The sequence below is a fragment of the Argopecten irradians genome, chromosome 9 (assembly GCF_041381155.1).
Source record: "Argopecten irradians isolate NY chromosome 9, Ai_NY, whole genome shotgun sequence".
NCBI lineage: Eukaryota > Metazoa > Mollusca > Bivalvia > Pectinida > Pectinidae > Argopecten > Argopecten irradians.
Window position 1 is genome coordinate 21163186 of NC_091142.1, and position 144179 is coordinate 21307364.

General features: G+C 35.1%; 3 protein-coding genes and 2 long non-coding RNA genes across 5 annotated transcripts; all 5 read right to left on the bottom strand.

Annotated features, from left to right (window-relative positions):
• Nucleotides 1–497: 497 nt before the first annotated feature.
• On the bottom strand, nucleotides 498–3843 carry LOC138330880 (uncharacterized). The gene is made up of 5 exons (XR_011209613.1): nucleotides 3758–3843; nucleotides 2688–2720; nucleotides 1937–1984; nucleotides 1539–1586; nucleotides 498–580 (listed from the first exon to the last, which is right to left on the bottom strand). It is a non-coding gene; the product is annotated as an uncharacterized lncRNA (long non-coding RNA).
• Nucleotides 3844–42492: 38649 nt separating this feature from the next.
• Nucleotides 42493–50517, bottom strand: LOC138330881 (sodium- and chloride-dependent glycine transporter 2-like). The gene is made up of 9 exons (XM_069278373.1): nucleotides 50390–50517; nucleotides 49314–49417; nucleotides 48717–48841; nucleotides 48090–48205; nucleotides 47743–47874; nucleotides 47446–47545; nucleotides 45480–45580; nucleotides 44467–44634; nucleotides 42493–43885 (listed from the first exon to the last, which is right to left on the bottom strand). The coding sequence occupies exons 1-6, from the start codon at nucleotides 50435–50437 to the stop codon at nucleotides 47498–47500; spliced, it is 573 nt and encodes a 190-aa protein (XP_069134474.1). The 5' UTR covers nucleotides 50438–50517; the 3' UTR covers nucleotides 42493–43885; nucleotides 44467–44634; nucleotides 45480–45580; nucleotides 47446–47497.
• Nucleotides 50518–50752: 235 nt separating this feature from the next.
• LOC138330882 (uncharacterized) lies at nucleotides 50753–54105 on the bottom strand. The gene is made up of 3 exons (XR_011209615.1): nucleotides 53905–54105; nucleotides 53563–53612; nucleotides 50753–50887 (listed from the first exon to the last, which is right to left on the bottom strand). It is a non-coding gene; the product is annotated as an uncharacterized lncRNA (long non-coding RNA).
• A 757-nt stretch (nucleotides 54106–54862) lies between these two features.
• Nucleotides 54863–65511, bottom strand: LOC138330626 (sodium- and chloride-dependent glycine transporter 1-like). Its single transcript, XM_069278178.1, is given in 14 exon segments — nucleotides 54863–54997; nucleotides 55000–55041; nucleotides 56099–56199; nucleotides 57059–57158; nucleotides 57350–57481; nucleotides 57697–57812; nucleotides 58326–58450; nucleotides 58923–59026; nucleotides 59999–60133; nucleotides 60373–60505; nucleotides 62967–63016; nucleotides 63309–63538; nucleotides 63927–64058; nucleotides 64666–65511. Coding segments are annotated over 14 exon segments (2223 nt in total). The 5' UTR covers nucleotides 65354–65511.
• Nucleotides 65512–80060: 14549 nt separating this feature from the next.
• On the bottom strand, nucleotides 80061–94128 carry LOC138330627 (fibrinogen-like protein A). The gene is made up of 5 exons (XM_069278179.1): nucleotides 93828–94128; nucleotides 88751–88872; nucleotides 88111–88207; nucleotides 85964–86125; nucleotides 80061–84668 (listed from the first exon to the last, which is right to left on the bottom strand). Exons 1-5 carry the CDS (start codon nucleotides 94126–94128, stop codon nucleotides 84421–84423), a joined length of 930 nt encoding a protein of 309 aa, XP_069134280.1. The 3' UTR covers nucleotides 80061–84420.
• Between the last annotated feature and the right edge of the window lie 50051 nt (nucleotides 94129–144179).

The window sequence follows — 144179 nt, forward strand, 5'->3', positions numbered from 1 at the left end:
CGGAATGAACTGCAGTAATATTCTACAAAATATTTTTTTCAGCAGGTTCAAAGTATTGCATAGAACAAGTTGCAGCAAAATAAGTAAAATTTGGAACCGTGACAGAGAAATAGGTGTGCCATCGAGGCCAGGGGCTACATCTGCATGTATCAACTAAATTCACCCTTTGTCAACTTGACCGACATTTATTAATGGTTTTATTATCAACCCAGTCTTTCCATTTTAATTCACCTCTTTAGTAAGTCTTTCACCATAAAACGCTTTACCGAGGACCACAAATATGGCAAATGAGAATATTCCACATAGGGGATTTTATCGACTTTGGTTTAATTTATTCCTCATACCCTGTTCTTTATGTTCAAGGAAATTTCATTTATGCTGCATTTTTCCCGGGTAAAGTAGAAAGAGATACAATCCCTAGCCTGGATTGCCTTGTAGGAAATATTTCGCCACTTTTTTATGTAAACAAAGACATACATGAAAACATACTTACTAATATAATTGGGTGGAGGGGTACTATCTCCGGCCTTAAATGATACATCTTCCTCGGGTTTTGTTTCTTTGTCGCTTTCAGATCCATCTGTAGTTATGGGGCAATTTGATAGGTATTCATCATGAAACACAATGAAAATGTTTATCAAAACGCGACCAAGGGAAAATTAACAATGATCTTAATAGAAACATGAAGTTTATCAATGAGGTATTTTTTGTGTTGGAATTGATCATTTGGAGCAGCTGAAGTAGGTTTTACAGTCCAAATGTGGTTTACGTCTAGTACACACATGAATCGTCTTCGTTTTGTGATTTTGTTATTTAAGAAAAAATATGACCATATGTCGAATTTTATCAATGATAGGTTAGTTATTAATTAATCGCCAACATTATTTTTACTAGGCTTTCTCTCGCCGACTTAAGTCGGCGTTATGTCTTATAGTGAGATGTTTGAAAGACGGCCCCGGGTACGAAAAATTTTAAAACTGAAAATATCTTTAGTAAGGTATTTTTTTTACTTAAAGTTCTTTCACTTAACGCCGTATTTCACACCGTTGTAGATATAGAGGTTAGACAACGAGCAGTTGTTGATTAATGAATCTATCTGAAACGAATGAGTTTTTTCTTTAAATTTACAAAAGACACTTGCATCTCTTTCCCATAACTCTCATAAAAGTACTTTAAATTTTATAAAATTCTGTTTGCTCATATAATATAGCAGACATTCCTTCTTTATAATTATCGCCATTTGTTTCAATTCTGCGCCGTAACTTTTCTTTTGTCTTAAGTTAGCTTTTTCCGAATTAAAAAAAACTTAATCGCGCTAGTTAGTAAATCGATTTGATTATTCTGATATTCTCCTACTTTAATCATTTCTTCAAGCTCCTGTTCAGTAGAACAAATCGTTCGTTATATCCTATGTGTGTACATAAATTCAGGGATAAGTGATACACAATGTTAAAAATCAGCTAAGAAAGGATAGAGTTCATTATGATATATGCATTTGATATCTATCGACAGTTTACAATTAATTAAATGTTGCCTACCTGGATAGCCTCTTCGATCTTGAGCATTCTGATGTCGATGTTGTTTTCCTTCAATTAAAAAGAAAAGAAAAAGACAATTTTTTTAGGTGTCATAGCTTTTAAAGTGCGTGTATCTCTTTGCTATATTATGTTTTGTTTATTTTGCCCTATGCTTTGGTATTAATTTTTATTTGGAATGAAACAGAATATTTATGTCTTTAATATATATTTCGAGTTAGATCGATGGAGCTTTAACAAATCCTCATAACACTGACTTATTACAATTTTCATTGTTTTTAAATCAGCATTCCTTTCAGTCCTGAAATATTATCTTAACGGATTTGTATCAGGGTATTTTATTTTCTAATAACCTCAAGCACTAATACATGTATGCGTTTTATAATTCATAAATTCTCTACCTGGATAGCCTCCGTGCTGTGTATTATTCACATTTCGTTGTTGTCTACCTTTAAACAAACAAAATACAACAAATAAGCCAGACAACAAAGCTAGATTTTATATCGAAAACCATATTGGTTCTTAACATAAATTTAAAGTATCTATTTCGATTCCACCTTTTAGTTCCGTCGTCCTTGCCTATATGGAGTCGGAAGGAACCTAATATTATGTGAAAACTATATATTTCCTGTTGCCTTGAAACGCACGTTTCTAAATGTTAAGGATATTGTCAGTTGTGTGATGTTCAATGTCCTTAGACTATTTAAAAATTGTAAATGATATTATATCCCAGTGACCTTAAAGCAGACATACAAATGTAGTATAAATTCGGGCAAGTCGTATAATTCTATAACAGGCAACACTGATACAAATGCATTTCAAAGTTTTGAAATAATTCGAATTTAAGATATGCATACGCTTTAACTTTTCTAAACAAATAAACCCAACAAATGAAGATATTGCTGTCATAACCAGAAAGGAAAAAATGCTATGAATTTCAACATTATGATAAGATCCTTTTGATTGCATCAACAAAGATTGACTGCTATGCTTAATTGAAGTTGAAATGTGGATTTCCTGAGGTTATTTCCATATATGTGGTTGAATTTAAATATTGAATGTTTTAATTTTAACTAGACAGATTGCATAACATAAACCATCTCGACTGTTTAAATCATTTTAACTAATATATATTGAGTATATACTACTTACGTTTTTTACCTTTTTTATACCTTGGCTTTTTTCCTGCATCAAAATCAAAATTCAAATATTTACTTATTTTTGTTTCCAAACACGAAGCAAATGGAAATTCAATTCGTTTGCGATAACGAAAATCACCGTAATATATGACGCCACGTGATTACTACGAATGAACGATAACTTTGTTTTACATTTGCACACTGTTAAAAACATGCAGGAAATTTCAAAAATAAATATTTAAGATGTATTGGTATGTTATGAAAAGACTTTTGACATGTTACGTTTCCATCTTCAATCAATTGAAAATTCATAAGTTTTGATTAATTAAGTTGTAGAAAACATTCAAATGAACAGACAAGCGTGTATGGTGCATTATAAACATGATATTTTACGAACTGTTAAAGGTTTTTTTCCATGCCTAATGCATGTTTAATAACGTTTTTGAGCTCCTATTTGAATATAAAACACATTAAAACAAGTGCATTGTAAATATTGCAATTCTCACAACGCTGGTAACTTTTGTTTAATGGTAACATCTTAAAAGCCCATCTTCGTTTGTGAGAATGACGATTATTGCACATATATCCATATTTCTGAATTTCATCTATGTGATACAACTTTAATAGAATATGTTTCTTATCAGATGCTCTTAACCTCATAGCTGGTATTCTGTTATAAAGAGTTTGCTAAGCTATCATTTAGATCTAATCTATCGTTGTGACATTTAACTCTGATGCAATATCAAGGCTTTATAGTTACTGATATTGGTATAAAAAATCGAAGCATTCAGCAAAATTATCAAAGTTTTTAATACTAAAATAGAACAGATGCTTAACTATGTCACTGACCTTATTGTTTAATATTTGATCAATTTTCGGAACTGAAATTCACAAACCCACAAGATGTTTCTGAATAGCTACAATTTTACAATATGCAGTTAATATGGTGTTAAAGCGAACGACATAACTCTTCTGTATAAATTACAGTCAGTATAGTATCATAATTGACCAAATCAAAGTATTAATATATGACATAGTTATTTATTTATAATATAATAATGCATGTGAATTATTAAAACCTACTGAAAACTTTCGTCGTGTGTTCAGACGAAGTAATAATATCGTCTTTTGTTGGTGTTTCTTCGTAGTTTCTTTCTGTGTTGATATCGACCCATCTGATAAAATAAATCATTTAACTGTTGATTAATAAACATAGATTATGTATCCAGTAGGATAATGATTCCCGTTTTTCTCCGATTTTTTTTGTCTTTTCTGCAAACAAATTTGTAACGAGAAGTATGAAGTATACAAAACCGTAATTGTCAACAACTAAATGCGTTTTTTTTTTTTTTCCGTTTTCTATCACAATATTCTAACTTAATTAAACTGTTTAGAGCATATTGTTTACAATATAAAATAGGAGGTGGTTGAATGAGATAATCATTATGGAGTTCTGCCAAAATAACATAATTTCACATTTACAACATGAACATTACTACAGAAGGTATTAAATTTTGGTTTTATTTTCAGTTAATTACATCAGCATGCTAAATATAATTTTGATACAAAACTGCGTAGATGCTTAGGAACCAAAAACGGTAGGGATTAGTTGGCATGCTAGTGTACATCAACCCGGATAAATACAAAGTATTCCAAAATGATAGCTCCATCTGGTTAAAAACCTATTTCACAGTTAACGCTACTGCCATCAGTTTACAGGGAAATCATTGGAAATTTCAACATTTTATTTCTTAATATAATTGTTAATTCTAATAATGCAATAAAAATATCACATAATATTACAATAATGACAATACTTGTATCTTAAGTTTCCTTTTTTAGAGGAAATTCTCATGATACAAATTATTGGATATCAAGATAATATGTACAAATGTATATTATTTTATTTCATTATAAGAGTTACTCCCCATGTTATTTATTTATTGGTTATTGTACTAGCGTTGCATTTTTCTATACAATGCAAATCGATTTTATAGTTTATATTGATATAAACTTCCTCTCGGGAAATATTATATTAATTACAGAAAAAGAGGATAAATTAAAGTTTCTCATACCTGGGTCACACCTGGTGTATTTTCTTCTGTGGATTCTTCATTTTCTTGTACCCTCCTCCCCTTATTAACAAAAGAGATCATACACCTTATGTTTCATCGTGCATGAGTGAATATGTAAAGTAACTTACCTATCTAAGACGAACATGTGTGATACGAATTTCAGCTTATAACAAAGTTAATTCAAAACATACAACGAATTTTACCTTATTGCGAATCATCTTTAATTTTTAATGTTTCTTTCTGTCGTATTCTAAAGGAATAACAATAGATTTCTGTCATTCCACAATTAAGATTAATATCTACCATTGAAGGTAGGTATTAGCGTTCACAGTTTACTTAGTAAGTGTAATGTCATGAAGTTTCAGAACAACTACTTCAATGTTAGTTAACACAAATGATGTCACAGTCGATAAAATCCCATCGCAAGGGAGATAGCTCCATAATGTATAAACTAACGATGGGATAGTTAACTGAATGTCTATCAGTAGAACAAATCGTTCGTTATTAGCTGTGTACATAAATTCAGGGGTCAGTGATATGTTGTAATGTTAAACCTCATTTAAGAAAGGTTCATTATATAAAAATATACATCTTATATTCATGGACAGTTAATAATTGTTTCCTACCTGGATCGCCTCTTCGCTGTTTAACATTCGGCTGTCGATGTTGTCTTCCTTAAAACGAAACGAAAAGAAAAAGCCAAAAGGCGTTTATGGTTATTAAAGTACGTGTATCTTTTTGCTAAATTCTGCTCTTTCTCTTTTATCATATGCTCGACATGCATGCGTTCATAATTCTATATTCCCCACCTGAATAGACTCATTGCTGCATAAGGCAGATAACAGCAAATTTATATTGAATACCATTATGGTTCTTAGCATAAAAAAATTAAGTTTCCATCTTGTTGTTTCGTCGCCCTTGCCTATATGGAGTCGGAAAGAACCCATGTGAAAATTATTGTTTGCGTTTCCTAGGATATTTCTGTTCGGATTTCAATAAAATCGATTAAGAAATTTATTAGTTGTAGTTATATGAAATAAAGACCAGACAAATGCTGTATGTTGGCTTTGTTCTACCGTCGGAAACGGTGAACGGAAGACATGCGTAAACAGCCGATCGGTCGAAACCAAAGTTCATATAGGGATTGGATTTCGCTTTTATGTTAACCATGCTTGTATGGAGCAATTCCTCTAAGAATATACTCAATATGGGACGCTAGCGAAATCCAATCCCTATATTTACACTCATACGACTTTTTATTTATATTTTATGCAATAAAATAGTCATTTGAAAGTGACGTAATTATTCAATAAAAGTCGGTCAAAAGTTGGAGGAGCTTACTCAATCGAACAGCGAATGATGACTCTTCACGTAAGATAGAATTATTCATCCGCGACGACAAAAACGTTCAATATTTTAGTGTAAAATAAACATGGCAAACAAAGTAAATTTCAGAGATATTTTATTTTATCAGATCAGAGCTATTAAGATATATTCAATTTTGCTAAAAGTTAATATATAGCGTAATAACAAAGTATTTGTACTCGGCCACATGTGCGAACTCGGTGACCGTTATTGTGCAGCGAGTAGCTCAATGTGTTTGAGATTGTCGTCTGACTTGACGATATTACATCCTTGGGAGCCATGTGATTATATAATGCTTAGATTCATCGCCATCGATAAATGGAACAACTTCACTTGTGTTTGATGGATACATTGTATTTGTGGTGACGCGTTACTGTTAACACGTGGATTACTAGCGGTGCATGTTTTATAATACACACGATCAAATTCTCAAAGAAGAAAGACATGAGGATATGTTTATAACTGACCTCTGTCAGAGGGTCTCACGCCCGTCCACCCCAATGACTCAATCGTAGGACGAACACAGACACAGCCACCATACAGTTATGGTAAACAAAATCGGCTAGCATTAGTCACCTTGAGGATACAACTGTCGACCGAGGCAAAGCCGAGGGTGACAGTGATATTCCGAGGGGTGACACTATACAATTAATGCCCCGTGATAAAGCGTTATGACGATTTGACCACCCGAGTGTCGTTATGTCACCCCGATGATGTAGCCCAAGAGTAGAAAAAAGAAACGAGTACGCATCTTTTTCGGGCGGTTAATATTTTGTAATGTCAAAAATACACTATCACTCGTTGCTAGGGGGTTGCTACGAACGTGGCTTTTGTCTTCTTTTGTTCTAATGCTAACTGCCGTGTGAAAGTGTATAATGCCAAATCACTCTCGACCAATCAGAATACATGATTTAAGCTGGAGGTAAAATAAATACTACCTGCTTTAGAGGATGACAGTGCCTAGTGTCACCCTTCAGATTATCAATGCTATCCTCGGCTTTGCCTCAGTGTTATCCTCGGGTTGATACTAGGCACATCACCCTCTAACGAATGTAATATTTAATATACAAATATGGCCCTTGTGGGAGGGATACATCTAGAATTGTCTCCCTGGAAAGAGTTATTTTCTCGAGGGCGAAGATGTATCCCGACACATAGGGACATAAATATTTTATTATACCGAACAAAATTAAAAGAAAAAAAATCTCTGTTAAAAGAACCCATGAAGATATTTCCCAACAACAACGTTGTTAAATTCCTTGGGCTATAAAAAATAAACAACAGCGTTGCCATTGTTGGTTGACGTTGCAGATGACGTCAACTTCCAATCACGTGCGGAGCTTCCAAGGGGTTATTTCCCTGGGGTTATTTCCCTCGGGAGTTATTTCCCTGGGGTTATTCCCTCGGGGGTTATTTCCCTGGGTTTATTTCCCTCGCCTTCCAATTCCGGGGAAACATCTAACTTATTCAATGTCATGTGATCAAGTTTAATCCAATCAGAACATTCTAAATGAAAGTGAGGTATAATAAATAATAATATGATATGCATGTCAAATATTTAGCGATATCTTAAAACTTACCCCTGTGATCAGACAAAGAGATAGGAGCATCCTTTGTTGATGTTTCTTCATTATTTGTTTCTTGATTAATATCAGATCCATCTGGTAAAATAAATCAGTTAACTGTTAATATATCATTGTTAATTACATATCCGGTAGGATATTGATACGCGCTGTAGAAAATTCTATCTATACAATTATTTTCCTTCTTTCTGCAAACAACTTTTTAACGAGAAACTACGTATGATGTATATAAAACCGTAATTGTCTACGACTAAATGCGGTAATTTCCGTTTCCTTTCACAATTTTCTTTATTAAACTTGTAAATATATTTAAAATTTCTGGATTGGAAATTAAGATCATAAGTGTTCTGAGTAAACATTGCAACTTTCGTTTAGGTATATTGTTTAGGCTAAAATCGGAGGCGGGTTATGGAGACAAACTTATGAATTCTGAAGAAATAGCAGCAATTCACATGTACAACATGAACTTTTCTACATAAGATAAATAAGGTTTTATTTTATTTTCAGTCAATTACATCATCATGCTAAATTTCACTCTGATACAAAATTGCGTAAATGCTAAGAAACCGAAAACAGTAGGGATCAGATGACATTCTAGTATAACATCAACCGGATAAATACTAAGTATTCCCAAAGTTATATATCCATCTTGTTTAAAACCTATTACAGACTAAATGCCAACACCATTAATTAGAGGGAAATCAGTGGGCATTTAAACTGTTTTATTTCTTAATATTATTGGATATATCCAAAGTACGCCATATAAATATCACAATATATTACAATAATGTCAATATTAAGCTTATGTTTCCTTGTTTTATAGGAAATTCTCAAGATATGCTATATTTTGATATCATGATAAGTCTTGTGTCACTTTCCATTTTGTTATTTTATGGTTCTAAGTAGCTTGAATTTTTCCATATAACATTACAGTAATATACCGAGTAGAAATTAATACAAACGTCATTTCATAAAATAGTATTTTCATTGCGGAATAAAGAGGATAAATTATGAGTATTCTTACCTGGATCACTCCTGGTGTCTTCTTTTATTGATTCTTTCTTGGCTTTATCAACTTCCCTTATAAACAAAATAAATCATGCACCTTTGATCCTTGCGGAGCAAAACTTAAATATTGAAACGTGTTTAATACAATTAATTATGAAATTAATACAAATTCACTATATAACTACGAAAGCCAACATTCTTAATAAGACTAACGCCAAAATGTGTTGCAAACATCCTGTTGTGGAGGCCATTTTGTCCGACCGTTCTCGTATCCTGGCGTCATGCAGTTTTCTTGACATCATCTCATTGTTTCTGTCATAACTTCACAGTGGATTTTCTGACCGGCACAGCCAAATTGCTCCGACTAGTTAAAAATGTTTACACTAGTGGCATATGTAAACAAATTGCAAACGGGCAACGTCAGTGTGGATATTGGATAGATTATGTGATAAAGTATTGGATAGATTATGTGATAAGTATATGCTTATAGGGGTATAGAAAACCCTACCATACATATATATCAAAATGTCAATTTCACTTTGTGTTAAGATTAACCATTAATATGCAGCGTTAAAGTAGTAAAGAATGATTTTGCGGTGCTCACATAAAAAAAGTTGAAAGAGCACTCGGTATTTAGTAGGTTTCACAGAATCTGAGTTTGCTACGATAGAGAGAAAATAAGTTTTACCTGCCACTTTAACACACTTTCCCCAACGTAATTTATAATCATTTGATCTCATGATATATCTGTTGGCCAATAACCATATAAATCACAGATTTTAAAGAACGAATAACATTTGAACAATAGAAAGTAATGAAAGTAGTTTGCACGAATGACACCTTAAAGCAACGTTGGTCTCAAATATCTCATGCTATGGTTAACATATGGATACTGACGAAAAGAAGGACAGACACGTACACTTTCATTAATTTACTCCTTTTGGTGAAAAATGTTCATAATAATTTAAAGATTTCAAGTTAGAAGAATGGTAATAAAAATATATATATTTCGACAATAACACTTGTATTAATGCACCTCTATCTTAAAGCTTAGCTTACAGCTTTTGTACGTTGTCTTCTAATGTTGTTCTTAGAACATCTAAAACCCAAAAACACAAAAAAAAATGCTTTCTGTACGATTGTAATACCACGCTAGTATCAGAATTAGTTTTCCTGAACATTGAATTCACATGAATGTTTAAAAATATTTATCTGAGTGAGTTATTTTTCTTTAATTATTTGCACATTTCCTCTTATTGGTCATTACCGTAGCTAAAGATTTTTTTTTAAATACTAAGCGTGTATTACTTTTCCTGTCAACAAAACATGTCGATGAAAAATAATAACGGGCCATTAGGTATAATTTGTAAATGATGAAGATATTAAAAAGGTTATCACAGAAATCCGGCTGGTGCTTGGACAGTCCGTATGTATAGGATAGCATTGTCTCCTTTCTCCCAAAAAACAAAACGATCAGTACCGAGACGACATATTGTAAAAGGAAATTTGAAGTCTCAAAAACTAAAAGCTTACCGTTTGTGTAGTTAATAGTAAATTTAATGTTTATTCTCATAATGTCTGTCGTATTCTATTTCTATGGGCTGTCCATTTCATCGGGCAGAGAAATGACACTATACACGTATACCGGAAGTTTGAATATTGTTTTATGACTTAAACTTTATTAAAATCTAGTCACCCACTTATCATCAGCAATAAGCTGTTTAAAGGAAAAGTTTACAGAGGACAGACTTTTCATTGGTGGTAACTGTGAGGAAAGTAAGAACGTTTTGTAACTAAAGAAGATTACTAATTCGTCTGCTCCTGTTTTTGATAGTGAAAACAATACAATATGTCAGCGGTGGAACATCGAAACTGAACATATTCACAGGGTTTTAATTTTGCAGTATAAACTTAATATACATTTTTGAGCATTGAATAACAGTTAAGAAATTCAAAATGTTGAACAAGTTGATGCTTTGAATTCGTTGATATAGCAAACATTTTCCCTATCTACTGTACAGTATAATGCAAGAAGGATTGCAAATATGCTTTTATTTCGATATGTTTATAAATCGTTATATATAAAGTACGACAAAAGGTTTTCTGTAAGCGTAAGCGTTTCATTGATTACATAAAGAAATTATTCTTGAAGGTGCTGAAGTATTGCCACTGTATCGATATTGAAACAATTGCATCGCTGGTATATGTAAAAAAAGTATTCTTGCAATAGAGATTTGCGTTGAACAAAAAAGAGACAAAAAAGATGGAAAAGTACCTCGTTCCGTTTGTAGATTTTGAAAAAGTTCCTGCAGTCCATCTACAATGCAAATTATATCAAATTATTAAGTTATAAGAAACCATGTAAGATGCCAAAAAGCATACTATATTATATACCAACAAAATTGTATTAGCAATTATGATGACATTCCATCACATACATAGGACTGATGTTTAAACTCCCTTACTGGTTTAAAATATTGTCACTATTTCAATACTTCCACAGGTTTACGTACTGGCGTTTTTACAATATCAATTAATGAACAATCTTAAAAGAGTAAGCACGTTTCTTGATCAATTTGTATATTAAGACAACGTTTATATAGATCATCGAAAATGTATAACATAACACAAGTGCAATGCCTAAAATGCTTCATAGATCCTACTACAGAACTAAAGAAAATGAAAAAAAGGCGGAAGACTAATCGTATTCCGTTTGAAATACATGGATTTCTCTTAATGAAATATCACCAGTTTGCATAACAGTTGAGATATTCAAGAAAATCAGTTGGTGTTTTGAATTCGATGATATAGCGAAAGTTGCCCACGACGAACTTAACCCATATATATAGGATAAGCAAGAACATTTGCTATTATAACTCTATTTCGATATGTATACAAATCGTTTTTATGCAAAATACGAAATAATCTGTAACCGTTTTGTTCAATATGTCAAGAATGTTTTATTGAAAGAGTTGAAATATTGTCACTAAATCGATATCACAACAGTTGTATCACAAAATATGCAAAATATGTGCCATTGAACCAACAAGAGACACAGAAACGGGAAAAAACGGTACCTCGTTCCGTTTGTAGATTTTGACAACGGTCCTGAAGCTCATCTACAATGGATATCATATTGAATTATAATTAACAAAATATGATAACAAAATAAACCTCGAAAGATGAAATGCTAATTATAAATTATGAAACAAGAGAACGAAAAATTTGAAGACTCATCATATTAAGTTTGCTACATTCTGATTAAATTCCGTCACAAACTAAGATCTGATGCTAAAACGCTTTTATTGATTTAAAATATTGTCACTATTTCAATACTTCCACAGGTTTACGTACTGGCGTTTTACAATATAAATTGAATTAACAGCTTAAAAGAGGAAGCACGTTTCTTGATCCATTTGTATATTAAGACAACGTTTATATAGATCATCGAAAATGTATAACACATAACACAATTACGATGCCAAAAATGCTTGATAGATCCTGTTACAGAAGTAAAGAAAATGTAAAAAAAGGCGGAAGACTGATCGTATTTCGTTTGAAATACATTGATTTCTCTTTATGGAATGGCACCATGTTTGCATAACAGTTGAGATATTCAAAATAATCACTTGGTGTTTTGAAGTCGATGATATAGCGAAAGTTGCCCACGACGAACTTAACCCATATATATAGGATAATGCAAGAACTGTTGCTATTATAACTCCATTTCGATATGTATACGAATCGTTTTTATGCAAAATACGAAATAATCTGTAACCGTTTTGTTCAATATGTCAAGAATGTTTTATTGAAAGAGTTGAAATATTGTCACTAAATCGATATCACAACAGTTGAATCACAAAATATGCAAAATATGTGCCATTGAACCAACAAGAGACACAGAAACGGGAAAAAAAGGTACCTCGTTCCGTTTGTAGATTTTGACAACGGTCCTGAAGCTCATCTACAATGGATATCATATTGAATTATAATTAACAAAATATGATAACAAAATAAACCTCGAAAGATGAACTGCTAATTATAAATTATGAAACTAGAGAACGAAAAATTTGAAGACTCATCATATTAAGTTTGCAACTTCTGATTAAATTCCGTCACAAACTAAGATCTGATGCTAAAACGCTTTTATTGGTTTAATATATTGTCACTATTTCAATACTTCCATAGGTTTACGTACTGGCGTTTTACAATATCAATTAATTAACAGCTTAAAAGAGGAAGCACGTTTCTTGATCCATTTGTACATTAAGACAACGTTTATATAGATCATCGAAAAATGTATAATACAACACAAGTACGATGCCAAAAATGCTTGATAGATCCTGTTACAGAAGTAAAGAAAATGCAAAAAGGCGGAAGACTGATCGTATTTCGTTAGAAATACATAGATTTCTCTTTATGGAAATGGCACCATGTTTGCATAACAGTTGAGATATTCAAAATAATCATCTTGGTGTTTTGAAGTCGATGATATAGCGAAAGTTGCCCACGACGAACTTAACCCATATATATAGGATAATGCAAGAACTGTTGCTATTATAACTCCATTTCGATATGTATACAAATCGTTTTATGCAAAATACGAAATAATCTGTAACCGTTTTGTTGAACATGTCAAGAATGTTTTATTGAAAGAGTTGAAATATTGTCACTAAATCGATATCACAACAGTTGAATCACAAAATATGCAAAAATGTCATTGAACCAACAAGAGACACAGAAGAGGAAAAAACGGTACCTCGTTCCGTTTGTAGATTTTGACAACGGTTCTGAAGCTCATCTACAATGGATATCATATTGAATTATAATTAACAAAATATGATAACAAAATAAACCTCGAAAGATGAACTGCTAATTATAAATTATGAAACTAGAGAACGAAAAATTTGAAGACTCATCATATTAAGTTTGCAACTTCTGATTAAATTCCGTCACAAACTAAGATCTGATGCTAAAACGCTTTTATTGGTTTAAGATATTGTCAATATTTCAATACTTCCACAGGTTTACGTACTGGCGTTTTACAATATCAATTAATTAACAGCTTAAAAGAGGAAGCACGTTTCTTGATCCATTTGTATATTAAGACAACGTTTATATAGATCATCGAAAATGTATAACATAACACAAGTACGATGCCACAAATGCTTGATAGATCCTGTTACAGAAGTAAAGAAAATGCAAAAAGGCGGAAGACTGATCGTATTCCGTTTGAAATACATAGATTTCTCTTTATGGAATGGCACCATGTTTGCATAACAGTTGAGATATTCAAAATAATCACTTGGTGTTTGAAGTCGATGATATAGCGAAAGTTGCCCACGACAAACTTAACCCATATATATAGGATAATGCAAGAACTGTTGCTATTATAACTCCATTTCGATATGTATACAAATCGTTATTATGCAAAGATACGAAATAATCTGTAACTGTTTTGTTGAATATGTCAAGAATGTTTTATTGAAAGAGTTGAAATATTGTCACTAAATCGATATCACAACAATTGTATTTCACAAAATATGCAATATGTGCCATTGAACCAACAAGAGACGCAGAAAAGAGGAAAAAAACGGTACCTCGTTCCGTTTGTAGATTTTGACAACGGTTCCTGAAGCTTATCTACAATGAATATTATATTGAATTTTAATTAACAAAATATGATACCAAAATAAATCTCGAAAGATGAACTGCTTATTATAAATTATGAAACAAGAGAACGAAAAAATTGAAGACTCATCATATTAACGTTTGCTACTTCTGATTAAATTCCGTCACAAACTAAGGTCTGATGCTAAAACGCTTTTATTGGATTAAAATATTGTCACTATTTCAATACTTCCACAGGTTTACGTACTGGTGTTTTACAATATCAATTAATTAACAGCTTAAAAGAGGAAGCACGTTTCTTGATCCATTTGTGTAATAAGACAACGTTTATATAGATCATCGAAAATGTATAATATAACACAAGTACGATGCCAAAAACGCTTGATAGATCCTGCTACAGAACTAAAGAAAATGCAGAAAGGCGGAAGACTGATCGTTATTACGTTAGAAATACATAGATTTCTCTTCATGAAATGGCACCATGATTGGATAACAGTTGAGATATTCAAAATAATCAGTTGGCGTCTTGAATTCGATGAAATAGCGAAAGTTGCCCACGGCGAACTTAAGACATATATATAGGATAATGCAAGAACTGTTGCTATTATAACTCCATTTCGATATGTATACAAACCGTTTTTATGCAAAATACGAAATAATATGTAACCGTTTTGTTGAATATGTCAAGAATGTTTTATTGAAAGAGTTGAAATATTGTCACTAAATCGATTATCACAACAATTGTATTACAAAATATGCAATATGTGCCATTGAAACCAACAAGAGACACAGAAAAGGGAAAAAAAAGGTACCTCGTTCCGTTTGTAGATTTTGACAACGGTTCTGAAGCTTATCTACAATGAATATTATATTGTATTATAATTAACAAAATATGATACCAAAATAAACCTCGAAAGATGAACTGCTAATTATAAAATTATGAAACAACAGAACGAAAAAATCGAAGACTCATATATATTACGTTTGCAAACGTCTGATTAAATTCCGTCACAAACTAATGTCTGATGCTAAAACGCATTTTATTGATTAAAAATAAAGTCAACTAATTCAAGACTTCCACAAGTATACATACTGGCGAATTATAATATAAAATTAATGAACAGCTTTAAACAGAGGGAATCACGTTCGTATGATCGAGTTTGGTAAAGTTAAGACAACGATTATATTAGATCATCGAAAACTGTAAAACATAAACACAAGTACGTTGCACAAACTAGCTTTGATAGATCCTGACTTACATAAGTAAAAATAAAATGTTAATAAAGGCGGGAAGACTTGTGATCGGCATTTCCGTTTGAAATACATTGATTTTCTCATTATTGATTTGCACCCAATGTTTGCATAAACAGTTGAGATAGTACAAAATATATCCACTTGGTGTTTTGAAGTCGTAAGAATATAGCAGAAAAGTTTCCCACCGGGACGAACGTAACCCATATATTATTAGGGTGTTAAATGTCAAGAACTTTTTGCTCATTATAACTTTCCATTTCGATATGTATACAAATCGTTATTATGCAAGATACGAAATAATCTGTAACCGTTTTGTTGAATATGTCAAGAATGTTTTATTGAAATAGTTGAAATATTGTCACTAAATCGATATCACAACAGTTGAATCACAAAATATGCAAAATATGTCATTGAACCAACAAGAGACACGGAAGAGGAAAAAAAAGGTACCTCGTTCCGTTTGTAGATTTTGACAACGGTCCTGAAGCTCATCTACAATGAATATCATATTGAATTATAATTAACAAAATATGATAACAAAATAAACCTCGAAAGATGAAATGCTAAGTATAAATTATGAAAACAAGAGAACGAAAAATTTGAAGATTTATCATATTAAGTTTGCTACTTCTGATTAAATTCCGTCTATACAAAAACTAAGATCCTGATGCTAAAACGGCTTGGTTAATTGATTTATAAATATTGTCACTATTTCATATACTTCCAACAGGTTTTGACGGTGTACTGGAGTTTTACAATATAAATGAAATAAACAACTTAAAATAGGAAGCGAACGTTTTCTTGATCCCATTTGAATATTTAATGACAACGTTTATATACAATCATCGCAAATGTATAATTATAAACGACAAATACGATTGCCAAAAATGCTATGATAGATCCTGCAACAGGAAGTAAAAGAAAAATGTAAAAAGGCGTTAAGACTGATCTGCATATACGTTTGAAAACATACATTGATTTCCTCTTTTATGGAATGGCACCCATGTTTGCAAAACAGTTGAGATATTTCAAAATAATCACTATGGTGTTTTGAATTCGATGATAATAGCGGAAATTGCCCACCGACGAAGACTTAACCCATATATATAGGGTAAGTGCAAGAATTTTTGCTATTATAACTCTATTTCGATATGTATACAAAACGTTTTTATGCGAAATACGAAATAATCTGTAACCGTTTTGTTGAATATGTCAAGAATGTTTTATTGAAAGAGTTGAAATATTGTCACTAAATCGATATCACAACAGTTGTATCACAAAATATGCAAAATGTGCCATTGAACTAACAAGATACACAGAAGAGAAAAAAAACGGTATCTCGTTCCGTTTGCAGATTTTGCCAACGGTTCTGAAGCTCATCTACAATGAATATCATATTGAATTATAATTAACAAAATATGATACCAAAGTAACCCTCGAAAGATGAAATGCTAATTATAAATTATAAAACAAGAGAACGAAAAATTTGAAGACTCATCATATTAAGTTTGCAACTTCTGATTAAATTCCGTCACAAACTAAGATCTGATGCTAAAACGCTTGTATTGATTTAAAATATTGTCACTATTTCAATACTTCCACAGGTTTACGTACTGCAGTTTTACAATATAAATTAATTAACAGCTTAAAAAAGGAAGCACGTTTCTTGATCCATTTGTATATTAAGACAACGTTTATATACATCATCGAAAATATATAACATAACACAATTACGATACCAAAAATGCTTGATAGATCCTGCTACAGAATTTAAGAAAATGCAGAAAGGCGTAAGACTGATCGTATTCCGTTTGAAATGCATGGATTTCTCTTTATGAAATGGCACCATGTTTGCATTAAAGTTGAGATATTCAAAATAATCATTTGGCGTTTTGAATTTGATGATATAGCGAAAGTTGCCCACGACGAACTTAACCCATATATATAGGATAATGCAAGAATTTTTGCTATTATAACTCTATTTCGATATGTATACAAAACGTTTTTATGCGAAATACGAAATAATCTGTAACCGTTTTGTTGAATATATCAAGAATGTTTAATTGAAAGAATTGAAATATTGTCACTAAATCGATATCACAACAGTTGTATCACAAAATATGCAAAATGTGCCATTGAACTAACAAGATACACAGAAGAGAAAAAAGGGTACCTCGTTCCGTTTGCGGATTTTGCCAACGGATCTGAAGCTCATCTACAATGAATATTATATTGTATTATAATTAACAAAATATGATACCAAAATAAACCTCGAAAGATGAACTGCTAATTATAAATTATGAAAAAACAGAACGTAAAATTTGAAGACTCGTCATATTACGTTTGCAACTTTTGATTAAATTCCGTCACAAACTAAGGTCTGATGCTAAAACGCTTGTATTGGTTTAAATTTTTGTCACTATTTCAATACTTCCACAGGTTAACGTACTGGCGTTTTACAATATCAATTAATGAACAGCTAAAAAGAGTAAGGACGTTTCTTGATCCATTTGTATATTAAGACAACCTGTATATAGATAATCAAAATGTATGCATTAACACAAATAAGATGCCAAAAACTCTTGAAAAATGTAAAATACAGAACTAAAGAAAGCTTTGAAATACATGGATTTCTCTAAATGAAATAGTAGCACGTTTGCATAACAAGTACCTCAATTTTAATGTATATCAAATGAAATAAGCTTAAACAAAATACGATAGGATTATTGAAACATATACTGTAATTATTTCGAAATTATCACAAATATTTCGATAGAAACGGTTAAAGAAAATGTAAAATGTAGAGGACATTTCATTTGGAGGTTTTGATGACGTACCAGTACTTCAATTAAAGTATTTAGCATATTCATATGTGTCATCAAATTATGTATGACGTCAAAACTGTTTGAATATTTTTATACATATATGATATATCAAAGAAACAATTTAACAAAGCATGGGGTGCCGTAGATCGTGAGTTCGAGGCCCGGGTAGGGCTTTGTCATGCTTTGTTAAATTGTGTTTCTTTGATATTTATTATACATACTGTATATGATATATATACGTGTAAATTACAACAAATGAAAAGGCAAAATGAGGAAATATTACCATATGGTTTTTTTGTAGTACAAACGCATTACATTCATTTATTTCTTCTACTGTAACATTATTTTCATAATGATAAAGATAAGCCGCAAATCCCAAATAAGTAATCTCATTCTCTAACATGGCGGATACGCATTTACAATCTCTGCATAGTACATTAACATATTAATGTGTGTAAACGATATTAACATCCACAAGTACAATATATTTATCAATTATTCATAAGACAACATTTTTATGATAAATTACATAAAGGATATTCATTGTTTCACAACGAATACCGAATATTTTCCATCGAGATAGGTGGAAACGGTGAGTGAAAACATCAAGTCTCAAAATCACGAGATGAAATATTACTGGTATTCATTAAGAAATAATGATTATTCTATATATTACACTTTAACTTCCGCAAATGGTCATTCCTCCTTTTTATTGAATGATTTGATTATTTCGTCGTATTTATGTAAGCGTAACGCCATATACCTACACAAAATTATGACGTCATTTTTGCGCAAAAACTAATGAAACAATTAATATTTTATTTCCACTGTCAATATTACATTATGATTGGTCAAAAGCGAGTGAAAATATTGAGCCAAGTATATCAATTTATGTTCACCGTAAAACCTTATATATCACTGCGAAAAAAGGAATATATCATGTTATTCCACTCATAGGCCATTGTATAAATGTACTGGGTGTTGAATACATTTACTGCTATTCCATACTATTGGAATAACACCTTCTTGTCTTTTGATTGGTCGATAATTTAAACTTTGGTCTGAACTACTTTGTTATCATTGCCACGTCACAAATTGTTAAAGTATCACGTATTTTCATTGTCACTGCACAGTACCTATATGTTACTACTAAGCACAATGTATGATATTTTCCAGTTTTTACATTGGAAATTAGGCTCTGACGCACCAATACCACAATCAGAGTTTACAAGCTCAAGAAAAGACTGGGTTTTACGTCAGTATAAAATTTACTGCAGTATATAAAATATTCTGAAATTGATCAATATGAAAATATTTGTTTACAAAAACTAATTGAAATGGATTGAAATGTTGAACTTCTTGTTGTATATTCCGTTTTATCTATGGGGCTATTTCATCTACTATTATTGGTTGTCGATGGCACCACGCCGGAAGTAGCTAAAACTCAACTCTTTCCAACTAAATCAATGGCTCTTCCATCAAATGATATTTTTACTATACAAACGTATAAGTTTTATTCGACACCCAATGTATGTTACACACCAATACTTAATTGGTTGTTTTATTCCTATCGCTGCTTGCAGAACAATCCGCTGTTGAAACCAGAAATGTGCCGGCGTCTGAATCCTGCATGGGTTTTTTTTTCATTCGTAGCATAAACTTTATCGCTATGGACTCAAAATTCAAAAATATTTTTGTTTAGTGTTATATATTACCGTACAAGGACCCTGTGGTGATTTCCATAGAATCAATGCACATGGACGGACTTTAACTTGATTACACTGTAAATATGTCCGAATGTAGTCCGACAACGATAAGTCTATTGTTAAAGTACCTACAGAAATCTGGACTAAAACAGACGCTCGGTAACAGTAGGAATGCATGGAACAGTTGTTCATAATTTGAATTTGTTAATATTATGTAATTGAAAAAATATCATTAAACAAATAAATTAGTGTCTATTGCTAATATGATGATATCACTAAACCGTATTTGCGTATGTCAAAAATGTTATTTCATTTCAGCCTTCTTGTTGTTGCTTTAATTGTGGTAGAACAGGTCACACAGCTTGGGGTTATTGGATATGGAATATATTTTACTCTCATTAAGTTATTATTAAGTTACAGAAGCTTGTATCTTACAATAATTACAATACGTACAGTGCATATGTCTTAATTTTAACTACAAATAAGTACAAATAAGAGTTCAAAATAAATTATGACAGTACTACCAGAAATCATATTATTTAGTCTACAGTGCATTATAAAGTCAACCCAAAAAGCCAATAATTTTTTATTGTAACTAATGTTTATAATACATCATACATGTTTGTCCATACCTTTTAATGATTTTCACATATACATTCACCGAAACTGACGGTTCTCAATTTTCTCCCAGTTACGGTACATATAACTTTAAATACAAACTGTAGAAAGGTAGGAAATAGATTGGATAAATGTTTGGAATTTTTTTGGAATTACCGACTATGCGATTACAAATAAAATGAAAGAATTTCAATGGAAAAGTATACGTACATAGGGTAATATATACCGAAAACAATTTAAGTCTAATGAATAGATCCGATGGACTATGATATATGTGTAGAACTGAAAATGAGACTTTAACCCATTTGTTTTTAACTGTTTATACATGCTAATCTTTATAATAATGAAAGTTTTGACACTGTAAATGACATGGAATATTGATGAGGAGAAACTGATTCTCGGTGACTGCACTTATAATTTATTAAAAAAATGCAATATCTAACACAGTCATAATTACAACTAAATGGGTTATATGGAAGATCAAGAATATAAAAAATACCAAAACAAATCAACTTCTACATCAGCATTTCAAATTTTAAAAGAATTACTTAAAGAAGATCTGTCATTATATATAATAATCAAACAAAATGGAAAAAAGGTATTGATAGTTTCAAAATACCGAAGTTTATTACAAGAACTGTGACTTTAGAACTACATGTATTTATAATTACTCTTTTATAACTCAAGTATATGGGAGAGTTAGCTCCCCTTGTTGCTACGCCGCTTGAGGCGTAGCAGTTAGAATCGGATGCAAATCACACCATCTTGCAGGATAGCCATGTAGCAAGAACGCTTGAATCAGATGGATGTTCGGTGTGTTACAGGCACTGCCTGTTGAAGTAATATTAAAACGAATTACGGAAACAGACTTTAATATGTCCGGCTTCGGACGCCATCTTCCTGATAAAGCATGGTCACATGTGCGCTTGCATCCGTTAATTAGATTTCGTTGTAGAACAAGCATTAGTGGTAAAAGTATTGTGAATAAGGATTATCTAGAAATTAATCGGGCATTTTAATTAAATCTGGTTCCATTTACAGATGGAACAAATATATCTGTAGTAGTATACCATGTTCGAGACATTACTTTTATATTTCTTATCTAATTTAGATCACCATCGTGTAACATTATTAATTATGCATATTATTAACGGGACACGGAACATACTAAAATGAGGGATGACAGTACATACTAAAAGCGGAATGAAAACGGACCATAGAAACACATAGATACATATTAGATTAAGTTCAATATTTTCTTTGCCTTTCCTCTGAGCTAAGCAATCTCTGCATCAAACCCTTTTTAATTTGTTGGAAGCAAAAGTATTATTAACTGTTCGTCTGTACTAGACCTGGCTACCTTGTACTAACACAAGCTCAAAAATTATAAAATGGCTTTCAACAGAACAATTAAAAATGCCTAAACAATATTATCATATCGTTGTTTAATTTCCATAATCTGTCCAATCAAAGGGTTAAGCTTCGCGTAGCCACCTAGCTTTTTGGGAAGCTAATACTTGTAATACTATTGTGTTATTCATACCCCTTTAAACTAATTATGGATTGATTAGAAGTTAAATTTTAAAAAAAAAGTAAAAAAAAAAAAAAAAAAAAAAAAGAAGAAGAATGTACATATTAACAAATAACATTACATAATATGTGTACCACTGAAATTATTAAAAGTAAGAAAACATTTATACCAATTTGTAATAGAATGTCACAATAATTTGATGGCAATATTAACCACCTGTATATATACACAATGTAAATAATTATTTGAAATTACAAATATCAATTTATTGTGAATGGATATGAATGATTGAGATGTAATGATGAATAAATGATGAATATATCTGTAAATAATGTGAAAGCGGTGACAGTTTGTGTTCAAGATTAGAATAATCTATTTAAATATGGAAATTTGTGTGCAAGTCCTTCTGTGAAAGGAACATCATGTTATTTATTTATGTCTATTGAATAAAACAAATTTTGTAAAAAAAACTGTTATTTGCCTCCATATGCTATAAAGGTGTAGTACTATCTTCTTATGTAAAAAGGCACTCATTAATAATGGTTAAAAACAAATCACTTTATCTATGAACACTACTATTCTATGTATGCCTACTTACAGACCGTCGTTTTGATTCATATAAATACATTAAACAACTCGATGTCGAACTTTATGTACACGCGGGCATATTTACGGCAAGCTGATATATCCATTTCTCACCAAATGATCGGCAAACCATTATAAGCCAAATATTTTATGTATTAATACTACTAACATCACAAAAATGGTCATCGTATAGCTATAATATCACTGACCAAAAACACGTACCAGTTTTCAGGCGATACTTTATGCAACGAAAATGAAAGTGTGCATTCCTTTGCCGTCACAGATTAGATTTGAAAAGCGGTTTCAACACCCAGCACATTTATACAATGGCCTGAGAGTGGAATAATACGAGGTATTTTGGTATAAAAAGGAATATCTGAAGTGTCCCTGTAAAAATCAATATAAAAGTAAAACTGCTTATAATAATAACTTACACTTTTCCCACAATATCTGTATTAAGAATTGTTGATATGCTGATGATGTGTTTTCTGAAATAAAAAAACACTTATTTAGGAATGTTGAAAGGTTATTATGACGTCATCCATGCAATAAAACATTGCATACTTATGACACAATAGTTTTCGTCTATTATATGATTCCAATATACACAGTGACACGAATCAGAATCTTCATTACATGAGATAGAAGATAATAATATGTTACTCGTTTGCAACATCAATTTTTATAACTATTTTGTAAAATTCGTTACTTAATTGATGTAATAATGATGGAACAGTGTTCATGGAATAATCAATATACATACAAAAACACTGATAATCAACTTAAGTGTTGCCGACGACTTCTTTAATGGTTTTCGAGATTCTATTGATGCTTTTTCTACAATTAAAAAAAGAATATAATAAATGTTCCATCCCGTAAGTCAGATGGCGTACTTCCTTACACCCTCGCGCCTTCACACAGTGACTAAAGTATTACGCTGTGTGGTACAGATCTATGCGGTATCGAAAACAACAGATGCATTAGTTTTTTCTTTATGTATGACAAGTCGGCAATTATATCCGTTGAATATCTGGATCGCATTGCATCTAATGCACACATGTAACCCTCTCTTTATGAAATATATCAGCATCCGTTCACAATACATCTTCTCTCATAAAAACTATGTAAACAAAACCATAAATGCACATGCTTAATGCAATAATATTAGAACGGGAGTATAATTTTTGTTTCAAATATGTAAATTTAATCAGTCAATTGTGTTTGAGTATAAATTGTGGAATATCTAAATGATATGAAAATCCAAAACGCAACTGAACAAATGATTTGCTATTAAGCGATTCGCGTATTCCAGTTTTATCAAGACTGTAAAATGAAATACTGGGAATTTATTCTATCGTTAAATGCTTCTAAACTACATTAAAAACACTAAGACACACGTATGCGACTACAAAGGAAATAATGACACAATTGTTTATTTCAATGTATAAGTTAATCACACATCTTAAGTATTTTTGTTTTGTTTCTTTCAGCTTTTGAAAGTTATAGGATAACATATTAAGATTTAGCTGCAATATTGCAGCTCAGAAGACTTTTGGCAGATAATCGTCTTTAGAGCTACAAGTGATACATATTACTGCTAACGGAGCAAAGCATTCATCGAGCCATATTACTAAGCGAAATTTCCTGCGTATTGCCCCTTGGGCTATACGAATTTCTACACCAGATGGTGCGTAATGCATGCTATCTACTGATGCGGTCTATCTTTGGAACTATTACCAATTTTGAAAAATATGCGGGCTATACGTTGTAAACTGTTTCAAATACACATGGAATAGCTAGTAACCCTCTTACGTTGCTGAAGTATTTTCACCTGAGCCACATTTGTTTTATTTAAAACAGATTTGCAAAAAGATATGCTATTGATAACTTTACATGTCTTGAAGTAAACTTATACCGCCTTTGAAATGAAATCACTTTATCATGTAGATTGACGTAATATTATTATTACATACAATCTATATACTGTGCTTTCAAGGATTACATTAACGTATATTCAGCGGGCAATCTGCAGGTGCGGGTTATCTGGAGTATAATTCATAAAATCATAGAAAATGCACGATAAAGCTTTCCGCGGGATATACCCCGGTGCGAGTTATACGCAGGAAATTACGATACTTGCACACCCGCCCTCATAAATACTAGTAACAACATTTTTTTAACAAATGCATAAATGTATACATGTATAAAAGTTATATATTATAACCTATGTATATTACACGTTGGCATCTTTTATTTTTCTAAATTAGAAGTCAAACAATTATTTAAAGTACACTTAATGTCACTGGTGCTGTGATGATCACACCTATAACTGAAATTACATTAGACAGAAGGAATTGGAAGGGTACGTTTTATATTTTAAAACTAATAAGGTGTTACATGTGTGGTTGGAGTACGAGGGAACCCTGAAATATATACAGGAGAACACAGTCAGCACGCTATAACTTTTAATGGCGTCCGGATACAAAGTCACGTAATACAACATTATGTTACAAAGACTCAACTTGTTTGTCTAGGGCATACAAATAATGCTAATGCATCCAAAATCAAAATGCAATTGACACATATTCATGACTAGAATTGCAGTACTCATTTTAAAGCGACTAATGACCAATGTCGGACAATTTACTCATCTCATTACCCTTATACAGAGTAATTAACAGAAATATGACTTTAAAATTGATCCGACCTGTCATGACTAGGACTTTACATGAAATAACATCTAACTCCTGACATACCACATGTAAAAATGGCACTAATACAATTTCACTAGGCATGACTAGTAGTAATGAATTCAAAATACAAAAATACCAATATGAAATACTATAGATTACACCAAAGGTGTATCACGGTGTATCACTAAGACTAAGTTCAAAATTCAATTGAGTTGTTGTTATTGAATTTTCAGAAATAATATTTATATAAATCTTTTACAAAGTAATTTTGGACCATTCAGTTAAATAACCATGCAAAGCTATTATAAAATGTCTATCCTGTAAATTCTCTATTATTAATGTAACTCATTCCACTAATCTTATTCCTATTACACATAAACTCTTAGCTACCAGTGTAATAATCGTATGTTTACATGAACGATAGTCAATTCCGGTTAAATCATGGTCGCAGACATGTTTACCGGAAGGCCAAATGGATTCTGGGTAAATTTCCAGATAAAATTTATAAAGTTTTCAAATTTATCAATTTAAAAAATATTCCAAAAACGTGCTTACAAAAACTTGAAGCAAATACCAAAATATAATGTTCAGTGACTTTTTACATGCATTTACAGATCAAAGACTTCTGATTAAGTAAGTTGAAAAACTTGACATCTCAAAGCACATGTTTTTACATAGCGAAGCTTATCTACGCTTCAAAACATAAAAATATAACCTTTCTACAGTTTGTCAACAACAATTAAACATTTCTAAGGATCAACAATGTATTCATGCATCTTTGTGCCAAGGCTCAGTTTCAGGCATTAGTTTAAACACATCATTTACCTGAAATATATACAGGAGAACACAGTCAGCACGCTATAACTTTTAATGGCGTCCGGATACAAAGTCACGTGACAACCAAAACCGATCGATAACATTTTGCTGCTGCAACCTTGCGAGTTATTCCCCTTTCCCCACTGATGCTCAGATTACATGGTACCATTCAACATTAGCTATTCTTCATCATAGGTAATTAAAAAAAATATATGGGGTACAACCAATGACTGAAATAATTACCATTTCTGATTATAACAAAGGTAATGCACCGTTAAATTCAATAGATTATTTCTCATAATACTTTTCTTTTAAATAATGCAAAATATGTTATGAATACACATGTAAGACAAGGATATGTTTCAATCGACACCATTTAAGCTAATCATCTACCCGATATCTATCACAATGGTGACTTTGGTAAGGGAAATACCCCGATACACTATTATACGTATGGTATCTTGATTGTGAAGTGGACGACTATTCTTTTTTAAACGAAGGACAATAAAATGACTTGATTTATTACACTTTTGTCTTTTAAAATGAATATTTTATCCTTGTGGTATTAGTGATGAACGTGCCGTCATATCAGATATAAACAATGTATCATGTTATAACGTCATAATTTGATATCAACACTCCGGATTCTAGTGCTGCATTCTCGGTGTCCGTTGCAAACGATAATTTCTTATAAAAATGTGAACAGCGGACACACTTTTAAATTTCAAAGTAGATCTAGTTCGGATAAACCAACTTCATCAACGTTCTTAGAAAGATTACAGAAATCAGAAATCATCTGTTGATAATGATTTGACGGGAGACATTTGACTTAAGGTGAATCAGGCTGAAATCAGTTATGTCCATATCGCCCAAAGCGCTCTGATACCAAGTTTTCGGACTGCGATATCAAAACCATATCTTATGATCAGTTATAAAACCTTTAATTAATATGCGTAAGACAACAGTGTAAAAACGGGAGTGGTTTACAAATTTGCTACGTTGATCAGTCAATTGTGTTTATTATTAATTGTCAAATATCTATCATATGACAATCCCAATTATTTATCTGTTATTTTGCGGTTCACATGTTCCAGCATTATCACATAGAACAAGAGAATGGAAATATATATTCTCTCGTTAATTGTTTCTAAAATGTGTTAAAATACTAAGACCTAAGAGAAATAACACTATTACGTCGTCATAGTAATAACGACACGTTTGTTGATCAAAAAATATGCATACGTTAACCACCGAGAGTAATTTTAGTAATTTTGTGTTTATTTCATCTTTACAATGTTGTAGGCTAGCGAGATAGAAGACAGTGATAATTACTCTTGTTCAGCATCTTTTTTTTTTCATTACTATTTTGTACGTTACTTAATAAATCAATAAGTAATCAATATACTTGTAAAATAAATGTAAACATGAATAATCAACTTACTAATTGCCGACAATTTCTCTTCTTGATCTTGAGATATCAATGATGATATTACTGAAATTAAAAGACAAATATGATAAATGTTCTACCCCGAGAGTCATATGGTTTACTTATATGCACCCTCACAGTAGCCAAAGTATTACGATCTATGAGGTATCGAAAACAACAGATACATAATTCTTTTCTTTATCTGTGACAATCCCCCATCAGTTATACATGTATCCTTTGAATATCTGGATCGCAGTGCATATAATTCACACATGCAACCCTCTCTTTATGAAATATAGGTTTACAGTATTTGTCGACAATACGGTTAGCAAGCTGATCAAATCGATCTCTTTTAAAGATACATGTATATCAAAATATTGTAAATAATAATGCATATAAAGAATACAGAGACGGATCCCAATCTTCATTATATGTAATAGATATCAAAAGAGTGTTATATAATCACTGGTTGGTAACATTTTCTCATAACGAATTTGTAAAAATAAACGTAAATTTATATGGTTAATGAGAGAACGAACTACGAATTGTGGTTGTAACATTGCTATTCAATCAGTCATATGTGAATTTCTACTATCGGCACAAGGAAAGTTAATATAATCATCATTTTTGTCTGAATTTTGTTTTTACTATTAACACAACAACTGTTTCTTTTTTTATCTTATTATGTTCCTTGGATATCAGCTGGATTACACTGTTTGTCAGTCTGTCAAGTTCGGAGGACTTTTTCTAAACGACTAGAATTATAATTCCTTCTTGGGACATACGATAACGTTGCTTTATTCCTTGTGTATGCGATATGTTGCAGCCAATACCAGACGTAGGTTTGAAATAATATGATTTATTTCATTATAATAGTATATCATAGAGTATATCATACATTATATTAAATCGATATTCCAATTGAAAATCCCAAAATAACTGATAATAAGTTGTCCCATTTAATTCAATTGTCAAGTTATACTGAAAATTCACATATGACTGATTGAATAGCAATGTTTCAACGACAATGTTATATCGTCAAATCAGACAAAAATGTCAAATAAATTTAGCTACTTGAACACTGGTGTTTTGGCAACTTCGAAAACTCCAGTGTGTAAGCGTGCGTCAGCCTCACCTCGCTGCACAATAACAGTCACAAAGAGAACAAATACTTCTATTACCTGACTCTCTATTTAAGTGTATATTACGCATTTTGGCCTGTTTTATTGTTAAATCCGTTTACACGACCAAAACTTCGTAAACATCAGCCAGGGTGTAAAAGTCGACTGTTGCACCGTACTGTTACATGCGTGAAAAGTATGCGCAGACATTTCCCCCGTGCGGGACTCAAGCGTTATTCGGATCCAGATTGTTTATTGTCGTCTGCGGAAAGTGGCTGAACCCAACAGTGACAGCTGCAGATTTCAGGATTTTCCGAACAGGATTTTGATTTATTGATGGAAAATAGGGACTCTTTAAGTACCAAGAATGTAATCAAGGGAGCTGTCAACAGATCAACGAAATATTGCGAAAAGAAAGACTTTCCCGTGATAGATGAAACATGCAGCAACGCAGAATTGAACGGGTTTCTGTGCAAATTCCCGTGGAAATTACGTCGCACTGAGAACGAAAGATGACAATCTCTATACCAAAAAGTCATTTCTTTCCATAAGATCTGGGCTACAAAAACACTTTGAGAAGAAGGCACATGTTGACATTGTAAACCATCCTGACTTCAGTAGGTCATGTAAAATAGTTTGGATCAAAATGTTTGTTACTTTCGATGTAATAAATATGAAATCATCCATAATTTGTTGCTTCGCCTATCCTTCTTACTATAATTTGTTCAGTTTCTTAAATAGTGAGTCAGGTAATAAATCATTTATTTCATTGGTACTGGGGGAACAGTCAAATCATTGCCCCGAGGTAGCAGGGAAGACCTAGGAAACTGTTGCCTGAGGCTTGGTTTGACAGAATCCAACTGGGACGCTTTCAGTGTACAACAAAATTCATCATTCTCACTAACCGGCTACACATGTCATGTACATTGAATTTATTATTTTCATGTATCAGATTGACATACATTTTACCGGATAAACATATATACATCTGTTAAATGTAGGAGCGTTTTTCACATTTACGGCGAAATAATTTATTTTTAATTGTATTTATACTATATCCAACTCTCTGATAGGCAGATTGTTTTTCTTCATATACTATGACGAAAAACTACTCAATCCGAGAAATAGAGACATCGACCTTGCATATTGATTTAGAAAACAAATCCCATTGGAAAATCATTGGAATGATACGTTTAAACGTATTTTATGTTATCAAGTAGTCTGAAAAATTAATTATAAGCATTGATGTAACTATTTTTTAATTTCATTGGGTTATGAAATAAATTTTGTTTGCAAATTGTGCGAGTCCGCGTAGCGGATTCTTACAAGAGTCTCTCAAATAGTTACATCAATGCTTAAATATATGTATGTGATTAAAGTATGTTTTGCTATATTCTTCTCAAATAACTACTGTATAGTTGTTTATGTTGCCACTGACTTACATTTCGCTTAACTCACAGATCATGGTATTACATATAACGTCATGTTACGTAAATGACGCTTGTAAAGGCTGTAAAGGTGTATCTCGAAAAAATAATTAAACCACCGTCAATAAGTTACACCATTTACACCGGCGAAAATAGGCAACTATACAGCAATAAAATGAAATATAATTTGTTTTATTTGATTATACTCGACAGTTAACATCTTTAAAGGCACAATATACGTTTTTTTTCAGTTTATTTTGTTATCACAAAAATTTTCAAGAACATAACTACGTTTTCTCTGCATAAAATGTTGATTAAAGCCAGGTAAGATGTAACTGAGACCAACTGTGAAGTTTCGAAAAAAAAAATTAAAAAATTGATGTGTCCCAAAATAACTACAAAACGAAACTTTACGCAGAATTTCACGGAAGCACTCGATTTCCGGAAAATATCACATGACCCGGTCGATATAGGCTATGGGCCTATGTACGAAACGCTTCGGTAATTGTCGGTTTTACAATTGCGACTGTTTCAAGATGGCAAGTATGTTTACAAAACGATTTTTGAATGTTCGATATCATAAGTTCATCTGCAAAAATCAATATCATAATACACGTCTTTTATCTTTATTCTAGGTCATTGGAACAATATTTGATCATTGTTTATGTTTATTTACAAAACAAAAACTAAAATGTTACGTATATTTGGCCTTTAAAGATGCTCTAACGCCGACAGAGCATAAATGATTCTCAGAATTTGAACATTAATTGTGTTTAACCGTGTATATATAAGTCTAGTTAACACAAACAAATAATGTGAAATTATTTATTTGCTTCTGATGCATGTTCAATCAAAGCTTCATTCAATATAGCATATAGTGCCACTTATTTTTTTTTTGGGATGCTATTTATTATTTTTAATGTTTTGATCTTGAAGTAAAATAAAAACCTCAGACTTTTCAAAGGTGGTAATGGTGTAAAATGAGTAACTTTTTATATATATATATTTTTTTTTATTTTTGAAGAGATTTTACATGGGTACAAAAAGCATTTACATATGATATTCAATATTCATAATTTAAATCGTAATTTTCATTTATAAACTTTGAATTTCTCTTATACAGTAAACCACGTTATTTACACTGGCTGTTAGATATAATGCACTCTCAAGGTGTTCATTTAAAAAATAAAGTTTACTCTCTCTGTAGATATATATATATATGCATTATATATATTGATTAGTTATTACGTGTTTTTACATCTATATAATCACTCGACTGAATTATATCAAATCTGAAAAGGAGAAAAAATAGTTGCCGTGTAGACAAAGTGGTTTACAGTACCAGGTATTCCCTATACAATATGATAGTAATTTTCTTGAGTTTTAATTGAACGATTAAAGACAAACAATTGCAAGTTGCACCCTTTTAGAAAAGCAAAAGAAGAGATTAAGTAAAAAAGAAGAATAGTAGAAAGAACTGAGAGAAAGAAGAAGAGGCAATGGACTGAAAAGGCTCATCATTCTCAATGAGATTTATAAAATCATATGTAAAAAGATTAGATACCACACTAAAAAACTTTCCCATTTCCTCCACTCGTTGACAAATTTCATTATATGTGTTTCACCCTTGGTGGTTGCAATGTATTTTTCAGTCCTGTACATATCCTTCAAAAGATTTTTAAACGCATTCATTGATAAACCAATTTGGAGACATCTAGCACTATAAATGTATTACTTTAGTACTAAACTGACAACATTATCTGTATGATTTTTTTACAGTTAGAGAGTCCAAAAATAAAGGATTCCTTATTAAACCTAAATGGAATTAAATGTATCTCTAACATGGATTCAAAATTTGATAGGAATAACTGAACATTTCCACAGTCCCATTAAGTATGAAAAATTAGTCTCAATTTCGGGTTTACACTGATGACAGTAAGGAGTGTCCAAAAGGCCTATTTTAAACAGATAGGAATTTGTGGTTAAAATATACTGATTAATTCTAAACTGAAGCCGCCATTGCAATTTTGTGCTTCTGGACTGATAAAAGGAATTATGTATTTTTGTCCTCAAACCAAAAATATCATCCCATTTTTTTTCTTCCTGTAGCAACAGTAGTATTCTGGCAAAGTACCTTATAAAAATCACTTGCTCCTTTTTATGCTTAACAAATATTTCTAAGGTTTTTTGGGATGAATGGGTAATTTAAATCCTATTGGAAATTTCATCTGATGAGAAAGTGTTTTTAATGGCATTGATTTCACCTTGCTATGTAAGAAAATCTGTATGCATATTAAATTTGTTTAAACTCATATAAAGTGTAAAACACACCATTTTCACTATTTTTTATCATATCATTCAGGATTAGAACACCTTTCTGAAACCATTCTTTATAAAAAAAACTTCTATTGTTAATTTTTATTGATTCATTATGCCAAATAGGAAATTTAAGAACATTATCATTTTTCTTTTTAATGTTTTCAGACTTTAAAGTAAGTTTACACCAACTTTTGAAAACATTTTTACAAACCAGGTTTTTTACAGTTTTGTTGAAATTTTGAAATATAATCACTACCACAATGCGCTAATATGTTTTCATTACCAAACCTTTTAAAAATACAAGCTCCATTTTCCCTCTGATGTGTACAACCTACCTATCCATGTTAGTTTCAGGGAGTCAATAAAGGATTCTAAATGAATCATTTTAAGTCCACCCTCATGGAAACTTTTAATAGTTATTTCTCTTTTTTATATTCTGAGATTTACCATTCAATAAAAAAAGTTATAGAGTTCTATATTCATTTTTTTAAATAGGCTATCCAGATTCGGCAATGTTATGAATAGATGATTAAGTTGAGATATCAGAAGAGACTTGATAATATGTATTTTGCTAACAGGTGTGAAATTTCTTCTCTTTCGGGTATTTATCAAAGATTTAAGTGTAACAATTTTTTTATCATAGTTCAGTCTGAGTATTCTATGTAAATCAACACTAAAGTCTATACTTAAAACTGTAAATTTTGTTATACCCCATTGCAAATTCCATTTTAGGATATATATATATATTCACTATATGTTTTACTACCAATCCACACAACTTGCGTTTTTCTTTTGTTTATTTTCAGACCAGAGATTTTTGCATAGTTATTAAGCTCGTTCACGGATTCCTTCAAAGATATTTTCCTACCGTCTAAAATAAGAGAAGTATCATCCACATATTGGGAAAAAACTATTGGAATACTCTCTCTATTTATACCTTTGATATTCTTATTTTTTCTAATTATAATCGCAAGTATTTCGACACATAAAATAAATATATAGGGAGCAATAGGGTCACCCTGACGACAGCCTCTTTTGACTTCAAAGAAGTTTGAAAGATTTCCACCTTGATTTATATAAGAAAGTGCATTTGAGTGCAAAACTTTTATCCATTTACAAATATCGGGACCAAAATTAAAAAAGAGAGAACACAGTTAATAAATTTCAAACTAACAGAATCAAAAGTCTTTTCAAAATCTATAATTAAAAGCATACAGGGTATATATATATCATCCGCATATTCCATAATGTCATAGATCAATCTAGTATTTTCACCTATATACCTACCTACAATAAAACCTGTCTGATCTCTACTTATCAATTTGTTAAGAAAAAAATTCAACCTACACGCAATTGAGCCAGATTCAATTTAATACACAATATTAAGCAATGAGATTGGTCTCCAGTTTTTTTTAAAAAGTGTCTAGGTTTATCTCCTTTTGGTATACATGTTACAATTCCCTGCCTTTGAGTTATAGATGATTCTTCTTTTATAAAACCATACTTAATAGACCTAACAATGAAGTGTCCTATTTTTCCCAAAAAACATTTTAAAAATTCTACAGTGAAGCCATGGGAACAAGGACTATTGGCATTCTTTATTTATTAGTATTAGCAGCTTCCTCAAAAGAAAAAAATTCCCTCTAACAACATTGATTCTGTCTGATTTAGTTTTGGAACATCATTATCATTATTTAAAAAAGTATCAAGATCAATATCTTTCTCTATAATTGGAATTATTTTTGAAGTATAGTTCCGATTTTCTAGGTTAAAAAACATACTTGGTAGGTTTTTCACCTTCAATCCATTTGGCTTTGGAACGTATGGTATTACCCTTCAGTTTATGTTGCCTTATTTTTTCTAACTCTTTCTTTTTTTCATCTAATTCTTCAAAATCATGATTGTCCTCTTTTGCCTCTTAATATCTAATAGACTCTATAAGAGTATCTTCCTCAATATTTTGTTGTTTTTTCTTGAAGGATGAAAAAGATATTGTTTTCCCTCTAATTTCAAGTAGGAGTGTTTTTAAAAAAATGATCATTAATTCGAAACTGAATATCACTATCAGAAATGTTCTCAAGAGAATCAATGTTATATGCTGGAATAGCATATTGTATTTTTACTTCTGATATAAGCTTATTTATTGTGTCTAAGTATTCTCTATCATGCAAAAGCGAATTATTAAACTTCCATAAACCTTTACCTTTTTAAAATCATTAAATTTAATTGATATATTTGGTGATGAATGGTCTGTACGGTATCCGGTATCTATATTAGAGCTCTGTATATTGCCTATCATGTTTCCTGATACTAAAAAAAAGTCAAGACGTGCTTGTTTTAAGGGGTTAGATCTTCTCCATGTGTATGTTCTAGTGTCTGGATGATGTTGTCGGTATATATCAAATAATCCTAGTTCTTCAATCATCTCAATAATTGTATCTCTAGCTTTTCGGTTGTTTGTCTCTTTATAACTTTGATCATAGTCTAGGTCTGGGTCTAAGACTAGATTATAGTCTCCACAAATAATATGAAACTCATTATAAAAATTGAAAACAGCATCTAAAACTTTGTTGTAAAAATCAGGCGTGTCTGTATTCGGCCCATACACTGTTATTAAAGTTATTCTTTTCCCACTAATTGATGAGTCTAGAGCTATGAAATTCCCTTCAGTATCCTTCCTTTCCTTGACAATTTTAAATTCAAAATTATTATTGAATAAGATTGCTACCCCTCTCGAGTTTGACTTAAAATTTTTGTAATTGAAGAAGATTACTTATTCGTCTGCTTTTGTTTTTTATTGAGAAAGAAATACTATTTGTCAGGGGTGGAGCACATTTAAAAGGTTGTTATGAATGTAATTTAGTGTACAATTTGTTGTATAACCAACGCCTAAAGTAGGAAAAATCACATAATAGAAACGTGTTAGAAAACCATTTAGAAAACCTTTTACGTACGTTACATTATGGAAACGCGTAAGAAAACATCTAGAAAACCTTTTACGTACGTCACACTATGGAAATGTGTTATAAAAACACATGGAAAACCTTTTACGTACGTTATCCCTTATACACACCGGGCTATGATTTGATTCGTTCATACCTTTGAGATTTCTGTCTGCTGCTAAAGAGATTCCCTGGAAACGGCCATTTTTCATGGTATTTATAACTGAAAAAAATGTTACTTAAATCAACCGTTTGAATATGGTAGTGAATATGAATCTATTGACATTGTTTTATTTCATTTGAATTAAATATGATGAACCACGCATAAATCTCCGTAACAAATTATCTAATTTTATTTACAACCATTACTTATTAATTTCTGTTATTGCTTATCTGTTGTTGTTTTTTTACTTAAATAAGAGTTAACAATATTGCGCTAAATTTGATTAGCCGCATACCGTTTCATAATAAAACATTTTGTATCTCTTACATAATTGGCTGTAAATGTATTTTGAATCTAAATTAATATTTTCGTCATAATCAGTTTGACCAAAAATGTTAGCGGATAAAAGGCAGCTAAGCCTTTAGCTTGATTTATGCATCTTAGACACAAATCAATAGAACTAGTATTGCGTATTTTGGTATATGTGGTTTTATGAGTGATGTCCCTCAATCGGCCAATATTGAATTATTCCTCATTAACAATCGGCGTCTATTTTTGGATTACTCACTGGATGTTTGGTCGATTATCATGTGGAATGTTGAAGGCCCCTCTCATAAGTCAGCCATATTGAATTTTGAAGATAAGAACTAAATGTTTAACACGCTTTATTATACAGAAAATAACACACTCTCTTCCTCCCATACCTTAAGCCTGATTTTGGATAATTGGTCCCCTGTTTCTCAATATTTTTTTTAAGTTTGGACCATGTAGTTTTTTTATTACATTGCAATTTGCTTTTGTGTGGAATATGCATATTAATAAATTGATAGATAGCTTGCCTTGCGATGGATATTTTATAGATATTCATTAACATATATTAATAAGTTAACTTGAAATAAAGCTCATATAATGATTAACGAATTTCATAGGTAGTAGTTTCATGCAATTTATGGAAAACAATACAATACACCGAATGTGCAATGTATGAAACACAATAAAATACACCATAAAGTGTCTTGATATTGCGAAAAATAGAACTCATTAATCCATTATATATGCAGACATTCATATAATTGGTAACAAAACTAAGGAAATATGATTATAAACCCCTGCGAGATGGTATTCATGATATTATGAATATTCATGAATGATTCATGAACTTTCAAGAATATTAGCAGATTGTGGTTCATGAAAAAAAGTTCATGAATATTCATCAAATGACTCTCATGAACTATTCATGAAGTTTTATGAATCCATGAAACATTCATGATTGTTCATGATCAATGTGTCAAGAATTATCCATGAAGTTTTATGCATGACTTATATTCATTAAAATTCTTCAAAATGAATGAAGATGTTTCCCCTGCGAGATGGTATTCATGACATCTTGAATATTCATGAATGATTCATGACCTTTCAAGAATATTCGCAGTTAGTGATTCATGAACAAAAGTTCATGAATATTCATCAAATGACTCTCATGAACATCAATGTGTCAATAATTATCCAGGAAGTTTTATGCATTACTGATATTCATTAAAATATTCATGAATAATTGAAGAATATTCATGAATTTTATTCATGAATAATTCATGAAAGCTCAGTAATATCATTCTGTTATAATAATGGGAATATCCGTTTGACATGTGTACAATTGACTCACGAATTAAATGATGTTACTATAACCTCATATTTAAGCAACAGTGTCTGTTTTAAGCTGTAACGTCTCGAACTTTACGGACGACAGACAGATAAACAGAAAACAGAAAGACAATTTAAGAATTTTGAAGGTCCAACTTCTTTGCACAAAATGAGATGAAGACAAGCGATGTAAAATTATTAATATTCCAAAGATTAAGCCTTAAATTTTGAAAAACATTATATGAAGACGTTAGACGGACGTTGTAAAAACACAACCCCATACTTTCATTTGCAATTTTACAGCAATCTAAATACAACGTTGGATCGGACCTAATAAAAACGTCCTCCGGATGTTGTGTGTCCGCTGGGACCTGTATAATTTATTTTGTTTATACCTGGAAGAAGACTGGTATCTGTAGAGTCAGAACGCCTTGCCTGGTAACCTCCATTTTCCTCGGCATCTGTAATCGGAAAATTATTTTCAATCCCATTGAGTAAAAGTTGATTGATATGAAACTATTGAAAAATGTTTTATTTGATTTCTAGTAAGCAATATAAATATCGTGAATTAGTTACAAACATATAATAGCGAAATTTTACGCCAACGAAATTAAACAATTGAACAAATATACAACGATTTATTGTTTTCATAAGATTATATCCGACAATTAACAATGTATTTTAAAATGGTTGTATGTGCATTGTGTTGTATACAAACGCCTCAAACTAACATCAACTTATTCCGTGTGTACTCCTATAATCTCTGACCGTGACAAATGTGCCTAATGTTCAATTAAAGTTCAAAGGTGACTTTAGTATGGAGTCGTGTAACCACCATAATTGTTGTACTGGCGTTTTCCATTATATTCATGTATGATTTGTTTCTTTTATACCTGTGAGATATTTGGTTTCTGTTTTGTCGATAGACAAGCCTTGTTGAAATCCATTTTCCTTGGCATCTGTAATACGGAAATTATTGCATATACATTGTGTGAATGTATTAATAGATATATAACTATTGAATGTGTTTTATTTCATCTGTAGTTAGTATGATGATTCACGCATAAAATAAATTACCTAATTATCATTATAACTACTTCGATAACTCGTATAATCATTGTATTTATCTCACTGCATTTTTTCTAGATATTTTAATTACACCCAGTTATTTTAAACCAAAAGATGAAAAACATAGAGGATAAGCTCTTTAGAAAGTAATATATGTTTTGACATAATATCCTGCAATTGTTTAATGTCTTTTAGAATCAATTTTACTCCTTATGTAATTGATAGCAAACACATTTGTGATAATTAATATTATAAGAAACGACTGACGATTTTAGGAGAGAAACAATGCTTTCCATACTTACCTTGAGTCCTGTTTGATGCATCGTTATTGGGGTCAGTATCGTTGTCTGAGGCTTCATGTATATTTTCCTTTTCCCTGAAAATATATAGGCCGATATTGATTGCAGGGAATATGTCAATTCAATGTTATTACTGAGAAATCATCGAAAATTAAGAATAAGCTACCTATCTTGTATGGAATTTCAAGACAGGACTCACAAAAATACCATATGCTATGAAGACATATATATATTTTTGATTACGTTGCTGCAACAGTTTACAACAGAAAAATAAAACATCGTATTTCCCTGGGGCGCATGCCCCTATGATGACCTCTCGTCCCCCTTCCGATTGTACAACAATGACGAGCGAAGGGTAAAACTTCATTTTTTACTTATCGCAAATTTAAGTATTATTTAACCCATAATAGTGAATCGTGAATTTACGGTATAATAAAAAATAGTAAATAGTTAAGATATTTCCCTTGGACAATTCCTCGGGAAATAAAACACCTTCGGGTAAATAACCTTTGAGACCACACTCCCACCGGGTCCATAAATGCATAGTATGTACTACCTGTGGTCTTATTTACAAAGTGGATTCCACAATAATCTGGATTCAAATGTTGTCAAACGAAAACATAAATGCTCATTTAAACATGAATGGAATGTTTCATTACAATTGATCCAGTAGTTTTGGAAGCGTAGTTCGGAGAGAATGTAGAGTGAAGTGACTTCTTATATATATATATACACATATATGGTCCCCATTATTACTACCGTTGGTGGAGCACTGTAGGGAGAATTGTAGGAACATTTCTTTATTGTCTATAGTGACCTGGTGACCATGGCAAACATTTTTTGACACATGTTAAAATTGACCTTGCAGTTTAGAAGGATTTGTTCAAACAAATTTGTTCTTTGGACAGACACATAGACAAGTTGATTCCACTATGCCTCTCTAACTTTGTTAACTACTCTCCACTAGACTTCGCTCCGAAGATAAAACGACATATCAGGACTATTGATCTTGTCAATTTGATTAGATACTACTTATAACGTTCAAGGGATCTTCTTTTCCAGAATATTTTTGCCATTAGTTGTTAACTGGATGTTGAAACGCGAAATAGACTTTTAAAGCAGACGCTGTGGATTTTGCCGGTACATCCATCATGACGTCAGTCTATCGATGGAACTTCAAATTTCATATGTGAGTTATTATCTAGACGTTACAGTTGAATTGAAACGTGATCAAACTATTTCTTTCGTGTGCCTTTTCAATGCTGAATGCTTCCTTAACAATAACAAAACTTCCTTTCCACCTTGTTTCCATTGTAAACCGAAGGGAATCCCGTGTCTTAATGAGCCAAGCATTTTGTCGATTGAATAAATTAATCAGAGCTTACTTTGTCAGGATTTCGATGAAGATGCTGACCTTAGCTCTCTTACAATTTATGAGCGCAGCCTTGCGGAAAGAAATGCTACTAATCATGCGATTCACGCTACACAAGACAGTATCCTAAGTCGCATTCACGGGCATCACAAAATATTTACAATTGTATCAGTTCGTAATGGCAACAGTCGTAAAAGATAAACACGCAAAATAGATTGATACAATAGATTTACATTTTGTCTTAAAGCATAACTTCATAGTTGTTAATATGACACTGTCGCTTCGAAATTTCCCGCTTGGCAATGAAGAACGACTTTGCGATATACATGGTATATAGCCGCAGTAGGCTTTGGGTGGAAATAGATGATATTAGTAGGTAAACTGTATTATCGGGCTTGCCTCGTGCGTAAATTATATGCTTTCTGAAGTCAACTTTCTTCTAGCAAACTGAAATTTTATCTGAAATGTCAGCAAAGCTAATGTGTAACTTATACACCACTTACTATGTTATCTTTAATTCAATCGAGGTAATGTTATAAAATTTCATTCATGTAAGACATGTAATCTCAATATCGGAAATAAAGAATCTATCTGACTATCTGTTTGCCTGTCTTTCTGCCTATAAGGCTAATATTTCAATATAAAAGTGACTTCTAACAGTGAATCAGTGCATACAATTTAGCAATACAGACAGAAACACATATAAAAGTAGTCAATCGTCTGACGAGTTAGGGTAGAAAACTCTTTCACCTCTTTTTGATATATATGTCATCTAAAATGCATTCATAACAACTACTGTATATGCATGTACTACTATTTTGTAGGAGTTAATAAAAACCAAACATCGGATCAATAATAGTATTCTATAATTAATAACATACACTTACACTTTTTCATTTAATATATTCAATATGCCCATTCACATATATATCAAATAAGTTAAATTATAGGATGGTTAATTTGTAACAAGGGCCGCCAAGTATTGGTCCAAATGATCCCACAGTGACTGCGTCCAGTAGAAAACAACCATAAAATTACATGGCTGTGTTTGCATTAGTTACACATTCATGTAGCCTCAATGTCTTTCAACGAAATGTTCTGGGCGCAGCCATTATGGAATCATTTCCACTAATAAATCCGTTCTTACAAAACCTTTCCCATGATTCTAATTAATATGTAATATAAATGTGAAATTATATATTAAATATAACTTTTTTTTCCATATCACTACGAAATTAAAACAAACAATAATATTAATGACATGTATATAGTGATCATTTATCGTATCAGTTACGCTGTATAAAATGAAAGATAGGTTTGATAATTTTATCTGTAATAATGGAGTCGACTAACCTATATCCAAGTTATCCTATCTTATCTGAACCTGAATGTGTGTGTGTGTGTTTGTTTATTTATTCACTGGCTTGTCTATGTGAATGTTATACAGGCACAAATGGTTGTACGAGTGTTGACAGATAAAAGATATGGCCTATATTTTAATGCTGCATTACCTGGATAACCGTGTTCTTTATATTTGCATTTATACTCACTCAATAATATAAATTAGTATTGCATATAATTTGTGTTATATATTCAGCACTTTTGAATTTGTATTCAAAATTTTGTTTTTCATATTTTCCATTTGTGTCTTTTGTGCTGTAACTATATTGTAAAAGTTATTTAACATTGTATCCCGAAACGATTTTTCATAATCCGATAAAACTAAAATAAAATATTTCTTCTTTCTTGGATTCGAACTTGCATGTCTTGCTTGCGAAAAGCAAGTTTATTGTTAATATGCAATCCTACACAAATTAAGACATACATTTGATGGTTTATGTGGATAATATACAAAAATCATTTTTAGAATTGATCAACCCCTCCAAAAATCATATCCTCAATCAAATCTACATAAAAAGATTAATACATGTATATTAGTTCCCGCATATTAACTCCAGTTACTAAAGTTTAGCTCCTTGCCCCTTGACATTTGGCATTTACACCTACTTGACCTCCAAAATTCGATTTTGATATTTACAAATAAAATAATAATAAATTCTAGAATATATAGTTATTGACGCGAAATGAACAAGATTGACACCCTGTGTAAAAAAAACCAGCAACGATAACAACCAAATTATCCCAACAACAGACACTTCACAATATATTTGAAATTGATTTGGTTGGTTATAATATTGTAGAAAAGTCATGTTTTCTTAAATCATAAACAAAAATGACAGTTTAGTAACTACAATAAAGAAGTGTAAATCTAAATATGTAACAGTTTGATCAAGCCCACCGTACCTGTTGTTGTCATCCATGTTACACAACTATTAACTTCCTGGTCAAATTAGATATGTGATTATACATTTATGATAAACAGTCGACATATGTACTGTTATAGTTGACCTTTCATAATTCTGAACATAAGAACATGTAAATGTTTTATATCAAGCGCAAACGAATTAACAAATTCATGTACTAATTAAAATCAAAAATATGCACAAGGAACATATTATATATAAACCATAATGTATGTAGAGTACATAAGCCTTTATATGCTCACATAGAAACATATAAGTCAGAAGTGCGAAAATAGTTTTGAAATATGACGGTCGCCATTTAATTATTTATCAAATTATGAATCTCTTTATTTTCGAAATAGTAATTAATATATTCCAAATTCATTCTGGTTTGTCCACTAAACAAAAGTATTCCAAATATGTAATTGATTTCAGTTTTTTCAGTTCTCTCTCTCTCTTGAGATTAATGATGTGCTTTCACTTATGATTTTAGTCAGTATGTATGAAGTTTTTAAATATGTTGAATGTTGTCTTTTAAATGAAAAATAATGTAAAGTTTATCACATAATTTGTATTATGTGAGAACGCTGATAAAACTAAAACAACATGAAAAGAAAATCTCGCAACTTTTTTTAAAACTGTTTTTTCTCGACAAACAAATTCTGCCAAAATGTGTCTCAGTTATTTATGGCCACATACACAAATCTGCATTTGATGTTATACATTGTAATATAACAATTTAAAATAAAACCATTATGAAATAAGGAAGGGAAAGGGAGGTAAATCGTACAGAAATTTTGAAACAGACGTAAAACAAACCTTTTCAACTTTAGCATTAAACTTTATTTTAATAATATACGAAATTCAAATTACAATATGGAAATGTAGTAAATGTCAAAAATATGAAAGTTATAGGTGCCATAATTTGGCGAACATTCTGACATGTAGATTTATTGAAAACCACTAAGTGAATTAAGATGTGAAAATCATTCAAATGGACAAACCTATAAATATTAAAAACTCTGCTTAATTCATTACTATGAAAATCACGGTACCGATAACTTTAATAATCATAATCACATCAACAAATTGATATATAAATTTGGTCATGCATATCTCCTTCAAAAACAAACTAAATGAAATACAGCAGAAACATAAAACAAAACAAAGAAAAACTTCAAACATAAGAAGAACATGATTGCATTTCTTTGCATCCGGCACTTCCTTCCTTAGAACACAAGACACAATTCACATTGCATCATTTGGCTTAGAATCATTTTCAGTTGCTATATGTAAAGAAGTACTGTCCCGATTTCCGTAGAAGTTGAACAAGATTAACTCTCGGAAAGACAAACTGCGGTCAGTTTTGAGCAGTGGTATGGTGACGTCACGGCAGGCGGGTCCCCATTCTGTTGTTGGAGTGGTGGAGATCCTTAGGCGCTATTTATAACATTCAAATTCAAATGCATACGTTAATGATTGAGTAACTATTTTATTCAAGCCAAATAAAAATGTGAACTCGCTAGATTTATTACCTCGAGCACTCGACAAAACATATATTGTAATCATGTTGAGCCCTGGAGATACTGTATAACATGAAACAATCGTGGGCACTTTCTTTCGTTGGTTGGAACTTTCGAGGGTAAAATATTTGTGTTTAGCAGATGGAGCAAATTTTTCTATTCATGGCTACATAGCAACAATGAAAACAACATCGAAGATTTCATGTGAAAAATAATAGGTCCAGCGCTTGGGATGTCACAGAACAAGAGAAAAACATTGGCTACCTTCCTTGGATACGCACTGTCATATCTGGGGCATGTCTCAGACACGATTTATAGAAAATGTTACTTCATTATAGTTTTTATACTCTCGAATGCATGCTTTTTACTTTGCATTGTCAACTTTAACTATAATCATATTGCGAATAATCTAAATATAAATATATAAGTAATCAAGGTATTCTCATTGTCCATAGTAATTTAATACCTTAGCCATCACCATAATTGTTATTACTGTACCTTTCTCAGAGATCCTTCCTGTGTAATGATAATCATGACCGCGTACAGGATGATGGGTACAACTGAGGTCAGAGAGAAGCACCATCCAATAGCCGTGGCGTAGGTAGGGTAAGTATAACTCCCCAGGGTTGGGGGTCGATAGGTGTACACGCTTACCACAAGTAGGAACTGAGCAAAGAATTGACAAAACAAGTACAGTCTCATCTCTAAAGACCATCCAAATGACCCTTTATATAATAGTGGTCTTTATACACAGGTAAAATGTGTTTAAATTGACCATTGGGGTACTAAAGAAAGTGGTCTTATAAAATAATTTCTATAGACAGATTTGGCGCCTCTGTGTTTTATCAGAAAGATTGGTTTTATTAGTTCAATGTCCTATTAACAGCCAGAGTCATGTAATATAAGGACGTGCCATGTTTGTTGGTGGAGGAAAGCCGGAGTACCCGGAGAAAAACCACCGCCAGTACCTGGAAACTACCCCACGTGAGAACGCGCGACCCAGAGGTAGAGGGCTTGTAGTAATATGTCGAGACATCTTAACCGGCCAATGTAACCCCGTTTTATCAGAATAGGGAAGTCTTTCGTCAGAGATCATAATTGTTATATATGTTTGCCAAAGATTCCAATTCTATTGTATGGGCAAATGTCTTCTTAAATCTTAACAAAATTGTATTATATTGATTCATTCCATATACTAGAATGTAATATCACTTGAAAACCGTGTTGTGTTGCTAGTTGGACGCTGATGTGGCATTCTAAATAAAAGTATATACGTATGAGCAGGACTGCTTCACAAATATTGTCAGATAACTGTGCATTAAACTTCGGATTCCGATTTCTCAAATAGAACTGCAGATTTAAATCAAAACGATTTTCAAAAGTTTTTTTCCTTTTGTAATTTATATGACAACATGACTTAAATAAATGTTTGCGTAAAATTTGGAGGAATATCAATTTCAAATCGTATAAAACTGTATATATGAGGATATTTAAGACTACTGGGAACTCACCAGTAGAAACATTGGCATAATGAAAGCACAGCTAAATCTGATGAGTGCTGGTAGAGGCCTTCCGAGCATCAGCTGTATATCTCTATCAATCTTGTCCCCACCTACAAAGCATTGACTGAATTGAATATCATCACAATATCATATGAATTTATATATTTAATGATTATCATAGTACGTGTATCACTTGCTATATTATGCTAAATGAATACTAGTTCGTTGGTTGTGTGAGTGAGAGAATCTCTGCAGAGTTTGTTTTACAGACAGCATTTCCTTTTAACAAACCATGTCAAGCTCAAAACACACACTGCTCAACGGACAACGTAGTATACCAAAACATGTTAGTACTCTTATCAGTCGTATGACAGAAGACACCATACTGAATTATCACCATACTGAATCATCACCATACTGAATCATCACCATGCTGAATCTTCACTGAATCATCACCATACCGAATCATCACCATACTGAATCATCACCATGCTGAATCTTCATCATACTGAATCGCCACCATACTGAAATAATGGCTAAATCATCTATGAATCATCACTATGTTGAATCGTCACCATACTGAAACATTACCATATTAAATCATCTCTGAATCATCACCATGCTGAATTATCACTGATTCATCGCCATGCCGAATCATCACCATGTTGAATCATCACATTGCTGAATCATCACGATGCTGAATCATCACCATGTTGAATCATCACATCACTGAATCATGACCATGCTGACCACGCCATACCGAATCATCACCATGCTGAATTATCACTGAATCATCACTAAATCATCACCATGCTGAATCATCACTAAATCATCACCATGCTGAATCATCACTAAATCATCACATGCTGAATCATCACTGAATCATCACCATGCTGAATCATCACTAAATCATCACCATGCTGAATCATCACTGAATCATCACCATGCTGAATCATCACCATGTTGAATCATCACTGAATCATCACTAAATCATCACCATGCTGAATCATCACTGAATCATCACCATGCTGAATCATCACTAAATCATCACCATACTGAATCATCACTGAATCATCACCATACTGAATCATCACTGAATCATCACCATGCTGAATCATCACTGAATCATCACCATGCTGAATCATCACTGAATCATCACCATGCTGAATCATTACTGAATCATCATCATGCTGAATCATCAATGAATCATCATTGAATCATCACGATGCTGAATCGTCACTGAATCATCACCATGCTGAATCGTCACTGAATCATTACGATGCTGAATCGTCACTGAATCATCATGATGCTGAATCATCACTAAATCATCACTGAATCATCACCATGCTGAATCATCACTAAATCATCACCATGCTGAATCATCACTAAATCATCACTGAATCATCACGATGCTGAATCGTCACTGAATCATCACCATGCTGAATCGTCACAGAATCATTACGATGCTGAATCGTCACTGAATCATCATGATGCTGAATCATCACTAAATCATCACCATGCTGAATCATCACTAAATCATCACCATGCTGAATCATCACTAAATCATCACCATGCTGAATCATCACTAAATCATCACCATGCTGAATCATCACTGAATCATCACGATGCTGAATCGTCACTAAATCATCACCATGCTGAATCATCACTAAATCATCACCATGCTGAATCATCACTGAATCATCACGATGCTGAATCGTCACTGAATCATCACCATGCTGAATCGTCACTGAATCATTACGATGCTGAATCGTCACTGAATCATCATGATGCTGAATTATTACTCTGCACCATGCTGAATCATCACTGATGAATTACCATACTGAATTTTCACTGTATCATCACCATACTTAGCCATCACCATGTGCAAGATTATTTTGACAAAATAGATAAGATATCACACTGCAAAATATTTCTGTATTTTTTGCTACTTTTAGACTAGTATCTTTTAACATACCATATATCCAAAAGAAAACGATAGATTCTCCTATACAGATCAGCATGATACATCAAGTACCGAGATACCAGTCTACCAGTTGGAACATGTAGACCCCAGCCTGTAAAACGAAACGCAACAATGTAAATCACGGGAAAAGTTTGCATTAAAGTTCAAAGTTGTATGTAAACCACTCCACCACCTTTCCTAACGTTATAAAAATGGCAAATGGTGATTCATCGCGTTTGAAAAATTTGGACCGCACAATTTCGATATATGTATAATGACGTAGTTAGTTCAGCTATAAAAATAGCATACCTTTGTAGCAAAAGGAATGCTCAGTAAGAGTGCAAGAACGCTAAACCCGCCTAGTAACCATGGACGTTTATTGTGTAGAAAGCTTGGAAAATTTTCCTCCAAGATTAGCATTACCGGTTCAGTTTCAATGGTCTGCAACAGAAATACAAAGTGAATGATGAAATGAAGAAACCGACGAGTTATTGGCAACGCCGCGTCATATTAGACAAATGAGAAAGCTTCCCTTCAGCAGATTTATAAGACAACAGCAAGGCTTTTCTTAAGTTCTAAAAAGATTTTTAAAAACAACGTTGATACCATGTTCTATGTCAAGCACTATAGAAGCCCAAAGTCTGGTAAAATCTTACCATAGCATCAATGCCCGGTAAAAGAAGCGTGACAAAAAACAAAACGCACCAAACTTGTGGCAAGGGGAAATAACTCAACGCCTTTGGATACGCAATGAACCCAATCGAAAATCCACCTATAATAATAAAATACAACAGTATTTATCTTACAGATTCATCAGTCTACGAAACATATAAGTATGTAAACGTTTAAAACAAATACAATATACAAGTGCGAAACTGCATGATAAAATAGTGGATTGAACTTACAAATGTTAACAATATTTAGTTCATGTCGATTCCGCTATACGTGATGCTGACATTGACACGCATTCATTCACATGCACGGAATAGCATCCAACATTCCCTTCCCAGCCCAGTCATATAATACAGACAAGCATTACCTTATGTCTTTTTATACGGGCGCTAAGCATGAACTTCAGATACACCCAAATGGTGATTTTTTTCTGTAGGACAGAATTTTTAACTATGATAAAAGGGTTTAGAAGATCCTTTTAATATTGACACAAACGAAGCGCATCGCATTTGTTATTTTTCAATCAACGATTTGGCGGTTTATTTTGGGAATACCAAGCTGTCCCAGCTGCAATCTCAAATTATTGTACAAAACACACAGTCAATACTTACCTGATGTAACAGCGTCGGTGATTGGTACGTTGGCTTCTGACGCCATGACCCCTAACACGGAGAAGACAACCAGTCCATTCAGAAGGCCGTACAGTAAGGTCGCCACTGTCGTGGATACTGCCGCCCTGTTGGGACACAGTTAAAACGTTCATTGAAATTTAGATAAAGTTATGGTCGTCGACATTGTTATCTTAATGGGCCTTGCGAATACATCACGCAATATTTACATTATTCTCCTCCTTGTTGATTTTGGTTTATGAACGCCCTATTAACGGCTAGGTTTATTGAAGGTCGGTATCGTGTACATGCATTGTGTTGCAGGATACTGTCGTATGTTTTGTTGTGACTCTTTGTAACAGTGCAAGTCCTTTAAGTATCATCTGACTGAAGCATACATAAAGAACAAACACATCCAACCCGATCACATAATACCGACAACAGGACAACCAGACGACCCATTTCCCTTAAATCTGGGTCAGAATCTACCACTTTTATAACCTAGGTGTGTTGCATAGGGAACATCACCATCAGTCTCCCTCACAGGGGCGAATGATCAACCTGTTTTGTGATGTAAGTACATAAAATAACATTGACTACCTCAGACAATTGGTCCGGAAGTGATTATGACATCCCATCATCATGAGTCCTCCCCAACCAGGTCCAAGGGTGTAAAATGTCATAAAGGCGGCTTCAATCCACACCTTTTATAACCCAAAGAGAAAAAATATTATTGTTGATAAATAGTACCTATTTAACCATTCATAAAGTTGGCGTCCGGGAGGTTCCCTAATGCATCATTGTGGCTTCAATTCTTCAAAATAGCATTAGTCTATATATGTGTATGATTAATGCATCAATTTTGAAAGATATAATGTTGCATACAATGTAAGAATGTTATGAATGTAATAAATGTATGTATATATTTATGAACCTATATCAATTGAATACGTTTAATTAATGGAATTTTGAAAAGGATGCTTTTTATATCATAAACCAGCAAATAATACTGCACGTTAGTAGGTTAGTGGTAAAGTGATACTTATATATGTATGCAAATACATACTTATAGCATCAATAGATACGTGGGATGCTTTGACGCTATACCCACGGCATATCGTGATATTGGCAGTTACTGCATTAACGGATGCACTATATCCTTCAAAATGTTGAGCAGCATACACATGTACAGGCTAAATGTTATTTTGATATATCTATTAAGATACTTTATTGCATTAGGAAGTTTACCAGACCTTTGTATCAAAATTAATTCTAAAGTATATAATAAATGAGAAAATAAAATATTCTGGCAAATTTTAAGGGGCAAATAAATATAATTTCATATTTAGTTGAATAATTAATAAGTAACGATCGATCAATTACATTAGTATAATACTGCATAAGCGTTGAAAAAACGAATATTATATTTATAACTCAATTGCTTTGCACATCTTAAAAAGTAATTATCTTCGGTGGTTGTCACTAGTAAGCGGAAGTGAAGTCACAGTTTTCTTCATCTTCGGTATCTTCAGATTATCAAAAGAGTTTATATTTAATAGGTGTACGGTAACACCACAGTCTCAAACCCAAATCATTAATGTGTAAACTGCACGCTGGAGGTAGACAATCATTAAGGACTAGAAAAATCTCAAATGGTAATTTAAAATGATTTCTACCTCGATGTTACCAAGTTTTGTAAAATCTGGCGTTATAAAGTACAGCATGCCTTCTGTGGCTCCTGGTAGGAAGAGCGCCCTGACCCAAATAAGGATTACCAGAACTACAGGCAAGATGGCGGTTACGTACAGCAGATAAAATGTCATAATAATATGTCAATATGGCGGTTACATAGACAATATTCAAAGCACCTTACACTGAAATTGCAGACTAATATGGCGATAATTTTCTATTAAGTCAATGCATCGAATGAAAGTTATGAACCGACATACACAGCTCAATATGACACTCAAGTACACCAGGTAACACGTGCAGTAGATTATGTTACAATAATAAACAGGTATTTTTTCCATCTGTGATTTACCTTTCCTAATGACTTAACACTTTTCACACAGGCCAGGAAGACGATCACACGGACAACAATGTAGTAGAGAATATACATTCCATTAACCTCCCCGATATCTTCTATCCCACTCGATCGACGTAGCACTTTCTTCCTATAATTGAAATACTGCAGTTAATGATTCATTCAAAAGAAGCCTTTCACTAAATCTTTATCGAGGTTTTATGACCATGCCTTCACAGCATACGCATCTAAGATTAGCCACTAAGGTTTGATTGGCGTATTTTACGTCCTGATCACAGTCATTTAAGGACTGTCAGGTTTGATGTGATGTTGTAGGAAAACTGAAGTATCAGGAGAAAAATTACGGACCAGCGACCTGTACCCAGTATCACAGGGACCTGGCACGATTTTTTGAAACTAACAGTATACATATACAAATTATAGTATCAAGGGTTTGAACTAGGCGGTCGAGAAAAACGGACCTATTTTTTAAAACCGTGATCATACCTTAAAGAGAAATAATTTATCTTTCCATTGAGTGCTTGATGAACGAAATTGGCCAAGTATTGACGAAGTTATGGCTTGATATATCGGGATATTTACGAAAAATATGCTAGATAGACATTTCCCTGTCCGGTCGAAATGTCGTCTCGGCTCTAATGGGTACCTCAAAAACCAAGCCAAAATCACAAAATCTACGCTTGTGGTGGTAAACAGTACCCATAACTGTGTTCATCCAAAATCTCCTTTGGAGGTGTCATGACCCGTACTTTGTAGAAACTCTATTAAAACATCGTGTAGCTCACTTACTTTAACCGTCACCGCCATGTTCATTTTTCTCTCGGAACGCTTCTCGACTTTACATATCGTGACTACATTATGCAAATTATGTAATGTTGTGCTTTTGGGTAAACTCGAGAAGCCAGTATCTGCACCAATATGGGTTAGAAATGTTCTCCGGAAAACGTTCAGATTACCACGCATATATGTAATGAAAATATCGGTTTCTCGTTTTTCTCAGTAATAAATCCAATCATCCTTCAAGACAAGCATTTGGTTGAGGCGGGCAAATCTCAACAGTCATAATACTTTGTCTGGAACCCTCCTGTAGCTGAGAGGTTTATATGTGCACAATGAATGTATGTCTTTGTATATTAAGAAATAATGTGAAGGAAGTTTAAAGTATATATAGTTGTGTGTTGAATGGGTTTCCTTTTGTGTGATGATGCTTAATGTTATATATTTACAGTCAGTGGTGAATTGATAGTATAAACCCCGTTGATTTCAACCAAAGGCTACTCAACTTTATTTCTCGATAGATTGAGTATGTCACGCGCAATTTGGAGCCAAGCGGATGAATTTATTATGGTCCAAATCAGAAACTTTTGGTGTTTTCAGGACCGAACGTACGTTCGATGAACATGTACATGTATCAAAATAGGTTTTAGAACACATATACATATACGTGTGTAAATACAAATGTAGAAAAGCTACATTGTTTATGTTACTACCGTACCTCTTTGAGCAATGCTTCCGTGCGTATGATAAATAAACAATGTTGTACAATGTACAATTTTGCACATTCCGATGACGTCACAATGTTTACATGTTGTGTGTCGGTGAGGCTGTGTTGTTCGCTACAATATGTAGATCTACATCCTATTTGTATTTTTAACATCTTTGGTTGTACGCAATTGGATAAGATATGTCAGGACAACATCAGTCTTTGAGTTGCATAAGTTTAACCAAAACGACCTAGCACGATAATGCATTTTTGTTTGCCTCGGGGGACAGACAAGTCCGGCGAGAGTAGGCCTTACAACACAATGTACGTTTGGGTGTTTCGAAATATCAATGAAACAGAATCCTACAATTATAGCTTTACAATACTTGTAATAGATATCTCTAATATTTATTGAAGTGATTGAAACAACAATATCAATATAAGCTACCATTTTGAGAGCGGTAAACTTTTACCTAGTGGGCCTACCTGTGTTTGTACATGTTTCCTCGAAACGACGTCCGATACATTTGAAAATCTCCAAAATCCGGAAATAATGACATGGAACTATGTAAACATCCGTGTATTCAAGTAATTTCAAACGTGAACTGATAATTTAGTAGAACTCAAGTGATCACAAAATTGAAGAAACTCTATGTTTGTCACACCTCCTTGACACAGGCAGTTTGAATCGGACGACGCGTCACAACTACGTTAAATATCCTGCCACGTTATGAATTGTGTAAGCGTGTGTAATCATACGAAGTAAAAGATTAAAACCAAAGTGCTTTGCACTATGGTGTTTTTAACAACAGATATATAAAACGATTTATAGTTTCATACCGGAAAAACTCCAGATAAATGCTTCATCAGACGGAACTCATTTTATTTGTATGTTCATTGATAAATTGGCGGGAATTTCCGCCACTTCGAGTGGCTGTTCCAAATACCTGTCGGACCTAAACGATATAATTCAATTTTAGTCTTATAAATGCCATAAACACTATCAAGGGTAAATTTTGAGCTATGAAAATAATAGTTAAGACTGTAAATATAAGGATTAAAGGTCTCTTTCTGGTGGTTCTATCGAAGGATAAAGTTGAGTAGGGTATCGATATTTGTTTCATGGACATCGATAGCGGTCCATTCCAAATATCGATACCCTACTCAACTTTATCCTTCGATAGAACCACCAGAAAGAGACATTAATCCTTAAATAATACACTATGACGTTTTGAATAAAATTTCATTTTGAACGAAAAAAAAGGAGAAAGGAAACCTTTTCGCGGTGTAAACCAAATAAAAAACCATATCATTTGACTTACATCCAGAATTCTTCTATAGCCGATACTGGTGAAGAAGTAATTAGTGTGACCTTAAAAAAAGAGGTGAAATACAACGTAAGTCTAGGGAAAAACGACAACTACTTATCTATTACCGTTCACAAGATGCTGTCGTGTACTTTAACGTAATATATAGTCAAAGGTAATTTAAAAAACATTAATACAAGCTGTTGCCTTATTATCATATAACTCAGGTTTTTTTTCAATTGAACTTTTTAATTAAAAATAAGAACATAACGACCTGTTAAGTAGTTTCAAATTTGAGACCATAATATCTCATAACGAATGCATGATTGTGATCTATGATGTACTTATTTCAAATACGTTTTTAGAAAGTGGATTTCCCGTGGACGAGCTATGCGATGAAATATTCCGGTTGTTGGGACTTTGGTGAAATCCTGTGTTGCAATTCTCCGTGTTCCAGGTGTTGTTGCAGCTGGTCCAAGGAAGCTCGGCTTGGAAGGAATTCACTAGGTACTCGATGATCCAGGATCGCATCGCAGTGTCATACACCAAACTCACACCGTTGATGATGAGTACAGCTAAACCAAAACCTAGGTAACAAATGGACTCGAATAAGAATTGAAGTTCATTGATAATGTTTTTCACGATCAGTGAATGCTTATTTACCTATTCAGGACTCTTGACATATTAATAACTTTAATGGGTCAGACTTTCCACTGTCTAACCCTTTAAAAAGACAAATGTTCAAAGGTCACCAAATTTAAAAGGTCGAAAACGAGTTAAGATAATGGCCATATATCGCAACTTTAAAGATGGGCAGATAAGAAAACTCCTGAACGATCCTAAACATAGCTTTAATCACATAACAGTTATTCCAAATTTTAGATAGTTCGAAACCAATACGCTACAAAAGTCATGTGTAAATTTCATGAACAATGAACCCATTATGGAAATTTCGAGGGTAAAATATTTGTGTTAAGCAGATGGAGCAAATTTTTCTATTCATGGTTGCATAGCAACAATGAAAACAACAGCGAAGATTTCATGTTAAAAGTAATAGGTCGAGCGCTTGGGATGTCACAGAACATTGGCTACCGTCCTTGGATACGACACTGTCATTCCGGGGCATGTCTCAGAAATGAATTATAGAAAATGTTATCATTATATTTTTTATACTCTCGAATGCATGCTTTTTACTTTGCATTGTCAACTTTAGCTATAATCATATTGCGAATAATCTAAATATAAATATATAAGTAATCAAGGTATTCTCATTGTCCATAGTAATTTAATACCTTATCCATCACCATAATTGTTATTACTGTACCTTTTTCAGAGATCCTTTCTGTGTAATGATAATCCTGACCGCGTACAGGATGATGGGTACAACTGAGGCCAGAGAGAAGCACCATCCAATAGCCGTGGCGTAGGTAGGGTAAGTATAACTCCCCACGGGGTTGGGGGTCGATAGGTGTACACGCTTACCACAAGTAGGAACTGAGCAAAGAAATTGACAAAACAAGTACAGTCTCATCTCTAAAGACCGCCCAAATGGCCATTTATATACTAGTGGTCTTTATACACAGGTAAAATTTTGTTTAAATTGACCATTGGGGTACCAAAGAAAGTGGTCTTATACAATCATTTCTATAGACAGATCTGTCGCCTCGGTGTTCTATCAAAAAGTTTGGTTTTATTAGTTAAACGTCCTATTAACAGACATGGTCATGTAATTTAAGGACGTGCCAGGTTTGTTGGTGAAGGAAAGCCGGAGTACCCAGAGAAAAACCACCGACCAGTACCAACGTAGTCCCGTTTTATCAGAATAGGGCAGTCTTTCGTCAGAGATCTAGTCGTATATATGTTTTCTATTGTATGGGCAAAGGTCTTCTTAAATATTTACAGAAATGTATTATATTGATTCATTCCAAATGTACTAGAATGTAATATCACTTGAAAACCGTGTTGCTAGTTGGACGCTGATGTGGCATTCTAAATAAAAGTATATAGTATGAGCAGGACTGCTTCACAAATATTGTCAGATAGCTGTGCATTAAACTTCGCATTCCGATTTCTCAAATAGAACTGCAGATTTAAATCAAAAACGATTTACAAAAAAAAATTCACTGTGACCTATTTTTTTGACACTAAGTTATATTTTCCAATATGTTTTATTTTCAACATATCAATGCATTATCATTCTTTAAATATCATTCAAAAATATCATTTGATTCCAGCAAAACTGAACAAAACAGATAATTGACCTTCCTATTTAACCTCTCACATAACTGACAAGGAACTACGACCTGACCTTACGTATTAGTCCTATCATGATACCCTAACCCCCCGGTATCTGTGAACAAAAATAATGTTTATCGGTCATGGCCACCAAAGGACCCAAATAGACAATCTTTGTTTCGGGGTCTGGAATGACCTTTGATAATGTTAAGTGAGTTGAAAATTATTTGCCACCCATCATTTAATTTCAAGTTCATTTTGAATATATCGTATAAAGCTGTATATATGAGGATATTTAAGACTACTGGGAACTCACCAGTAGAAACATTGGCATAATGAAAGCACAGCTAAATCTGATGAGTGCTGGTAGAGGCCTTCCGAGCATCAGCTGTATATCTCTATCAATCTTGTCCCCACCTACAAAGCATTGACTGAATTGAATATCATCACAATATCATATGAATTTATATATTTAATGATTATCATAGTACGTGTATTACTTGCTTTCGTTTGTGTGTAATACAAGATCTCCATTACAATTGTATTGTCTTTTTTCACCAGACAATCTAATTAGTATTATGCTAAATGAATACTAGTCCGTTGGTTGTGTGAGTGAGAGAATCTCTACAGAGTTTGTTTTACAGACAGCATCCCCTTTTAACAAACAAGTTCAAGGTCCAAACACACACTGCTCAACGTACAACGAAGTATACCAAAACATGTTAATCTAATAATTTGTGTGACAGAATACACCATACCGAATCATTAACATACTGGATCATCACCATGTTGAATTATCACTGATTCATCGCCATGTTAAATAATCACTGAATCATCACCATGCCGAATCATCACCAAACTCAATCATCACCATGCCGAATCATCACCAAACTCAATCATCACCATGGCCGAATCATCACCAAACTCAATCATCATCATGCCGAATCATCACCATGTTGAATCATCACTTAATCATCAACTGAATCATCACCATACTGAATCATCACTGAATCATCACCATACTGAATCATCACCATGAATTATCGAATCACACTGAATCATCACCATACTGAATCATCACTGAATCATCACCATACTGAATCATCACTGAATCATCACCATGCTAAATCATCACTGAAGCATCACCATGCTTAGCCATCACCATGTGCAAGATGATTTTGACACGTTTAATATTTTAATGAAAATAGACAAAATATCACACCGCAAAACATTTCTGTATACTATGCTACTTTTAGGCAAGTATCTTTTAGCATACCATATATCCAAAAGAAAACGATAGATTCTCCTATACAGATCAGCATGATACTCCAAGTAGCGAGATACCAGTCAACCAGTTGGAACATGTAGACCCCAGCCTGTAAAACGAAACGCAACACCACGTGCATTTCGGGAAAATGAGTATGTGAACCACTCCACCACCTTTACTAATATTATAAAATTGCTTTAAAACACGCAAAGGGGGATTCATCGCGTCTGAAAAAATTGGACCGCACATTTGCGATATATGTATAACGACATAATTAGTTCAACTATAAAAATAGCATACCTTTGTAGCAAAAGGAATGCTCAGCAAGAGTGCAAGAACGCTAAACCCGCCTAGTAACCATGGACGTTTATTGTGTAGAAAGCTTGGAAAATTTTCCTCCAAGATTAGCATTACCGGTTCAGTTTCAATGGTCTGCAACAGAAATACAAAGTGAATGATGAAATGAAGAAACCGACGAGTTATTGGCAACGCCGCGTCATATTAGACAAATGAGAAAGCTTCCCTTCAGCAGATTTATAAGACAACAGCAAGGCTTTTCTTAAGTTCTAAAAAGATTTTTAAAAACAACGTTGATACCATGTTCTATGTCAAGCACTATAGAAGCCCAAAGTCTGGTAAAATCTTACCATAGCATCAATGCCCGGTAAAAGAAGCGTGACAAAAAACAAAACGCACCAAACTTGTGGCAAGGGGAAATAACTCAACGCCTTTGGATACGCAATGAACCCAATCGAAAATCCACCTATAATAATAAAATACAACAGTATTTATCTTACAGATTCATCAGTCTACGGAACATATAAGTATGTAAACGTTTAAAACAAATACAATATACAAGTGCGAAACTGCATGATAAAATAGTGGATTGAACTTACAAATGTTAACAATATTTAGTTCATGTCGATTCCGCTATACGTGATGCTGACATTGACACGCATTCATTCACATGCACGGAATAGCATCCAACATTCCCTTCCCAGCCCAGTCATATAATACAGACAAGCATTACCTTATGTCTTTTTATACGGGCGCTAAGCATGAACTTCAGATACACCCAAATGGTGATTTTTTTCTGTAGGACAGAATTTTTAACTATGATAAAAGGGTTTAGAAGATCCTTTTAATATTGACACAAACGAAGCGCATCGTATTTGTTATTTTTCATCAACGATTTGACGGTTTATGTTGGGTATACCAGCAGAGTGTCCCAGCTGCAATCTCAATTTATTGTACAAAACATACAGACAATACTTACCTGATGTAACAGCGTCGGTGATTGGTACGTTGGCTTCTGACGCCATGACCCCTAACACGGAGAAGACAACCAGTCCATTCAGAAGGCCGTACAGTAAGGTCGCCACTGTCGTGGATACTGCCGCCCTGTTGGAACATAGTCAAAACGTTCATTGAAATTTAGATAAAATTATTGTCGTCGACATTGTTATTTTAATGGGTCTAGCGAATACATCACGCAACATTTACATTATTCTCCTCCTTGTTGATTTTGGTTTATGAACGCACTATTAACGGCTAGGGTTATTGAAGGTCGGTATCGTGTACATGCATTGTGTTGCAGGATACTGTCGTATGTTTTGTTGTGACTCTTTGTAACAGTGCAAGTCCTTTAAGTATCATCTGACTGAAGCATACATAAAGAACAAACACATCCAACCCGATCACATAATACCGACAACAGGACAACCAGACGACCCATTTCCCTTAAATCTGGGTCAGAATCTACCACTTTTATAACCTAGGTGTGTTGCATAGGGAACATCACCATCAGTCTCCCTCACAGGGGCGAATGATCCACCTTTTTTGTGATGTAAGTACATATAATAACATTGACTACCTCAGACAATTGGTCCGGAAGTGATTATGACATCCCATCATCATGAGTCCTCCCCAACCAGGTCCAAGGGTGTAAAATGTCATAAAGGCGGCTTCAATCCACACCTTTTATAACCCAAAGAGAAAAAATATTATTGTTGATAAATAGTACCTATTTAACCATTCATAAAGTTGGCGTCCGGGAGGTTCCCTAATGCATCATTGTGGCTTCAATTCTTCAAAATAGCATTAGTCTATATATGTGTATGATTAATGCATCAATTTTGAAAGATATAATGTTGCATACAATGTAAGAATGTTATGAATGTAATAAATGTATGTATATATTTATGAACCTATATCAATTGAATACGTTTAATTAATGAATTTTGAAAAGGATGCTTTTTATATCATAAACCAGCAAATAATACTGCACGTTAGTAGGTTAGTGGTAAAGTGATACTTATATATGTATGCAAATACATACTTATAGCATCAATAGATACGTGGGATGCTTTGACGCTATACCCACGGCATATCGTGATATTGGCAGTTACTGCATTAACGGATGCACTATATCCTTCAAAATGTTGAGCAGCATACACATGTACAGGCTAAATGTTATTTTGATATATCTATTAAGATACTTTATTGCATTAGGAAGTTTACCAGACCTTTGTATCAAAATTAATTCTAAAGTATATAATAAATGAGAAAATAAAATATTCTGGCAAATTTTAAGGGGAAAATAAATATAATTTCATATTTAGTTGAATAATTAATAAGTAACGATCGATCAATTACATTAGTATAATACTGCATAAGCGTTGAAAAAACGAATATTTATATTTATAACTCAATTGCTTTGCACATCTTAAAAAGTAATTATCTTCGGTGGTTGTCACTAGTAAGCGGAAGTGAAGTCACAGTTTTCTTCATCTTCGGTATCTTCAGATTATCAAAAGAGTTTATATTTAATAGGTGTACGGTAACACCACAGTCTCAAACCCAAATCATTAATGTGTAAACTGCACGCTGGAGGTAGACAATCATTAAGGACTAGAAAAATCTCAAATGGTAATTTAAAATGATTTCTACCTCGATGTTACCAAGTTTTGTAAAATCTGGCGTTATAAAGTACAGCATGCCTTCTGTGGCTCCTGGTAGGAAGAGCGCCCTGACCCAAATAAGGATTACCAGAACTACAGGCAAGATGGCGGTTACGTACATCACCTACAGCAGATAAAATGTCACAATAATATGTCAATATGGCGGTTACATAGACAATATTCAAAGCACCTTACACTGAAATTGCAGACTAATATGGCGATAATTTTCTATTAAGTCAATGCATCGAATGAAAGTTATGAACCGACATACACAGCTCAATATGACACTCAAGTACACCAGGTAACACGTGCAGTAGATTATGTTACAATAATAAACAGGTATTTTTTCCATCTGTGATTTACCTTTCCTAATGACTTAACACTTTTCACACAGGCCAGGAAGACGATCACACGGACAACAATGTAGTAGAGAATATACATTCCATTAACCTCCCCGATATCTTCTATCCCACTCGATCGACGTAGCACTTTCTTCCTATAATTTAAATACTGCAGTTAATGATTCATTCAAAAGAAGCCTTTCACTAAATCTTTATCGAGGTTTTATGACCATGCCTTCACAGCATACACATCTAAGACTAGCCACTAAGGTTTGATTGGCGTATTTTACGTCCTAATCACAGTCATTTAAGGACTGTCAGGTTTGATGTGATGTTGTAGGAAAACTGAAGTATCAGGAGAAAAATTACGGACCAGCGACCTGTACCCAGTATCACAGGGACCTGGCACGATTTTTTAAAACTAACAGTATACATATACAAATTATAGTATCAAGGGTTTGAACTAGGCGGTCGAGAAAAACGGACCTATTTTTTAAAACCGTGATCATACCTTAAAGAGAAATAATTTATCTTTCCATTGAGTGCTTGATGAACGAAATTGGCCAAGTATTGACGAAGTTATGGCTTGATATATCGGGAAATTTACGAAAAATATGCTAGATAGACATTTCCCTGTCCGGTCGAAATGTCGTCTCGGCTCTAATGGGTACCTCAAAAACCAAGCCAAAATCACAAAATCTACGCTTGTGGTGGTAAACAGTACCCATAACTGTGTTCATCCAAAATCTCCTTTGGAGGTGTCATGACCCGTACTTTGTAGAAACTCCATTAAAACATCGTGTAGCTCACTTACTTTAACCGTCACCGCCATGTTCATTTTTCTCTCGGAACGCTTCTCGACTTTACATATCGTGACTACATTATGCAAATTATGTAATGTTGTGCTTTTGGGTAAACTCGAGAAGCCAGTATCTGCACAATATGGGTTAGAAATGTTCTCCGGAAAACGTTCAGATTACCACGCATATATGTAATGAAAATATCGGTTTCTCGTTTTTCTCAGTAATAAATCCAATCATCCTTCAAGACAAGCATTTGGTTGAGGCGGGCAAATCTCAACAGTCATAATACTTTGTCTGGAACCCTCCTGTAGCTGAGAGGTTTATATGTGCACAATGAATGTATGTCTTTGTATATTAAGAAATAATGTGAAGGAAGTTTAAAGTATATATAGTTGTGTGTTGAATGGGTTTCCTTTTGTGTGATGATGCTATATATGTGATAGTATAAACCCCGTTGATTTCAACCAAAGGCTACTCAACTTTATTTCTCGATAGATTGAGTATGTCACGCGCAATTTGGAGCCAAGCGGATGAATTTATGATGGTCCAAATCAGAAACTTTTGGTGTTTTCAGGACCGAACGTACGTTCGATGAACATGTACATGTATCAAAATAGGTTTTAGAACACATATACATGTACGTGTGTAAATACAAATGTAGAAAAGCTACATTGTTTATGTTACTACCGTACCTCTTTGAGCAATGCTTCCGTGCGTATGATAAATAAACAATGTTGTACAATGTACAGTTTTGCACATTCCGATGACGTCGCAATGTTTACATGTTGTGTGTCGGTGAGGCTGTGTTGTTCGCTACAACATGTAGATCTACATCCTATTTGTATTTTTAACATCTTTGGTTGTACGCAATTGGATAAGATATGTCAGGACAACATCAGTCTTTGAGTTGCATAAGTTTAACCAAAACGACCTAGCACGATAATGCATTTTTGTTTGCCTCGGGGGACAGACAAGTCCGGCGAGAGTAGGTCTTACAACACAATGTACGTTTGGGTGTTTCGAAATATCAATGAAACGGAATCCTACAATTATAGCTTTACAATACTTGTAATAGATATCTCTAATATTTATTGAAGTGATTGAAACAACAATATCAATATAAGCTACCATTTTGAGAGCGGTAAACTTTTACCTAGTGGGCCTACCTGTGTTTGTACATGTTCCTCGAAACGACGTCCGATACATTTGAAAATCTCCAAAATCCGGAAATAATGACATGGAACTATGTAAACATCCGTGTATTCAAGTAATTTCAAACGTGAACTGATAATTTAGTAGAACTCAAGTGATCACAAAATTGAAGAAACTCTCTGTTTGTCACACCTCCTTGACACAGGCAGTTTGAATCGGACGACGCGTCACAACTACGTTAAATATCCTGCCACGTTATGAATTGTGTAAGCGTGTGTAATCATACGAAGTAAAAGATTAAAACCAAAGTGCTTTGCACTATGGTGTTTTTAACAACAGATAAATAAAACGATTTATAGTTTCATACCGGGAAAACTCCAGATAAATGCTTCATCAGACGGAACTCATTTTATTTGTATGTTCATTGTTAAATTGGCGGGAATTTCCGCCACTTCGAGTGGCTGTTCCAAATACCTGTCGGACCTAAACGATATAATTCAATTTTAGTCTTATAAATGCCATTAACACTATCAAGGGGACATTAATCCTTAAATAATACACTATGACGTTTTGAATAAAATTTCATTTTGAACGAAAAAAAAGGAGAAAGGAAACCTTTTCGCGGTGTAAACCAAATAAAAAACCATATCATTTGACTTACATCCAGAATTCTTCTATAGCCGATACTGGTGAGGAAGTAATCAGTGTGACCTTAAAAAAAGAGGTGAAATACAACGCAAGTCTAGGGAAAAACGACAACTACTTATCTATTACCGTTCACAAGATGTTGTCGTGTACTTTAACGTAATATATAGTCAAAGGTAATTTAAAAAACATTAATACAAGCTGTTGCCTTATTATCATATAACTCAGGTTTTTTTTCAATTGAACTTTTTAATTAAAAATAAGAACATAACGACCTGTTAAGTCGTTTCAAATTTGAGACCATAATATCTCATAACGAATGCATGATTGTGATCTATGATGTACTTATTTCAAATACGTTTTTAGAAAGTGGATTTCCCGTGGACGAGCTATGCGATGAAATATTCCGGTTGTTGGGACTTTGGTGAAATCCTGTGATGCAATTCTCCGTGTTCCAGGTGTTGTTGCAGCTGGTCCAAGGAAGCTCGGCTTGGAAGGAATTCACCAGGTACTCGATGATCCAGGATCGCATCGCAGTGTCATACACCAAACTCACACCGTTGATGATGAGTACAGCTAAACCAAAACCTAGGTAACAAATGGACTCGAATAAGAATTGAAGTTCATTGATAATGTTTTTCACGATCAGTGAATGCTTATTTACCTATTTACCACCAAATTTAAAAGGTCGAAAACGAGTTAACCACCAAATTTAAAAGGTCGAAAACGAGTTAAGATAATGGCTATATATCGCAACTTTAAAGATGGGCAGATAAGAAAACTCCTGAACGATCCTAAACATAGCTTTAATCACATAACAGTTATTCCAAATTTTAGATAGTTCGAAACCAATACGCCACTTCTTAGCTACAAAAGTCATGTGTAAATTTCATGAACAATGAACCCATTAGAACACTTTACTGGCGACAAATCCCCCGTACACCTGTATTATTTCATCACATGGTCTCAAACGTACCTCTAAATAATGGGCAGATATCCCAGATCCTCCACGGCCCTTTGGCCGAGTACTGAGACATGGCAATCTCTATAAAGTATAGCGGGGCGCCGCACAGTAACATCAGTATGCTATATGGAATAAGGAACGCTCCTGTGAACAATGGAAATGAAGAATAATACCTGGTTTACCTTGATAAGGATTTTTTTTATCTAAACAGATCATTATTACATTGTTGATCTGTATTATAAGGGTATCCATCACTGAAGATAACGATGGTATCCTTTTATTGCTTGATAAAGACGATTTCTCACTCAGACGTATTGAAAAAATGTATTTCTTTACATGTTTTTAGTTATTAAGTTCGAGTAGAATTCATATACGTCATCACCAAAATCTAAAATGAAATAATGGTGTCAAAATAAAAAAGGTTTACAAAAAACGTTAGCAAAGCTCTAGCTCGTAGTTTTTTATAATGCATAATTCAATTTTACTTGTTACGAGCATTTTCATTGGCTTAAAAATTTACTTTATCAGCCCACAAAGGAAACAATGGCGTCGCCGTTTGTGACGTTGCTTCTAATTGGCTGAGATGACGGCGTAATGATTTCATAGACAAAGGAGTCCCAAAATGAATTAAAAAAAAATTCATTCAAGTTAATCATTAAGTATAATGTATGGAATAAGCAATGTGGCAACATATTTAAAATAGATCAGCTTTATCATGATATTTTATAAAGGATGTTCTGACAGTACCTACCTCCACCGTTCCTATACGTCAGATAGGGAAGTCTCCATACATCCGGAAGTCCGAAGGAATATCCTAGCAACGTTACAAGAAACTCAAGGTTGGATGTCCACTTGATCTTCCCGAAATGGACCTGGTCCGAACCACTTGACACTGAATCAGGGATAGCACGTTCAGTCTCTGGATCCGAACAGGAAGTAGCAATAGCAATACCACTAGTACCTGTGACATTTTCTCTAGTATCAATGACTTTTCCACTAGTATCTGTGACATTTTCTCTAGTATCCATGACATTTCCACTAGTATCTGTGACATTTTCTCTAGTATCGATGACATTTCCACTAGTATCTGTGACATTTCCACTAGTATCTGTGACATTTCCACTTGTATCTATGACATTTCCACTAGTATCCATGACATTTCCACTTGTATCTATGACATTTCCACTAGTATCCATGACATTTCCACTAGTATCCGTGATATTTTCACTAGTATCTGTGACTTTTCCACTAGTATCTGTGACATTTTCTCTGGTATCCATGACATTTCCACTAGCATCCTTGACATTTCGACTGATATCCATGACATTTCCGCTGGTATCCATAACATTTCCAAAAGGAGTATAGATATCGCTCCCATTGCCCGTGATATTTTTGCCCGTTTTCGGAATTTCGCACCTAGTATCCATGTTGATATCCATTCTAGCTGTACGGTACAAAAACCTCGACTTATATCCAGGAATATTTAGGTTTTTTTCAATCAAATAATTTTTTCATTAGTCAAGTATAGATCGATATGCATTACACAGAAGGCGAATACTGATATCATTACATATACATTATATCTGCAAAACCAACAGGTTATAAGCTGTTTTTACGCAATATACATATGAAGTGCGGTGTAAACTATGCACATACATCTCTGTCATACTTTTTGTAAATGCGCCGTCATATTATTTACATATTATCAGTCTGCATTCAGCATAAATATTAATTTGCAGTATGCACTTTGTTAGTGAATGGTATACAAAACACATGATAATGCATGTAATACTATTGCTTACTAATGACATAACTGTTGTTTCATATCTCTTTGAAAACCCATCCGCTATCTCTAATGGAAAATATATTATTCTATAGGGTATTTTATTGGGAAATTCATAGAAAATAACAAATTTAAATGAATGTAGGTTATCCTCTCATTAATGAAATCGGTCATCTATGAGGTATTTTTACGCGATATAAATATGAATTGTGCTGTACACTAAACACATACATCTCTGTCATACCTTTGTTTTCAAATGCGCAGTCATTTTATTTACACATTATCTGTCTGTCTTCAGCATAAATATCAATATGCAGTGTGCACTGTGTGAGTGAATGGAAAATAAAACAAAAAAAAATGATGACACATGTAATACATCTATATAATTACTAGTGATATAACTGTTGACATATTAATATAAAGGTAGGTATTTACTCACTAATAAAATTGAACATCTAAATGAGTGTAAATTCTGAGTAATTATAAGGATAATCTAGCTACACTGTATACAATTGAGGTATGCAAATAAAGTATGTTGTTGACTCATTACTGCCGTTCTATCATAAGATTGCACGATTGTGTTACAGTACCAGTGTATCGACTCATTGTAGTAGATAACATCGCTACATGTTACAGGTGAAGTGCCTATGTAACACGCATTGTGATTGGCTGAGTTGATCTAAAAATAGAAGAGAAAAACGTGTGCGCACAGTAAAGCTGGTTTTTTTAGCCAGCCATGCTTGGTCTCATTTTCTTCCGATATTCGACGAATTTAACAACTTCTTCACTGACCTTTGTTGGTGTCATTATAGACCGAACACGTGGAAGCAGAGAACCATGCTGTTCCTCGCACAACTTTGCAATGTTTCCGACAGGTGGATTTACAAACGTCGGCCGCTTTAGATATATTTCCATAGGACACCCCATGCCATCATTGTACATTTTCACTACCCTTTCGCGTACTTTTAGATCGGTTCGTGGCTTTGACATGTCGACATATGATCGGTTGAGGACTGCTTCTAATTTTGGCTGTGATCGGTTGAACCGCTTCTAATTTTGGCGCAATTTTAGCGAGAGATTAAAATAGTAACGTAACGTTACACATGTGCAAACACACATGTAACTTACCGGTAACTTATAATATGCACGCGTTGGCAGCTTGGCGATCGACGATTTTTAGTACTTCCACACTTTTTTATTCAGTATTAAGTTCAAATTCAGAGTTAAATTGACATTTTAAATATACCTTACCATAATTATGAAACTGAACAGTTGTTTTAGCAAATACTCTCTTCTTGACCTTCATATTTATTCATTAACGGTACCAGTATTATCATGTTTAAATCAATATTATGTATTCTTCTACAGCTAGTATAACCTGATTGTGTGTTATCTCTTTCCATGTTTGATTTTTTTCTATCATCTTATTTATATATTTACAACAGCTATTTCAGGAAACTCTGTCAGTCAAGTTCGTCACATGTGCTAGGTGTACTACGAAAAAAAACACCCAACAGTCATGTATATTACAGCGCGAATTCTATATGCAGCGTTATTTATTTTTACAGCGTAATACTTCTATTTTACAAATATTAATTTTTCAGATGTTTATCTATGAACATTTGTAATTGTTTCGACGTACTTACAACGTCCCGATTGCACAAATAGGTTGCATTGTGTAACGTTTATTTATATACACACTTCAGCCAATCACAATGCGTGTTACATAGACACTTCACCTGTACCATGTAGCGAAGTAATCTACTACAGTGAGTCGATACACTAGTACTGTAACACAATCGTGCAATCTTATGATAGAACGGCAGTAACATAACTTATTTTATATTTCAATATTATATCTATATTTCTGAATTTGAGAATTGTATAAAAACGATAGATGGAAAAATTCAGTATATTTCATATATCCATGTTCATGTATCGATGAACCATGCATGTCTATGTCAATACCATACAAATTTAACTCTGGTCAACAGGGACATTAAGTTAACTGACCTCTGATTGTGTGACAGTTTCCTGTATTTGTAACCTAATCACACGATTATTTTTTTCCTAGTTATACGCAAGGAATATTAACAACCAAAACCACACATAATTATTTGCATGAAATGGAACCATTATTTTTTTATTATTATTTGTCGAATTCTGTCTATAATGAATTTTAACTTGGATAGATTGATGTTTTTTGTGTGTTATACCACCATTATTAGTTACATAATCATTTACTGATCCCCTATAAAGGCATAAATGCCAGTAAGAATCTAACCTGCCCTCTATACCTGAACAGGGGGCCAGTAACTGACTATATAATAAATTAATCGCATCGGGGACCATTAATTTGTTTCATTAGGTCATTGTTTCCTATTTGTTTTATCAACAATCTGAAATCAAACTTGAGCCATGCTGGCGAAGAATGCAAACAATCGCCGATTTTAAATTAATTGGCCTATCAATTAATTAGCCAATTATTAAATTAATTGATTTATTCATGTATTTCTTTCCGGAACCTGCAATATATACAGTACTGTATAAGGATCCTGCAAAATAATTCGTAAATCAACAATAATTTAGACATTCCTAGTGTTCAGTAGGCCTACCTCAATACGACACCAGGCTGGCTGTTTATTGAAAGCATCACAAATAAAAGTGACATCAACATCTATCCAACATTTAAAGCGCAATCTGCTATATCATATCTGCATTATCGTTGAGATAATCACTTAAATTATGCCAGTAAATTAATTGTAGAGTGAGGAATGATCTATAGGTACTAAGCCCCCATTTCTTTGTAATCACAGTCGAGAAAACGGTTGAATTGTTCTGTTTGAACTCCACCGCTTCATCAACTTTCAGACTGGTTGTAGTGGAAGAAACTCGCATTTGAAAAATTCTTTCATTTCATTTGAAATCATTGCCCTGTTTTCAAACATCGATGTCATATGTTTTTTTCTATCGTAATTTCCTTAGCCAATGAAAAGACTTGTTACAAGTTTGGTTGTTTTTCTGTATAAGGCACCAATGACGTCAGGAAGAGTGACTTTCTCAGTGATATCGAGTCCCGGCATGTGTGTCCGTCAACAGTATCGCTGTCATAGGCCTTTAAAACGTTAGAGGAACATTCCGTTTCTGCTTACTTTAAAGGTGTTAGATTAATATAAAGTAGTAGTGCATACGACACACGACGATTAAATCACAATCGAAGAAAGCAAAATTCAGTATGGCAGATATCAACATCATTGTATTTTGTTTATTCGACTAGTACAAGAACAGTTAATTTGCAAAACATCAACGAACTGTGATATAATAATGGAAAAGTTAAATTTAAATATATTAGTTGTACCATTGAAATACATATATGTTTTAACAGTACATGTATGTAGTCACAGTCCATGTCTGTACATGTGGCCTAGCCTTAGGGACCTGTCGTCGTGTCGCGTAACATGTTGTCGAGACATTGATGAACGCTATTTAACCCAACAGTTACACATGACTATGATTTATCATGTCTGCTAATAACAGCATTTTGATGTAACTTAGAATGACTCTGTGATTAACATTGATATATAGATATTACTCAACACAAACATGTAGGGCTATTTAAAGGCCATCAAACCATGCATAGAGTGTCAATTCCCCCAGTACTCGATCATGGGTGCTGGGCCATACTTTGTCATGCGGAATAAAGTACTGAAACCGCAACTCAGCATTTGACTTCTACTCAACTTAACTCTACAACATCTACACCTCATCGACATAAACAGACACAAAGAAAAAGAATACTTCACTGGCGCTGTGCAGAGAAAAACAACCTGGGTTTTGACACTTCGTGAAATTACTGCCACTAACGATCATTGGTTCACAGGTACGTGGATTTGTCTAAACTCTTTTAAAAGCAATTATTTGTACCACAAATTTTCCTTGCACAAAATCATATTACCGTTTTACAATGGCTATTTCACCACTGAGAACCATACTTATTCTTAGTGTGAATTATTGTTAACATTATATACAATGTACATCTTATGAACTAAAACCAGTATGTAGATTTACTTTGAAGTACACACATAAAACGTACACAAAAACACAGACATGCACCACAGGGAGTTGACCACATAAATACATCTAACGCACACATATACATCAAAATAAACAACTCATCATAGTATTATGGAAACGTTTGATACTATGAATTTATTAATAACCTTGCTAGTTATTTTTTTTACTACGATAAGTTACCACATTTAACATATTCACTGTTTTATAATTTTTATCACTGATACTACTATTTCTCTCCCGTGACATGTTCATGAATTAGGTCGATTGTTTTCATCATAAATTTAAGAGGTTCCTTAATGTTTATATACATATACTATTTTTCTATTACACAAATACACATTTTACATATTTTTACCTATTGGGAAGTCTTATCTCACGTGATTACTCACGGAGAAATATATGTCTTAGTAACTTTCCATTTATTATGTTAGGGGCAGAGTAGTGATGTGATTAAACACACATGTTAATTTGTAGTTGCTCTGATCCTCATATAACATAATACGTACATTATACTTTTTATATACATAACAATTTTTCATACGACATAATACACATTATGATTATATTATTTATTTCATTATTGGAGGAAAGTATTACCGGATGCAATTGAATGCAAGGTTATGTTTTTGATAGTTTTCTCCTGCATTATTCATTTTACACACATATACAATATTTAAACTTATGGAACTTTCTTTGATGAGTGACCATCTAGAATGCATCATGTCTGAGTTAAGCCGCAAGTACGTACGTCGGCCAGACGCTTTACTAATTACTTGTCATTTACCCTTTGGCAATAACATATCGTGAACATTTCCTCGAGGTCGGAATTAGTACATATTAGCTGATACATACGTTTTATAGGTTTTTTCCCCTAAAGCATTTTAATCAAATCATATGCAAGGTTAAGCTAATCGAATCAATAAAGTAACATTGATTATATATATTTACTTACACATTTTTATGAAATTTTGCAGGTATAGGTATATTTTTCTCATACACAATAAAACACATATACATTTTATCTAATACAATTCACATAGTTACTTACTTAAAAAAAAGAAAAACCCACAGAGTTAAAAAATGTAAGGAAAGTAACTCATAAACTATACATGTATTCTATACTTTTGTTATGTTTTCATATAGTTTGCACATATTCAATATCTGTGTTTTTGCAACATAAAGAAATAAGTATTGATTAATAAGTAATAATTATCCAATAAGTGTTGCATATATGAAATTGTTATAAGTATCAAATGTTTTACCCGTAGATAAAGAGACAACTATATTGTAACATTTTATATACGGTTATATTAATTTTAACGCTTGAAAGCGCAGTTTACATGTTTATTTTTATACTACTCATAACAGCAGTTAATATAGGCCAATAGAACACTACATGTTCATGATAGTTTGTACATGTTCATGATAGTTTTTTTTTAATTAATTGGCTTTTTAACACATTATATATATATTCCTTTGGTTATTTTATTTCTACCAGTTGAAATACAAACTAATTATTAGTTAAAATGTTACATGACAGGTCCCATTGTCTCTATGACAAATAAACAATCATAATACAACTATTTATTGATACGTATAAAGTTATTGAGCGATTGATTAATTATCTTTTATTCTTCAAAATAGTTTTTCTATATTTCTGGTGATGTCATGGTATTATTAGTAATATATTTGTGATTGGTACAATTATTTGGAAAGAAAGGAGTGAAAAGGCAAATCTATCAAAACTTGTGGCTCTTGATTCAAAAGTGAAAAATCTTAATCCAAGCCACAGAAGAATCATCTTTAGTACAGCCTCCAGTGATAGAAGAGGATATGCAGTAATCCAGTATACTTTGACTTTAAATTGTCTTCGTTGTGTATTGACTTGTTTGTGTATGCCGTATCATTTAATCATCAGAGTTCCATTTCTCCATATCTTCATCAAAGAAAGTGGGTTTTTTTCAACAATACATCAGGATATATCTTCAACGAGGAAACTTTTTTTTTCTACATCAATACCAACACATCAAACGTATTTTACATCTTCTGGATAGTCCCCCTGAAGTGATTCCTCACCAGGTTTTTATCGTAACTAGGACTATGCCAGGCTATGTCAGAGTACAGAGATTGTGACGTGTTATTTCACGCACATTTTATATTATATCTCTGTACTCGAAGACATGAGCATCAACATACCATGTCAACACATTAACATTCATCACTTACAGACTCAACGGATTTGGAAATACCTGATGCAGTGTAATGCCAGGGAAAACATGTGTTATATTTTCATCTCCGAAGAGAATCCACATTCAACACTCAACTTATATTTAACATTTTTAAATGGAACTCTGACATTCATTATATATATTTTTCTCAGCCTTGTTGTGCGAGATTTCATCGTTGATTTCAAGATGGTTGTACAGCGTTTTCAACACTCATTAACTTTCATCACGTGACGGCATATGAAAAACATTTATATATCTGCGTTGGACATTTTTAAAGTTGTTTTTGTACTGTGTTTTCATACTTTATGTGGAAGTCTACGTTTTTACATACTATAATTTTTTGTTGCTCATATGAATTTCCCTTCAACATTCTTATCAGTATTAATTTTTTCACTTTATGGATATATTTCATTTTCAAAAAGAAATATAGGAAATGATGCGAAGATATGTGTATTGTAGTGATATAATAATGGAAAAGTTAAATTTTTAGAAATGTAAAGATCTATTATATCAAATTATTGCTAATTTGATCTAATTTATAACAATATGACGAATGTGATATAATAATGGAAAAGTTAAATTTAAATATATTAGTTGTACCATTGAAATACATATATGTTTTAACAGTACATGTATGTAGTCATAGTCCATGTCTGTACATGTGGCCTAGCCTTAGGGACCTGTCGTCGTGTCGCGTAACATGTTGTCGAGACATTGATGAACGCTATTTAACCCAACAGTTACACATGACTATGACTTATCATGTCTGCTAATAACAGCATTTTGATGTAACTTAGAATGACTCTGTGATTAACATTGATTTATAGATATTACTCAACACAAACATGTAGGGCTATTTAAAGGCCATCAAACCATGCATAGGGTGTCAACTTCCCCCAGTACTCGACCATGGGTGCTGGGCCATACTTTGTCATGCGGAATAAAGTACTGAAACCACAACTCAGCATTTGACTTCTACTCAACTTTACTCTACAACATCTACACCTCATCGACATAAACAGACACAAAGAAAAAGAATACTTCAGAACGACACAGTTTTTTGTTTGTTTTTTTTTCTTCCCTGCGTTTTCAGACAAACGCAGAGATCGCAGCACCTCCACAAAATGGCTTGTACGAGTGGAAAGCACCACGACGGAACCTGAATGTGATCAATACATTATGATGTCAGAATAAGTTCCGTAGCAACCGCGTGTTCATAATATACTTGCCTGAGGGATTCCGATGGCGTCACATCCAAAATGATGGTCTACAATCATTAACGACGTGCCAATTGACTGCACTTTATAAGGCATGTGATTTACATTGTGTTGTAATAGCAACCTACTGTTTGTAATAATAATAATTGGTAACATACGCACCAGATTGATACCTGATGCTGGCCATGATAGTTTACTATTATGTTGTGGGCATAACGTGATGCTACCCAAATTGAAACGCTACCCAAAATGAAACACTTTTAAAAAATGTGATGCAGAATTTACTGCTATTCTTTGTGTGTCTGTCACACAGAATTGGTTTGTATTGAAGCCGATGTCGTTCGATTTTGATATGTTGCGTGGTCAGCCGTATACTCACCGCATGGTGCGGCCATGGCCATCCTGCCCTCGGACACGTGTTCGTCCCGGTTCCAGTTGTTAATACGTTTACAAAAAATGTCTTGTTCCTGGCATATTGCTAATAATTTGCCGGAATTTTACTGCATTATCCCATACCGGAATTTATATCAGTATTTTATTTAATTGTAGATGATAGTAAACGGATTTAGCATTTAGCGGAGATATAAATTAGCCAGTGATTTTGAGTATCACTATTTATATTCGTAAAATAATATATATTCAGACTGTAAGTCGTCATTATTTTTAATGTAAGTGGCGGTAATTTAATTCGCTTAAAGTTGTATGGTCTATCACTTTCGCTCTTTTTGTCATAGTAAAAACTGTTTAAGTGTTATACATATTTTGCTCCGTTTGTCTCAGTTTTAAACTTTCAAATTTTACCAATTTTTATAAAGTTGCAGCACTGGAAGTATTATTAATTATAAAAGTAAAAAAATCTTTTTAACGTGTACACGTGAAAAATAGGCTCGAAAGAGGCCGAATCATTCCGAACTCTTCCGAACATCGTCGCGACAATCTCGAAGTAACACGAGAGTTGTGAAACCAAGAGAAATGTCAACTATTTTCCGTAAACAAAACATGTGGTCGACCTCATCAGACTGGATCTACAAAGAAAATAATGCTAGCTCATTACAATATTTGATACACACAATACTGAATTACGGCTATGTGTGAATTAGATGTTTCAAATACTCGCTCTGTGGACATATACCAGCACGATTTGCTCATATTAGCCAGAAGGAAAACGTAAACAAACACATGTGCGCTTACGCTAGTTACCTGGATCACCACGTGCAAGACGTGTGGACGTCAGTCACGTGATACGATTCGCAATTCCGACAAAACCCGAAGGTACTGAACATGGCGATGATTGAAGGTGTTCTGTTCAAAACCAGGAATATATTATTCCTAGATTTCGGCTCTCTTATAGGCTGACATATAGTTTTGGGGAGCTAAATCATCAAGATACATGTTCATGTTCAAATATCAAATGTTAAAACGACATGTCGTTTCAGTGAAATTACAAGAAATACAACTTTAAGTTGTGTTTGATATTGTCGTTGATGGGAGTTGCTGCCCTTTGATCATGTGTAAGTGTTGTTAACTTTAGCTAGTCTAGATCTATTGTCATCCCCGTTGACCCGGGCGTTATATATATGCTAACGCTGATAGGTAAATTTCAAATACCGAGTTACCGAGGATGTAGGGGCATGTTTGTATGTCATATTAAGTCGATGTATTTTAAATGTCCCTGTTTGAGTTTCAGTCATGCTTGGTAAGGAAAAGCGACCCTCGAGGCTATCTACGAGTCCCTATGCAAGGAACAAAAATGGTTTCAGGACGTTGAGTGCAGCAGCCATTCGGAGTAAGAATGGTCACAGTACTTCGAGTGTTACAACTCCAGCAGTAGACAGTGGGGTATTTTGAGCAGGTGTCTGCCAGGGTTTCCCCACAGCTAGTGGAAGCATTCCATCAGGCAATTGAGCCGGTTCACATTACGCCCCAACCTGAAGGTACTAGTATAATTCAGAATTCATTACAATCTTCGACCTTAGATGTAAACCATTTTAACCCTATGCTACGTCAGACAAAACCTGCCTCAATTGTTGAAGATAAACCTTTTTCTGTTGTTAACGGGCGGTTGGTAATGATAGAAATAAAAGAGTGAGAAGATAAATGACATTGATATGTGGACGAATACTTTTACTATTTTCATTTCTGTCTATACATCTGCCCATCCTGAGGATATTTCTGGGTTGTTGAAGTATATGCATACAGTTAGGTTAGGGGCCATGTTAACTGGGGGACTGTCATGGAAATCTTATGACGAACAGTTTCGCCTTAAAAAGGCTCGTCACGATTCGTTGTCATGGAATCAGGTGGACCAGGAGTTGTGGCTCCTCTATATGTATGGACATTCTGGAGTAGTAGGTAATAAGTCTGGTTAAAAACAAACAGATGTCGGTAAATTTAATGAAATTATCAAAAAATTCTACGATTTTAATAATGGTTCATGTCAAGACTAAATGATAGAGTTGATAACAGTCTTCATATCTCACCAAAGTTGTTAGTTAAGTTAATACAAGTTCAAGTTCAAGTTTCTTTATTCCGCGGACCTTACGGCCCATAGGCGAAACATAAATACATACATGTAGTCCAGGAAAACTAAGGTTTGACCTCAAACAAATTGCAACAGAATTTTTTTTGCAACCATGCATTTACCTGAGGCATGAAAATCAACATATTAAAAGTATAGAAAAATCTCAGTGGTGGAAATATGCCGAATTTGCATATTTCAAAATGGCCACAAATATGAATATAACACAAACAATTCACATAATGTTTTTTATTATAAGCAAGATTCTGTGGCAATATGAAAGGCTTTTTTTATTTTTTCTTGTCCAATAAAACTTAATAAAGTAAAAAATGTTTCATCTGAACCCAGATTCATTTACATAAATCCAATATGGCGACCAAAATGGCTGCCTTTGACATGTAATTGCTAATTATGAAATAGACAGTTCTAAAAATGCACGTCATCTTCTAGTTGAATTATACATGTATACATCAAAAATGCAGTACCACTGCTCAGAACTACTGACTGTATGTTTACTCATCAAGGTTTAAATCAATTGGAGTAGAATTTGCACAACTAGTGCCCCTGCATTCCCCACAAATGTCTGAGCACAGAAGTCCGTGCTTTCGGCATGTGCATCTATTTGTACTGCATTGTTTTTTGCAGTTATTTTGAAGATTTCAAGATACAATGCACAAACACTGCTGTTGGTCGTCTTTCGTGGCCATGGAATACGGTGCAATAATGCACCCCCATCTAAAATATATTTAACATCATCCGAACAACATTCATATCCACACGAGCAGGCATTGACATAAGCCACACGAGGCGTTGGGTTTCTGTCATATCTCTACCTCTGGTAAGCCCTCCACTGGTTTTTACACTCCTCATCAGGACCTGTTCTATGATAAAATCGGTCGACAAGCCAGCCCAATAACAATCGCTTCGACGAACAACATGAAATCCTTGTGTGAACTTGTTATAGAGCTCCGGATGTGTCTCTGGTAGTGCTGGCATCATTTGAAAATACAGATATGCAGACTTTACAGATAGATTGTGCCCAGAGGCAGCAAAATATGGTAACATGTCGTGAACCGATTGGAGATGCAACACCCAGTTTCCTGTTCTCTCGGCTTTCAAAAAATTTCCATATACTGCAGCCAGAGGGTAGCCGTGCGGCTTGACATTGAATTCTGCTCATTTTCATTTTATTCACAACTCTCTCCAGGACTTCTGAGGAACAAGCTTCTTCCTTTGTTGTACTGCCAGACATCAAACCATCATAAAGTGCCCATATTCCGCTTAGGTCTGGTTCTGCAATAGTTGAACAAGTTTCCTCATTTTCAGCAGTCAGTGATTTGTCTGCTTCTGGTTGCTCGTCTGTATCTTTAGATGGCACTGGCACATTGTATGTATTGGCTACCAACATTGTGTTTAAAGCAGCATCAACGAGAAGGTGTCCTCGCACTGCCCGGGATAATGCCTTGCCACTTAGCATATGGATAACAGAATTGCATACACAACTTCCAGAAGCTCCTTGAGACCGGAACCTGCCATTAGGTGGCCAATACTACCCAGAAAGCTCATCTCTGTGTGTAATCCCCCTAACCGTAGCACCACTTTACTAAGCTCACTGTTTGATGGCTGACTTCGAATTATTGTTAGTGCTTTCCACCACAGCGGTTGATCAAAGGTCAGAACTGGTGTGGTATCATATCGGGCAGCTTGGGCACAAACAAACTTGAGTTCAACACTAAGAATAGTCACTTGGATCCATGTCGATCATTGGAAGAAACTGGAAATTTGACTTTCCTGGATGGTTGCCATGGGTTTCAGATCGAAGCTGCATCATGCCTGACCATGCAGGTCGAGTTGAACAAACAAGCAAGGAAGATTTCCAGAGAGTATCTAGCATTGCAGTGGGATCCTCCACATTTGAGTTCATGAGTGGTTGTTACAACAAACGGGGAATAACAGGGTGAGCTTTGAAGTATTCAATGTTGATACGTCCTACAACAGCAATATCCTCAGCTGTCACATTGGTCTTTGCGATTCTTTTGCGGGCCGAAGATCCAGGGGTAACAGTACAAACAATGCCCATGCCGTGGAATGTTCCTGAACCATCAAGTGTTGCAACATTATGGTCTACGTTGTCTGCAACATACTCTATGTGCTTATCTGGAGTATATCCCTGAATGGAGGTGCCTTGTTCAGTGGCAGCGCTGCGTTCGTACCTCTTCACTTCTGAATATGAACAGCAAAATCCCAGTGAGTTCAGTGTGTCAATGGGGTATCGGGAAGCAAAATGATGATGCAATTGGATTCCAAGTCCAAGTTGAAGGGGTACCAGTAAGACTCTAGGTCTGACAGCTTGCATTATTGTCTGTCCGATTGATGCCAATTTCAGTTCAATGTCTTTTCCAGTATACATTGTTCTCAAAAACAGTTTAAGGGTGTCTGGGACAAAATCATTGGCCATGTTCTTGGATGGCAACTCCTCTACACTTGAATATACATCACATTCCATAGTGACAGACTTGATATAACATTGGATTAGCTTTGCAGCTGTCTGAATTATTTTGGTTTGTTCACTGATTGTGTCATCCTTCTTCTGATGAAAATCTTGAAGAATCCTTTTGGCATTGTCTCTAAACGTTACAACATTTTGTTTCCCATTCAGTTCGGTCACAATAAGTCTATCACCAAAGTGATCTTTTAGCTTTTGTTTCATATACACTGCAGTGTATGGCTCTGCATCTGTTTTGTCCAAATACTCCCCCATCTTTACCACAAGATCATTGACGGTCGTTTGCTGTTAGTCATTCTCTTCCAAGTACCGAGCAACCTTCTGAAACGCACTGAGCTTTAGATCATGTGAAGGTCTACCCGACCTAGTTCTTTTTCCTCCCCCGTCACCAACAGATGATGGTACTTGCTTTCCAGTCCTGAAGTTCACACTGCAGGACTGCTGATAGACTGCATCAGCTGCAGGTAAGTCATTTACAGACAGGATTCGACCATAAACCGCCCGAGACCATTCATCATTCCTGCTTTCACAAATCTTAGTAACTGTGCCCTGAGAGTCCATGGTTCTGACCGGAATGATATTAAAACCTCTCTTCTTTCCATCATACTTAGCCCTAGCCCACAGAACAAGCAATGTTCCTTAAAGATAAATTGTAGACTCTCAGATCGAAGCTTAGCACTATTTTTACCGGATGATGATGCTGCTGGTTGATTCTGTATTCTAATATAATTTATGAACACGCTGTCCAGGATTTGCTGTTACACTGCTTCCACGTTGCTTACTGGCCCGATTTATGCTGTCGATTCCTTTTTCTCCTAACTCAGATGTTTCTCGTCCATCATCAGTTAATTCACTACAGATACAGCATCTTTCCATGACTAGCTTATGATGTCAAACCTGAAATGTGAAAACATATATAGGAAACAAATTTGAATACTAAAAAAATGGCCTGATAAACCTTGCTTCATGAAAAATGACCATTTTTCAGCCATCGTGAAACCGGAAGTGAAGAATAAATATTCATCTAAAACAATCAGCTAGCCAATGGTTTGTTTCATCGCCCCTAAGCGTCAAAGAACACTTCATGTCAAAAGAAAATAACACTAGAAGTATCCTAATTATGTGAAACGAAACTGCCACACTTTCCTTGCAATGTTCATCATTTCTGGTTAAAGGGTAGACAATCAGTCGCTCAATTTGGAAAAGGTAGTCAGAAAAGAACCCAATTTGTCAAATACATTTGCCACGGGAAGTACGTATCATATTTTGGAATTATCAATTGGTAAATGCAAAAGTTTTATTTGATATCAATGAAACAAGTGCCATTCTGTTGGCCATTTTGTCTGCCATCCTGGAAATGTGCTTATTAAGAAACCAAACAGATTACCTTAGTTAGCTGAAATAAAGATTTCATTAGTTATTGATGTATTTAATTCAATTGGACTGCAATGAAATTGCTAGACATCAAATAAAATACCAATGAATATTATATGATTGATTTTTAAGCACAGTTGGCGGCCATGTTGGATTTATGCAAATTATATATACTTCCACCACTTTCACCTTTCTATACTTTTGATATGTTGTTCTAAGGACCTTAGAGAAATGCATAGCAGTGAAAAAAATTCTGTTGCAATTTGTTTGAGGTTGAGCCTATTTTTGGCTTAGATTTCCTGGACTAATGGTTTACCGTTACAATATACAATTATACAGGAGAGTGATTGTTAAACTCTGCAAAATGAAACCATTTCTCTAATTGTATTTTTGATGACAAAGTGCACTAACGTACATGTTTAATTTGAAAATTATGTCAAGATATAATTGACACTAATTCATACACAATACAATTCATGTTTGGTTTATTTCTTAACAATACAAGTAAGCATACATAAACATATATACAAGATATATGCACTCGTCTGGCATTCTAAAATACTTTATTACGATTTAAATGTCTTTTCGTAAACGCATGATATATTATGTATTTTCCAAGATTGTTTAATTCTTTAGCATTATTTACGCTTTATAATTGCACAAGTTTGAAAACACTGGGAGATTTGAAATAATACCTTTTTGTATATTTTTTCTAATTTCTAAATAAAATGGACATTGCAATATAGAATGAAATTCATCTTCAATTTTATTACATCTACAGTATTCACATTTTCTCTGTTGCCTTTCTATATCATGATATCGACCATTCTTTATCTTTAAATTATGTGACGACAATCTGATTCTTGTTATAGACCTTTTATATAGATTATCAATTGGTTTTAATAAATAGTATTGCATACAGAAAGTGTCTATTATATGTTTGTATAAATAACCTTTTGTGGAATTTATAATTTTGATCTCATTTCTTGTGAATAACAATCTTTAAAACGATATTCTATAATTTTATATTCATTACCATCTAATGTATTGGTATTCCAAATGTAAGTGAGACCAAGTTTATCCAGTTCAGTTTTGATATTGTTAGTCCAGTCGTCATTCATAGCTAATCGTTCTTCCAAGCATGTGCTCAAAATACAGTTTTTAGATTCCTTTAATTTTAACCAATATTTATATTTTTTTTGTTTTCTTTTCATATAACGTGGTTCTCTACCAAGCTCATGATAAACAAAATCATTACGTCAAGCATTTCTTTTAACTCCAAAGAGGCGTTTACAAAAACATGAATGAAGCTTTTCAATATCTGGTGACTGAAAACCCCATATCTCGCTTCCATATTCAAGTATGCTGTTTACGTATGTATCAAATACTGAACATTGTGTGCTTATTAGGGTTTTCCATTCAGGATGGAAATCCCTATTGTTATTGTTCTGTTTTTTCTTCTTATTATTATTATTACAAGCTAACCGATATTTACATAATATATAATTTTCAGTCATGTGGACATGACGTACATAGGAATTATTTTACATAATGAATAATTTGCGTGCCCCTGTGCTTGGGCTGAGGTGACCAATATTACATTTCACGGTCCCGGAATAGCAGTTGAGATGGGTTGTTTTTATCTTGTACATACGTTCCTTCCACATTTTAAGAATTCTAAATAAAACTGTCGAAGACAGATATATCTGGATCAAAGGATCAAATTATCGATGAAAAGTTACATAATACATATGCATAAGACCACGATCAAGTGTATTGTGGGTAGCGATAGGCCTAGGACGTCTCCTTGCAGGCGGTATATGGAATTTTCAAATTATTATTTGCCTAGTTGAAATAAATGATTTGTTTTAATGTCCAGGAGACAGGAGTCATCTCGTCTTTCCGTGTCAACACCAAAATAAAACTAACAGGCCTATTCAAGGACACGTCCTTGGCCTAGCTACTGTAAGATACTGACCATGTTTATATCCGATGTAAATCCTCAGATCTATAATTATTTATTTTGTAGTAATAGAGCTACATGTACATGTAGCCCTCGCCAGATATTGTGAAAAGTTTGAATAGGCATGTTTGCATGATATATATAAAAAAAAAAAAAAAAAAAAAAAACGAAAAAAAATTTCCGCCGGTGGTGAGAATCGAAAGGTCAGAAGATCTGCACGTTAACACTAAGCCAGATTTCTGCTTTTTTATATACAGTGATTTTTTTATAAGAAGCAGATAACATTGTTATTTTATGATGATGTATGATTGAGTATTTTCTAATAGGAAAAATTAAAATTTGTAAATGTAATGTGCATGTAGCTGTTGTTTCAGCATGAAGAAAAGTGAAAAAAAATGATAATAACACATTGATCACAAATCACAAAGTTTTTTGTTGTTCTTTAATATACCTGGTATACGATTATCTTTGTTTGTTATTTTATTCTGATATGCTCGAACGACGGCCCAGGCTCGTGTTACGTTGATACGGAGAAAACGACAGTTTTTTATACTATGGAATATCAAAGTTATACGTAATGAAAAATTGTACAATACAATCTTTTTAGATTATATCTTTCTACTGCGTATGCATCGTAAAATTCTACTAAGTTGCATGAAAAATCACGATAACTGCAGGTACAGGCACTGTAATTTTCCACTGTCTATTATCCCCTATTTCTCCACCGTCTATTACCCCAAATATCCCCCATCATTCATCTGTTCTAGTTTCCCCAGGGATGTTTTCGGCAAAATCCATTTACAATCCATTCAAAACTCCATAACTTATAGTGATTCATCACTGTGTACTCCTACTGTGCTACGCCACTGAGCTGAGGTGAGGGTTGTGTGGCAGATCCAAGACTTAAACATACTCTGTTCCCTTCCCCATGAATGTTTCGGGCCCATTTACTTTCCACGCGGAAATCTGACAAGTAACGATTAACATAATTGTCAAATTAAATCTTTGGATCAACAAGACATAGTGAATATGATACATTGTGTTTAGTAAATATTAAATATCAAAGAAACACAATTTAACAAAGCATGGCAATTTATTTGACAATTTCCACATTGATCATGTCAGCATATCGAACCGACTATCACTTCGTTATTGAAACATCATTTTTTGGGGGTGTGGATGTGGCGCAGTGGTAGAAGGCGCAGCTATGTTTGGCTAGGCTATTGGGTGCCGTAGTTCGTGAGTTCGAGGCCCGGATAGGGCACGAGTCAATAAATTGTCACGCTTTGTTAAATTGTGTTTCTTTGATATTTATCAGATATAATAAATAGAAAAGGGAAATATCCTCTGTGAACTTTAGACGTAGTTCACAGTTGGGTTACATTCATAATCACCTTCACCAAATTAAAAAATTAATTCCATGAAATTGATTCAGCATATTTTCATCTTCATTGGAGTCCCTCTACGTAAGACAACCAAAAGTAGTTGCAAAGCGCGATTCATTATATTTGCCACTGTCCAGTTTGCATTCATACTCCTAAAATTGCAACCTTAATTCAGTTAAATGCTTAGATATTTTGTGATCTACGTAAATGACGTTGTGTAATCATTTGTTATTAAATGCTGTATTATATTTTCATTCATACCTAGGGGTGTAATACTGGCTTGTCCAGGGCAATACATGCATGTCGCCTGAGGCTGTATTGCATGGCTACCCTCTTTTTTCACAAATATGATTGGTATTACTATAAAAGATGCAAACAACGGAATTTGTGTTGAAATTATCACGTAATTGTTCATGTATGGAAAAGTGACTTCCAGTCGTGCATTTCTTCGAATTTATTTCAAAATAGCGGGCTATTATAGTTGTAAAATTGCAATAAAGCGTCGAGGTATGAAAGAAAAATACTCTATCATACATGGATATGAATAGCTGCAATATTGTAGCTCAAAAGACTTTTATACAGAAAATGATGTCGTCTTTAGAACTACAATTGGTGCATATTACTGCTAATGGAGCAAAGAAGTGATTATGAAAACCTTTATAAAATGTTTGTTTACTTGTTTGATATCGCTTACCAACTAGGCAATAAAACCTAACCACATAAAATATCAATTTCTCAACGAGGCATTATTTTTTTACATAATACATATGAAGGTCTTTCTGAAGGGAATTTATACGGCAAGTCCACAAATTGTGAATTTGACGTCTTGTGAGTGGTACGGACGATATCAAGAATGGAAGTTATGTTTGTTTTGGACAAAAATAATATGTAAATGCATATATACTCATAAAATAATTGGAAACCTACAAAAAAGTATAGAAAACTGTGCCCGAGTGATTTTCGGAAGCAGTGCTCAATTACGACACATAGGGACCAATTCGTACCCGGCCGAGAGGTATATTAGGATGAGTACGTATATTCGTTCTAGGATATGAAGGATAGGGATATTCTACCCTCGGGACCACAAAATGTTGCAAAAACCCTCGGGTTTTACTACATTTTGTAATCCTCGAGAATATCCCTATCCTTAATATCCACATATGAAAGAGTCTTATAATATGTCATGAGAGATCGTTTGAACAAATTGTAATAACCCACAATTCATACACACACACACCATCTCACACACACACACACTCACAATTTCGTCCGGGGACGTAATTGGAATCTACCAAATCCCCACTTCGTTTGTAAGACTTAATTATCAGTTCACAATGAAAGTATTAATTTTCAAAATACAAATCATTATGTTTACAAATAAGACATCATATATAATGTATTCGTCTATAGTTCATAGGAATGTTGTCATCTGTACACCAGTGGAATTATTTGTTTTCCCTATGGAGAAGCTACCATCATCTTGACGCTTTGAACAGGTGAATATTCGCCTTGGCCTGGATAAAAATATTTCCATACCATGGCTCCATAGTCGAATTCGTTCTTTCTCTCCCCGAATAGGTTAGCGCTGTAGCAGGCATCATACCACCAGCCTCCGCGTGCAGAACTAGCACAGTTACCCGAGTCATCATCGTTATCATTGTCATAGGTGGAGAAGGGCATCCCGTAGGCTTCGTTTAATTTGTCACCTAGAAGACAAAACAAATAGAAACTTACATTAAAATGATAACACTTCTAACGATTTCCATTGGTAAAAAAACATGCTATATTATACGTTTGGCTATCGAATATTAAATTGTGTCGAAATATATTAATGTTTCATTATGAAAGTGACATTAGTCTTGAACCAAGCATTACCATTGACATAAATTCATATTACATTATAACCATATAACCATTTTCTATCGAAAGTTTCATTGGCTTGAAATAATCTTTCATTATCAAAATTGAAATTTAGCTTGTAACAAATATTACCATTGGTATATAATTATGTTTCATTATGACATTTGGCTTCTATCGAAAATTTCATTGGTTTATTATGAAAGTGACATTTGGCTTGTATCAAATATTACCATTGGTATACAATGACGTTACATAATACTATGACATTTCTGGTTTCATAACTCTATTGATGATAATTAATGTTTTCACTAAACCCTTATATATTATTGATTGAATATTAACGTGGAACGATATAATTGCAGTTTTTGCCTAAAACCATGGCTTTATGCATTTCAGTTTAGAAAATGGATGCAAAATGTAAAGAAGTTGGTCAATGTGACTTAGTTAAGGATTTGTTCAATTATCTTGCTGAAAACTTTCATTTTACAACAGCAGGATAGCTTGACATGTCGTTTAACACTGCATGCTGGCTTAGCACGCTCTCGTTTAGATGATTACATCGCAGTGTCACATGGACTGAGTTACAGGGATGAAATAGGGCGAGTTCAATTAATGGTATCATGACGCCAACGAAGATACCAAAACAAAGCACCAAACCCGGTGACAATATACTGACAACGACGAACTAGTCGTCCCACTCGATGTCAGGAATGCAATAGGTCACATTCATCTGTCAACTAAATATATTGTTTTTTTTTCTTTGTTTAAAACATGTTTAAAATAGTTTAATGAGGGAAACTCAAGCAGCACCTGAATTGCAAGTAGGATGTTTGAACTGTGCCTGCTACCCGATTGCATGGTCGTAAATGGTGACTAAATGTGTAATCTTAATCTCGTGATACTCCTTATTTGTTGGCAATATTAACTGTCATTGTTATAGATACATGGCACAGATGTTGTACGAGTGGTATAAAACTAAAGGAAATACGCTTATTTTGACCTAAAGATAACATTTAGATTCGTTCATGAAAAGCCCACGGACTTAGTATGACTCGTATATGCGTCAGACGCTATACCACATGAATAATTTACAAAATTGGCGTTAATATATCTGTATGATTTTCATTATTTGATGACTTACCTAGTCCGTGTGGTGAACTGAAGCCACTGTAGCTCAATGTGTAATCAGAGCCAGAAACAATGAAGGTTGAATACTCCACGTACTTGTACGACCCGTCCCATCCTTCCATTTCAATCCTCATCTTCAACCCCAGTGTCTGCAGCAGCCTATAGTTCTCAAACCCTAAACGAGAAAAATGTTTCAACTATCATATAAGTAGATTTCGCTTTCATCAACGTTCTTTTTTAACGGATAATTTAAGGACGTTTCAGGTTGATGAAGGGAAGACAATCCGCAGTACCCAAAGAAAATACAAACGACCTTGCAACTGCTCCACAAGAGATTCGAACTCGCGACCCAAAGGCAAAAAACTTGCACACGGTTATAATAAACCTCTTTGGACCAACAAAATAACTTGTCGTACACATATTCCGTTACATACATATTGCAGACAATTTTAAGACCTTGATTCGGAATAAAAATTACTGCGTTATAGCCATGACTTCGTTGTTAGTGTGTTTGTTATAACCATGAATTCTTTGTAAGTGTGTTCGTTATAATCATGAATTCATTGTTAATGTGTTCGTTATAACCATAAATACGTTGTAAGTGTGTTCGTTATAACCATAATTGTTAGTGTGTGTTCTTATAACAGAACCTGGTGTGTTCGTTATATGATTCAGTTATTTTCGTTATACTATACATAAATACATTGTTAATGTTTTCGTTATAACCATAAATACGTTGTTAGTGTGTTCGTTATAATCATGGCTTCGTTGTAAGTATGTTCGCTTTAACCCTGAATTTGTTGTAAGCATGTTCGTTATAATCATGAATGCGTTTTAAGTGTGCTCGGTTTAATCGTGTTTTTATGTAGTTATAAGTCGGGACATCTAAAATACTCGACCACCACAATAGGATTAAGATAGGCTACGCTTAATAATAATCATTTACTATCCTTGTCAATAAAATATTTTTAGATTGAATAGAACATATTAACTGTAATCGTTTGTTTGTTTGTTTGATAAATTAACGTCCTATTAACAACAGGTTCATGTAAGGACGGCCTCCCATGGATGCGACATACAGCATGTATGTAATGCGAGTTACGTATTTAGGATATTGTGGTATGTTCGTGTTGTCTTATATAGTGGAACTGTTGCCCTTTTTATAGTGCTATAATACTGAAGTAGCCGTAAGCTGATTAATCAGCGGCAGTTGGCGATCCCCGATACTTGCGGTAAATTGAGTGCACTTCACAAACTCAACACACCACATACATAAGAGGCGTTCTGGATTGACCCTTTTTATATATAGGACGCTTAAATATTCAACCAACAATAACACAAACGAAAATCATTAACAGGAATAAATTATTGCGTGCTAATAACTAAATCAATCAGCATTGTTTTCGTTATTTCCCAGCTGATTTTAACAATTGAACCTTAGTATACTCATTGAATTATTCATTGCAACCTTCAAATTTGCAATAACATAAACCATCAATCAATTATCTTTATTACTATTTTAAGATGTTTATGTGTACTATAAACCTCGATACTCTAGGAGTTATAACGATCTTATTGAAATACAGAGCCTTAAAACCACTCCGTTTGATAGATGATCTGACAACATCCCTAAAGAGTCATGTTCGTAAGAACTTTATACCACGTGTACTTCAAATCACATATTTTTTTCTATAGCGTGCTACATTAATTGCAATAGTGTGTTGTGCTCTTTGGGCGAGATGACTACAAGATTCTGGCGGGAACAATTTGATAGATCATTTCCAAATTATTTTTATGCTCATAAAGACTAAATTGCCTATTATATTCTCTCGTCTGCACTTTTACTAACAAATAGTCTAGGGGTCGATATAACGTCAGTGATGGTAACCCTTGGACTAATGAGGATGATTTTCTATAATACTTACGTGTAGGTCTGTAAGGACATGAGATATACCATAACACCATGGGATGCCGTCCTAATATGGTCCTGCCTGTTAATAGGACGTTCATTTATTTCACAAAGAAATATGACGACACAACACTTTCATGCTGAATTTGCATACTGAAATTTGGTTTTTTAATATAATTAACGTCCTAATAACATTCAGGGTCATGTTAGGACGGCCTGCAAAGCATATTGAAAACATTATATGAACTAACCCATCCAGAATTCGCCTGTCAGACTTCCGAAACCATCTTTATAGTTGGACCATGACTCGTAAAAGCTGACAGACCCGTCGTATCTGTTAGCGACAACCTAGACGATAAAACAAATTGTTGTCAATTATAGTTATGCTTTAATGTATTAGGAGCGGTAAATGTACACTTAGACAGTGGGTCGCACCTCGGACAATAAAAAACAATAGCTCTACTGAGTACTAGACTACCTGGTCTTCGTTCGACCCGACTTAGAACGTTCTTTTTTCCCTTCCCTAAAATGGGCCCATTCTTTAAAATAATCAGAAGCAAAATATGACAACTCATTGGTAAACAATTCTAAAATATATCGCGTTATTATTGAGAGATCAAATACTTTTCTGTAGGCTGCTATAGAAGATCGTATGACAAATACAAAGATTATCAATAAATATTGCTGTCGATGACACATTTACATTGAAAATCCGGCCGCCAATACTTCGAAAAATTCACAATCTGGACTAAAATGTCAGTAGACGTCTTTGGACTATTGTTAATTAAATGATATTCGTCGGTCCAGAAAACCAACAATCCGGCTAGTTTGGGCATTCAGATAATCTTTTGTCCGCTATAAATGTTTCCTCTCTTTTACCTCAATACATACCGTCCATGGTCCGCTTGCCGTGTCGATATCGCAGTATGCACTGAAGGGTGACGTCAGCGTGGGGTTTATCGTATAAACTCCAGAGCAGTAGACTGTTGGAATTTCGCCACAATGTCTCAGAACTACAAAATAGAAAATACAAATATAATTTATTATATAGGTCAATTATATATTTTAAATGAGTATTTAGTACTTCATAACAGTTTTGTTTAGAGTAGATTATACATATTTGATGCATAAGAAACAGGTGAAATGCAATTCCATTGTGCATATGTGGATGAATAAACTACAGTTATGTTAGCTGACTTGTTAATCCTTATTATTTTTCTTCCAAATCTATTTTTATTCCATTTAAAATCTTGTTTTATACATGCATGGCCCTATAACAATAGAGTATTCCTCCATCTCACCTCATTCGATATATCATGCATATACATATACATAGGTTCTTTAATATAAGTAGTGTTAATTTCATATAAATATATGAAGTAATAATTCAAATCTTTTTATTTCTTAGGAGCATGTGCAGTTAAAATCAACCCTTTGAGACGAGACGGTTACACACTATATCTAATGATGAAAACAGTTTAGGTAAAACTCTCCCTTTGCCCCAACTCAACCAGGCCAAAATGGGTTTAGTACATCATCCTTACATGTGGATGACCGGTTTTCATTTCATCATAATAAAACAAATAATGGATAATCTGATTAAAATACAGATCCTTATTATAACTACGTTTGATATCGGAGTGGTTATAAGGATCTGTATTATAGTGAGATTGAATAATGGACCGCTTCCTCGGGCAAGTAGTATCCATCTGTTTAGCCAATCGTAATTCAGTATTCTGTGACTTGGTGTACTGATTTTATTTTATTTTATTTTTCTCGTAATTGGTGTTATGTATGTTTATAAAGAAGGCCTGGGATATTTGACACAGTTGATACACAGTTGTATGGATCAACTGTGATCTGGGACAATATCATTGGCCAAACTGATAACAATAAGTTATAGTTTATGTGTTCGGCGACATGCTCCAATGATATTACACTCTGAAAAAAATCACCTATACAAGAAGACAAAAGACAAATATAATGAAGTCTCCCAAAACACGCATCTCGCACATCCAAACGATATGGTTAATATTTTACAAGTGGTATTGTTCTGTTTACAATATTTACAAACGATGGTTCTAAACGTGTTAAAAAGGGAATGAAAGACAGTAATCCCGAGTACTATTAGCTATTATATTACAATAGTTCAAACTGGTACTTCCCAGGAACAAAAGTCCATAACATATAAATCAATATTACTAACAACAAGCTGTTTGTTTTGTAATTAAACATTAAAGTAATGACTTGGATTAACAGTAACATAAAAGGCTATTTTATCATCTTGTAATTGTGGCTATGAATGAGAGTAGCTATCCACATATCCTTTATAGGGACCGCAGAATCAAACAAAAAATTGATGTCTGGAAATCCCCTTTTGAGCACAAGATTTCATAGAGAGGTGAATGTTTCGGAGCCTGCTGATTAGGTATTCAGGGCGCATCAGTTTCAAATGTTGAATGTGTGGGTTGGGCAATACATGCAGATGTAAAATATGTAAAGACATTTTAAAATTCTGTCAAGTTTGTGTCTGACAGGGGGAGGTAATCAATATTGGAATTTCATTAATATTTTGGTCAATTTTTGGTGCGGAATTCAACATAAGATGGCACCCCCCACATTAAAAGTTTAGCAAGATGGTAGATCTTTATTTCTTTTTATTCACCGCTATGCGAGATGCCATTCTTCAAAATTAGTGACAGGTGACCAGACTTGAAAACTCCATACATGTATAGCGAAATAATTTGGTTCTGCGGTCTCTATTGTGATTGATTACATGTTATATGTGAGACCTCAGGGTGTTGTCGTTTGGTTTGGTTTATAGGGTAATTTAAAGATGCTCCACCGCCGACAGAGCATAAATGACATTCATCATTTGAACAATAATTGGTGTTTAATCGTGTATATATATGTCTAATTAACACAAAAAATAATATGAAATAATTTATTTTGCCTTTGGTATATGCGTAATCAGGACTTCATTCCATATAGGATATAGCGCTATAGATTGTTTTCGGGATGCAATTTTGTAATTTTAACTTGAAGTAAAATTAGAAGCTCAAACATTTTAATGAAGCTCAAACATTTTAATGGTGGAAATGGTGTAAAGTAAGTAACTTTTGTAACTGCAGAAAAATACTAAATCGTCTGTTCTTGTTTTTGATAGTGAAAAAATACAACTTGTCGTCGATGGAGCATCTATAAGGATGGTATACCGTGGTATGTGGTGTCTTTTGTTAGTGAAGTGCATTATGCGTGTATTGGATGACTGATGTATTCATGTTAGTTCTTCTGGTATGGATAAACTTAAATGTCCTTTCCATAAAATGATAGGTTCTGCATTAAGGGTGTACACTTTGGGATGACTGGCTTGCCTGTTGTCAGTATAATCTCGGGTAAACCCGTGAATAAAAAATATTAAAACAAATCTTTGTTTCTATCCACATTTTGGTTACAATCTATGCAGAGCTTCATGGATTTAGTGATTTAAAGGATTTACTATATCTATTTTCCCTATCGGGCCCCGTCCCTCCTGTCCCCGGGGATCATAACAAAATTTGTAAACCAACTCCGGGTCCCATCCCCAAAGAATGTTTCTGACCAAAATTGCATGCAAAAAACTAAAATTTGTAGAGATTTCATGGAATTGCACAGACGGGCAGCAATTCATACACCGCAACACGCGTGCCAGGTGAGCTCATAAACCCATCATTGTTTGTTTGTTTGATTGATTATTAGATCGTCCTATTAACAGCCAGGGTTATGTAAGGAATGCCTCCTATGCAGTGTGTAGCGTGTGTAAAGTGCGAGGTGCGTGTTTTAGAAGACTGCAGTATGTTCATGTTGTTCACCGAAGACACCAATCCAAACAAATTCCTCATAGATAGGCCGATGTAGATCAAATACAAAATAACAACCATTTAATAGATACTCCTAAACATTTCAGTCTTTTATATATTACAAGGGTGTAGCATAGAATATGTAACAAACCATATGTTTATTCAAACACATCTCTTCTATAAATCATGGTTTTTATGTTACCCTTTGACATTTTTTACGAACCGATGTTTTAATGGAAAATAAATAATACATATTAATGCTATTTTTAACAAATATAGAAGCCAATTAACTACTTGATTAGAATACTCAATAAAACCCAAGAGTTTTTCGTCCTTCAGAATGTGCAAATAAAAATACGTATTTAATTACTCGATATAAATAAGTGTAAATAGATAATTGGAAATGTTGATTAGTGTTCTTGTATCAAAGGTACTTTTTTCCAAACATCCAAACGGAATATAAAACACAAGAATTTCCAACGTAAATGACAAAGTCAGTGTTCCGCTTACCATCACTTATTCTAACGGACCTGATACAATTGTAGTTTAAGCTTCTAAATTTACGGCCAGATCCCAAAGGAAATAAAGTTGGCATAGAAGTACAAGTCAGTTTAAACTTTGTGAACTAAACAAAATAACAGTCATGGTGCAGCAAATTAATATATTTCCAAGACCTATCACAAAACACGTAAATATTTTATTGTGCCCTTTCGTTAATACTGGGATCAGTGATTTGCCACAAAAGCCGCTCATTTGTTTGGTGTGTTAATCCTGTGTTGTGTAGAACTCAAAACATTAGACTTGTAGTTTGTAACTTGGGGTTTATACAATGTTATACCGACACTTTAAAGATGCTCGCCCGTTGTCAGTATTTTGTTAACGTATGGTATTTTTTTCTTGGTGTTTTCGGCGACATGCTTCAGTGATATAGCACTATGAAAAGGGCCTATATTTCCACTATACAAGAAGACACAACACAAAAATACCACAATCGCATTTAAATTGCACCGCACACTACATACACACCGCATACATGGTCAATAGTTCTATTTGAATCATTTAATTAAGCTAAATTAGCTATCATTTATATAGCCACCTATTACATATATGTATATACACCATCTCCATCTGCCTCTCAATAACATTTATGAAAATATCAAGAAGCCATCTGTGAGTGGACATTAGACTTATATTAGTTCATCAAGACTTATGCTATTATATATATACTCACCAGCTAATTTTAAGATACTGCAATCATGATATCCACAATATGTAATAACACTGAAGCATGCCGCCGCAGTTGTTCCACTCCCTCTATGTATATAGATTCAACTTCAAATCGGAGTTATGTATTAGTTGCGTTAAAATAACAAATCAGTATTTTTGTCAGTTAAAACGTTTCGTATTTTACACTATTACCACAAAATCTTCGAACATCTTATCTTATTTTTAACATGATAAAAATTACGAAAAAAATCCATGGCCATTTGTCCTGTATGAAACGAAATGCTAATTGCGCATACACCGCACCAACACCAAAATTTAATTATTGTATATGTTCTTTCGTGTTGATTAAACAAGAACGAATCCATATATTAATGGTATTAACACATATCAAAAACAATAAAACAGCAAATATAGAACATGCAGGGAATTGTTTTATCTATCATCTCATGATTGACAACTTGGAAAATAAAAAAAAATGGATAGTTTTTGAAAAGGTAACTTTTAAAACACTAACATAAAATTACCTTTGATACCGGTATATTGATTCCGTGCCATATCGCGTCGATGGGTGAACATTATACTGCATTTATTCATCAAAATTAAAAAGGAATGTTTAGTCTAATATATTGCAAATAAAATCATTTTACAAAATGTTTACTTGAATATTTTTTGATTTTTTTTTCTTTTATTCATTAATTAATGTTGGATATTGAAATTATCCATAATACGTTAATGATATAATACATGAACAAATAATTGTTTTACAAAATCATTTTTTTATCTATGATTCCTTATTTTGTTTTCATTAAATTTATTAATTTTCAAATTTTTTTTTTGTTACTGGAATTTCCCACAACACGTTTTGAAAATATTATTAAAAACATATGAATAACAATACCTACCACCTAAGTCGGTATATTTGACGTAGTATTTGACGGAAGATGACGTAACACCGTCGTCTCTGTAGCATATCTCATCTCCGTACGTTCTACACTCTCCCGTGACTGTATTATAGGAGAAGGACAAACAACTCGATGATTCACATGTAGAGGCACATCCAACCTTCGTTTTCCAGTTTGAAGAAGTCAACAAAGAAGATTGATGGTTTTGGATGAGGACCTTAGATACAATATTGTATTTGTTAGTAATAATTGTAGAGGAACACAGTCGTAAGATACTTATAACATATAATAAGTACGGCATCTTCATCCGACCTCCGTTACTGTGACCCAATGATAACTATCGGGTGTTAGTACACTTGTACCTTATCCGCTAATAAATATGGACTAGAATGCGTACATAGTTTAATTGCACTGAGCTAGACAACATTAATAGTAACGTATATATATTTATATCCATCCATCCTTCATGTAAATAATGACACTATTTGATAGAGACCTTTGTAACTCTCAAGGGAAAATATCGACTTATGAATAAGTGTTCCAGAACAATGAACGCATTAATTGTGTTTCAGCCATGGGCATGGTTATTCATCACTGAATTGCTAACAAAGTAAAATAAACTAACATTATATTTCATCAGGCCTCTTTGATTTGTGTTTCCTATGGATGTCAATATATCCCGTTTACAAGGAATGAGTTGGGGAATACTCATCTGTTTCAGCTGAAAATGTTTTTTTTTTCAATAAAAACAGATATTTACCAATCATGTTCTTTACGTCCGTGTAGGTTCATTTGTAATTCATTCATATTTAATATGACCTCACCTTGATAATATTTTGTGAAAAAAAAGACCAATGGGACCAGAGGTGCGGGGCCCAACTTTCTGCTCAATTTACTAATTTGATGGAACCAAACACATGTACTCTTCATAAGATTAAACAGTCAAATTTATTAACTCACTGATTGACTTGAAGATCCAGATGGGCCAATAAATAGTGTTTATATGTCTTTGTTTCATTCTTTATCCTAACTCCTTTATCCTAACTCAGGTGAACGTTAAATCCCACTGGCTTCTTGTTATATGGATATATTTGTTTGTTTGATAAGTACGGCCACCGATTGGTGTGTGTTTTGGGAGACTGCGGCATATTCGTGTTATGTCTTCTTGTATAGTGGAACTGTTGCCTTATATCACTGAAGCATGTCACCGAAGACACTAATCAACACACTTCACCCGGTAATATTATACAGAGAACCAATCCTATAGACTTTGGTGTGTCTCAGCGTGGGGACAGAACCCAGAAACTACCAGGGGTGAGCGCTCAAGGGAGACGTTAGTTTGGAAAAAGAGAAAAGATAATATCCTACATTTAGTCGTCTTTTACGATCATACAATAGAGACAGTAGGTACAATTTTAACTGCATCCATGACTCTGTATTTAAAGGCATAATCTGCTCCTGCTTAACATTCAGCATGAACGAAGACCTGCTTGTCTATCGTCACTATATTATTGCTACCGAGATGGATTGAGTGACGAACGGACGAACGGGTGTCTACATTATTCCGTCCGTACATTATAGAGTTATCCCCTTTGCGAGTAGGTATCGTGCCTATCGTAGATTACTGTGCAGTATCCAAGTATGTAATAAACAATACATCGTACACAGAAAAGGTCGTCTACAGACTAGCTGTTTATGGAATTGCATTTCCAATATAACTGGAGCTATAAATATTTTGTTGAAAGATTTTATTAAATGTTGATATAAAATATTTAGATTTAGGCATTACATATCTCTGTATATAATAACAATACTTTGGTTTTACTTTCGTAAACATAAATTATACATGTCAAGTAGAATTATGATTTAAATATTTCACAAACATTAATTGGTAATACATTACAATGAATATGATGATTAATGCCAGTCGTTTATAACTTGAGTATTTGTTGGTACATGTGTCAGCGAACAGTATATACAATTTTCCAATGTCTGGCGGTAAACATGCGTCTCTATTGTCGACCTTCCGACCCGAAACAATAAACATGTTAAGCCATATATTATATCCTATTGATCATGATATAACAAGCAAACGATACAGATATAATATATAAACTTTCATAACAATACAATTTCATAGATGGATAGTCCGCGACTACAGAACAATGAAGACCATAATTCATGGCAAAACACATAACCATTTTGACCCAGTGTCCTTGGATGAAGGTTTACATCTGTTAAAGTTGTAGAGTCTATGACATGCTCTTTTTATGTCATAGAAAAAGGATTCATACAATTCTAACGTCCAACTGTTTTGTTGGTTTTTTTTTCAGACAAAGTTATAGAAGACTTTAGCGACGAAAATACAATGGCAAAGAAAACGTTAAAATATTGTTCAAATGGTATATGGTTTTTTTTGTGTGTTTTATTTCGTTCATCTTTAAAGTACGGGTAAAATCATCAAATATCCAATCAACTAAGAAATCATTAAAGTGTCCGAACTGTGACAAATTTTTTACAATGGCCGATAGCAGAGACGTGTCCATCACTTTTTGAAATATCCATGTCGACACTGCGATATGCAGTACAGGTGGGCCCCTGGACCTTGAAGACAAATTGCGAAAAAAAACATTCTAACCCATGATTAATATCTGCATATTTGGTTGGAACATTTGCAGGACAGATGTTTTTATTATTGAAATATAGCTAGTTCTTTACTTTTCTTTTTGACACCAGTTCATTTTGATGCTTAAAAGATATGATTTATGTTTTTATTTGATTTTCATAATTTACGTAAACATGAGTCAGAAATAATTTTACATTCGAGCTTGAAATGTTTTATTACTTTATAGTCATACGTAATATTTTCCCGAGTTTTTAATTACTCGAGAAGAGAAAGTTCTTTGATAAGATTGTTTTCGGTTAGGTTCTGTTGTGCAAAAACACATAATCATACATGTACATGTATGTTGATTTACTTGATAAAGAAACAAGTTGTTTAACAAGTGAAATTGTTTTATTCTTTTATAGCATATAACACTGAGTATTGTTTTTCACAAATAATATCGCTGTCTTTGCGATTTTGATCTAAATACAATCAGTCGCAGTCTTTAAGATTGAGTCAACTTCAAACATGTGAAAGAATTTTGGTGTCGTGGGCTCGATGAAATTCCTTAACTAAAAAACGGTTTTGGGAAGGTTCAACTGGCATGCTCACGTGTCCTTTTCTTCGTTACCTCGCACCTCTTGTCCTTTCTACTGCATCGAACTCATGGTCCCAACAAACATTAATTATTAATTAATACAATAAATGTTAAACGAAATTGATTTAATACAACTCATATGAATACCATAGCGTACACATGGATGGATGTAATCATTATCGATTACAATTGTCCACTCCGTATCCAAATGTGTGTACTCCATATCCAAAAAGTATACTACGTGCTCACAATTTCGAACCCACTCCTTGATTCAAAGGTCGTAAATGTTCAGGTTCCCCTCCATGCCATTGCGAAATTGTTTTAACATCGATAACTAAATAATGAGTTGACCAAATGAGTTGTGTTTTGGCAGAATTAAGTAGAAATCCCATTTTGTGTGATATACGTGATGAAATATTCGGTATATAAGCATCAAAACGTCCGAAAATCGCATGTTTACAATGATTGTTACGCTTAGATTTTTATATCGCAACTAACGCGTACTTCTGAGCGGTGATACAACCATAAAACGTAAATATGGATCCAGAGGAATGAATGTGCGTGTTCCTTGTCAAATTTTCTCAACGTCAAGCTATGCTATTGAAAAATCGGCTCGTTATTTCTGCAGAAACCTCACTTTGTAACCGACACCTACCTTTTTCGTTTTGAACTGGCCGCCATCTTGAAGTGTCCACTCCAGTTCGGTTACACTACAGTGGTGCTAGTGAGGAAAGACACTCCGGTACCTGAGTGAAGTATTTGTATGTATGGAAATGAACTTTTAATATAATGTATATAACTTATACGAGTACGGTGTAGAGGAACTTGTCTGATCCTGGAAAACAATTATAACTTATTAAAAAAGTAGGAATATATTATAAACTAAAATTATAGTAAAATTTTCTCAAATTACCTAGGGTCAAGTATGGAATTCCAAATGTTTTTTATGAGGACTTAAAGACCAATTACAAAATTTACGATGAATAAGTGATCGCAACACATTTGTGTAATTGCAAAGAAGATTGTTGGCGCTATAACTTTATCAATTCTGGTTCATCCACTGCATCCATTTTTTTGGCGCGGGGACATTATAGTTCACAATGTTGACTGGCCAGAGAAGGTTGTACAAAATTAATAGTAATTGATTCAGTCAAAGAAGTAGAAAATGTTAATTGCTTCCGATCACGATGAATGACAAAAGATGTCTCAGGTAACCTATTATAATCGACTTAGTCTAATGTGAACTAAAATGATAAAGATGAATCAAACTTGTCTGGCTTTACCAAACCAGCTATGCGAAATTTACTTTTCCCTAAATCAAACATGTCCTCGTATATGTTTTGAAATTGAGAGTTCATACCATTGAAAATTGAGTTGATGAGGATTTTGCCGTTTTGACCATATACACGAAACAAAAGATATAATTTATTGCGAATGCTGCCATTTTGCACCCCTCCCCCCAACTAAATCAAATAAATACAAAAAAGACCCATGGGCCTTAGCGGCCACCTGATCTCGGACAGATTGAAACAATTGCATATAAGCACTATATATTGGCTACCAGGGCTTTGAAATCAGTCAGTGATTTTTTAATTTGACTTTTAATCTATGAAGAGTTCCATCAAATCAGTGAATTAAAAGAAGATATTTTGAAATGATTTGACCACGTTGTGCCCCGCTCAACTGGTCCCCGGGGGGGGGGGGGTCAGCGAGGACCAATATGGATATGTTAAAATGCAATATCCCAGGGTAATAATTTTAACCAAGTTTGACTCATTCCTGTGAAAATTGAGCAAAATAGTGCTTATAAAAGTGTTTTTCCTATATGAAAATTAGTAAATTTGAATCCCTCCGCAGGGGAAAATCTGACAGGGCTATGAAATTCACAATTTTTGTAAAGGGCCATATGACCTAACAGCTTATGAAAACCATCTGGTTCTATCAAATCTGCGTATTCAGAATTTTATTTTCAAATTTTTAGTGAATTTGACCCCTTTCAGCCCCGCCTATCTGCCCCTGGGGGTCAGCCAGAACTACTATTGATATGATTTAAAATTCTATCTCAGGCTAATTACATAAACAAAGTTTGACTCATTTCCTTTGAAGATACCAGGGCCATGAAATTCACACTTTTTGTAAAGAGTCTTAAGACATTTTAATCTATATTTAGTTCCATCAAATAAGTGAATTCAGATTTTGAATGTTTACCTATTTTGACCCCTTTTGGTCCCGCCCTTCTGGCGCCTAGGGGATCAGCCAGGATCAATATGGATATGGTGTTTAAAATACTATCTCAGGCTAATAATTCAAACAAGATTTGACTAATGAAAGTTAGCAAAATAATGCTCATAAATGTGTTCTTCGTATATAAACTATAGTAAACTTGACCCCATCCAAAGGGGGAAACAAAAGACGCCAGCGTCATATTCCTCACAATTTTTGTAAAGGACCTTAACACCTTCCATCGATGAAGAGTATTTAATTCTACCACTTCTCGAATTCCAGCAGAATTTTTTGAAGTTTTAGCCTTTTTGACCCCTTTTGGCCTGACCTCTCTGGCCCATGAGGGTCAATCGAGAAAAAAATGTTAATATGATCCAATGGATATTCATACTGATAGTACATTTGACATATTTACTACTACAAAGTACCAAATAATGCTCAAAAATATGTTTTTCCTATATAAACTATAATTCACGTGACCCCCTCCCTAGGATTCGTCTAAGATGACCTCAAAACATGGATGTGAGTGAAGTTTAGTTTGTTTGTTTGATTAATTAACGTCCTATTAACAGCTATGGTCATGCCAGGACGGCCTTCCATGTGTGCTGTGTGTATGTTGTGCGAGGTGCATGTTTTGGGAGATTGCGGTATATTCATGTAGTGTCCTCTTGTAAAGTAGAACTGTTGTCCTTTTTATAGTGCTTTATCACTGAAGAATGCCACCGAAGACACCAAGCAACACACCCCCACCCGGTCACATTATACTGACAACGGGCGAACCAGTCGTCCCCACTCTCTGTATGCTGAGGGCTAAGCAGGAGCAGAAACTACCACTTTAATAGATTTTGGTGTGGGGGCAGGTACAATTATAACGCCCTACCTGCAAGTTTAGTAAGGGATTTTCTTAAGGGATGTCATATTTCTATGTTCACCATAACATGTTGTCAATATAAGTGCATTGGTTTCGTGTTTCACCATGGTACGTCATTGTTACCAGGTGACATGTATGTATTTAGAGATTGGATTTCGTTTTTATGTTAACCATGCTTGTATGGAGCAATTCCTCTAAGAATATATTCTATGGGGGGCAACCGCGCCCCATATTGGATATATTCTGAGAGGAATTGCTCCATACAAGCATGGTTAACATAAAAACGATATCCAATCCCTATATCTACACTCACATGACTTTTTATTTATATTTTATGCAATAAAATCGTCATTTGAAAGTGACGTAATTATTCAATAAAAGTCGGTGAAAAGTGGGAGGAGCTTACTCAATTGAACAACGAATGATGACTCTTCACGTAAGGTAGAATTATTCATCCGCGACGACACAAAAGTTCAATATTTCAGTGTAAAATAAACATGACAAACAAAATAAATTCTATTTAATCAGATCAGAACTTTAAATAGGTATTCAATTTTGCTAAAAGTTAATATATAGCGTAATAACATATAGCATTCGTACTCGGCCACATGTGTGAACTCGGTGACCGTTATTGTGCAGCGAGGCGAGGCTGACGCACGCTTACACACTGGAGTTTTCCGAAGTTGTCAAAACACCGGTGTTCAAGTAGCTAAATTTGTTTGAGATTGTCGTCTGACTTGACGATATTACATCCTTCGGAGCTATGTGATTATATAATCTACGCTTAGACCCATCGCCATCTATAGATGGAACAACTTCACCTGTGTTCGATGGATACAATGTATTTGTGGTGACGCGTAACTGTCAAAACGTGGATTACTAGCGGTGCATGTTTTATAATACACATGATTAAATTCTCAAAGAACAAAGACACGAAAATATGTTTGTAACTGACCTAGCTCTGTCAGAGGGTCCCACGCCCGTCAACCCCAACGACTCGATCGTAGGACACAGACACAGAGGTAATGTTTACATTTGACATCCATCATTTTTAACAAAACTGAAAACACTGCACGTCGCCCCAGTCGGGATATTTTTACCGTTTCTTTATACAATTGTTAGTTTTTAAAATGTTTGTATCATATATAAATATAAAACATATATGTATTGTTTACATTTTTCCACAATTCTATGAAAAACAACAATATACACGTAATGTTGTGTCAAAATGTAAACAAAGCCATGCGTTTCTTTCTTTACGTTGCATTGACCATTTTCATACGCAAGTTCAAAGTTCAATGTTACCATGCTGTTATGGTAAACAAAATCGACTAGTACTTACGTATAGTGATCAAGTGTAAATCACCTAGCAAGTGTAAATATATATACAAAACTGTATATAATATACAGGTCTATAATAAATGGGAAAATGTCCAGTAATTGTATCATGCATCAATAAACTCAATAGCAAGTATATACCTGTGGAAGACTTATACATCACGTAAATGTTGGGTATATGGCGATTAAATTGTTTTTGTATTAAAAAATAATGATATGACGGTGGGGTCTGTTTCGTATGATCGAGGCTTTATTTATCAATTGTCATTGCATAGACTGTATATAGCATTATGCATCTACGCATTATAAAAACGGTAAGTCCTTTCAAAAATAAAGGATAATTTGTTATAATGTAATAAAAGATAACAATATAGTGAATAGACCGGGGCTCGAACCCAGGACCACCGAACGCTACCGTACCACCGATGGTCGGCCGAGTCCTATCATGCCACACATGTCCCTCTATTCTAAAGATCTCGCCATTGAATATAAACGACAACTGTGAGTATACTATGCGTGAATTCCTTAACGGGAGAGGGGGGAAATTCAGCCAAATCGGGGCTGGAACCCGGGACCTCCGAACACTACCGTATCACAGATTGTCGTCCCAGTCCAATACCGCTACACATTTCCCTCGAGTCTCAAGGTTTTCGTCCTTGGATATATACGATACCCTTATGACACAACCGTGATCAGGAAAAAGGAAAAATAATACAGTCAAATCGGGGCTCCAATGCGGTAACACCGAGCATTAATCAGATGTAAACATATCCTTGAGGGAAGAAAAAAAATAATGTCTGCGTCAAGTACATTGTGGTGTACTGGTTTGGACTCGTTCCACTTGGCGCTCTATTCATATCGGTGTCATCTACAGTCATGCCATGAAGGTACAAGATAATCACAAATAACTATCATTATTATGACTTAAGTTACCTACGTGGAAGGCATTTCCCTCATTCTTTGTTTTGTTGAAATTTTTTTCACGTAAATGGATATTATTTATACTCGCGAAAGTTGCCTATTTTATTAAAATACTCATATTTTCTCTCTCCCGTCATCGTCAACGAATTCGATTGAACAGCTGATTGTATTCGAGTCATTCATATGTTCCCACAAAAAGTGGGGTCATGGCCCAATATAGCTACGTCAGCGTCTATTCCCGTAACAATAGAATCTCCGCACATGTTGTACTATCATTATACACTGATAATAATATACTAGAAAGCATAGTTATTGAATCCATATCAGTGCAAACTGTAAATATTGTATAATAAAGCAATGCATTTTTATTATTATGCACACATGGAAGGCCGGCCTTAGATTATCTTGACTGGTAATACGACTTTAATCTATTCAAACAAATTGTTACCTGGTATCAGCTATCAGAATAATCGTCGTTGCAAGCCTTACATGTGTATGTGCATGTTAGCGTGTATCGATACCATTTTAGTAAAGTGGCTTTTCTCAAAACTGCATAAAACCTGTTAAAACATTGCATTCTAATGTATACTATTTGTAATAATACGAAGTTTGTTAATTATTTGTGTGTCTGATATGAAAAAGTCCTCTTTCAACAAATACAATTAAAACAAGAGGCCCAGAGGGCCTGTATCGCTCACCTGTTTTTTTTTAGGTTTTTGTAATTATCACAAAGACTCTTACAATTAGAAAAATTGGTAAAATTGACTCCAAAATTTGTTTAATTTTGAAACACAACCATATAATGATGCTATAGATACCATACAAATATGCTATCCAATACAAAGGTTCAGAGAGGAAGTAATTTATATGAAAATAGTAGCCTAATTGACCTTTTTGGCCCCGCGTCTAAGGCCCCAGGGAGTCAGCCCTATACTTTGTACAATTTTAAATCCCCATCCAATAAGGATGCCACTATTGCATTATAAATGTATGATAACAGCAAAAATTGCTCCCTTTCGACCCCGCCCCTCAGCCCCCGTGGGGATCAGTCCCATCATTTGTACAATTTTGAATCCTCACCCTATAAGGATGCTACCATTGCATTATGAGTGCTCTCCCATGCTTAGTTGCAAAGAAGAAGTCGTTTAAATGGAAATAGCCAAATTGACCCCTTTTGACCCCGCCCCTCAGCCCCCCCCCGGGGGGGGGGTAAGCCCTATCATTTGTAAAATTTTGAATCCTCACCTTATAAGGATGCTACCATTGCATTATGAGCGTAATGCCATGTTTAGTTGCAGAGAAAAAGTTGTTTATATGGAAATAGCGAAGTTGACCCCTTTTGACCCCACCCCTCAGGCCCCTGGGGGATCAGCCCCATCATTTGCACAATTTTGAATCTCCAACTTATAAGGATGCTGCCATTGCATTATGAGCGTAATCCCATGTTTAATACAGAGAAGAAGTCGTTAATACGGAAATATTCATATTGATCACTTTTGACCCCACCCCTCAGGCCCCCGGGGAGTCAGCCCTATCATTTGCACAATTTTGAATCCTCACCCTATAAAGATGCTACCATTGCATTATGGATGCTATTCCATGCTTAGTTTCAGAGAAGAAGTCGTTTATATGGAAATAGCCAAATTTACCCCTTTTGACGCCGCCCCTAAGGCCCCCAGGGGGTTAGCCCCCATCATTTGCACAATTTTGAATCCTCACCCTATAAAGATGCTACATTTGCATTTTGGGTGCTATCCCATGCTTAGTTTCAGAGAAGAAGTCGTTTAAATGGAAATAGCCAAATTGACCCCTTTTGACGCTGCCCCTCAGGGGGTTAGCCCCCATCATTTGCACAATTTTGAATCCCCACCCTATAAGGATGCTACCATTGCATTATGAGTGCTATCCCATGCTTAGTTTCAGAGAAGAAGTCGTTTATATGGAAAAGCCAAATTGACCCCTTTTGACCCTGCCCCTCAGGCCCCCGGCGGGTCAGCCCCATCATTTGTACAATTTTGAATCCCCACCCTATAAGGATGCTACCATTGCATTATGGATGCTATCCCATGCTTAGCTTCAGAGAAGAAGTCGTTTATATGGAAATAGCCGAATTGACCCCTTTTGACCCCGCCCCTCAGGCCCCCAGGGGGTCAGCCCCATCATTTGTACAATTTTGAATCCCCACCCTATAAGGATGCTACCATTGCATTTTGGGTGCTATCCCATGCTTAGTTTCAGAGAAGAAGTCGTTTAAATGGAAATAGCCAAATTGACCCCTATTGGCCCCGCCCCTCAGGCCCCTGGGGGGTCAGCCCCATCATTTGTACAATTTTCAGTTAGTAGCCCATAAGGATGCTACCAGTCAAATTTTGTTGAAATCTGACCAGCGGTTACTGAGAAGAAGTCGATTGTTGACGGACGGACGGACGGACGGACGGACGGACGACAGACGACTGACGCCACGGTATGGCATAAGCTCACCTGGTCCTCCTTCGGACCAGGTGAGCTAATAAAAAATACCATATGTATTTTCTGAGTAAGCATTTACAGATGAATACATATCATCTTAAAAGGCGCCTCCCTGGCTGGCAGGTATTTAATACTCCAATGTCGACAGTAACTAGGTAATGACAATGGCAGTTTTAAAGAAATGCATGCATTAAATATTGAAATAATAAAGGCCTTTTAGTAAGTACATGTATTCATTTTATACAATAAGGTAGGTCTCCATGCTGTAGTATGTTGCGATGTGTGTCTGTACATTTCGAGAGGCTGAATTTTATATAGTTGCTAATATTTGCGGTTGATTGGTGTGTACTTTAGCTGAATTTATTAAATTATGGTTATACATGTATATATTAGACCATACCTTGTGAACGACGATTGGAAACTTAATGCTTCAAATATGATTTGCTTGCGAAAAAGTTCCAAAGAGTACTGTAACACCCGTGAAATTTAACAATTATGCAGAAATAAAATGTTCATTGAAGGTATATATACTATTGAAATAGCTTACCATTGATATCTATTGATACATTTTAATGAACATCATCTACATCTGATCTTGTCTTCAAATGTTCCAATCCATTTGACATGTTCTATTAATAATGTATGACATTTTACATCCTTTTGCCGGAATTGATTATGTAGCGGTACATATGGCTTAGGTTCAATGAATATGTTATTGTATGAAATATAAAACAACACTCACGACATCAAGGAAACATGCTTTTAAAACAGTATAGATTGCACATTGTAGAGCATATAATATTCTACCCAATTACCATGTCGATCGGTTATTAAGTACATTGCACTTGACACGTAGGTCGGCGATACTTGCTCGCTTTGCCTAAATTTAACATTAGTTGGTTATTTAATGAGTGACAGTTAGAATTGTACCTGCTGCCTCTATTGCACGATCGTAATAGGCGATTACATCTAGGATCTTATCTTTTCTCTTCTTCCTAACTAGCGTTGTTCTTCCTAATGTCTCCCTTGACACACCGTCTCACTTTTGGCCTTCTGCTGAACGCTCGCCGCTGTCAGGTAGGCTCTGGGTTTCTTTCCCCTGGCCGACACACACCATAGTCTATAAACGTGGAGGTTTCTGCTCCTGCTTAGCGTTCAACATACAGGCAGTAGGACGACTGGTTTGCCAATGGTCAGTACATGTGTAATGTGACCAGGTAGGGTGTGTTGCTTGGCATCGTCGGTGGCACCATGCTTCAGTGATAAAGCACTATAAAAATGGCAACGCACTTCACACACGCAACACAGCACATACATGGAAGACCGTCATTACATGATCCTGGCTGCTAATAGGACGTAAATCTAATCAATCAAATAAACAAACAAAATTCTATAAGTGAATAGTGATAACTACTGCACGTGCTTAGTGCTTAATATAACTGTAGTGGGATGGCTGATTTATCTATTGTTTGTATAATGTGACCAGTTGGATGTGCTTGTTTTGTGACGCTAGTGGCATTGCCTCATGACACCAAGGAAACACCACAGCTGTTAATAGGACGTTAATTAATCAAACAAACAAACAAACAAACCAAGGAAACATGCTTTTTAACACAGAATAGGTTACATATTTTAACTGCAACAGTAGCAAGTCGTGTAATGAGAGAGAGTTAGAAAGCCTATTAATATTAAACCCTTTAAGATCTTATCTTGTTCATTTGATAAATTAACGTCCTATTAACAGCTATGGTCATGTAAGGACGGTCTCCCAGGTATGCGGTGTGTTGCGTGTATGTTTTGCGAAGTGCGTGTTTTGGGAGACTGCGGTATATTCATGTTGTGTCTTCTTGTACAGTGGAACTGTTGCCCTTTTTATAGTGCTATATCACTAAAAAATGCCGCCGAAGACACCAAGCAACACACCCCACACGGGCAAACCAGTCGTCCACTCCATGTATGCTGAGTGCTAAGCAGGAGCAGGAACTACCACTTTTAAAGACTTTGATGTGTCTCGGCCAGGGGACAGAACCCAGAGCCTTCCTCACAGGGGCGAACGCTCAACTCAAGACCAAAAGTGAGGCGGTGCCAAGGGAGGCATTAGGAAAGATAAAATCGGTTAGGAGGGAGAGAAAAGATCAGATCCTAAAATTAGTCGCCTTTTACGATCATTGAATAGGGGCAGCAGGTACAATTCTAATGCCCTAGATTTTGCCAAGATCTGTAAATTGGATATTAATTTAATCAATCAAACAAACAATAGTCAATCGATATGTATCTTTCTCTATTGCTGAGTATTTAAGTAAACTTAACATCAAAAGAAGATAATTCTGTTTGGTTTATTGGATTAACCCTCTTTTAAAAGTCGGTGTCAGTTAAGGACATAGCTGCAATATTGTAGCTCAAAAGACTTTTTGACAGAACATGGTGTCGTCTTTAGAGCTACAATTGGTGCCTATTACTGCTAATGGAGCAAAGTAATGATTATGCAAACCATTATAAAACGTTTGTTTGCATTTTTATCGTACCTGTTTGATATCGCTTACCTACTAGGCAATACAACTGAACCACATAAAATATCAAATTCTCATCGATGCATTATTTTTACATAACACATATGAAGGTCTTTCTGATGGGAATGTATACGGCAAGTCCACGAATTGTGAATTTGACGTCTTGTGAGCGGTACGGTAGATATTAAGAATGGTAGTTATGTTTGTTTTGGACAACAATAATATGTAAATGCATGTATACGCATAAAATAATTGGAAACCTACAAAAAAGTATAGAAAACTATGTCCGAGTGATTTTCGGAGGCAGTGCTCTACAACGACACATAGGGACCAATTCGTACCCGGCCGAAAGGTATATTAGCCCGGGTACGTATATTCATTCTATTAAGGACAGTCTCCCGTGTGTGAAATATGTTGCGGTGTATTGACGTATGCGCGTTTTTTTTTTCATCTCCTTGCAATAATAGGACTTCTGAGAGGAAGATGTGCATGGATTCATCCCATAACTTACTCTAACACCTCGGCCTATCACACGGTCATTGTACTGGCAGCGAACATTCGTCCCAATCCCTTTACGTCTAACATTTAAGCAGAAACAGTTACTACGTGTATCACGCTATTATGGCAATCTAATAGACGATTTTGTATGCCCTATATAGACGATTTTGTATGCCCTATATAGACGATTTTGTATGCCCTATATAGACGATTTTGTATGCCCTATATATACGATTCTGTATGCCCTATATTAGTTATGAAAACAAAGTGATATGTACATTTGTTTCTTTTCATCCTATGTATTATGGTATATTTCTTCGATCGTTGATAGTAATGAGTTTATATTTGCTGACTCAACAACAGTGGATTTAACATTGTCCAGCATAAAAAACAACGACCGTTATAGCTGTCTAAACTACGACCTCCATGGTGGCGACCATTCATACATCTAAAATTAAAACTGAACTGCAACGGTCCTCGGCAAATACACCACTACCCTACACCAATGGATCTGCAGAATTAACCTTTGAACTCACAACTCAACTAGAGGCTTTCTAGGACAGATCTTAAGAAATTACCTCCGAACTGCAACCTTCCTCGGCAAATGCAACTGAACCGCAGACGTCTTCAGAAATCACTACTAACGAGGGATGCGTCCGCGTATCTTAACAACCCATCAAATGTATTTGAACCCGCTTCAACCAGTTGTAAATGTCGTTGTCGATATGTTTCGTAAATGAAACATGCTCTATAGCTAGGGGAGATCGATCTAGTATGATTGAAGCGCTAAAACAGGAATTGGTGGTCCAAACATCCTGGCTGTCTTCATATAAAAGAAAGAAAATCAGTGTTTATGATGGGCGAACATCCTCGACTGTCATATGATTTTTCTGGGAAAGCGATCATGGGAAGTATTATACCAGAGGTTGTGATACCAGATTTCTTAGCGTTGCTGAAATTGATTGTATTTAGAAGATGCAAGACGTCAAGAAGGCACTGTCTGTCTGATTTTTTCCTGACGGAAAGCTTGACTGAAGTTCGATCCTTTTACCAGGCATAAAAATATTTAACATAACAATTACTATAAAACTATAACATAGTGGTAAGAAGGGTTCTTGTATTTAAGGTAGACCGTCCCTTCTAGTTTCCTCTCAGGGATTTCGTTCATTTTTTGATATTTGATTTTAGGTATACCCTGATCACAAAAACCACATAAAAATAATATGTCACCGGGTTAAGTTTTCTTCCAGGGTTGCTTAAAGATATGTACTAACGACTTAATATTCCGGATTTTAAGGATTTTAAAAGAAATGATATTTCCTCCTTGTAACATCACTTAACATACATGAATATGCTCGTTACATCTTCATATCTTCAGTAGTTGATATATAGTTCATAACTATATCAAATAAGCTGGGTTTTCCACAATAAAACGAAATATCGTTATTTTAAAAGAAATACCGGACCCAATTTTAGTGAAAAATTGCATCAAAATAGTCATGTTTTCTTTTTTTCTGAAAAAATGATCTCAAGAAAAATCTATTTTTTAGAACTTCCATGAAGATGGACATATTTGCAAAAAGAAAAGCCAATAAAAACTATACCTCACCCCATTATTTTTCAAAATATTACCGATTTGCTTTCTAATGCCCATTAAAATTTGGCCTGAAAACGTTAAAAATAGGCGAATCCGTAGTACTTTTCAACGTTTTATGTTTGTTAGTTTTTTTATATTTATTATATTTTTGGAGCATACAAGATAACATAATTATTAAATATCATCATGATTTTATTTATCTATTATATAAAATATAACAAATCAGTTTGCAAGCTACATGTAGGCCTGACCTCAAACTTTCAAAAAGAGTCTTCAGCAGGAAATATATAAGCTTTTTCTGAGACAAGTATTTTGCTCTGTGTGATACGGTATTAAAATGGATTATTTTCCGTAATAACATCTTTCAAATCATGAGTAAAGATTTTAACAAAAATTAAAATGAAAATATTTTTCAGCAATTCTATTTCCGTACATTGTTTGTCCGATTCCGGAAGAAAATTATACCGGTATGTTACGATTCGTATCTATCGAAGCTCAAAACTCGAATGTTTGCATTCAAAACACCGCTAACTTTCTTCAAGATTGATATACTGTGGGAATGAAGTTATATACTGCAAAAACATAGGTACATTGTAGCATGACGGTCATTCTGATGTTCAGTTACTAGGCCTAACTGTGGCGAAGTTTTTCGTTTTGGGTCCCCGTCAATCCATGTGTATTCCATGTGATTGTTTAGCGACCATTATGATTTTTGGAATGTACTTCATGCACGAATCTTCAAAATTATACTATATTTACCGATTAGCACACAGTTCACAACTTTAGATTGATACACGTCAAGTAAACACTCGGAAAGCTGGCAGACGAAATATTTGCAGATATCCGAAGAGAGTCAGCGAGTTATAATAGGTGGGTACGGAGAAATAAAATGTTTGCCGGGATCTGGAAAAGCGACGTTACAAACGTATGACGTCACAGAAGGGACGGTCTACGTTAATATAATCTTGAACGAAATAATAAATATAATATAATATTAACAGTCAAGTCCAGCCCTCTACGTTCAGGGTACTTTGAATAGATACGTCTTTGCTAGACATTTAAATGACAACATATCATTTCAATAAATACATCATTTTTTTGGACTTGATTTACAAAAAGGAACAATGAATCGCTGTTACTCCTTCGTTCGTATATGTTATATATAAAAGACGATTAAATTTGGGGTCTTTTCTATCTACATGAACTTTGTCGTAATGTATCCCTTGCCACCACGCGCTTGCCCCCTGTAAGACGGATCTGAGATTTTTCCCCTGGTCGAAACATATTGTAGTCTATAATCGAAAGGCCAATGTTGCTGTGAATGGTTTGGTTTTATTAGTTTAACGTCCTATTAACAGCCAAGGTCATGTAAAGACGAGCCAGGTTTGTTGGTGGAGGAAAGCCTGAGTACCCTTAGAAAAACCACCGACCAGCGGTCAGTACCTGGCAACTGCCCCACATGGGACTCAAACCCGTATCCCTGAATAAAATTTTTAATAGATGTAAAACAGTGAACCCGCAATAAATGACAACCAGGGTTCTCAAGTGTAACCAACAGTACAACGGTATTCGACAGTCCAGAAAATTCGTAATCCTGATAGGTTGGGTCGTGAGTGTTAGGGATATCGAGAGTTTACTGTATTTTTGTCCTCCCCCTTTATGCGTTGATATTGTGTCCCAAATAACGACAGTACAGCTACCAGAGCGTGGATATTTTATTGTGATTTTGTTATAGATGCTACACCGCCGACGAATGTTAGTTTTTGTTTGATCAAAAACGGGTCTGGAGCAGACGAATTTGGATATTTCTTCATTAACAAAGTTAATTATTTTACACAGACGGACAACCCGATTCCAGTATACCCCTACCCCCTTAACTTCGTTGTTGGGGTATAATTATTTTATAGATATATTTGTATTTTTGTGTTGATTAGAATGTAATATTATCTTAAACAAGTATCGTAAAATGATTAATATTGCCATATGATCTGTCGGCTGTGAAGCATATTTTAAGTACATTGAGTCCCCCTGTTTAAAAATGTATTGCTGCCGATACACAGATGATATTGTTGTGCACGAGATAATCAAATGTCATTTATTGGATTGTTTTGTCATGTAGCATCATCTTCATTGTTCTTTTGTCACGATGTTTACTCTGACTTTCCATCAATATAATTGTATTGTTAGCGTGTTATCTGTAATATGTGCTTGTTTGATATACCAATTTGTTATATGATAATGATCAAACAGGTATAATATATGGCTTAATATGTGTATTGTTCTGGGACAGAAGGTTGACAATTTATGAATATTTATGAAGCGAGACATTGAAAAAATAATATTTGCTGCTTCAGCCCGTAGACACATACATGTGCTATTCAAGGTCGAATAGAAATGTAAAAGGTATAAATGACAGGTATAAATCATCATATCCAGTGTAATGTGTTACAGTACTAGTATATTGTTATTTTGTCATCATTATTGTAATCATAATTTTTCACTCGATATGCATAATATCTCGAAAGTTATGTATAGCCTAATCTCATTGGCTAAGCTAAAATCAACCGACCAATGAGATTAGACTTTACATAACTTTCAAGATAGCGTCAAAATGGCAGTCAACCTGACCCGATAACTATTAACGCTGAAAAACGACATAAGGACTACGAGAGGGGGGTTTGAACGAACCGTCAAACAAGTAAATACATTTGTTTTCACCTGTTGTTTGTTTATGTCAAAGCCGGTAATTGTAGGCTGTCGTGTTTTCAGTGTAGCGAATAGACTTTTTCGTTTGCAAAAATGTTCTCGATCGTGTCCGACTAACGGAAATTCGTCATTTTTTCAAGTTTCGAGGCTGTTTGTGAAAAAAGTATACACGTTCAGTAGGACTTCTTGTTATCGTCGTGAAGTGTAACATCTTAACTTTCAATTAAGACAAAAGCCGTTGAAATATCTGGTCTGGATATTTTTTTACAACACTTTGAACTAAATTACCCAATTTTGCGTCACGGAGGAGTTCCTTATACCTTTCTCTATATATTAGTCTATAGTGGGTCTTTGACTTATCAGCGTGCTAACCAAGACAGTACAGTAAACATATAAATTAATATCCCCCACTACATTTCGCTGTTTTGCATTCTGACTCAGTGATAGGCAACTAAATTAGTACGACGCCAGGAAACATACAAGACGAACCGCGTTTTGAAAAGTAATATTTAATCTATTTTAATCAAATTGTGAAGAAGATGACGACAAACGTATCATTAACTGTAAACCAATAGTGTTGCTACTCTACGAAATTACCAACAAGCTAGTAAATATTGAAACTCTACAAAATTATCAATGTCGTTTTACATTAACCATTTGGAAACTAAAAAACTGTTTCGGAAAAGTATGAGTCTTTAGTGGGTAAATAAATCTAATAAAGTCTATTTGCATATTACAGAGTTACGTGTCCTTGCGGCTAGGTATTGAATGATCATTCATGGCAACGACGTCTTGACTGTGGTAATACTTGTGATTTTCTTAACGCTCAGCATACCGGGAATGGGACAACTGGTTCGCCCGCTGTCAGTATAATGTGACCTGGTGGGTGTGTTGTTTGCTGTCTTCGGTGACATGCTTCAGTTACATAGCAATGTAAATTAAAAGGCTAACGGGCCTTAACGGTCATCTGCTATTTGATACAAATTAGTTATGTAATCCTTTACTAGCCGACTGATGTCTTCTGTTCACGAAATAGGAACATTTATGTACATATTATAGTTCTTGTATACAATGTTCAATTAAGGCAATAACTCTGTAAATAAGTTGAATCGAATCAAGCATAATTTAAAATTTGTTCAAGATGTTTCCGATGTTAGTATATATGTAGTTTAATTACGCTCGGATCACAGGGCCATGTATAGTATCTATATGAAAAAATAGCCAGAAATACATATAAATAATCACAAAGGATTCATCGATCGCTGGCGACCCAAATCAAAATGGCACAAAATGAGCAAATCACGTCCCGATTAAAGTAGTATTACAAGCTGTAGAGAAAAGAGACGTGTGAATACTGGTATGGATGAAAAGATGGAACCTTTCAAGATATCGGTGTTATAAATACGAAGGTAGGTGACGATTAAGTATGAAAATACCGAGTTAGAAAAAAAAATCGGTCAGATATCTGGGAAGCAATCGATGAATCCCTTGTGTTTATTTATATTTATTTCTGGCTATTTTTCATATAGAAACTATACATGGCCCTGTGCTCGGATCATATTTACTCAAGTTATCATGTTCACAAGATTCAATAATTATAATCGTAAAAGGGCAATAACTCCGTAAGTTACAATTGGATCAAGCTGATTTTCAATATCGTACGAGATCTTTCCAATGTTAGTCTACATTAAAATTTTCATTAAGCTCGGTGCATATTTACTCTCAAGATATCATGTTCACATGATTTCAAAACTTACATATAATTACAAAGGGCAATGACTCTGTAGGTTATGATATAATCAGGTCGCTTTTCGAACTTGTCCGTGATCTTTCCAATTTTAGTCTAAATACAAAGTTTCATGAAGCTGAGTGCATATTTATTCAAGTTATAATATTCTCAAGTTCCAATTATAATTATTAGGGCAAAGGGCAATAACTCCGAAAATTGTCGTCGAATCAAACTGATTTTCGAACTAGTCCACGATATTTCTAATGTTAGTCGACATACAAAATTTCATCAGCTGTGTATTTGCAAACATACTAAACTTTCAATCTGATTAAAATACAGATCATTTTGCTCACTCAGTTAAATAAATAGTCTGACAACGTCACACAAGGCGTCACAATAGCTTATACATTAAATTAACTGCATTATCTACATATTAGTAAAAACTACATTTTGTTCAAGCATATATTCCCAGTATATATTTTGCCTTGTGCTCTTCGGGCGAGATGACGACATACAAAGAACTAATTTTGACAGCTCTTTTAAACTATTTCGTTCCCCACAACCACGCCAAATATTCTGAAAGCAGCAATTTGATTGCCCAATTCAAAAGGTAAACAGAACATTATCCTTGATGAGATATGTCAGATCTTTATCACACGGATTGATATTACGGATCATTAGATTAATTAGATTGCAACACGAACATACCGCAGTCTCCCAAAACACGCACCTCGCACATACACGCAACACACAGCATACATGGGAGGCCGTCCTTATATGTAGGCCTAATGTTATATACAATGCACAGTCGATGTCGGGAACATATCCGATTAAATTGATGCATTCAACTCAAATATAAAAAAAATGAATGTTATTGCCGAAACCTTTTGGACTAGAGATAGTCTTAGATTTTTAATGAATAAGAAAAAAAAAACACGAAAAAAACACGATAGCTGCTCGCAACCCAGTGGTACCGCGGTTTCATCGGTTTTCGACGGCGAAAACCAAAATAGATTTTTTACACACAATGTCAAACATATTCAATTCAAATAATTAATTATATGTTTCAGAAGCATGTTAATGATGTTTTTTTGCAATATTTCATGAATTTCATCTACTAAACGAAGCATTGTATCCACAAACGCTGTAAGATTTACATTGTAGCCTACGTACGTACATGTAGGCCTACTGTTTCTTTTTGTCAAAGTGACGTTTAGATAATTAAATGTTTCAAGATAAGTAACGCTATTTTTTTAAACTATGTTAAGCTGTATATGAGTGCACATTGCCACCATAATACCACAAATTAATGCTTATTCAATCATTCAAAACGTCAGCTTGCAAGGTCGAATCACCCGAACTCATAGAGGACTAAAAAGTGACGTCATTGGAATGTTCGGGATCAAATTTTGAAATGGTAATCAGAATAAAGAACTTAATCATTTATTTACTCACATCGCACTATTTTCATATCGCAACTGTTACAGGAATTTTTTATTACCTGGTTCTATGTTACCTGATCTATGCCTGATTAATCTCGATATTAGTGCTGAAAATATATGGTTTATTGATATTGTTCCGCTACTTTTGTTGAGTTTGAATTCGCAAATTCGAAGGGCGTCAGAACGCTTGTTTTCAACCGGAATCAACACCGTAGTGACCATCCAAGTGAATTTTTGCATCGGGGGAACAGGGACATAAAAAGTTGATTTTCTCAAAAAGTAAGAAAAATAAAATATATTCATTTTGCTGGAACACTATTTCGGAACAGTTGGAATCATGAAGATAACTCTAACAGTATTTTTATTATTATTAGTATATATTATGTAAGTAATTATTTCCACGAAACCTTCTTAACACTTTTTCTCACGAACGGAACAAGGTACGACGCTCAAAGGACACGTTATGTATGTACATGAGAGCTTGAAGCGTACGTTTGATTTTGTACGATAAGGTTCAAGGTCAAGGTCACAGACGTAAAAAAAATTTTTTTTTGGGAACGAAGTTTAAACGCTCATTACTTCATTACCGTACGCTGTACATGGTTCACGTTTAGTTATTCAGACAGATCTTGACATTGCGCGTGCTTTTCCCATGCCATGTTGAGATTATGTCAAGGTCAAGAGTTCGCTACGGATTCAAACAAAGGTGAAAAACGAAATTTGTCACAGAGTTTTGAATGGCGCATATGACAGATCATGTTCTCAGGAACATAAAATGACCAATTTCAAGGTCATATGAGCAAAAATGGCGGAGATATAGGACATCAAAAATCGATTTTTTAGTTTATATTTGTCCCTGCGCGAGACGTTTCAGCGCCTTAATACCTGTATGTACAGTGTTGATTTTTCATACCTCTGTTGTATGAACTTTTGTCTTCAAAAGTTATGGATTTTAAAGGGGTTATATAGAAAAATGGCGGAAATATAGCTCTCCAAATATGGCAATTTGTTCCATTTCCTTATTTTTCACCGTAATTTGTGAGCTCGTAGCGCCTTCATAATTTAATGTAGGGTGTTGATTTTTTGTAAATGTAGACTTTAACATATTATCTGTATCGGGTTTCAATTTCAAAGACGAAGCACTGAAAATGGCGGAAATATAGCCCTCCGAATATGGCGTTTCGTTCATTTTTTTAAAGTAAATTTTACCGTTATTTATGAATTTTCAAAGAAAATTGTTTTGAATTAGATGTGAAAGAGCATGCTCTAAGACACATAAAATGACCAATTTCAAGGTCATATGATTCAAAATGGCGGAGATATAGGACATCGAAAATCGAAATTTTAGTTTATATTTGTCCTTGCGGCACGCGTTTCAGCGCCTTTAAACCTGTATGTACAATGTTGATTTTTCATACCTATGTTGTATGAACTTTTGTCTTCAAAAGTTATGTATTTTAAAGGGGTTTTATAGAAAAATGGCGGAAATATAGCTCCTCAAATATGTCAATTTGTTCCATTTCCTCATTTTTTTCCGTAATTTGTGAGATCGTAGAGCCTTTATCATTTAATTTAGGGTGTTGATTTTATGTGAATGTAGACATTGGCATATTGCCTGTACAGCGTTATAATTTCAAAATCACGAATTAGAAAATGACCGAAATATAGCCCTCTGAATATGGCGTTTCGTTCACTTTTTTAACGTAAATTTTACCGTAATTTAAGAAATTTCCAAGAGAAAGGTTTTGAATCGAATGTGATAGTATTAAAAAAACCTGAAATTCTAATGTTTTTACCTATTCATTATCAAAATTGATATTTTGAACCTAAATCTCAATCTGAATTTCCAAATACATAGCATGGTTGTCAAGGAATAATTACCTGTCAGAAAACATTTTTACTTTTGTAATTCAAGATTAGCCAGCCAATCAGCGGCCAGGTTAAAATTCTGTCCTGGGCTCAATCTTCTATACACACGGGCCGTTTCGAAGGTCTTTTTTTCATTATATACCCAACTTGAATACTTTAATTTCGAGATGTTTTAAGTTATACATGAACAATGTACACAATCGCCATGTTTGCGTTAATACACGTACATGTACATGTGTAGCTACACCGCATGTATGGGAGACCGTCCTTACGTGAACCTAGCTATTAATAGGACGTACATTTAATCAAAGAAAGGTAATGCACAAACCCAATAACTGACAGGTTCAAAACCTTTTATGTGTGTGGCAGAGCTGTCACCTGTGACACCGGATGTTTAAGCAAAACCGGTGCTATGTTGGGGAAAATACCCGGCAGTTTTGAAACCACAGAACCAAACAAATTCACATCAAAATTCTTTACAAATTTTACATCTACATGTATTGCCCGACCCACACATTAACCATTAACTGATGTACCCTGAATATATCCAATCAGCAGGCTCCGATATATTCACCTCTCTATGAAATCCCAAAGGGGGATTCCCCTAAATCTGTTTTTCGGTTGGACCAGACTACTTTCGTAAGAAACGCTTTCTGATTAATATTGAGTGAGATCTTTCGTTCGTTCAAGCAATCGTCTGTTCGCTAACATTACTTATATCATTACATAGGTGGAAATCCCGTGTTTTGATCGCGATCAAATCTAGTATTAAAATTGTTTTTCTTAAATTTACTGGTGACAGCGAATAGAGCTTTTCTCCCTTGATAAGCAATGTGTTTTTGTGTGATATTAAACTTTCCGTTAAAATTCATCAATATACACAAATAATTAAATTGGTTTATAATCTCTATAATACGGTTGTCATATGTGCAATTTTCAGAATCTTTGATATTCCCACCATTTCGGAAAATAACAATTTTAGTTTTGGAAGCATTAAGATTTAATTTCCATTAAGGATTATATGCATATAAAGAATCCAGTTGTTTTTGTAATGCTTCTGGAGTTTCAGCTATCAAAACAGTATCATCTGCATACATGAGTAAAAACAAGTTTAAGAGACCTATTTCTATTGATGGACAATTTTCTGAAATAAATTTCATTTCAATGTCATTTACATAAAAACTGTATAGAATCGGTGAAAGAATTTCTCCCTGGAACAAACGGATTTGATTTGGGTAATATTCTGATAATACGCCATTCAATTTGATGCACGATTTTACATTTTTATACAATGAATGAATAATATTGAACATTTTCCCTTGTATTCCAAGCTTTAAAAGTATTGACCACAAACAACTTCTTTCAATTAAATCAAAGGCTTTCGTGTAATCCACGAAACAACAGTACAGTCTTTTTTCGCTTTAAGTGTTTTGTTGATTATTGTTTGCAATGTAAATATGGCATCAACTGTGGATAAACCTGGTTTAAATCCAAATTATGCATCAGTTAATTTATCGTGTTCATTATTCCATTTCAGTAATCTTTGATTCAATACCGCCGTAAATAATTTTCCTAGACAACTTAGCAAAGAAATACCTCTATAGTTATCAACGTTCCCTTTTCTAAAAATTAGTACAACGCATGCTGTAGACCAGGCTTCAGGGAAATATCCAGATTTGAAAACATTATTAAATATTTTAGTGATAAAAAATAGGAGTTCCTCTCTACAATCTAGAATGAGCTCGTTAAGGATTTTGTCTTCACCACATGATTTATTTCTCTTAAGATTTTTTATTGAAGCTAATACTTCACCTTCGGTTTTTGTTTTATCTAGTTCCACATTTACCGGATGAGAATTGTTCTCAACTGTATCATTTTTATCAAAATGTCAAGAGTTAATATTTTTAAAATGAGAATAGAAATCATCCATATTTACATTAGATGACAGAATGGTCTTATTTTTCCTTTTTCCAAACCACTTGTAGAATTGTTTGGGATTATTACGTCTGAGATATTCAAACATATCACCTTCAAATCTCTTATATTTTCTCTTAAGATTGTTCCCTAATATTTTATATGAACTTTTTTATCAATCAGGACTCTATAGTTGACCGATGTTCTTTCTTTGTTAAAAGCTGAAAGAGCTGCTTTATACTCTAAGTATTTATTTTTGCATTCAATTGTGAACCAAGGTTTATACTCCTTTACCTTTCGACTAATCATATTTTCAAATTTGTTGCCTGCCTGTGCACATTTTACATTACAAAAAGGCATCACTATATCAAAAGCACAATGGGGCATGGTCAGATATTGTAGTGAATTGACCAACATTAAAGTCATAAAGATATTTGAAATTATGATGTTCTACAAGTAGATAATCAATGGTACTCGTTCCATTATGATTACAAAAAGTAATGTTACCATTTTCATCACCAGAGTGCCGCCCATTGACAATTCGAAATCCAGAAGCAATGCACATTGATATCAATTTCTTGCCAAAACTGTTAACGTCTGTATCGCTGTTTTTGCGTTTAATTATTTCCAATGTCATTTGTATAATTTTAACGTTTTCACTTTGTTCAAAACATAATCATTTAATCCATCATTTACTATCAAGTCATCTTTACATCCAGTGCGAGATTTAAAGTCTTCGCTCACAAATACTTCGACTTTTTCATTGTATTCAGAGAGCAGTTCCTCTAACAATAGAAACAAATCTACATAATTTTCGTTTTGATAAAAAACACTATTTTCTGGTGGGAAATAACAAAATATAAAATATTTGTTAACATCTTCTTTTGAAAATTTCAGTATTACAATACTATTATGTACATGATATTCCAGAAATATATGATTATCTAAACGTTTGAAGAAAATCACTATACCACCACCTTTGCTTTTCCTCGGAAAAGAAAATTTATTATAACCCGGAATGTCGAAAACGTCTTTATCTGTTATCCAACATTCAGACAAGCATATGATATCTTTCTCGTTAATCACCTCTAAAAACTTGGGCTCATCAAGTTTATTCAGCATACCTTTGCCAATGTTCCATGAGACCATCCTGAGGGAATCACTCTCCTCGCATTCCTATCTATTATTAATAATGGGATGGTTTGAGGATTGCCTTGGGTCCGTGTTGTTCCTGGGTGTGGTAGGATGGTTGACCGAGATGTCCGGTTTCCATGCAGATTTTCTGTACGCCGTTGTTGGATGGTTGCAGATGGTTCCGAGTTATGACGTTGTGACCTGAGTTGGGGGGCCATCATCAATATGGTTGTTGTCCGGTATTGCATATGGATTGGGAAATACATGTTCATCTTGTTTGTACGTGGACCTTGTGTCAGAAACCATATTTGCTACAGTTGAATTTGATTTGGCGAAGTGATTCCGTGGGCTGTTTCTCAGTACAGAAGCTGGGTGGTTGACGTTTGAGGTATGGCCTTCAAAAGATGGGGCCAGATATTATACAGATATTACCGGTGGTTTGTAGTCAGTATTATTTTCAACTCTCTTTTTTAATAGCATACTACGGCTTTCTACATGTTGGTGAGTTGATGGTGGTAAACAAGTCTGAGTTTGGTTATACCTAAAGCAGCTTATTGGCTCATAATGTCTCAGTTTGGGGTAGGCAAGACACATGATATGGTGCAAATAAAACTCCCTCATTCAAAAACTGATCAAATGGGAAAGAGTGTGGTTATCTCATTGACTAGCAATGAGTCGCTTACATGTCCAGTGTATTTAGTGAAACAATATCTTTCATTACGTAAGCAGCTCCCCTGTTACTAGGTTTCAATTTTCTTCCGTTTACGAAAGTCTTTGAATGCTGTGGGGGTAAGGTCAGAATGTTACAAGTCTCACTCGTTCAGAGTGGGTTCGGCAGCATTTGCCGCCATGCAAGGTTTCTCTGAGGAGAAAATTGAAGAATATAAACTATTTGTTAACATCTTCTTTTGAAATTTTCAGTATTACAATACTATTATGTACAGTACATGATATTCCAGAAATATATGATTATTTAAAAGTTTGAAGAAAATCACTATACCACCACCTTTGGTTTTCCTCGGAAAAGAAAATTTATTATAACTCGGAATGTCGAAAAACGTCTTTATCTGTTATCCAACATTCAGACAAGCATATGATATCTTTCTCGTTAATCACCTCTAAAAACTTGGGTTCATCAAGTTTATTCAGCATACCTTTGCCAATGTTCCATGAGACCATCCTGAGGGAATCACTCTCCTCGCATTCCTATCTATTAATAATGGGATGGTTTGAGGATTGCCTTGGGTCCGTGTTGTTCCTGGGTGTGGTAGGATGGTTGACCGAGATGTCCGGTTTCCATGCAGATTTTCTGTACGCCGTTGTTGGATGGTTGCAGATGGTTCCGAGTTATGACGTTGTGACCTGAGTTGGGGGGCCATCATCAATATGGTTGTTGTCCTCTATTGCATATGGATTGGGAAATACATGTTCATCTTGTTTGTACGTGGACCTTGTGTCAGAAACCATATTTGCTACAGTTGAATTTGATTTGGCGAAGTGATTCCGTGGGCTGTTTCTCAGTACAGAAGCTGGGTGGTTGACGTTTGAGGTATGGCCTTCAAAAGATGGGGCCAGATATTATACAGATATTACCGGTGGTTTGTAGTCAGTATTATTTTCAACTCTCTTTTTAATAGCATACTACGGCTTTCTACATGTTGGTGAGTTGATGGTGGTAAACAAGTCTGAGTTTGGTCATGCTTAAAGCAGCTTATTGGCTCATAATGTCTCAGTTTGGGGTAGGCAAGACATGATATGGTGCAAATAAAACTCCCTCATTCAAAAACTGATCAAATGGGAAAGAGTGTGGTTATCTTATTGACTAGCAATGAGTCACTTACATGTCCAGTGTATTTAATGAAACAATATCTTTCATTACGTAAGCAGCTCCCCTGTTACTAGGTTTCAATTTTCTTCCGTTTACGAAAGTCTTTGAATGCTGTGGGGGTAAGGTCAGAATGCTACAAGTCTCACTCGTTCAGAGTGGGTTCGGCAGCATTTGCCGCCATGCAAGGTTTCTCTGAGGAGAAAATTGAAGAATATAAACTATTTGTTAACATCTTCTTTTGAAAATTTCAGTATTACAATACTATTATGTACCATACATGATATTCCAGAAATATAAGATTATCTAAAAATTTGAAGAAAATCACTATACCACCACCTTTGCTTTTCCTCGGAAAAGAAAATTTATTATAACCCGGAATGTCGAAAACGTCTTTATCTGTTATCCAACATTCAGACAAGCATATGATATCTTTCTCGTTAATCACCTCTAAAAACTTGGGCTCATCAAGTTTATTCAGCATACCTTTGCCAATGTTCCATGAGACCATCCTGAGGGAATCACTCTCCTCGCATTCCTATCTATTAATAATGGGATGGTTTGAGGATTGCCTTGGGTCCGTGTTGTTCCTGGGTGTGGTAGGATGGTTGACCGAGATGTCCGGTTTCCATGCAGATTTTCTGTACGCCGTTGTTGGATGGTTGCAGATGGTTCCGAGTTATGACGTTGTGACCTGAGTTGGGGGGCCATCATCAATATGGTTGTTGTCCTCTATTGCATATGGATTGGGAAATACATGTTCATCTTGTTTGTACGTGGACCTTGTGTCAGAAACCATATTTGCTACAGTTGAATTTGATTTGGCGAAGTGATTCCGTGGGCTGTTTCTCAGTACAGAAGCTGGGTGGTTGACGTTTGAGGTATGGCCTTCAAAAGATGGGGCCAGATATTATACAGATATTACCGGTGGTTTGTAGTCAGTATTATTTTCAACTCTCTTTTTAGTAGCATACTACGGCTTTCTACATGTTGGTGAGTTGATGGTGGTAAACAAGTCTGAGGTTGGTCATGCTTAAAGCAGCTTATTGGCTCATAATGTCTCAGTTTGGGGTAGGCAAGACATGATATGGTGCAAATAAAACTCCCTCATTCAAAAACTGATCAAATGGGAAAGAGTGTGGTTATCTTATTGACTAGCAATGAGTCGCTTACATGTCCAGTGTATTTAATGAAACAATATCTTTCATTACGTAAGCAGCTCCCCTGTTACTAGGTTTCAATTTTCTTCCGTTTACGAAAGTCTTTGAATGCTGTGGGGGTAAGGTCAGAATGTTACAAGTCTCACTCGTTCAGAGTGGGTTCGGCAGCATTTGCCGCCATGCAAGGTTTCTCTGAGGAGAAAATTGAAGAATATAAAATATTTGTTAACATCTTCTTTTGAAAATTTCAGTATTACAATACTATTATGTACAGTACATGATATTCCAGAAATATATGATTATTTAAAAGTTTGAAGAAAATCACTATACCACCACCTTTGGTTTTCCTCGGAAAAGAAAATTTATTATAACCCGGAATGTCGAAAACGTCTTTATCTGTTATCCAACATTCAGACAAGCATATGATATCTTTCTCGTTAATCACCTCTAAAAACTTGGGCTCATCAAGTTTATTCAGCATACCTTTGCCAATGTTCCATGAGACCATCCTGAGGGAATCACTCTCCTCGCATTCCTATCTATTAATAATGGGATGGTTTGAGGATTGCCTTGGGTCCGTGTTGTTCCTGGGTGTGGTAGGATGGTTGACCGAGATGTCCGGTTTCCATGCAGATTTTCTGTACGCCGTTGTTGGATGGTTGCAGATGGTTCCGAGTTATGACGTTGTGACCTGAGTTTGGGGGCCATCATCAATATGGTTGTTGTCCGGTATTGCATATGGATTGGGAAATACATGTTCATCTTGTTTGTACGTGGACCTTGTGTCAGAAACCATATTTGCTACAGTTGAATTTGATTTGGCGAAGTGATTCCGTGGGCTGTTTCTCAGTACAGAAGCTGGGTGGTTGACGTTTGAGGTATGGCCTTCAAAAGATGGGGCCAGATATTATACAGATATTACCGGTGGTTTGTAGTCAGTATTATTTTCAACTCTCTTTTTAGTAGCATACTACGGCTTTCTACATGTTGGTGAGTTGATGGTGGTAAACAAGTCTGAGGTTGGTCATGCTTAAAGCAGCTTATTGGCTCATAATGTCTCAGTTTGGGGTAGGCAAGACATGATATGGTGCAAATAAAACTCCCTCATTCAAAAACTGATCAAATGGGAAAGAGTGTGGTTATCTTATTGACTAGCAATGAGTCGCTTACATGTCCAGTGTATTTAATGAAACAATATCTTTCATTACGTAAGCAGCTCCCCTGTTACTAGGTTTCAATTTTCTTCCGTTTACGAAAGTCTTTGAATGCTGTGGGGGTAAGGTCAGAATGCTACAAGTCTCACTCGTTCAGAGTGGGTTCGGCAGCATTTGCCGCCATGCAAGGTTTCTCTGAGGAGAAAATTGAAGAATATAAACTATTTGTTAACATCTTCTTTTGAAAATTTCAGTATTACAATACTATTATGTACAATACATGATATTCCAGAAATATATGATTATTTAAAAGTTTGAAGAAAATCACTATACCACCACCTTTGGTTTTCCTCGGAAAAGAAAATTTATTATAACCCGGAATGTCGAAAACGTCTTTATCTGTTATCCAACATTCAGACAAGCATATGATATCTTTCTCGTTAATCACCTCTAAAAACTTGGGTTCATCAAGTTTATTCAGCATACCTTTGCCAATGTTCCATGAGACCATCCTGAGGGAATCACTCTCCTCGCATTCCTATCTATTAATAATGGGATGGTTTGAGGATTGCCTTGGGTCCGTGTTGTTCCTGGGTGTGGTAGGATGGTTGACCGAGATGTCCGGTTTCCATGCAGATTTTCTGTACGCCGTTGTTGGATGGTTGCAGATGGTTCCGAGTTATGACGTTGTGACCTGAGTTGGGGGGCCATCATCAATATGGTTGTTGTCCGGTATTGCATATGGATTGGGAAATACATGTTCATCTTGTTTGTACGTGGACCTTGTGTCAGAAACCATATTTGCTACAGTTGAATTTGATTTGGCGAAGTGATTCCGTGGGCTGTTTCTCAGTACAGAAGCTGGGTGGTTGACGTTTGAGGTATGGCCTTCAAAAGATGGGGCCAGATATTATACAGATATTACCGGTGGTTTGTAGTCAGTATTATTTTCAGCTCTCTTTTTAGTAGCATACTACGGTTTTCTACATGTTGGTGAGTTGATGGTGGTAAACAAGTCTGAGTTTGGTCATGCTTAAAGCAGCTTATTGGCTCATAATGTCTCAGTTTCGGGTAGGCAAGACATGATATGGTGCAAATAAAAACTCCCTCATTCAAAAACTGATCAAATGGGAAAGAGTGTGGTTATCTCATTGACTAGCAATGGGTCGCTTACATGTCCAGTGTATTTAGTGAAACAATATCTTTCATTACGTAAGCAGCTCCCCTGTTACTAGGTTTCAATTTTCTTCCGTTTACGAAAGTCTTTGAATGCTGTGGGTGTAAGGTCAGAATGTTACAAGTCTCACTCGTTCAGAGTGGGTTCGACAGCATTTGCCGCCATGCAAGGTTTCTCTGAGGAGAAAATTGAAGAATATAAAATATTTGTTATCATCTTCTTTTGAAAATTTCAGTATTACAATACTATTATGTACATGATATTCCAGAAATATATGATTATTTAAAAGTTTGAAGAAAAATCACTATACCACCACCTTTGGTTTCCCTCGGAAAAGAAAATTTATTATAACCCGGAATGTCGAAAACGTCTTTATCTGTTATCCAACATTCAGACAAGCATATGATATCTTTCTCGTTAATCACTTCTAAAAACTTGGGCTCATCAAGTTTATTCAGCATACCTTTGCCAATGTTCCATGAGACCATCCTGAGGGAATCACTCTCCTCGCATTCCTATCTATTAATAATGGGATGGTTTGAGGATTGCCTTGGGTCCGTGTTGTTCCTGGGTGTGGTAGGATGGTTGACCGAGATGTCCGGTTTCCATGCAGATTTTCTGTACGCCGTTGTTGGATGGTTGCAGATGGTTCCGAGTTATGACGTTGTGACCTGAGTTGGGGGGCCATCATCAATATGGTTGTTGTCCTCTATTGCATATGGATTGGGAAATACATGTTCATCTTGTTTGTACGTGGACCTTGTGTCAGAAACCATATTTGCTACAGTTGAATTTGATTTGGCGAAGTGATTCCGTGGGCTGTTTCTCAGTACAGAAGCTGGGTGGTTGACGTTTGAGGTATGGCCTTCAAAAGATGGGGCCAGATATTATACAGATATTACCGGTGGTTTGTAGTCAGTATTATTTTCACTCTCTTTTTAGTAGCATACTACGGCTTTCTACATGTTGGTGAGTTGATGGTGGTAAACAAGTCTGAGTTTGGTCATGCTTAAAGCAGCTTATTGGCTCATAATGTCTCAGTTTGGGGTAGGCAAGACATGATATGGTGCAAATAAAACTCCCTCATTCAAAAACTGATCAAATGGGAAAGAGTGTGGTTATCTCATTGACTAGCAATGGGTCGCTTACATGTCCAGTGTATTTAGTGAAACAATATCTTTCATTACGTAAGCAGCTCCCCTGTTACTAGGTTTCAATTTTCTTCCGTTTACGAAAGTCTTTGAATGCTGTGGGTGTAAGGTCAGAATGTTACAAGTCTCAATCGTTCAGAGTGGGTTCGGCAGCATTTGCCGCCATGCAAGGTTTCTCTGAGGAGAAAATTGAAGAATATAAAATATTTGTTAACATCTTCTTTTGAAAATTTCAGTATTACAATACTATTATGTACAGTACATGATATTCCAGAAATATATGATTATTTAAAAGTTTGAAGAAAATCACTATACCACCACCTTTGGTTTTCCTCGGAAAACAAAAATTTATTATAATCCGGAATGTCGAAAACGTCTTTATCTGTTATCCAACATTCAGACAAGCATATGATATCTTTCTCGTTAATCACCTCTAAAAACTTGGGTTCATCAAGTTTATTCAGCATACCTTTGCCAATGTTCCATGAGACCATCCTGAGGGAATCACTCTCCTCGCATTCCTATCTATTAATAATGGGATGGTTTGAGGATTGCCTTGGGTCCGTGTTGTTCCTGGGTGTGGTAGGATGGTTGACCGAGATGTCCGGTTTCCATGCAGATTTTCTGTACGCCGTTGTTGGATGGTTGCAGATGGTTCCGAGTTATGACGTTGTGACCTGAGTTGGGGGGCCATCATCAATATGGTTGTTGTCCGGTATTGCATATGGATTGGGAAATACATGTTCTCATCTTGCCTGTACGTGGACCTTGTGTCAGAAACCATATTTGCTACAGTTGAATTTGATTTGGCGAAGTGATTCCGTGGGCTGTTTCTCAGTACAGAAGCTGGGTGGTTGACGTTTGAGGTATGGCCTTCAAAAGATGGGGCCAGATATTATACAGATATTACCGGTGGTTTGTAGTCAGTATTATTTTCAGCTCTCTTTTTAGTAGCATACTACGGCTTTCTACATGTTGGTGAGTTGATGGTGGTAAACAAGTCTGAGTTTGGTCATGCTTAAAGCAGCTTATTGGCTCATAATGTCTCAGTTTGGGGTAGGCAAGACATGATATGGTGCAAATAAAACTCCCTCATTCAAAAACTGATCAAATGGGAAAGAGTGTGGTTATCTCATTGACTAGCAATGGGTCGCTTACATGTCCAGTGTATTTAGTGAAACAATATCTTTCATTACGTAAGCAGCTCCCCTGTTACTAGGTTTCAATTTTCTTCCGTTTACGAAAGTCTTTGAATGCTGTGGGGGTAAGGTCAGAATGCTACAAGTCTCACTCGTTCAGAGTGGGTTCGGCAGCATTTGCCGCCATGCAAGGTTTCTCTGAGGAGAAATTTAAAGAATATAAACTATTTGTTAACATCTTCTTTTGAAAATTTCAGTATTACAATACTATTATGTACAGTACATGATATTCCAGAAATATATGATTATTTAAAAGTTTGAAGAAAATCACTATACCACCACCTTTGGTTTTCCTCGGAAAAGAAAATTTATTATAACCCGGAATGTCGAAAACGTCTTTATCTGTTATCCAACATTCAGACAAGCATATGATATCTTTCTCGTTAATCACTTCTAAAAAACTTGGGCTCATCAAGTTTATTCAGCATACCTTTGCCAATGTTCCATGAGACCATCCTGAGGGAATCACTCTCCTCGCATTCCTATCTATTAATAATGGGATGGTTTGAGGATTGCCTTGGGTCCGTGTTGTTCCTGGGTGTGGTAGGATGGTTGACCGAGATGTCCGGTTTCCATGCAGATTTTCTGTACGCCGTTGTTGGATGGTTGCAGATGGTTCCGAGTTATGACGTTGTGACCTGAGTTGGGGGGCCATCATCAATATGGTTGTTGTCCGGTATTGCATATGGATTGGGAAATACATGTTCATCTTGTTTGTACGTGGACCTTGTGTCAGAAACCATATTTGCTACAGTTGAATTTGATTTGGCGAAGTGATTCCGTGGGCTGTTTCTCAGTACAGAAGCTGGGTGGTTGACGTTTGAGGTATGGCCTTCAAAAGATGGGGCCAGATATTATACAGATATTACCGGTGGTTTGTAGTCAGTATTATTTTCAGCTCTCTTTTTAGTAGCATACTACGGCTTTCTACATGTTGGTGAGTTGATGGTGGTAAACAAGTCTGAGTTTGGTCATGCTTAAAGCAGCTTATTGGCTCATAATGTCTCAGTTTGGGGTAGGCAAGACATGATATGGTGCAAATAAAACTCCCTCATTCAAAAACTGATCAAATGGGAAAGAGTGTGGTTATCTCATTGACTAGCAATGAGTCGCTTACATGTCCAGTGTATTTAGTGAAACAATATCTTTCATTACGTAAGCAGCTCCCCTGTTACTAGGTTTCAATTTTCTTCCGTTTACGAAAGTCTTTGAATGCTGTGGGGGTAAGGTCAGAATGTTACAAGTCTCACTCGTTCAGAGTGGGTTCGGCAGCATTTGCCGCCATGCAAGGTTTCTCTGAGGAGAAAATTGAAGAATATAAAATATTTGTTAACATCTTCTTTTGAAAATTTCAGTATTACAATACTATTATGTACATGATATTCCAGAAATATATGATTATTTAAAAGTTTGAAGAAAATCACTATACCACCACCTTTGGTTTTCCTCGGAAAAGAAAATTTATTATAACCCGGAATGTCGAAAACGTCTTTATCTGTTATCCAACATTCAGACAAGCATATGATATCTTTCTCGTTAATCACCTCTAAAAACTTGGGCTCATCAAGTTTATTCAGCATACCTTTGCCAATGTTCCATGAGACCATCCTGAGGGAATCACTCTCCTCGCATTCCTATCTATTAATAATGGGATGGTTTGAGGATTGCCTTGGGTCCGTGTTGTTCCTGGGTGTGGTAGGATGGTTGACCGAGATGTCCGGTTTCCATGCAGATTTTCTGTACGCCGTTGTTGGATGGTTGCAGATGGTTCCGAGTTATGACGTTGTGACCTGAGTTTGGGGGCCATCATCAATATGGTTGTTGTCCGGTATTGCATATGGATTGGGAAATACATGTTCATCTTGTTTGTACGTGGACCTTGTGTCAGAAACCATATTTGCTACAGTTGAATTTGATTTGGCGAAGTGATTCCGTGGGCTGTTTCTCAGTACAGAAGCTGGGTGGTTGACGTTTGAGGTATGGCCTTCAAAAGATGGGGCCAGATATTATACAGATATTACCGGTGGTTTGTAGTCAGTATTATTTTCAGCTCTCTTTTTAGTAGCATACTACGGCTTTCTACATGTTGGTGAGTTGATGGTGGTAAACAAGTCTGAGGTTGGTCATGCTTAAAGCAGCTTATTGGCTCATAATGTCTCAGTTTGGGGTAGGCAAGACATGATATGGTGCAAATAAAACTCCCTCATTCAAAAACTGATCAAATGGGAAAGAGTGTGGTTATCTCATTGACTAGCAATGAGTCGCTTACATGTCCAGTGTATTTAGTGAAACAATATCTTTCATTACGTAAGCAGCTCCCCTGTTACTAGGTTTCAATTTTCTTCCGTTTACGAAAGTCTTTGAATGCTGTGGGGGTAAGGTCAGAATGTTACAAGTCTCACTCGTTCAGAGTGGGTTCGGCAGCATTTGCCGCCATGCAAGGTTTCTCTGAGGAGAAAATTGAAGAATATAAACTATTTGTTAACATCTTCTTTTGAAAATTTCAGTATTACAATACTATTATATTACATGATATTCCAGAAATATATGATTATTTAAAAGTTTGAAGAAAATCACTATACCACCACCTTTGGTTTTCCTCGGAAAAGAAAATTTATTATAACCCGGAATGTCGAAAACGTCTTTATCTGTTATCCAACATTCAGACAAGCATATGATATCTTTCTCGTTAATCACCTCTAAAAACTTGGGCTCATCAAGTTTATTCAGCATACCTTTGCCAATGTTCCATGAGACCATCCTGAGGGAATCACTCTCCTCGCATTCCTATCTATTAGTAATGGGATGGTTTGAGGATTGCCTTGGGTCCGTGTTGTTCCTGGCGTGTGGTAGGATGGTTGACCGAGATGTCCGGTTTCCATGCAGATTTTCTGTACGCCGTTGTTGGATGGTTGCAGATGGTTCCGAGTTATGACGTTGTGACCTGAGTTGGGGGGGGGGGGCCATCATCAATATGGTTGTTGTCCGGTATTGCATATGGATTGGGAAATACATGTTCATCTTGTTTGTACGTGGACCTTGTGTCAGAAACCATATTTGCTACAGTTGAATTTGATTTGGCGAAGTGATTCCGTGGGCTGTTTCTCAGTACAGAAGCTGGGTGGTTGACGTTTGAGGTATGGCCTTCAAAAGATGGGGCCAGATATTATACAGATATTACCGGTGGTTTGTAGTCAGTATTATTTTCAGCTCTCTTTTTAGTAGCATACTACGGCTTTCTACATGTTGGTGAGTTGATGGTGGTAAACAAGTCTGAGTTTGGTCATGCTTAAAGCAGCTTATTGGCTCATAATGTCTCAGTTTGGGGTAGGCAAGACATGATATGGTGCAAATAAAACTCCCTCATTCAAAAACTGATCAAATGGGAAAGAGTGTGGTTATCTCATTGACTAGCAATGAGTCGCTTACATGTCCAGTGTATTTAATGAAACAATATCTTTCATTACGTAAGCAGCTCCCCTGTTACTAGGTTTCAATTTTCTTCCGTTTACGAAAGTCTTTGAATGCTGTGGGGGTAAGGTCAGAATGTTACAAGTCTCACTCGTTCAGAGTGGGTTCGGCAGCATTTGCCGCCATGCAAGGTTTCTCTGAGGAGAAAATTGAAGAATATAAAATATTTGTTAACATCTTCTTTTGAAAATTTCAGTATTACAATACTATTATGTACAGTACATGATATTCCAGAAATATATGATTATTTAAAAGTTTGAAGAAAATCACTATACCACCACCTTTGGTTTTCCTCGGAAAAGAAAATTTATTATAACCCGGAATGTCGAAAACGTCTTTATCTGTTATCCAACATTCAGACAAGCATATGATATCTTTCTCGTTAATCACCTCTAAAAACTTTGGGCTCATCAAGTTTATTCAGCATACCCTTGCCAATGTTCCATGAGACCATCCTGAGGGAATCACTCTCCTCGCATTCCTATCTATTAATAATGGGATGGTTTAAGGATTGCCTTGGGTCCGTGTTGTTCCTGGGTGTGGTAGGATGGTTGACCGAGATGTCCGGTTTCCATGCAGATTTTCTGTACGCCGTTGTTGGATGGTTGCAGATGGTTCCGAGTTATGACGTTGTGACCTGAGTTGGGGGGGCCATCATCAATATGGTTGTTGTCCGGTATTGCATATGGATTGGGAAATACATGTTCTCATCTTGTTTGTACGTGGACCTTGTGTCAGAAACCATATTTGCTACAGTTGAATTTGATTTGGCGAAGTGATTCCGTGGGCTGTTTCTCAGTACAGAAGCTGGGTGGTTGACGTTTGAGGTATGGCCTTCAAAAGATGGGGCCAGATATTATACAGATATTACCGGTGGTTTGTAGTCAGTATTATTTTCAGCTCTCTTTTTAGTAGCATACTACGGCTTTCTACATGTTGGTGAGTTGATGGTGGTAAACAAGTCTGAGTTTGGTCATGCTTAAAGCAGCTTATTGGCTCATAATGTCTCAGTTTGGGGTAGGCAAGACATGATATGGTGCAAATAAAACTCCCTCATTCAAAAACTGATCAAATGGGAAAGAGTGTGGTTATCTCATTGACTAGCAATGAGTCGCTTACATGTCCAGTGTATTTAATGAAACAATATCTTTCATTACGTAAGCAGCTCCCCTGTTACTAGGTTTCAATTTTCTTCCGTTTACGAAAGTCTTTGAATGCTGTGGGGGTAAGGTCAGAATGTTACAAGTCTCACTCGTTCAGAGTGGGTTCGGCAGCATTTGCCGCCATGCAAGGTTTCTCTGAGGAGAAAATTGAAGAATATAAAATATTTGTTAACATCTTCTTTTGAAAATTTCAGTATTACAATACTATTATGTACATGATATTCCAGAAATATATGATTATTTAAAAGTTTGAAGAAAATCACTATACCACCACCTTTGGTTTTCCTCGGAAAAGAAAATTTATTATAACCCGGAATGTCGAAAACGTCTTTATCTGTTATCCAACATTCAGACAAGCATATGATATCTTTCTCGTTAATCACTTCTAAAAACTTGGGCTCATCAAGTTTATTCAGCATACCTTTGCCAATGTTCCATGAGACCATCCTGAGGGAATCACTCTCCTCGCATTCCTATCTATTAATAATGGGATGGTTTGAGGATTGCCTTGGGTCCGTGTTGTTCCTGGGTGTGGTAGGATGGTTGACCGAGATGTCCGGTTTCCATGCAGATTTTCTGTACGCCGTTGTTGGATGGTTGCAGATGGTTCCGAGTTATGACGTTGTGACCTGAGTTGGGGGGGCCATCATCAATATGGTTGTTGTCCGGTATTGCATATGGATTGGGAAATACATGTTTCATCTTGTTTGTACGTGGACCTTGTGTCAGAAACCATATTTGCTACAGTTGAATTTGATTTGGCGAAGTGATTCCGTGGGCTGTTTCTCAGTACAGAAGCTGGGTGGTTGACGTTTGAGGTATGGCCTTCAAAAGATGGGGCCAGATATTATACAGATATTACCGGTGGTTTGTAGTCAGTTTTATTTTCAGCTCTCTTTTTAGTAGCATACTACGGTTTTCTACATGTTGGTGAGTTGATGGTGGTAAACAAGTCTGAGTTTGGTCATGCTTAAAGCAGCTTATTGGCTCATAATGTCTCAGTTTCGGGTAGGCAAGACATGATATGGTGCAAATAAAACTCCCTCATTCAAAAACTGATCAAATGGGAAAGAGTGTGGTTATCTCATTGACTAGCAATGGGTCGCTTACATGTCCAGTGTATTTAGTGAAACAATATCTTTCATTACGTAAGCAGCTCCCCTGTTACTAGGTTTCAATTTTCTTCCGTTTACGAAAGTCTTTGAATGCTGTGGGTGTAAGGTCAGAATGTTACAAGTCTCACTCGTTCAGAGTGGGTTCGGCAGCATTTGCCGCCATGCAAGGTTTCTCTGAGGAGAAAATTGAAGAATATAAAATATTTGTTAACATCTTCTTTTGAAAATTTCAGTATTACAATACTATTATGTACATGATATTCCAGAAATATATGATTATTTAAAAGTTTGAAGAAAATCACTATACCACCACCTTTGGTTTTCCTCGGAAAAGAAAATTTATTATAACCCGGAATGTCGAAAACGTCTTTATCTGTTATCCAACATTCAGACAAGCATATGATATCTTTCTCGTTAATCACCTCTAAAAACTTGGGCTCATCAAGTTTATTCAGCATACCTTTGCCAATGTTCCATGAGACCATCCTGAGGGAATCACTCTCCTCGCATTCCTATCTATTAATAATGGGATGGTTTGAGGATTGCCTTGGGTCCGTGTTGTTCCTGGGTGTGGTAGGATGGTTGACCGAGATGTCCGGTTTCCATGCAGATTTTCTGTACGCCGTTGTTGGATGGTTGCAGATGGTTCCGAGTTATGACGTTGTGACCTGAGTTGGGGGGCCATCATCAATATGGTTGTTGTCCGGTATTGCATATGGATTGGGAAATACATGTTCATCTTGTTTGTACGTGGACCTTGTGTCAGAAACCATATTTGCTACAGTTGAATTTGATTTGGCGAAGTGATTCCGTGGGCTGTTTCTCAGTACAGAAGCTGGGTGGTTGACGTTTGAGGTATGGCCTTCAAAAGATGGGGCCAGATATTATACAGATATTACCGGTGGTTTGTAGTCAGTATTATTTTCAGCTCTCTTTTTAGTAGCATACTACGGCTTTCTACATGTTGGTGAGTTGATGGTGGTAAACAAGTCTGAGTTTGGTCATGCTTAAAGCAGCTTATTGGCTCATAATGTCTCAGTTTGGGGTAGGCAAGACATGATATGGTGCAAATAAAACTCCCTCATTCAAAAACTGATCAAATGGGAAAGAGTGTGGTTATCTCATTGACTAGCAATGGGTCGCTTACATGTCCAGTGTATTTAGTGAAATAACAAAATATATCTTTCATTACGTAAGCAGCTCCCCTGTTACTAGGTTTCAATTTTCTTCCGTTTACGAAAGTCTTTGAATGCTGTGGGGGTAAGGTCAGAATGTTACAAGTCTCACTCGTTCAGAGTGGGTTCGGCAGCATTTGCCGCCATGCAAGGTTTCTCTGAGGAGAAAATTGAAGAATATAAAATATTTGTTAACATCTTCTTTTGAAAATTTCAGTATTACAATACTATTATGTACATGATATTCCAGAAATATATGATTATTTAAAAGTTTGAAGAAAATCACTATACCACCACCTTTGGTTTTCCTCGGAAAAGAAAATTTATTATAACCCGGAATGTCGAAAACGTCTTTATCTGTTATCCAACATTCAGACAAGCATATGATATCTTTCTCGTTAATCACCTCTAAAAACTTGGGCTCATCAAGTTTATTCAGCATACCTTTGCCAATGTTCCATGAGACCATCCTGAGGGAATCACTCTCCTCGCATTCCTATCTATTAATAATGGGATGGTTTGAGGATTGCCTTGGGTCCGTGTTGTTCCTGGGTGTGGTAGGATGATTGACCGAGATGTCCGGTTTCCATGCAGATTTTCTGTACGCCGTTGTTGGATGGTTGCAGATCGTTCCGAGTTATGACGTTGTGACCTGAGTTGGGGGGCCATCATCAATATGGTTGTTGTCCGGTATTGCATATGGATTGGGAAATACATGTTCATCTTGTTTGTACGTGGACCTTGTGTCAGAAACCATATTTGCTACAGTTGAATTTGATTTGGCGAAGTGATTCCGTGGGCTGTTTCTCAGTACAGAAGCTGGGTGGTTGACGTTTGAGGTATGGCCTTCAAAAGATGGGGCCAGATATTATACAGATATTACCGGTGGTTTGTAGTCAGTATTATTTTCAGCTCTCTTTTTAGTAGCATACTACGGCTTTCTACATGTTGGTGAGTTGATGGTGGTAAACAAGTCTGAGTTTGGTCATGCTTAAAGCAGCTTATTGGCTCATAATGTCTCAGTTTGGGGTAGGCAAGACATGATATGGTGCAAATAAAACTCCCTAATTCAAAAACAGATCAAATGGGAAAGAGTGTGGTTATCTCATTAACTAGCAATGAGTCGCTTACATGTCCAGTGTATTTAGTGAAACAATATCTTTCATTACGTAAGCAGCTCCCCTGTTACTAGGTTTCAATTTTCTTCCGTATACGAAAGTCTTTGAATGATGTGGGGTAAGGTCAGAATGTTACAAGTCTCACTCATTCAGAGTGGGTTCGGCAGCATTTGCCGCCATGCAAGGTTTCTCTGAGGAGAAAATTGAAGAATATAAAATATTTGTTAACATCTTCTTTTGAAAATTTCAGTATTACAATACTATTATGTACATGATATTCCAGAAATATATGATTATTTAAAAGTTTGAAGAAAATCACTATACCACCACCTTTGGTTTTCCTCGGAAAAGAAAATTTATTATAACCCGGAATGTCGAAAACGTCTTTATCTGTTATCCAACATTCAGACAAGCATATGATATCTTTCTCGTTAATCACCTCTAAAAACTTGGGCTCATCAAGTTTATTCAGCATACCTTTGCCAATGTTCCATGAGACCATCCTGAGGGAATCACTCTCCTCGCATTCCTATCTATTAATAATGGGATGGTTTGAGGATTGCCTTGGGTCCGTGTTGTTCCTGGGTGTGGTAGGATGGTTGACCGAGATGTCCGGTTTCCATGCAGATTTTCTGTACGCCGTTGTTGGATGGTTGCAGATGGTTCCGAGTTATGACGTTGTGACCTGAGTTGGGGGGCCATCATCAATATGGTTGTTGTCCGGTATTGCATATGGATTGGGAAATACATGTTCTCATCTTGTTTGTACGTGGACCTTGTGTCAGAAACCATATTTGCTACAGTTGAATTTGATTTGGCGAAGTGATTCCGTGGGCTGTTTCTCAGTACAGAAGCTGGGTGGTTGACGTTTGAGGTATGGCCTTCAAAAGATGGGGCCAGATATTATACAGATATTACCGGTGGTTTGTAGTCAGTATTATTTTCAGCTCTCTTTTTAGTAGCATACTACGGCTTTCTACATGTTGGTGAGTTGATGGTGGTAAACAAGTCTGAGTTTGGTCATGCTTAAAGCAGCTTATTGGCTCATAATGTCTCAGTTTGGGGTAGGCAAGACATGATATGGTGCAAATAAAACTCCCTCATTCAAAAACTGATCAAATGGGAAAGAGTGTGGTTATCTCATTGACTAGCAATGGGTCGCTTACATGTCCAGTGTGTTTAGTGAAACAATATCTTTCATTACGTAAGCAGCTCCCCTGTTACTAGGTTTCATTTTTCTTCCGTTTACGAAAGTCTTTGAATGCTGAGGGGGTAAGGTCAGAATGTTACAAGTCTCACTCGTTCAGAGTGGGTTCGGCAGCATTTGCCGCCATGCAAGGTTTCTCTGAGGAGAAAATTGAAGAATATAAAATATTTGTTAACATCTTCTTTTGAAAATTTCAGTATTACAATACTATTATGTACATGATATTCCAGAAATATATGATTATTTAAAAGTTTGAAGAAAATCACTATACCACCACCTTTGGTTTTCCTCGGAAAAGAAAATTTATTATAACCCGGAATGTCGAAAACGTCTTTATCTGTTATCCAACATTCAGACAAGCATATGATATCTTTCTCGTTAATCACCTCTAAAAACTTGGGCTCATCAAGTTTATTCAGCATACCTTTGCCAATGTTCCATGAGACCATCCTGAGGGAATCACTCTCCTCGCATTCCTATCTATTAATAATGAGATGGTTTAAGGATTGCCTGGGGTCCGTGTTGTTCCTGTTTGGTAGGATGATTGACCGAGATGTCCGGTTTCCATGCAGATTTTCTGTACGCCGTTGTTGGATGGTTGCAGATGGTTCCGAGTTATGACGTTGTGACCTGAGTTGGGGGGCCATCATCAATATGGTTGTTGTCCGGTATTGCATATGGATTGGGAAATACATGTTCATCTTGTTTGTACGTGGACCTTGTGTCAGAAACCATATTTGCTACAGTTGAATTTGATTTGGCGAAGTGATTCCGTGGGCTGTTTCTCAGTACAGAAGCTGGGTGGTTGACGTTTGAGGTATGGCCTTCAAAAGATGGGGCCAGATATTATACAGATATTACCGGTGGTTTGTAGTCAGTATTATTTTCAGCTCTCTTTTTAGTAGCATACTACGGCTTTCTACATGTTGGTGAGTTGATGGTGGTAAACAAGTCTGAGGTTGGTCATGCTTAAAGCAGCTTATTGGCTCATAATGTCTCAGTTTGGGGTAGGCAAGACATGATATGGTGCAAATAAAACTCCCTCATTCAAAAACTGATCAAATGGGAAAGAGTGTGGTTATCTCATTGACTAGCAATGAGTCGCTTACATGTCCAGTGTATTTAATGAAACAATATCTTTCATTACGTAAGCAGCTCCCCTGTTACTAGGTTTCAATTTTCTTCCGTTTACGAAAGTCTTTGAATGATGTGGGGGTAAGGTCAGAATGTTACAAGTCTCACTCGTTCAGAGTGGGTTCGGCAGCATTTGCCGCCATGCAAGGTTTCTCTGAGGAGAAAATTGAAGAATATAAAATATTTGTTAACATCTTCTTTTGAAAATTTCAGTATTACAATACTATTATGTACATGATATTCCAGAAATATATGATTATTTAAAAGTTTGAAGAAAATCACTATACCACCACCTTTGGTTTTCCTCGGAAAAAGAAAATTTATTATAACCCGGAATGTCGAAAACGTCTTTATCTGTTATCCAACATTCAGACAAGCATATGATATCTTTCTCGTTAATCACCTCTAAAAACTTGGGCTCATCAAGTTTATTCAGCATACCTTTGCCAATGTTCCATGAGACCATCCTGAGGGAATCACTCTCCTCGCATTCCTATCTATTAATAATGGGATGGTTTGAGGATTGCCTTGGGTCCGTGTTGTTCCTGGGTGTGGTAGGATGGTTGACCGAGATGTCCGGTTTCCATGCAGATTTTCTGTACGCCGTTGTTGGATGGTTGCAGATGGTTCCGAGTTATGACGTTGTGACCTGAGTTGGGGGGCCATCATCAATATGGTTGTTGTCCGGTATTGCATATGGATTGGGAAATACATGTTCATCTTGTTTGTACGTGGACCTTGTGTCAGAAACCATATTTGCTACAGTTGAATTTGATTTGGCGAAGTGATTCCGTGGGCTGTTTCTCAGTACAGAAGCTGGGTGGTTGACGTTTGAGGTATGGCCTTCAAAAGATGGGGCCAGATATTATACAGATATTACCGGTGGTTTGTAGTCAGTATTATTTTCAGCTCTCTTTTTAGTAGCATACTACGGCTTTCTACATGTTGGTGAGTTGATGGTGGTAAACAAGTCTGAGTTTGGTCATGCTTAAAGCAGCTTATTGGCTCATAATGTCTCAGTTTGGGGTAGGCAAGACATGATATGGTGCAAAAAAAACTCCCTCATTCAAAAACTGATCAAATGGGAAAGAGTGTGGTTATCTCATTGACTAGCAATGAGTCGCTTACATGTCCAGTGTATTTAGTGAAACAATATCTTTCATTACGTAAGCAGCTCCCCTGTTACTAGGTTTCATTTTTCTTCCGTTTACGAAAGTCTTTGAATGCTGTGGGAGTAAGGTCAGAATGTTACAAGTCTCAATCGTTCAGAGTGGGTTCGGCAGCATTTGCCGCCATGCAAGGTTTCTCTGAGGAGAAAATTGAAGAATATAAAATATTTGTTAACATCTTCTTTTGAAAATTTCAGTATTACAATACTATTATGTACATGATATTCCAGAAATATATGATTATTTAAAAGTTTGAAGAAAATCACTATACCACCACCTTTGGTTTTCCTCGGAAAAGAAAATTTATTATAACCCGGAATGTCGAAAACGTCTTTATCTGTTATCCAACATTCAGACAAGCATATGATATCTTTCTCGTTAAATCACCTCTAAAAACTTGGGCTCATCAAGTTTATTCAGCATACCTTTGCCAATGTTCCATGAGACCATCCTGAGGGAATCACTCTCCTCGCATTCCTATTTATTAATAATGGGATGGTTTAAGGATTGCCTGGGGTCCGTGTTGTTCCTGTTTGGTAGGATGATTGACCGAGATGTCCGGTTTCCATGCAGATTTTCTGTACGCCGTTGTTGGATGGTTGCAGATGGTTCCGAGTTATGACGTTGTGACCTGAGATGGGGGGCCATCATCAATATGGTTGTTGTCCGGTATTGCATATGGATTGGGAAATACATGTTCATCTTGTTTGTACGTGGACCTTGTGTCAGAAACCATATTTGCTACAGTTGAATTTGATTTGGCGAAGTGATTCCGTGGGCTGTTTCTCAGTACAGAAGCTGGGTGGTTGACGTTTGAGGTATGGCCTTCAAAAGATGGGGCCAGATATTATACAGATATTACCGGTGGTTTGTAGTCAGTATTATTTTCAGCTCTCTTTTTAGTAGCATACTACGGCTTTCTACATGTTGGTGAGTTGATGGTGGTAAACAAGTCTGAGTTTGGTCATGCTTAAAGCAGCTTATTGGCTCATAATGTCTCAGTTTGGGGTAGGCAGGACATGATATGGTGCAAATAAAACTCCCTTATTCAAAAACTGATCAAATGGGAAAGAGTGTGGTTATCTCATTGACTAGCAATGGGTTGCTTACATGTCCAGTGTATTTAATGAAACAATATCTTTCATTACGTAAGCAGCTCCCCTGTTACTAGGTTTCAATTTTCTTCCGTTTACGAAAGTCTTTGAATGATGTGGGGGTAAGGTCAGAATGCTACAAGTCTCACTCGTTCAGAGTGGGTTCGGCAGCATTTGCCGCCATGCAAGGTTTCTCTGAGGAGAAAATTGAAAAATATAAAATATTTGTTAACATCTTCTTTTGAAAATTTCAGTATTACAATACTATTATGTACATGATATTCCAGAAATATATGATTATTTAAAAGTTTGAAGAAAATCACTATACCACCACCTTTGGTTTTCCTCGGAAAAGAAAATTTATTATAACCCGGAATGTCGAAAACGTCTTTATCTGTTATCCAACATTCAGACAAGCATATGATATCTTTCTCGTTAATCACCTCTAAAAACTTGGGCTCATCAAGTTTATTCAGCATACCTTTGCCAATGTTCCATGAGACCATCCTGGGGGAATCACTCTCCTCGCATTTCTATCTATTAATAATGGGATGGTTTGAGGATTGCCTGGGGTCCGTGTTGTTCCTGTGTGGTAGGATGGTTGACCGAGATGTCCGGTTTCCATGCAGATTTTCTGTACGCCGTTGTTGGATGGTTGCAGATGGTTTCCGAGTTATGACGTTGTGACCTGAGTTGGGGGGCCATCATCAATATGGTTGTTGTCCGGTATTGCATATGGATTGGGAAATACATGTTCATCTTGTTTGTACGTGGACCTTGTGTCAGAAACCATATTTGCTACAGTTGAATTTGATTTGGCGAAGTGATTCCGTGGGCTGTTTCTCAGTACAGAAGCTGGGTGGTTGACGTTTGAGGTATGGCCTTCAAAAGATGGGGCCAGATATTATACAGATATTACCGGTGGTTTGTAGTCAGTATTATTTTCAGCTCTCTTTTTAGTAGCATACTACGGCTTTCTACATGTTGGTGAGTTGATGGTGGTAAACAAGTCTGAGGTTGGTCATGCTTAAAGCAGCTTATTGGCTCATAATGTCTCAGTTTGGGGTAGGCAAGACATGATATGGTGCAAATAAAACTCCCTAATTCAAAAACAGATCAAATGGGAAAGAGTGTGGTTATCTCATTAACTAGCAATGAGTCGCTTACATGTCCAGTGTATTTAGTGAAACAATATCTTTCATTACGTAAGCAGCTCCCCTGTTACTAGGTTTCAATTTTCTTCCGTTTACGAAAGTCTTTGAATGATGTGGGGGTAAGGTCAGAATGTTTACAAGTCTCACTCGTTCAGAGTGGGTTCGGCAGCATTTGCCGCCATGCAAGGTTTCTCTGAGGAGAAAATTGAAGAATATAAAATATTTGTTAACATCTTCTTTTGAAAATTTCAGTATTACAATACTATTATGTACATGATATTCCAGAAATATATGATTATTTAAAAGTTTGAAGAAAATCACTATACCACCACCTTTGGTTTTCCTCGGAAAAGAAAATTTATTATAACCCGGAATGTCGAAAACGTCTTTATCTGTTATCCAACATTCAGACAAGCATATGATATCTTTCTCGTTAATCACCTCTAAAAACTTGGGCTCATCAAGTTTATTCAGCATACCTTTTGCCAATGTTCCATGAGACCATCCTGAGGGAATCACTCTCCTCGCATTCCTATCTATTAATAATGGGATGGTTTGAGGATTGCCTGGGGTCCGTGTTGTTCCTGGGTGTGGTAGGATGGTTGACCGAGATGTCCGGTTTCCATGCAGATTTTCTGTACGCCGTTGTTGGATGGTTGCAGATGGTTCCGAGTTATGACGTTGTGACCTGAGTTGGGGGGCCATCATCAATATGGTTGTTGTCCGGTATTGCATATGGATTGGGAAATACATGTTCATCTTGTTTGTACGTGGACCTTGTGTCAGAAACCATATTTGCTACAGTTGAATTTGATTTGGCGAAGTGATTCCGTGGGCTGTTTCTCAGTACAGAAGCTGGGTGGTTGACGTTTGAGGTATGGCCTTCAAAAGATGGGGCCAGATATTATACAGATATTACCGGTGGTTTGTAGTCAGTATTATTTTCAGCTCTCTTTTTAGTAGCATACTACGGCTTTCCACATGTTGGTGAGTTGATGGTGGTAAACAAGTCTGAGTTTGGTCATGCTTAAAGCAGCTTATTGGCTCATAATGTCTCAGTTTGGGGTAGGCAAGACATGATATGGTGCAAATAAAACTCCCTCATTCAAAAACTGATCAAATGGGAAAGAGTGTGGTTATCTCATTGACTAGCAATGAGTCGCTTACATGTCCAGTGTATTTAATGAAACAATATCTTTCATTACGTAAGCAGCTCCCCTGTTACTAGGTTTCAATTTTCTTTCCGTTTACGAAAGTCTTTGAATGCTGTGGGGTAAGGTCAGAATGCTACAAGTCTCACTCGTTCAGAGTGGGTTCGGCAGCATTTGCCGCCATGCAAGGTTTCTCTGAGGAGAAAATTGAAGAATATAAAATATTTGTTAACATCTTCTTTTGAAAATTTCAGTATTACAATACTATTATGTACATGATATTCCAGAAATATATGATTATTTAAAAGTTTGAAGAAAATCACTATACCACCACCTTTGGTTTTACTCGGAAAAGAAAATTTATTATAACCCGGAATGTCGAAAACGTCTTTATCTGTTATCCAACATTCAGACAAGCATATGATATCTTTCTCGTTAATCATCTCTAAAAACTTGGGCTCATCAAGTTTATTCAGCATACCCTTGCCAATGTTCCATGAGACCATCCTGAGGGAATCACTCTCCTCGCATTCCTATCTATTAATAATGGGATGGTTTGAGGATTGCCTTGGGTCCGTGTTGTTCCTGGGTGTGGTAGGATGGTTGACCGAGATGTCCGGTTTCCATGCAGATTTTCTGTACGCCGTTGTTGGATGGTTGCAGATGGTTCCGAGTTATGACGTTGTGACCTGAGTTGGGGGGCCATCATCAATATGGTTGTTGTCCGGTATTGCATATGGATTGGGAAATACATGTTCATCTTGTTTGTACGTGGACCTTGTGTCAGAAACCATATTTGCTACAGTTGAATTTGATTTGGCGAAGTGATTCCGTGGGCTGTTTCTCAGTACAGAAGCTGGGTGGTTGACGTTTGAGGTATGGCCTTCAAAAGATGGGGCCAGATATTATACAGATATTACCGGTGGTTTGTAGTCAGTATTATTTTCAGCTCTCTTTTTAGTAGCATACTACGGCTTTCTACATGTTGGTGAGTCGATTGTGGTAAACAAGTCTGAGTTTTCTCATGCTTAAAGTAGCTTATTGGCTCATAATGTCTCAGTTTGGGGTAGGCAGGACATGATATGGTGCAAATAAAACTCCCTTATTCAAAAACTGATCAAATGGGAAAGAGTGTGGTTATCTCATTGACTAGCAATAGGTTGCTTACATGTCCAGTGTATTTAATGAAACAATATCTTTCATTACGTAAGCAGCTCCCCTGTTACTAGGTTTCAATTTTTCTTCCGTTTACGAAAGTCTTTGAATGATGTGGGGGTAAGGTCAGAATGTTACAAGTCTCACTCGTTCAGA

Coding starts and splice junctions, on each gene's coding strand:
- LOC138330881 (XM_069278373.1), bottom strand. CDS start 50,437: ATGCTGTACTTTATAACGCCAGATTTTACAAAACTTGGTAACATCGAG. Junction 48,842..49,313: donor TTCCGGACCAATTGTCTGAG/GTAGTCAATGTT, acceptor GTGTCCCAACAG/GGCGGCAGTATCCACGACAG. Junction 47,546..47,742: donor GCATTCCTTTTGCTACAAAG/GTATGCTATTTT, acceptor TTCGTTTTACAG/GCTGGGGTCTACATGTTCCA.
- LOC138330627 (XM_069278179.1), bottom strand. CDS start 94,128: ATGCCGTACTTATTATATGTTATAAGTATCTTACGACTGTGTTCCTCT. Junction 88,873..93,827: donor CAAATATACCGACTTAGGTG/GTAGGTATTGTT, acceptor TCTATTTTGTAG/TTCTGAGACATTGTGGCGAA. Junction 86,126..88,110: donor GACAGGCGAATTCTGGATGG/GTTAGTTCATAT, acceptor TTTCTCGTTTAG/GGTTTGAGAACTATAGGCTG.